The sequence below is a fragment of the Dipodomys merriami genome, unplaced genomic scaffold (genome assembly GCF_024711535.1).
Source record: "Dipodomys merriami isolate MVZ:Mamm:240054 unplaced genomic scaffold, mDipMer1.0.p SCAF_411, whole genome shotgun sequence".
NCBI lineage: Eukaryota > Metazoa > Chordata > Mammalia > Rodentia > Heteromyidae > Dipodomys > Dipodomys merriami.
Genome location: NW_027205727.1, coordinates 570,976 through 715,154, shown reverse-complemented (window position 1 = coordinate 715,154; position 144,179 = coordinate 570,976). Strand labels below are relative to the sequence as shown.

Genomic DNA, 144,179 nt, shown 5'->3' with positions numbered 1-144,179 from the left:
GAAAATCTAAGCAAGGGCATGAGACCTGGAGTTCAAGCCCCCTGGCATGCATACACACACACACACACACACACACACACACACACACACACACACACACACACACACACACACACACACACACGTAAAAATAAACCTTTGTGTAGTTTTCTCCATTTTCTCAGGAACAGGAGCAGAAATTCTACATCAGCAACCCCTTCCCTTGCCTGCTGACCTAAAATATTCATTCTTCACTAGTTCTTTGATTTCTCCACAGGGCAGGTCTCAGTTTGGGCTTCCCTCTCGAGGATGTCAGCTCCTAGGTCACAATCTATTCTATACCATCCTTATCTCTAGCAGCACCTGCTACTGTTTATTGAGAATAAACTAGAGCTCTTTCTGGACAGAAGAATTTGCAGAAAAGTTCCGCCTCTTCCCTGAGCCAAGCAGCCTAAGTAAAGCTGAGACCTGAAATTTTAGCTCATATACTTCTCCACTTTGGGAAAGTAAACTGACGACCTTCCCCAGCTAGGTACATTGTAGCTATTGTATTCAGTTATTACTACTTGAGCATAGCAGTCAAAGTCATAAAAGGAAGGAAATTATTTAGTCTCTCTCCCCTTCACCTCTCTTCAACCAGCTTCCTAGAGGACTCTGAAGGAAATTGGAGTTGAGGTGTGTTTTGTTTTTATCTTCCCGGAGTCATTTTTTAATAAAAGTTGCAAACGAGGCCAGGCTTCCCACAATACTTTAAGAAACCAGCTTTAATCTCATGCCCTTTTATCACTTTTTTTTTGGGGGGGGGTCTGGTTGTGGGGCCTGGGCGCTGTCCCTCAGCTCTTCAGCTCAAGGCTAGCGCTCTACCACTTGAGCTACAGCGCCACTTCCAGCTTTTTTCTTTTTGCTTATGTGGTGCTGAGGAATCGAACCCAGGGCCTTATGCATGCAAGGCAAGCACTCTACCACTGAGTCACCTTCCCAGCCCCTTTCATCACTTTTGTAATATAGGATGCACCAAACAAAGGAAAGGGCTTTGGGGATTTTTATCCTCCTCCCAGAGACAAGACTACTTTCAGTGGAAAAACAGACCTGATCATTGACTGAAAGTAAATGAGAACTGATACTTTTAGACTGAGCCCTCCTATTGGGGCAGTCATGGACATTAAATGAGATAAAATATAATAAAAGGTTGCCTTGCTGTGGTGGCTCACATATGTAATCCTATCTACTCAGGAAGCGGAAGTCTGAGGAATGGGGCTTGACTCAGGCCTGGGCCCTGTCCTGGAGTGTAAGGCTAATGCTCTACTACTTGAGCCACAGCTTTTTTGAGTAGTTTATTGAAGATAAAAGTCTCTGGAGGGCTGGGAAGGTGACTCAGTGGTAGGGCGCTTGCCTTGCCTGCCTGAGGCCCTGGGTTCGATTCCTTAGCACCACATAAGCAAAAAGAAAAAAGCCAGAAGTGGCGCTGTGGCTCAAGTGGTAGAGCGCTAGCCTTGAGCTGAAGAGCTGAGGGACAGCACCCAGGCCCAGAGTTCAAGCCCCACGACCGGACCCCCCCCCCAAAAAAAAGTCTCATGGACTTTAGTGCCTGGGCTGGCTTTGAAACAGGATCCTCAAATCTCAGCCTCCTGAGTAGTTGGGATAACAGGTGTGAGCCACCAGCACTTGACTCATAATGACCCCTTTAAAGCCCTCTCACCTGCACTGTTGATCTTGCTATGGTTGCTTCACATATTTGTTTGTTTACTTGGTTGTCACTGTGCTTCCTCAAATAGATGATTGGTTGTGACTTGGGTCAGCAGCTTGTCAGCTTCTAGACTATTGTATTTGATGAATGGTAAGTCTCTCCTCCCACTACCCCTTGCTACTTCCCTCTTTATTATTTTTTGTGTGGTCCTGTGCCTTGAACTCAAGGTCTGGGTCCTGTCCTTGAAGTTTTATTGCTTAATGCTAGCACTCAACCCCTTGAACCACAGCCCCCCCATTCAGTTTTCTTGGTGGTTAACTGGAGATAAGAGTTTCACAGTCAGCCTATGCTGGTGGCTCCCACCTGTAATCCTAGCTACTCAGGAGGCAGAGATCTGAGAATCTGAGTTTAAAGCCAGTAAAGGCAGGAAAGTTCGGGAGATTCTTATCTCCACTTAATCACAGAAAGAGCCAGATGTGGCACTGTGGCTCAAGTGATTGAGTGCAATCCTTGAGCAAAAGTTTAGGGACAGTGCCCAGGCCTAGAATTTAAGGCCCAAGACTGGCAAAAAATAAAAAGGAAAGCAAGCAAGCAAACTCATAGATATTCCTGTTCAGACTTGCTTTGAATAGTGATCCTCAGATCTCTGCCCCACAAGTAGCTAGGATTACGAGCATGAGCCACCAATATCTAGGTCCCTTTTTATTTATGTATGTATTTTAACAAACTGCTTATTCATCGTCTGTGTCTTCAACCTTCCTGGTGGGATACAAAAACTTTTCCTACTAGGTGTCCTTATTTGGCTTTTTTAGGGAGCTTCAACGTTGGTGCTATTCATTCTGGGACCTCATACTGATGAAGCCAAAGCCAAAGCCAAGGGTTTTGAAAGAAGAATAGATTCACCAGTCTAGAAGTGCTGGTTTATTTAAAAACACATTTTATTGATTGTGTGTGTGTGCATGACGTGTGCATGCGTGCACAAATGCTATGATAGTAGGGCTTGCTCTCTTGCTTAGTGTTTCTGCTCAAGTCTGGTGTTTACCACTTAAGCCACACTTCCACTTCTGATTTTATAACTGGTTAATTGTCGGTAAGACTCTCACAGGCTTTTTTGCCGAGGCTGACTTCAAACCATGGTCTTTAGATCTTAGCCTCTTAAGTTGCTTGAATGGCAGGCAGGAACCACCGTTGCCTGGGTTGTTTTTAATATTCTTTAACAAACTCCTCATTCAAAGTCTGGGTCTCCAATGAAATGTATAAGTCGTTATGTTGAAAATGAACATTACAACTTTGGTGCAGGCGGGTGGGGGGCGAGGATTGGGTGGTTGGGGGAGGATGGGAAGGGAAAACAAAGGAGGAGGCTACAATGCTTGATAAGAAATGTACTCATTATCTTACCCATGTAATTGTAACCCATCTGTACAGTATTTTCACAATAAAAATAAAAAAGGGGGGTGGAAAGACTGGATCTCCATTTTCCCATCTCATCATCACAAACCTTTAGTCCCCATTCTCTTCTCTACCAAGTAAGGATGATTATAATGGTGTGATTTCCAGGATGGGAACAGACAGATCAGCTTAGCCAAAAGCAAAGCCCAAAAATCATAAGTATGAAACTTCTGGCAAAGATCCAGGAGAAAGGAGAAGGGATTGGAATGCAAGGGTTTAAGGACAATGTCTGTGAACTATGGAGGAAATGAAGGTCCAGAAGAGGGATATGACCTCTCACAGTCCCACTGGTGGCAGTGGAGAACAGGAAGAGCCTTAGTGCCCTGTACCCCAGGACTTGGCATGCCTGCAGTGAGTGGGCATTCATCTAACTCCTTGGAGGCCTCCAAGAGGGCAGTGGCATTATCAGAAGCCCCAAGATCACTCACACGCTGGCAGATGTAAGAGGCAGCAGGCTCAGATTCCATACTGTCTGGCCCTGGCTTATTCCCTTATGTTTGCCCTAGTCATCATAATAGCATTGCAGCAGATTCCTGGGACCAGAGACTGAGTGACTCAGTCAAAATAGGAGGGAGTGACAATCACCACCAATGATAGCAAGGGAGTGAAAAGCCTGGGCAGGAAGCTAGGGAGGTTGGTGGGACTGAAAAAGGGCCAAGAAGAGAGCTGTAGCCAGGTGCTCATTGCTCACACCTGTAATTCTCACTACTCAGGAGGCTGAGATCAGAGAATGATGGTTTTAAGTCAGCCTGGGAAGAAAAATCCAACAGACTCTTATGTCCAGTTACTCAAAAAAAAAAAAAAAACACCAAATACTGGAAGTGGAGCTGTGTCTCAAGAGGTAGAGGGCTGTCTTGAGTGAAAAGTCAAGTGAGGTAGATGCTGGTGGTTCACACCTATAATCTTAGCTACTCAGGAGGCTGAAATCTGAAGATCATGGTTCAAAGCCAACCTGAGCATGAAAGTTTGTGAGACTTCTTTTTTTTGAGGTATTACAGGGGGTAAGAGTTAATCAGTACCGAGGCTTGAACTCAGGACCTAGGTGTTCCTGAACTCTTTTGCTCAAGGCTAGCAGTCTACCACTTGGAGCCACAGCAACACTTCTGGTTTTCAGGTGGTTAATTATAGATAAGAGTCTCATGGAATTTCCTGTTTGGGCTAGATTTGAACCAGGATCCTCATATCTTAGCTCCCTGAGTAGCTAGGATTACAGGAATGAGCTATGAGACACTCATTTCCCTTTAATTACTAAAAAGCTGGAAGTACAGACGTTCCTCAAAAGGTAACATGCTAGCCTTGAGCATAAACAGCTCAAGGTCAATGTCCAGGCTCTGAATTCAAGCCCCAGGACCTGCATACATACACACCCAGGGGGTCCACTAACAGCCAGAGTGATGAAGGCCATGAAGAGAACATTCATTCACCTGCCTAACACACTAGGACCTTGCAGAACAATCTAGAACTGTGTAGAGAGTTCTGTCTCCTCCCCGTTTGCTGTTCTCCCTTGGATTTGGATGTTGGCTCTTCCTGTTACTGAAGTCCCCATTTCTAGGCCTGTAGGAGACCCTTCCTCCAGTTCTGTCCCCAGCACCACACCCAAAACACTGCTCCCAGTCAGCCACCTTCCTATCCCCCACACCCCATGGTCATACTACCATATCTTCCTCTCTTTGTGTGTGTGTGTATGTGTGTGTGTGTGTGCGCACACACGCATGTGTGCACACTCATCCTGGGAATTGAACTCAGGACCTGCACACTGTCCCTCATCTTTTCTACTCAAGGTTATCTCTGTATCTTTTGAGCCACAGCTCTGCTTTCAGCTTTTTGATAGTTAATTGGAGATAAGTGTCTTATAGACTTTCCTGCTTTGGCTGGCTGCACACCATGATCCTTGCCTCACTCACAGTCTCCAGAGTAGCTAAGATTACAGGTGTGAAATACCAGTACGCAGAAAATCAATCAATCTATCTATCTATCTATCTATCTATCTATCTATCTATCTATCTATCTATCTATCTATCTATCTATCTATTGCTGGTAATGAGGCTTCAACTCAGAACCTAGTCACTATCCCTTAGCTTTCTTGATCAAGGCTGGAACTCTGCCACTTGAACCACAGCCCCACTTGGGAATATTTGCTGATTCTTTGAAGGTAAGTCTAGGGACTTTTCCTACCCAATTTGTCTTTGAACCAAGATCCTTAGTTAGCCTCCAGAGTCCTTCTTCCTGTGTTATTTTTGCATATCTGCTGGCTACTATTTATCTGCTTTTGTCCAGAGAAGCTGATCTGAGACCCTTCCCAGATCTCGCTTACTGCCATGTGCAGTGTGGCAAAGGAATGGCTTGCAGAATGAAGTAATGAAGTCTGTTTGTCCAGCCTCCCTCTAGGGATGTGGCAGGTTTCAAGTTAAGGCACTAAAGGTGGCTAATTTATCATCCCTGCCTAGTGAGCCCATGTTCTTCCCATATGAGAAAGCCCTATAGCTGGACAGAGAGAGATGAGATCTTGGGGGTAGCAGCCCTGAACTCCCATTCTGGTAGAAAGGATGTTCTCCCTAGGAGAGTTTTGGGAGTCTGTGATGAGAAACAAAGTAATCACCAGGATGAAATAGGAATAGCCCAAAAGTCAGGGAATAACAGAACACTCTCCTCCCCTCACCCAAAATCTAAGACCACTGGACAATAAATGGTTGATGTGAACATTGTTCTGCCCTTTGACTGGGCTTGGACAATGTCCCTGCTTCTGTGTGTGTGTGCGTGTGTGTGTGTGTGTGTGTGTGTGTGTGTTTGCATGCATGAGGGTGTACACACACACACACACACACACACACACACACACACACACACACACACACACACACACACACATTGGATGAACTTAGAATTATTATTTTATAAGAAATGCACTCATTATCTTGCCCATGTAATTGTAACCCCTCTGTCCAGTATTTTCACAATAAAAGAAAAAATATTATTTTAAAAAATCATCTCTAAAACAACTCACTGATGGCTTACGACTGTAATTCTAGCTATTTGGGAGGCAGAGATCTGAAGATCTCAGTTCAAAGCCAGCCCCAGCAGATATATTTGAGAGATTCTTTTCTCCCATGAACCAGCAAAATCCCAGAAGTGAACATATGGCTCCAGTGGGAAGAGTGCCAGCCTTGAGAAGAAAAGCCAAGTAAGAGTGACAGACTCTGAGTTAAAGCCCCAATGCTAGCAAAAATCAGGCAAATAACTAATTTAAAAAATCAGCTCAGAGCTTTCCTCATCTGTAAAATGGAATGATGAACAAGATAATGGAAGAATGAAGGAAGAGAATCCTGAAGGGCCTCAATTCACCCCATTCCACCCCCAACACCCAGCAAATATACAAAATCACCTGCTCATTACTTAGAGCCAACCAACTAGGCCTGCTTAGCCTTGTTGTTTTAGTGCCACCTGCTGGTACAAATGCAAAATGCTGCATGTTGCCATCCTAGGAGACACTTTGGCAAGTGTCTTACCTGCTCCACAGACCTCTGGCCTCATTGGGTCTCACTTTGTCTGTCGGCTACATAAACACAGTAGACTCCTTCTGCTCCATATCCTGCATCTTCCTGGCTTGTGATTTTCAGATTATTTCTTTTCTATTCCTTCTGTTGATCCTGGGGCTTGATCTCAAGCCAGGGTGCTATCCCTTAATATTTATGCTCAAGGCTAGCACTCTATCAATTGAACCACACCTCCACTTCTGGCTTTTTGCTGATTACTTGGAGATAAGAGTTTCGTATGAGCTAGGTGTCAATTGCTCAGGCCTTTAATCCTAGCTACTCAGGAGGCTGATATCTGAGGATGTCAATTCAAAGCCAGCCTGGGCAGGAGAATCTGTTAGTTTCCTATCTCCAATTATTTACAGAAAAATCTAGAAGTGGTGCTGTGGCAAAAGAGTGCTACCTTTGAGCAAAAGAGCTCATGGATAGCTCCCAGATGCTCAGTTCAAGCCATAAGACTAGTAAAAAAAAAAGTTATAGATTTTTCTTTTTGCCTGGGCTGGCTTTGAACCCTGATCCTCAGATCTCAGCCTCCAAAGTAACTAGGATTACACACAAAGGGCCCCTCTTATAAAGGTTCTGTCTCCTATTACTGTGACGTTCAGCCATCCTGTATGCAAGCCCCTAGACATCATCTCATCCTGCCTTGAGCAGTTAAGCACGTGGGCTACTGGGCATCACACTGTGGCCCATCACCCCTGGAAGACTTGTACATGAACACTGGACTGAATGGACCTCAGAGATATTTCCTTTTCTATTTAGTCCCCTTCTTTGTAGAGATCTTCATTTCTTTGGCTTTCAATCCCAAATAATTTAATAATCTTACTGATATCTCTTCTTTCAAAACTGATCACACCTCTTTTGTGTGCCTATTTTTAAGGCCCTGATATGGATCTTATGTCCTGTTGTGACTTCTCCTGACCTGAGCTTACTCAGGAGGACTAATGCTTGTGCAAAAGATATGAAAAGTTTACAGGTTTATGAAGGAGTCTGGACGGGTTCAATGACTGGATGGGTTTGTATTGATTTATATATAACACTAATTTAATATTTCATATTAATGAAATACAATCTTACTGATTACCCCCAAAGCATTATATGTGTACTTATATACATATATGTGTCTATATGTTTGTCTTTGAAAGAATGGCAGTGTTTATTTTAGAACTATTATCAAAAACAAGAATAGTAATTGGTATAGTTGATATTTCCAATGAAGAAAGCAGATATTTTTTGCCTCCAATCATCAATATTTATTGAGCATTTACAGTGTACTGAACACAGTAGAACATACAGAAAATATTGTCCCTGCTCTGGAGGATCTTACATTCTGAAAGAAAAAATATATCTTTTTTTTTCTCGGTCGTGGGGCCTGAACTCTGGGCCTGGGAGCTGTCCCTCAGCTCTTCAGCTTGAGGCGAGCACTCTACCACTTGAACACAGCACCATTTCTGACTTTTTCTGTGTATGTGGTGCTGAGGAATAGAAACTAGGGTCTCGTGCATGCAAGGCAAGCACTCTATCACTGAGCCACCTTCTCAGCCCCACTTGTCTTTTAAAATGGCACTTTTATTTGGTGTCTTCTGTAACTTTCTGAAGAAATATTCTGTAGGGTGAGATTTGATATAACGCAGACCCATCATTACTTAGAGAAGATTTAAAGACAAACAATGGCAGAGCATTCAGGATAGAGTTTGTAGGAGATACACAATCTCATTAAGTAAGGTGAGATGTGCTGCAGTAGAGGATGGTTAATAGTTTGTGGGATGCAAGCAAGGAAAGCAAGGGATCTTAGACAGTGAGTAGACCAGAAAAGTCATGTGACCTTTTCCGAAGTACATGGCCACCAAGGAGGAATGGTTAGTGACAAGACAGAAGGCTAAAAAAATAAAAATAAAAAAATAAAAAAAACCAACGATAATCCTGCGTGCCTGGCAAATACAATTACCAAAATCGAAGGCAAGCTGAATCAAAAAATTCTCAAAAACCAAAACTGATTTAGATGCACAGAATTTTCAGTTAATACTAACCATGGTGAGTCAAAAACGTTGTGGCTTCCTAAGTTAGAAAATGCTATATATCAAAATTTTAACTGGAACATTATTTTTCAAATCAATTTTCCCCTCCCCAAGGAAATACTTGGGTTTGTAGGAGGTAGTTGGTAGATAGATTAGTATTTTTGTTATTGTGATAAATTTTGCACTTTAAACTTGGTAAAAGCCCATTAGCTGCCAAAAGGGAGTAAGGAACAAAGTTATAATAATGTACAATTTCTTTTGAGGCATATCAAAACCAAAAGAATAATTTACATGAAAAGTTGTAGAGAAAACGGTAATAATGATTACCAAACAGTTCGTTTTCACTGCATCTTTACTTTTACATTTTTGTTTGTAGGTTGTCTAAAACAGTTAAATACAAATAAAATGTGTAGCAAAAATAATGAGAGCAAGCAGCAGGTAACATTACAAATAATGGAATGTGAACCATTTCTGCCCTTATCCAGAGTTAATTGGGACACAACTTTGTCTCAAATAATACTTCTGGTACTGTAGTCTAAGGTGTGCACACTGAAATAGACTCTTCCACAGAAATAGATGATTCCAGAATGTAACAGCCATGGAATATCTGTACCACAGCCCTGCTAGTGCTCCAAAATTTTCGAATATCCAGAATAACTACACCTGTGCCTGGAACCAATTTTCCCTTTTATTCCCCACCAGGACAAACCAATATGTAGGAAGATTTCTTCACTTCAACATGGAAGCAGTTTTAACACACAGTGGCCCTTGTGAAGTCCCCATGTACCAAAGTACATGCCAAACATTTACAACTTGTAAAAATTCTACATCTTCGGGCTGGGAAGGTGGCTCAGTGGTAGAGCGCTTGCCTTGCATGCCTGAGGCCCTGGGTTCGATTCCTCAGCACCACATAAGCAAAAAAGAAAAAAGCCAAAAGTGGCACTGTGGCTCAAGTGGTAGGGCAATAGCCTTGAGCTGAAGAGCTGAGGGACAGTGCCCAGGCCAAGAGTTCAGGCCCCATGACTGGCCCCCCCCAAAAAAAATTCTACATCTTCATATTGGCCAATTGAAGATGAAAACAGATAAATCACTAAATGTTAACAGGCAATATCTATTCCCCTAATATTAAAAAACAACAACAAAAAACCCTGAGAAATATAGAAATTCAAATAGAAGCAACATAAACCCATCATAAATCATAAACAAACTATCTGTGGGAAAGCATGGATGGCAATTAGTCTGCTGTATAAATTTTAGAATGAGGCAGACAAAAGTTGGAAGGCCATTTAATTTTCCCCTCCTTCTCCTGCTTTCACTTCATCTCCTTGGTTATCATATCTACAATGTCAAATTTTCTCTCAGTAACTACTTTATTAGCGTGCAGTCTTTGAACCCCTCTTCACTTAATGTATCAAGTTCAGCAATGACTTCATCAAAACCTGTCTTTGCAAGAAAGCAAGCTTTCTCTGGGGAGTTCAGAATCTCATAATAGAACACCAAGAAGTTAAGGGCCAGACCCAAACTGATAGGTTTATCGGTTGTGAAGCTTGCACTCTGGGCCTGGGCACTGTCTCTCAGCTCTTCAGCTCAAAGCTAGTGCTCTACCACTTGAGCCATAGTACCACTTCCTGTTTTCTGATCGGTTTATCAGATATGAGTCTCAAATATGTCTTTATTGCTATTGTTTCTAACATATTTGTAGGATGATTTCTTTTTTGCTGTGTATGTCCCTCCCCAATGGTATCTGGTAAAGAACTGCTACACTTGTGTTTCGTTGAAAATCAATCTTTCTATGTTACCTAGAATGGCCTTCATCTCCTGAGCTTGAATGATCCTACTCAGGCTTAGAAGTTGCTTGACTATAGTTGTATCACTGGGCCTGGAAAGATTAGGCCTACACAGTTATTTTGAGAAGAGCTCCTAGGGAGCTAAGAAGTTAGGAATTCTCTGGTGATGCTGCATTATCAGTAAAGGAACTGTGTTTTCCCAAATGATGCCTGACTATTCCTGACTGTGGCAAATGCCAGAGGTCAGGACACAAGCCTGGTTTCTAGAAGTGGCCCTGACTCTTCCCACACTTAGGACCTGGGATAACAAAGATTTATTCCAAAGTCTAATGGGTAACACCTGGGAAGACAATATGAGGTAGCTTAGAGTGACTGAGAGGAACTTTTAGGATCATAGAAGAGGGAGGAATTCACACTGGAATAGGGCATGCAAATGGAAAGACAAAAACACATTGGTTTGGGCCAAGCCATCAAGCTTCACAGAGACCTATCCTTCACTTCACACTTGCACCTCACCCACATTCCCCCCCCCCCCGATCTCCCCAAACCACCATTAGTTTGAACAGTAATGGTGGTGAGGTGCCTGTTCTAAGACCACTCCTCCCACCCACAGGATGCTTTTCACTATTTAGCTGAACAAATTGTTAAAGAAAAGATAATGGGAACACCATGAGTTCAAACCACAAGAGCAACAATGAACATCAAAGAAAAGAAATGAAAAGTAAAGAACCTTAAAGGAAAGGAAAAATTTGGAAACAGCCAAAAGCTACTTAAGATTCCAAAAATGGAATTTGGACATTTCTGCGAAATTGTTAGATTTTTAAAAAAAAAAATTTAATTTGTGCAAGGATTATGCTGTATATCTAGCAATTCTGCTACTTTATTGCAGTGTATACATTAAAGCATGAAAAATGATCCAAGAATCAGTTTAGTGCCTGCGAATACCTTTTTATATTGAACAGGGAGCTATTCCAAAATGTAAAGAAATCAGATATCATTTACATTCAACAGAACTTATCGGTTACACACGAACAGAAACAAAAGTCTCATAAGCTCAATTACATTAGTAGATCTAAGAATTAAAAAGCCAACTTATTTCATGCTTCCAATACTTGTCCATTTCTCAGATAGTCTAACAATGTTTCAGAAGACACACAGTGATTTTCATTTAAAAAAAAACTCACCTATGTTCATGCGAAGCAGGTGAAAACCTCCCTATGCATCCCTGCAGTCCTAAGATAAAGGGCCTAACACTGGTGGAAACCTACTTCGTCTCAGAGTGGCACGATGCATTGTGGGAATTGTAGTCTATGTTGCAGCACAGATACTTTGAAAGTGCAGGTTTTTTATTCTTTTTCTAAAAGCAGGGCAAAGATCCTTCTGCGCATGTGCCTCCCCACCCACTGTGGGTGGTTCCAGCCTGCAAATTCCAATTCCTTTCCCGTTGCCTTGCTGCTGGAAGTTTTCTCTTCAGTGGAGCTTGGGAGGTGTAAATTGAAGGGATCTCAGGCTGCAGAAGTAATAACAGGTAGGAACTGTGAGCTGGATGCAAAACACAAGGCAAAATTGATCCTCCACATGTTCCTCCAGCATGAGGCTGATGATTTGTTCAGGGCTCCAGAGTTTGTGCTGCCACAGCCCTTGTGTCTCCAGGTGCCAGAAACTGGCTTGCAACATTCTGACAGCAAGTTGGGTGGTTCTCCAGAATAGGAGAAAGTGTGCATTTATATTTCCATGATGGTGAAATTCTGCTGTTAACACATGTGACCTTACAATCTTTGCCCAGGTGTAAGATGAGCATGGTAACAATTGTAGCAAAATTGTGAGGTGTGTGCCTGATTTGACTCCATTTATATTGCAGTTGTTTTTTGGGTTCCTGTGTTGTTTCTCCTACAGGTGTCTCTGCTCTTTTCCTTACTTGTTAGTTTTCTTAGTACTCCTGGCTTTAGTTCACACGTGTTTGTACAAGACCTTTTTACTAGGAACAGGTCTACATGAGATATTACAGTAGTGTGTGATGGTCCTGTTTTTTTTTTACTTTCTGTTAAGCAATGAAGCCTAGCAATGTTTGAAGGAGGATACCTTGTCAACTCTGACAAGCCCTACAGAACAGAGGCAAAAAGGCAAAGGAAAGGCAAAATATTTTCAGCTTCCTTGCCTTAAGCAAAGATTGGTTCTACTCACTAGAGCACAAGACTCAGGTGGTACTCTTTCCTCTAACACTCCCAATCACTAGGTGCTGTTGGAAGGTTAACAGTAACTAGTAGGAGGCGAAATGAACTTGCCTGAGGAATCAGTCAGAGCCTAGTTCTCAGAAAGGACATGGGGCTGTGGTTTGTGGATTAGGAATTATTGTCACAACTGAAAGTATCTATCTCTGTTCTTACTAATTTATTCAGCTTCTTCACAGTATCAATTCTTGTACATGATCTCTCAAATGTCTCACCTGTGGGTATACTGATAGTAGCCTTATAGCGTTGGTTTTTACCTGCAGTTAAGAAAGTGTTTGTCATGGAGTGTTACAAAAGGAAATTAAAGTACTGTGTCTTACTCAAAGTGGTATGGTTTTTAGATGTAACGTATAATGAAGTTTTAGGTAGTGTTCTCCATTTTGTCTCAACCTGCTCAAAGAAGTATTATTTCACTTAACAAAATCTTCATGGGAATTGAAGTCAATGAAGCTTGAACATTCATTTAAAATATGTTAGTGAAACACGTTGATCCCTTTTTATCCTTTGCAGTTCCTATGCATTTTCCTAGCTTAAAATTTTACTAACATGGAGGTTTTCCACTTCATCTGTTCTTGACAATTTACAATTTCTCCATTAGATTATTGAGCCTATTTTACATCATTTAAAATGAGAGACTGCCTAAATATGTATTCCAAAACAATTGTTCAATAGAATTTAAGTACAATACAATAAAATGCTCTTTTTTGTGTGCTAGACCTGGTTCTTGGGCTCAAGCACTGGACATTGACCCTGAGCTTGTTTTGTTCCAGCCTAATGTTCTACCACTTAAGCCATATCTCCACTTCTAGGTATTTTAGTAGTTAATTGGAGATCAGTGTCTCTTAGACTTTCCTGCCCCAGCTGGCTTCAATCTGTGGTGCTCAGATCTCAGACTTCTGAGTAGCTAAGATCACAACCATGAGCCACCAGAGCCCAGTTACAAAATAAACTCTTAAATATAGATTATGTTTGTAATAAAATAATATGAACTAGAAGACTTGAAATTTAAAGGATGATAATCTAAATCCCAAAACAAGAAGAAAATATCCCACACTGAAATCTACAATTGTGGTTTTGAGCATTTGAATATGGATAATTAGCCTACAGAAGTTTCTTTGTTACTTTTTAAAAGTAAGAAACCATTCTTGTCATGTGGAACAATCCAAAATGAATGTGCAAATGTTGCTTTTAAGTGATTCATATTGTTCCTTAGCACAAACGACCTAACTGAAGTTTACAGAGTAGGTTTTCATATTTCATACATATCACTGTAAAATTTATTATATTTTATATTAAGAGTTTCTAATCCACGTAGTTGTGTAAAAAAAAAAAATAAAATCTCTGGACAATAGCATTTCCTGTGTAAAAGCCAAGCAATAAATATAAGAAAAAGTATATCGATATTTATTTTTTATTTTTATAAGTCTGCATTTTGGGGTGTCCTCAGCTTAGAATTTTGTGTTAGTATTATTTGTGCAACATAAGATTTTAATCTTCTGGTTCTTTAGCTGTGATGTTCTGTCACTCCTATGCTTAATATTTCATGTTACATCTTTAGTAAGCCCTTTATCTCTCATATGATTGTTTAGGAAAGTGAGCATTAGGGACTTCTCAAAACTGTATTTACATAATCTTTACTGATTAAGTAAAGTAGGCTAAAGGACAAATTTCAAGTTATTGCTCAAGGGTTCTCCAAGTATTTGGATGCAGGGAAATGTGCCATTTGAAAACCATTACTGAAATATTATAATACAAGTAATATGTATTGTATATATTTTCTTGTATAATTTTGGGGAAAAGTATTGAGTTATAACCTATATTCTCTCCATGGAGTTTAAATGTATAAATGAATAAGATAGAGTGCAAAAGCTCGATGGAGTCCTAGGATCCATTTTAATGAATAGAAAAATAATTCATACAACCCTAAATGTATTTCATTAATAATTAGTAGTATTGAAGGTGTGGATTTTTGTTTTAATTATTCAATCATTTTTAGGAACCTTAGTTTTTATGAATTCTGTATGTATATTAACCTAGAATACTGTTTGTCTACCAACTAATGGACTGTGGAGTCATCTTCAGTGGAGCATTTAATACTCTACTTGAGACATCAAAGATTCTTCTCCCATAAAAAGGCTTTGTGCTTTTTCACTCCATGTATAATATTTTGAGCAGGAAAATCTGAGGCATAATCACACAGGTTCTTTCCTGACTATGTCAATTGCCTTTTCTCTAAGCCATGCTTCCAGAATCTTCTCTTCATTGGCAACAGGAAGAAAGAATGAGAGGATCTCTGGTGAGGTGTTTTTTATTTCTCATTTTTCACATTCCATTTTAGGAAGCTAAGTTTATCCAAGATTTAAAACAGAAAAAAAATATTCAGTTTCAAGAACATGTTCCTAAACAAGAGTAAGATGGTTTTTAGAATGAGTAGATTATAAAATGTCTTAGTTGAGGGCAGACTTGCTTGGAGTTTTCTGATGTGAGATAAAGTAGTCACACTTGTTTGGTGATTCAATGCCATTGAGGGAGTCACTTGTCATGTAAAGTGGACATTTGCTGACAACTTGTCAGAGATCACCTCCTTATGATTAATGTTGAATTATGTTAAACAGGTTTTACTGGAGTTTCTGAAATAGTGTGGTCACACACACACACCTTCAAATGTGAGAGATTACTTAGTAAGATACATGTAATTAAATTACTCTCCATACATACTTCTTGGACTGCTTCCTGGTTTTGACTACATAAAACTTGATAATATTTGATGATATAGTGTGTGGTCTTCCTAGAAAGCCCTTTGTATTTTTCCTAACGTGTCGTCAAAAGATTTTTTTTCTCTATTTACTCTCTTCATTCTGTTTCCTACTCATAAGCTTTCATCATTTCTCTCTTTCTCTCACTTTTTATATATTTTCCTCCCTGTGTCTTCATCTCTTTCAGTCCCCCTTCTCTCCGTCTGTCTCTCACCATTTTTCAAATGCTGTATCTGGGAACTTGTTTGTTTTCCTGATCAATTTTCCTTTGCTGACATAGTTCTTTGAATTGAAATTTCTCTTACCCCTTTTCTCTTTATGTCTGAGATGAACGTTTGTTGTGTTGCATGCTTGGTGTCTAAATTCAACACTAATGGGACACACCTACCTCATTCTCCACTGTCTTTCTTGTGCTAGTGTTGGAACAGGAACTCACAGGCTTCACATCCTGTCCGCTTCCTCCTTCACTGTTGACACTACTTGGTCTTTTAAAAAAAATCTTTTTGCATTGTAAAATAGTTTACAGAGGGGTTACAGTTACATGATTATATTTCCTATGGAGCATTGTTACCTGCTCCTTTGTTTTTCCTCTACCATTTCTTTCCTCCTAACCTCTGCAACCCCTCCCACCCTCCCTCACTCAAATGGTAAAGTTCGTTTTCAAACTAGTGTCTTTTTTTTGTTTTGGGGTCCAGCTGTGGGGCCTGAATTCTGGACCTGGGCATTGTCCCTCAGCTCTTTCCACTTGAGCCACAGCGCCACTTCCAGCTTTTTTTCTTTTTGCTTATGTGGTGCTGAGGAATCGAACCCTGGGCCTCACGCATGCAAGGCAAGCGCTCTACCACTGATCCACCTTCCCAGCCCCCAACCTAGTGTCTTGTACATCTCATTGTTACAATGAGTCAGCCTGTATCCCTATTTAAGCATTTTCTTTTTTTCCGTCCTATCCCCAAATTAGAAAAGTGTATATACAAGATGCAAGGCACCGCAAAAACATACAGTGAAAACAGGGGTTATACCTTGGGGGAAGAACATACCAAAGGAACAAAAAGTCACATAGTACATTAAAAACAATAGCAAGAAATAGAAAAACCACTTGAGTTCCTGTCTTAGGGCTCATTTCACTTCATATCATCTGATATGATCATATGTACATAGCTTTTGACCATTTCTGCTTGTCCTAGACATGTACTAGTTATTTCAAATAAGGGAGATCATGGGACCTATGTTTCTTTGGGCCTGGCTTACTTCACTTATTACACATTTCTCCAAGTCTTAACATTTCCTAATAAATGGGGTGATGCCATTATTTCTGATGGAGGCATAGAAAAGCATTGTGTGTGTGTGTGTGTGTGTGTGTGTGTGTGTGTGTGTGTGTGTGTGTGTGTATGTCTATACACATATATGTATAAATATATATTATGTATATATGGATATATATATTATATTTTCTTGATTCACTCATCTACTTAGGGGCATCAAGGTTAGTTCCATATCTTAGCTATGGTAAATAAAGCTGCAATAAACATAGGTGTGCTGGTAGCTTTAGTATACCCTTGTTTGTGATCTTTGGGTAAATACCCTAAAGTGTGATTGCTGGGTCAAAGGGGAGCTCTATGTGGAGTCTTTTGAGGAACCTCCATACTACTTTCCAAAGTGATTGAACAAGTTTACACTCCCACCAACAATGCAGTAGGGTTCCCTTTTCTGTTCGCATCCCCTCCAGCATCTGTTGTTATTCGTGTTCTTGATTATAGCCATTCTATCTGGGGTGAGTTGGAATTTCAAGGTTGTCTTAATCTGCATTTCTTTTTGGCTAGAGAAGTTGAGACTTTTTTTTGATTTTTGTGTTTTTTTTAGAATGAAATTGCTCCATTTGTTAGGAAATGGAAAGTCTTGGAAAAAATTATACTAAGAGAAGTAAGAAAGGCCCAAAGAAACATAGGTCCCATGGTTTCCCTTATTTGCAATAACTTGTATATGTCTGAAACAAGCAGAAACGGTCAGATAAGTTGATTTTAGGCAAAAATGAACCCCATTAAGGATTCAAATGTATTTTCTTTCTTGTAATTGTTTCTAACATATTTATAAGTTGAGCCTTTTTTTAAATATGTCTTTTGGCCATTCTTATTTCCTCTTCAGATTAGATTCTTGTTAAGTCTTTAGCCCACTTATTTATTGGGCAGTTGTTTCTCTGAGGATTTGTTGTTGGGGATTTAATTTCTTGAGTTCTAAGTATATTTTAGATATGAGAACCATGTTCATTTTATGCCTAGTGAAGATCTTCTGCCAATCTGTGGGTTTTGTATTGATCTTGTTAGCAATGTCCTTTGCTATGCAGAAGCTCTGCGATTTCATGCAATCCCATTTGTCCAACCTTTCTTTGATTTGTTGTGTTTCTGGGTCTCTATTAAGAAAATTTTGGCTGGTGCCAAGTACCACTAGAGTTTCTCCTATTCTTTTCTGTAATGTTGTTTAGGGTGTTTGCTTTGAATGTGAGGTTTTTGATCATTTTGGAATTGATTCTGGTGCAGGGTTATATATACAGATCTAGCTTTAGTTTTCTACAGGTAATGAACCAACTTTGCCACCACCATTTACTGACGAAGTTGTCTTTCCTCGATTCTAATTTTGAGCTCCCTTCTCAAAGTTTAGGTGGATATAGGTCTGTGTGTACATTTCTGGGACTTCAGTCCTATTCCATTGGTCCTCAAGTTTGTTCTTGTGCAATTACCAATCTGTTTTGATTACTATGGCTTTGTAGTACAGTTTGAAATTTGGTAGTGATATTCTACCAGCATTGTTCTTTCTGGTATGGATCGTTTTTGCTATCTGGGGTCTTTTATTGTTCCATATACATTTCTGGCTTGTTTTTAATATTTCATTGAAGAACTCGGACTATTGATAAGTATTGCATTGAATTTGTAGATAGCCTTTGGAAGTATTGTCATTTTCACAATGTTGATCCTCCCATTCTGAGAGCATGGTAGGTTTTTCCAGTTCCTAAGTTGTGCTTTAATTTCTTTTTTGGCACTATCTCTTGAGCCACACCTCCTCCAATATGTTGATTAGCTGCTTAATTTGAGTTGTCTACCTAGTTTTCTGGCTTCCAGCCTCCTTAATAGCTAGGGTAGGATAAGCATCTTGAACCAGAAGCACTTGTTTTGTTTTTACTTACTTGAATATTTATCATTAATAATTAATTGGATACTACAATAAAGTTAGATTATTGTTAACAGCATATTTAAAATTAATATTCAACCTAAGCTCCAGTATTTCATGTTTCAATTAAGTGATGTACTTTATTTCTAATAATTGTAGCTGTTTTTCTAACTGTGCTACATTTTCTTCACTAACTTTATGCTCACACAACTCCATGAAGAAATTGTTTCAAATTTAATTGATCTATTGTTATCGTGGTGATGTATAGAGTGACTACCATTTCTTGGGCCAGGTATTGAATATATTTCCTTTCATGCTGTGTCTTCCATACCCTCACTCTCTCCCAATGTTTCCCTGCCATCTTGACTCATGATTTGTATAGCTTACTTTCATCAGAGCCTAATGACCTCCACAGATGCGCTTTTTACCCCATTTCCTTCTAGTTCTCTGGCTTCCCCCACTCTCCAGAAGAGATCCATGTGAATACACCATATCTATTTAAACTTTTTTTTGCCAAACCTGGGGCTTGAATTTGGAGCCTGTCCTGGGCACCATTCCTGATCTTGATTTGCTCAAGTCTACAACTCTACCACCTGAGCCACAGTGCCATTTCCTAATTTTTCTATTTATGTAGTGCTGAGGAATGGAACCTAGAGCTTCATGCATGGCAGGCAAGTACTCTAACACTTAGCTATATTCCCAGCCCCAAACTATGTGTTTTTATTTCAAAGGTGAAGTAAGAAAGAGGCTATATTTAATATTCTATAAATCACAATGACAGAATACATATCTTTGAGATCCATTGTAATTTCCCTGTGTTTATTTCACTCATAGAATACTATAAATATATCTTTTAATTTTCATGTATTTATAACATAACTTTAATTTTTCATATTGTTTTCTACACCATTTGTCTTCCGATTTGCTATTAATCTTGGAATATGTGTCTTGATAAATGCAACACCATAGTATTTTTTTTTAAGTTTAAGATAATGGCATCCATGTGTGTGTTCGTGCTGATTTTTTGTCTGGTTGTTATATCAGTTAGTAAGAGGAGTATTAGTTCTACAATAGTAATGGTAGATTAAAGTATTAAAACTGCATGGTCTTTTAAACATGTCTTTGTACCTTTGCTTTTCAGCATACATTTTTACTATCATAATGTATAATCTGTCTGTCATTATCAATGATCTATATCTGTGGTCATATATTTTGGGCTGATGCTTATTTCCTACATATTATCACAATTTGTATTTTTCATCATTAACTTTTGCTCATGGTATCGTTGTATATTTTTTTTAATTTTTATTTCTCTCTAGTCCATGACTTTGGATTGCTCATTAAGTTTTCTTTCTTCTGTTCATGTCAGACAGTGCCTTATATATTTACTATATTTTACAATATAAATATGGTCTTATTTTGATGGATATCTTGCTATTTAATATCTGTTTGTCTCATCTGATATTTATTTCTTATTTTGCTTCTATGTAACCTGCACACACCTCAACTTCACTGTAAATCACCTCTCATATAAGCTGCAGGCATTCTCCTGTACACTGTGAATTACCTCTGATACCAATTACAAATTAAATCTGATGTAAATAGTTGTTATACTCCATTGTTCATAGGATAAAAATAAGACTACATGCTTAATACAGGTGCCCTACTTTTTCAAAGGTTTGTTTCTATGTTCCATTGAATTTGTGCAACTCAAAATATGCAAGGACTGCAAGATTTTTTAAAAACAGTCTTATTAATATTCTTCATACAGAAATAAGCAGACATTTCATGTAAAGAACAAAGGCCATTCTCAGGCTGAAGCATAGAGCTTCAGCAGAAGTAAAATGTGCAGGAAAATTGTTATACTGTAGAACTGCAAGAAAAAGAACTTTCTACCCTGTGGGATTCTTTGTTAGGAACACAAAGGAAATTAACTTGCTGGATGCATTTTTACTACGAACATTAATCTTTACAATATTATCATAGTAGTAGCATATAGCATAATATAGTTACTTTTCAATGGAATTGAATGAAATTTATAACCTATGTATAACCTTTCTATTTTCCTTTTAAATTTTTGTAGAAATAATTCTTTGAACTCAGACCCCCATATTTGCGAGGCAAGTACAAAATTAATTGATCCATATGCAGGATTCACAAACTTTGTTTTTAAAACACCTATGTGTTTGTATATTGAATTTGCATTCCTTATGAATTATGAATATGGTACTATAAGTTTTCTTTTCACAAGAGAAATTACATACAATGTTTTCTATACATTCTTTTTTTTTTTTTTTTTTTTTGGGTCCGGTCAAGGGGCCTGAACTCTGGGCTTGGGCGCTGTCCCTCAGCTCTTCAGCTCAAGGCTAGTGCTCTACCACTTGAGCCACAGCGCCACTTCCGGCTTTTTTCTTTTTGCTTATGTGGTGCTTGGGAATCGAACCCAGGGCCTCAGGCATGCAAGGCAAGCGCTCTACCACTGAGCCACCTTCCCAGCCCTCTATACATTCTTTTACCTACACATGTACCATTCCTTTAACTACACATTTACCTTTTTAATAATCTTCTCCTCTGTGTACATCTATGTTAGCAATTTTTATTTTTCTCTTCATGCACAATAATTTTTTTTTCGGTCCCGTTTTCGGGCCTGATCTCTGGCCCTGGGCCCTATCCATCAGCTCTTCAACTCAAGGCTAGGGCTCTACCACTTGAGCCACAGCGCCACTTCTGGCTTTTTTCTTTTTTGCTCATGTGGTGCTGAGGAATCGAACCCTGGGCCTCAGGCATGCAAGGCAAGCACTCTACCACTGAGCCAGTCACTTTCCCAGCCCCGCAGAATAATTTTTATAGCACTTAAAATGAAGATGTGTTAATAATGCATTATCTTTCCCTAGGAATACCTTCAATCTTAATTGTAAGAAGAGGCCCTTTGCCCCATGGATTGTGTATTGAAGTCTATTTTCTTTAAACACTTTATAGATATATTTCTTTTTGCGTGTTAGTCATCATTCACCTTTGATATTGTCAAGAATAACTGTATTCCTTTTAGACACTGTACAACAAATTAGTGCTGTATTTTATTCTAATTCTTAAAACTACTATATTTTTTACATCATGTCCCAATTCATAGTTTTATTCTCTATCCTTCTTGTGGTGGTCATAGTTCACATTTTTGGGGATCATATTGAGCATTCCTTAAGCCTCTATCCATTTACATCCATCCTTCAATTAAGGCCTATTAAAATGCAAAGCTGATTAAGAAACATTTTATGGTAATAAGTAAGTATTTGGTGTGGTAGGAAGTAGTCAGTGTTCACAAACGTTCATGCTGGAAGTTCATTTTTACATATGAAGAAACAAATGGCTATCTATGACCATACTTTTATATCTAGAAATTTAATAACAAAAATAGTTAACATCGGATGTTTTATTGTGAGAACTAAGTCAAATCTTATGAGAGCCAAATCATTCGTTTACTATTTTTTGAGTAATTTACTCCTTTTAACATTTACCTGGATGCTGTGCTTTTCATAGATCTACTAATGTGTTATGTATTGCATATGATGTATTGTCAGTGAGGCAGAATATGAAAATGCCGAAAACATATTTATTTACTTCATTGTTACCCAGATATATAGTAAATATTACCAAAATAAGCTATCACACACTTTCAGACTCCTACTTATACTTATTGTTGTCTTGCTAGGTTATTAGCTTCTTAGAACTGTTTTCTTGTCTTTATTGCTGGACCAGAAATGGGTTCTAATGTATTAGAAAAACTTTGTATGTGTAATTACCAAGTTACTATGGAGGCAAATATTTCTACTTTGATTATATATTCTCTCATTTTATAAATAACACAGAAAGTTCCAACCACATTCTGTAATACAAAAGCATACATGTAGTAGAATGAAATTCTAGTTTTGGTGTTCTCAGGACTCAGGGATTGATGGAATGTGCCCTTACAGAAGCTGGTGTCATTTGATGATGTGGCTGTGGAATTCAGCTGGGAGGAGTGGCAGGAATTGGATATTTCTCAGAGGACCCTGTATAGAGATGTGATGCTGGAAACCTATAGCATGCTGGTGTCCTTAGGTGAGCCAAAAATATCACATTAACTTGAAAAGTTAAGTGGGGCTTGACCTCTGGGCATTGGTACAGTGCCTCAGCTCTTCAGTTCTAGGTGAGCACTCTATCACTTGAGCAACAGCGCCTCTTCAAGCTTTCTGGTGGTTAAATTGGAGATAAGTATCTCACAGCTTTCCTATTAGGGCTGGCTTTGTATGGCAATCGTCAGATCTCAGCCTACTGAGTAACTAGGATTACAGGTGTGAACCACTGGTGGGCGGAAAATGATTTGTTTTTAGTAGATATGTGAATATTTATAGAACTTTCAATGCTATTTGGATGTAAGTTTCCAGTCTGTGGGAAGTGTCATTTGTTTCAAATGAAGGTAGATTATATACAGGTAGATTATATAAATTCTGAGGCAATTTTATTTTCATTGTTCAAGAATCCAAATCAGCAGTTTGACAAAAGTTCCAAACTGTCTTCCCTAAAGAGAAGACTGTATTCCCAAACTTGAAATGATTATTGTGGGTAGATATACAATCTAGAAAACACATACATACATACATACCTATTTATCATTATTGGAAGAACTGGAAATCACTAGATTAGAGGGAGTATTTATAATCCAAACCTAGTACTAGATGCAGTGGTTCATGCCTGTAATTCTTAGGAGTCTGAAATCTAGGCTTTCAGTTTGAAGCAAAAAATGCCAGTGAAGTCTCCATGAGACTCTTATCTCAAGATAACCACTCTTACACTGGAAGTGGAGCTAGGACTCAAACTAATAGAATGCTAACCTTGAGAAAAAGAATTGCATTCAAGTCACACAACCTGCAAAATTAATTCAAACCTCAGGGAGATTCAACCATGGAGACAGTGAGAAATGAAAGAAGATTTGGGAGCAACCTTGTTAACAGGATATCTGAAATCTTAGAACAATTGTGACACAGCATGAGCAATAAGTCTTCACTCTTATTAACAGGGCACACTGGTCCTAAACCTCAATTGATTGTCAAGCTGGAGCAAGATGAAGAGCCATATATGAGAGAAGCCTCAGACAAGAATTTCTCAGGTGAGTTAAAGCATCTTGCATAGTGATCATGGATCCAGAACCAAATTGGTAAATTCGTCTTGCTATGTACTGACCAATAATATTCCTAATTCCCTTGAGTCCCATGTGTAGCAGAGAACTAGGTGATCTTTGTGTTAGACTTGTGAATCAAAAATGCATGTAGATGCACACTGAACTGTGTAGGGCAGTAAAGGTAAAGTTAGCAATTCTTTCTCTTGGTGGAAATTATTTTGAAAAAACAAAATTAGAAATGTGAAAAGTGAGATTTACTTTTCTTTGAAACTAGGACTAGGCAGGTATAGCAAATGACTATGCCAAGGCTGCTATCCTCTGATAAGGATAAGGAGGGTAGAGGCCAGGATACAGAACCAAAGCTTTCAGTCTAGAGAGAATGATTAACTAGGTCGTGATCTGATGTGGCTTTAGTTCATGAGTCTGAGGGTTTAAAAGTCAGATGAGATTCTGTCTAAGGTGCAGGGAAACAAATTTTAAAATTTCTAAAGATACTTAATTCACAGTGAGAACTTATAACTGAAGAAATGTGGTTATAAAACTTTATTCTCAGGTGTAAGCAAAGGTTTGTATAAAAAAGGTACAATCTCCAAAGTTAGAAAATACTGTTCTCCTAATGTTTGAGAAGTAAAGTAGCACAATATATAAATTATTTTAAGAAAGTAAAACAATACAAAGCATCTATTCCCCTAAGATCAAATAAAACATTTTTGGGAAAAAATGAAGAATGCTACATATTTGTGCTGGTAGCTTTAGTGTGGTCTTGTTTGTAAACATTTGGGTAAATGCCCAAAAGTGGGATTGCTGGATCATAGGGGAGATCTATGTGAAGTCTTCTGAGGAACCTCCATACTGCTTTCCAAAGTGGTTGAACAAGTTTACATTCCCACCAACAATGAAGTAAGGTTCCTTTCTGTCCACATCCCCTCCAGCATCTGTTGTTGTTAGAGTTCTTGATTTTTGCTGTTCTAACTGGAGTGAGGTGATATCTCAATGTTGTTTTGATTTGCATTTCTTTTATGGCTAGGGATGTTGAACATTTCTTCATGTGTCTATTGGCCATCCTTGTTTCTTCTTCAGAGAAGCTTCTCTTTAAGTCTTTCGCCCACTTATTTATTGGGCAGTTGATTCTTTGAGGATTTGTTGTTGGGTGGTTTAATTTTTTGAATTCCAAGTATATTTTAGATATGAGACCCTTGTCCGTTGTATGGCTTAGTAAAGATCTTCTCCCAATCGGTGGGCTTTCTATTGATCTTGCCAGCTATGTCATTTGCCCTGCAGGAGCTCTGCAATCTTATGCAATCCCATTTGTCCAACCTTTCTTTGATTTGTTGTGCTTCCGGGTCTCTATTCAGAAAATTTCGACCTGAGCCAAGGAGACCTAGGGTTTCTCCTATTCCATCCTGTAATGTTTTCAGAGTGTCTGCTTTGAGTTCAAGGTCTTTGAACCATTTGGAGTTGATTCTGGTACAGGGTGATATATAAGGATCTAGCTTTAGTTTTCTACATGTAGTTAACCAATTTTGCCAGCACCATTTACTGAAGAGGCTGTCTTTCTTCCATTCTCATTACCTCATACTCATTACCTCATACTCATTACCTCATACCTCATACCTCATACCTCATACCTCATACCTCATACTCATTACCTCACTCATGTAACTGTAACCCTCTGTATGGAATGTCAGATTTTATAATATGCTAAACCTAATAGCCATCTTTATGTGATTTATGAACATGTTCCTGAAGCTGGATCTGTTTTTCTGTTTTTAAATCTTGGACACCTTTAAGTTCATAAGATGGAATGTAATACAAAATGAGAAATAAAATGCAACTGACCAGAGAGTCTTTCATTCTTTCTTGCTGTTGACAATGAACAGAAGATTCAAGAAGCATGGCTGGGAGAGAAGGCAAATGAGGTAGTCAGGAAAGAACCTGTGTAATTTTACTGAAATTTTCCTGCTCAAAATATTATACATGGGAGGAAAGGCCTTCTTATGGGAGAAGAATTATTTATGTATCAAGTAAAGCATCAAACTCTCCACTAAAGACAAATCCACAGTCCATTAGTTGCTAGATATTGTTAGCCCAGTAAGATTATTTCCCATAGCTAAGCATGCTCCTTCCCCTTTCCACATTGGCATGCTCCCTTCCTGGTCAACACTAGGCCCATTAAGGAAAGGCAGTTAATAATCAGCCTCCCTCCAAGCCCCCTTTACCTTGAGATGGTACTCTTCTGAGGTAGTTACCACCATATAAGGCAGCAAGAACTCCCTAGAGTGACCTTAAGGTCTGGGCAGATGCAGAGCCCCTTATCTACTATTTGGACAGCAGCCATAAATCCTAGTCCACCATGATGGATCCCTTGATCCACATGTCCACACTGGGATCTCCACCTCCTAGCCCCTCGTTATATAGGTCACCTCAAACAATAGCCGGTACTTCTTCTCACTCATCACTTGTGAGGTCTTGCCAGTTCCACTGCTGTCAATAAAACTTTCTTTGTTCTTTGTACCTGGATGTTTGCATAGTACAAAAGCAATTTATTTCTCTGTTAATGTACATACAGAATTCATAAAAACTGATGTTCCTACAAAAATAATTGAATAATCAAAAAGTCACATCTTCACTAAAACTAGCTATTACTCAAACACACTTAGAGATGTATGATCTATTATTCTACTAATGCAAAGATATCCTAGGACTCCACTGAGCATTTGTATTCTAACATTCATTTACATATTTAAACACCATGGAGAACACGAATATTGTAACTCAGTATTTTTCACCTAAATTTATAGAGGGAAAATGTATACAACACATATTTTTTGTGTTATAATGTTTCAATGATGATTGTCAAATGGCACATTTCCTTGTATCCAAATACTCAGAGCACCCTCATCAGGGCAGAGAATCAAGGACAGTTATGACTCCTGGAGAGTTGTCAGATTGTCTGAAGAACTTTTGGGCTTTCAGTGACCTGGAAGGTAAATTAAAAAGGCTTAGGGACAGGCACTGGTGGCTCATGCATGTAAACCTAGCTGAATCAGGAGGCTGAGATCTAAGGATCATGGTTCAAAGACAGCCTGGGAAGGAAACCAAGTGGAATCTTATCTACAATCGACTACCAAAAACCTGGATATGGAGCTGTGGCTCAAGTGGCAGAGGATGAGTTTTGAGCCAAAAAGCTCAAGGGCATCATCCAGATTTGAGTTCAAACCCTAGGAATCACACACACACACACATACACACACACACACACACACACACACATATAACACACACACACACTCGATAGATCTGTCAGACAGTGACTCTCATTTACATGCCTATGTCCCTTCAATGCACTTCCATGGAGACTAAAGGAATGCTGGGGAAGAGGTATATACTCAGTGAAGACAGTATGTGGACAGAGAAGAATAGACAGCAATGAAGGAGTGATGCTTCCTCAAGGTTTCCAGGGAGTCCATGAAATGATTATATTTAAGGTGTATGATGTTCTAGGGGATCAGGAGCAGAAGAAAAGGATAACGGGGTGATATGGGGTTCTGTGCAAGCCTGAACTTGGAGAGCCTTGAGTTGCAGTGAACAATCTCCTCCTGCTGCCCTTATCCATTTGGTCATCCCTCTATTTTGCTTTCTCCTCTAAAGAAAGCCACAGGTGTTCAGTGCTGAGGAGCAGAGCCATGGAAATGGTAAAAGGGTCAGAGGGCATTGCTCAATGGGCATCATTGGCACCCACCAAGGCAGCAGTGGTTCTGAATCTACACCAGCCATCCTTCATGGCCTGCATGCAGAGGCCAAAGAGAACAGAGAGACCATAGGAAAAAATTGTGCATGTGTGCCAATTCTGGGGCTTGAACTCAAGGTCTGGGCCCCCTCCTTGATCTTTTGTTTACGGCTAGTGATCTACCACTTGAGTGACACCTCCATTTCTGGCTTTTCAAAAGGTGGTTAATTGGAGATAAGGGCCTCACAGACTTCCCTGCCCAGGCTGGCTTTAAACCTTGATTATCAGATCTCAGCTCCCTGAGTAGCTAGGATTATAGACGTGAACCACTGGTCCCTGGCTTAGGAAGGAATCTTAATCACACTCAATCCTCTAAGTATTGATTAGTGGTATGTACTGTCATTTCTGCACAATGCAAGAATGTTTTTTCTGGTCCTGGGGCTTAAACTCTTGATCTGGGTGCTATCCATGAGTTTTTGTTCTCAAGGCTAGCACTCTACCACTTGAGCCAAAAAGCTCCACTTCCAGTTTTACAGTGGGTCATTGGAACTAAGAGTCTCACAGGGACTTTCCTGCCCAAGCGGGCTTTGAACTGTGATCCTCAGATCTCAACCTCCTGAGTAGTGAGGATTACAGGCATGAGCAACTGGTGCCCAGCTAATGAAAGAATTCTGGAGACAGTAAGTAAGTGAGGAAAAATGACTGCTGTTAAAAGGTAGAGCCTGTCACAGGGCTCACACAGTAGCTACGATTACAGACATGAGCCATGGGCACCTGACATGACATGTGTATTCTTGTTTTGGATGTGGGCATATTTGTTTTGGTAAAATGTACCTTTCTCATTGGTGGCTTAGGTCTGTTTCTTAGCTACTCAACTAATTACCAAAAGGCCAGCAATGGAGCTTAGACTCAAGTGGTAGAGCATTAACCTTGAGCAAATAAACAAAACAAAACAAAAACAAACAAAAAAAACAGCTTAGGGAGAGTACTCAGGCCCTGAGTTCAAGCCCCAGGACCATTAGACACAGACACAGACACACAGAAACATATTGCAAATGTACTCAGAACACCACTATTCTACAAACAGAAAAACTTGGGCTCAAAAAAAAAATGGCTGGGAGCTGGTACCTCATACCTTTCATCCTAGCTAACCAGCAAGCTGAGATCTGAAGATTACAATTCAAAGACAACCTGGGCCGGAAAGTCCATAAGACTCTTATCTTCAATTAACCACCAGAAAACCAGAAATGGAGCTATGGCTCTAGTGGTAGAGTAGCAGTCTGGAGCCAAAGAGCCCAGGAACAGTGTTCAGATACTGAGTTCAAGCTTGGCCAGTGGTGAGCAGCAGAGCCACAAGCAAGCACATCTCCTTCAGTGAAAGGCCCTCTGGCAATCCATAAATCCAGCTAGGTCCTGCTGATCCTGTTTACTGGATTAGTTGACTGAATAACTCTATAAACAACATCGCCCCCACCCCCCGTGACTTACAGAGCTGCTCTGGAAGGCCCCAAAGTCTGACCCATGTGGACCCCAAGGGAGGGTTAACAACTGTTGTCTAAGCCACTCAGCTTGCAGAGATGATCAGTTCTGCCCTTTCCATTGGGCAGAGCCACTCTACACCCAGTTTTGACCCTCTTCTGCATCTTGCAGGCTCCATTCAAGGCAAAAAGTTCTGGCAATTTTAGGAACATCGATTATCTCAGAATCTAAAAGCTGGGTGCCAGTGGCTCACACACACCTCTAATCCTAGCTATTCAGGAGCCTGAGATCTAAGGATCATGTTCCGTTCCAAAGTCAGCTCAGGTCAGGCAAGAAAGTTCATGAGAGTTTTCAGTTTTTTTTGTTGTTGTTTGTGGAGTTTGAACTCAGGGCCTGGTTGCTGTACCCACCAGAACTCCTATTCCTCAGGGCAGGTGGTCTACCACTTTAAATCACAGTTGCTAATTGGAGGTAAAAGCCCTGCCCTGGCTGGCTTTGAACCTCAACATCAGATATCAAGCCTTTTGAGTAGCTAGGATTAGAGTGTGAGCCACTTGAACCTGGCCTAAAAAAAACAAAATGGAGACATGGCTCAAGTGGTAGCATCAGCCTTATCTTGAATACAAAATGTAAGGAAGAACTCACTCACAGAGGCTGAGTTCCAGCCACAGTATCAGCATGTGTACACATGCGTGCAGGTGCATACATATACACACACACAGTAGTTTAAGAGTGCTTAAAAAAACCCAACAATGAAGCTGGGTGCTTGTGGCTCATGCCTGTAATCCTAGCTACTCAGGAGGCTGAGATCTGAGGATCATAGTTCAAAGCCAGCCCAGGCAGGAAAGTCTGTGAGACTCCTATCTCCAATAAACCACTCAGAAAACTCGAAGTGGCACTGTGGCTCAGGTGGTAGAGTGCTAGCCTTAAGCTGAAGAGCTCAGGGACAGAGCTCAGGCCCAGAGTTCAAGCCCCATAACCAACAAAACAAAACAAAACCCAACAATGACAAATTATAGGTGAGTTGTGAGAGAACAAGTAAGGTAAATCTGGAGGCAAATGAAGCTGACATCTGTGATGGTTAAATCTTGAGGATGAACTTAATTGAGATCGATTGGTTTAGATGCATCAGGCTGATGAGTAAAACACACCTTTGTGGGGGGGGTGTGGGGGGGCGTTGGGCTGGATATCAGATTAACTGAATCTCTCCTGCATATAGGTCGCACCATTCCATAGGCAGGCTTTCCATATGAAATTAAAGTGGGCTGGGGGAGAGAATACTGCAATGCAGGCATTCTCTTTCCCACTCTTACCCCCTCCCCTAACTCCCTGGCTACCATGAGTTGTTCTGCTTTGCCAAGATTGCCTGAAATCTGTGACATGAAGCAAAATAAATTCTTTTTCCCTTAGGTTATTTCTGTCAAGTATTTTGTCGCAGCAACAACAAACTATATTGCTAACACAAAACCCTATCTTTTCTACTTCTGTCTCTTGTTTTATTTTTTCGCTAGTCTTGAGGCTTGAACTCAGAGCCTGAGCACTGTCCGTGAGCCTCTTTGTGTTCAATCAAGGCTAGTGCTTTGGGGCTGGGAAGGTTGTTCAGTGGTACAGCACTTGCCTTGCATGCTTGAGGCCCTGGGTTCGATTCCTCAGCACCACATAAGCAAAGAAGAAAAAAGCCAGAAGTGGCGCTGGGACCCAAGTGGTGGAGTGCTAGCCTTGAGCTGAAGAGCTGAGGGACAGCGCCCAAGCCCCAGGACCAGACCCCTCCCCCCCACAAAAAAGGCGAGTGCTTTACCACTTGAGCCACAGTTCCACTTCCAGTCTTTGAGTAGTTTGACATAAAAATCTTGGTGGGTGCCGGTGGATCCCACCTGTGATTCTAGCTACTCAGGAGGCTGAGATCTGAAGATTGTGGTTCAAAGCCAGCCCAGGTAGAAAAGTCCTTGAGACTCTTATCTACAATAAACCACTAGAAAACCGGAAGTGCCTCTGTGTCTCAAGCAGTAGAGCACTCAGCCTTGAGCTGAAGAGTGCAGGGACAGCGCCCAAGCCCAGAGTTCAAGCCCCGCGACTGACAAAAAAAAAAAAAAAAAAATCTTACAGACTTTCCTGTACTGGCTGGTTTGAACTATCATCTTCAGATGTTAGCCACCTGAATAACTAGGATTACTGGCTCCAGACATTGATACCTGGCCAACGTCCACCTCTACCTCTACCTCTTCCTCTTGGTTCTTCTTCCTCTCCCCTCACCTCCCTCCTCCTTCTCACCATGCTAAAAATGTACAGAATACCACTGAATGAGACACTCAGCCTAAGGTTGCCATCTTCACTCAAATGAACTATAAAGCTGACTTTAATAGGTGAACTTGGTAATAAATTATCCTAGTCGTACAGACCTGGCCACTGGAACACAGAACAAATGATTGGCCAGAGACAAGATCACAAAACTTGAATCTTGGCCATACAAACGTCTCAATCCAAATTCAGTAGTGAACATGAGACTCAAATCCAGGCATTCTCCTCACCAGAGAGCCATGTTCTTAATCACACCTGTGGGTGTTGTTGATTCCTTGGTACAGGAATATGATGGGATGACAAAGGCCACACACAAATGGAGTATTATTTGAGGGTGAGCTTTGCTAAAAGATAAAAGCCCCAGCTCTGGCATTTACTAACTTGTGACATCATAGACAAGCCATTTTATTTTTTTTGCCACTGTTTCTACATCTGTAAAATGGAGATAATCAGAGCCCCTTCCCTCATAGAAGAGCAGGTCTCCAGCAAGGTGCAGGGGCTCCTGCCTGTAATCCTAACTACTCAGGAGGCTGAGATCAGAGGATTGAAGTTCAAGGCTAAAGAGCAGCAAAGTCTGTGAGACTCTCATCTCTAATTAATCACCAGAAAACCAAAAGTAGTACAGTGGTTCGAAGTGGTAGAGAACTAGCCTTAAGCAGAAGAGCTCTGGGTCAGTGCCCAGGCATTGAGTTTAAGCCTGATAACCAAAAACAACAACAACAAAAAAAAAAGAGCAGGCCGGTAGCTGGTGGCTCACGCCTGTAATCCTAGCTACTCAGGAGGCTGAGATCTGAGGATCACGGTTCAAAGCCAGCCCGGGGAAGGAAAGTTCATGAGACTCTTATCTCCAATAAACCACTAGAAAACCAGATGTGGTGCTGTGGCTCAAGCTGGTAGAGCGCTCGCCTTAAGCTGGTAGAGCGCTCGCCTTAAGCTGAAGATCACAAGGACAGCGCCCAAGCCCAGAGTTCAAGCCCCACAACTGATACACACACACAAAAAAGAGCAGGTTCCACTCATGAGTTTAAGATATTATATTAAGTTCAAAGCCAGCCATGGCAGCTAAATCTGAGAGATTAATCTCCAATTAACCTGCAAAAAGCCAGAAGTGTAAGTGTGGCTCAAGTAATAGAGGACCAGTTCCAAGCAACCACCCACTGCCTTTGTTCCAACTTGGCACAGGCCCAGCACAAATGGTCCAACAACAGATATTTGGTGGTGAGAAACTGAATGAGTGAACTTTACACCTCCTGCCAACCTTTCTTGTCGAGACCCTCTCTGGCTGCAATGTTAATTATTCTCTCATTGTGTGAAAATAAGTATAGCATAAAACATGCTATACGAACCAAGAATACGTATACACTTCAGTGGCTTTAAGTACAATCACATTTCAAGCAACCTCACTGATATCAACTTCTAGAACTTTCTCAGTATCCCAAACTGAAATTGGGTACCTATTAATTAGCAGCACCCAACCATGCCTTTTCCCAGCCTCTGGAAACCCACCATTCTACTTCCTGAGGTTGAGAGGAGAGGATTGCAGTTCAAAGCCAGCCTGGGCAGGCAAGTCTGACACTCTTACCTCCAATTAACAAGAAAAAAAATCAAAAACATAAAACAGAAATAGAGATGGGGCTCATCTGGTAGAGCACCAATTGTGAGGGGAAAAAAAAATAAAAAATATGAGGTGGGGCTGGGGATTTAGCTCTTGGAGAAGCCTGTCCTGACAAGTACAAGTTCCTGAGTTCCATCCCCACCTCTGACTTGACAACAACAATAACAACAACAAGTAGTACACAAACTATTTATGCCCAGAGGCAAGCTTTAAGATAATCACTACCTCATCCTTCTTTACAAATATGAGCTGGGTGCTGTTGGCTCATACCTGTAATCCTTGCTGCTGCTACTCAGGATGCTGGGGATCACAGTTCAAAGCCAGACTGGGCACAAAACTCCATGAAATTCTATCTTCAGTAAATTACTCAGAAAAAGCTGGAAATAGAGCTGTGGCTCAGTGGTAGCCTTGAGAAAAAGACTCTCATGGATATGTCCCTAGCCCTGAGTTCAAGCCCCAGCATCAACAACAACAAAATAGAATATGAGGTCCTGTGTTTAGGCAACTGCACAAGTACATACAGACACACAGACACAGAGCACAGTGCCAGCCCCAACCTGACTAACTAAATCCAAGTCTCTGGGGCTGCCTCCAGGTGGTTTGCATCTTAGCCAGCTAAGCCAGGTGCTGGTGGCCCACATCTGTTATCCTAGCTATTCAGGAGAGGCCAAGATCTGAAAATCATGGTTCAAACCAGTCTGGGCAGGAAAGTTCATGAGACTCTTATCTCCAATGAACCACCTAAAAACCTAGAATTAGAGCTGTAGCTCAAGTGGTAAAACTGAGCAAAAAAGCTCAGTTTATAGTACCCAGGCCATGATTTCAAGCCACAGCTGGCACTATAAAGTACAGAAAGACCCAGCAGTTAGTAAGCAAAAGAGCACAACTGCATTCACTCCAACACCAGTCTCTCCATGGCTCATATAGGTGGAAAAGAGAGAGCATTTATTCGTGCCAGTGCTGGTGCTTTAAGTCTGGGTCTGTGTGCTATCTCATAACCTTTTCTCTCTAGGCTGATGCTCTACCACTTTAGCCGCAGCTCACTTCCAAGAGAATGAAAGTTAAATTAAAAGGCTGTACATGCCCAATAATTAGATAGCCTTGGGCACAATTCCAGGAAGACCAATGGTAATCTAGCTCTTAGACAAGTTCAAGCCCCACAGAACCCTAGTTTCCTTACAGGTTTCTGGAATGAGAGTCCTACTAGCACCTAGAATTGCCAGCCATACCGCAGTACTCTTAAAGACAACAAGAGTAACTTTGTGTTTCAGTTTGGTTTTATTCTGGGGACTGGTCCTAGGGCTTAAACTCAGGGCCTGGATCCTGTCCCTGAGCTTCTGTGCTCCTGACACTTGAGCCATAGATCCACTTTGTGGCTTTTTGGTAGTTAATTGGAGAGCAAAGTTTCAGACTTTTCTGCCAAGGCTGTTTTTGAATCATGAGCTCAGCTCTCAGCCTCCTGAGTAGCTAGGATTACAGGCATGAGCTACTGGTGCCCAGCTAACTAATTATATTCCTTTATTAACTAGCACTCTGGTAATCCATAAGGCCAGGGCCCACTGAGAGACCCTGGAGCTAGGCTCATACCTAGGACCCATCACCCTGAAGTGGGGGTGAGTTTCTCTAGAGGCTCCTGAACCTCCCCTCTGCCAGCTCCATTACTCCAGGATAAGGCCAGACCTGTTAATCATCCCTGCTGAGGAGAGTTTAACCCTGCCTGCAGGCCCTGGGCTAGTGTTAGCAGCCCTGGTTACCAGCTTTCCTTCCGTTCCCATATGGGAAAGAGGAGAGGTCTCAAAGAGAGATCCGGGCTGGGTTATCTGTGGCTCACCTCCTTTCCCCACTCTACTGCACATGCTACAGAGGCTCCCTCCATTCCCAGTTCCATTGTGGTTGTTAGGAAGCAACAGTTTCATTTAAGTCTTTGTCTTTCTGACTCTGACAATATGTATGAATTGCAGAGGGTCTGGCATATGCAAAATACAGAAGACACATAACTCACACAATTCAAACACTGACAAGGGCAATTAACTGCTACAGGACGTACTTCTAGCTGCCAAGTTAACCTCAAGGTATTAACTAGAGCATTTGCTAATCTCCATTTGATTAGCCCTATGACAAAGAGCCCTCTGTACTCAACACACCAGAACGGCCAGAGACCAGCCAGAGACTGAGGAGAAAGGAAAAGCATCAACCACAAAAATTCAGCCTCTTGGGCTGGAAAGGTAGCTCAGTGGTAGAGCGCTTGCCTTGCATGCATGAGGCCCTGGGTTCCATTCCTCAGCACCACATAAGCAAAAAGAACAAAGCTGGAAGTGGTGCTGTGGCTCATGTGGTAGAGTGCTACCCTTGAGCTGAAGAGCTGAGGGACAGCACCCAGGCCCAGAGTTCAGGCCCCATGACAAGACTCCCCCCAACAAAAAATATTGAACCTCTTCCTTTGAGGCCAGCCAACAGTCAGTCAAGTCAGATCCTGATATACAAATTACCCACTTCTTATGGGACCAGGAAAAATCCCATAAGCAAATCTGAAATGCCCTACTATAGGAAGCAATTTAAGTATCCATAGACTTGCTAGGAGATAAGGGAGTTGGAATGATGTGAGGGAGCAGTCAAAGCCAGGTGCCAATGGTTCACACATGCCATCCTAGCTACTCAGGAGGCTGAAATATGAGAATCCTTGTTCTAAGCCAGTGAAATCTGTACCACTTATCTCCAATGAACCACCAAAAAGCCAGAAGTGGAGCTGTGGATCAGGCGGCAGAGCACGGGCCATGAGTGAAAAACACTAAAGGACAGCACCCAGGCCCTGAGTTCAAGTCCCAGGATCTGAACACATGAACACACACGAACACACACGAACACACACACACACACACACACACACACACAGAGAAATGTAAATTTAGCCTAATGCATGTACACAGGTACAGGTACATGATTAAGTTTCAAAAAGGCAATAACAAAAATGATCACAATTTGGAATGGAAAAAATACCAAGTCCCGTCAATTCAGAGGAGAGGAGGAAGGCATGTGGCATTCTACCCTCAAGGAATTGTGCTTTGGGACATTTCGGGGGATCCTTCCACCAGGACACCTCCATACTCCTGGAGAGGTAAAGGTGGCAAGTTCCTCAAGAACCAGAAACTCACCTGTCACCCTATCCAAGGCACCTGAAGCTCCAAGAGGATCTCTGCACTCACTCCCCAAGGAATCCACAGGATCTGAGAAAAAAAATAGGAATGGGGAAAGCCAAATAGGGAGAGGGGAGCAGGGGGGCCTAGGGGCCCCTGTGCAAATGGTAAAATGCAAAAGGGACTGACCTGAGCAGAAACAACAGGATCAGGTGAGGTGGGGGGGGAGGGGGATGAGGGAGGAGAGCAGAGATGAGGAGAGAACCAGTCCTACAGAAGGCATCACACCCTGGGACACAGGGTTCTCCCCAGAAAGAGAACATTGGGAGGTCAGGGGAGGAGAGAGGGCAACAGAAAGGAGGACTGACTGTAAAGCATGGAAATTTGAAATAAGAGTCCCAGACTGGGGCACCAAAGGCCCTGGGTTCTATTTCTGACTCAATTGAGTGGACACATTTTCATCCTCAATTTGCCCCATCTGGGGAAAAAAAGCGGGGAAAAGTGCAAATGTTCCCCCCTGCCGCCTCTGAGGACTCCGACAGGAGGAGAAGGAGCAAGAAGGGGCAGCAGAAAAGTATTTGGAGAAGAGGGAAAGCATTATTCCATGCTGCACTGGACCGAGGCACTCACCTGCCCAGCCGCTAGAACCAGCACTTTTTCTGAATCCCCCACAGGTGCCACCAAGCTGCCTCTCCTGGTACAAAGCCCACAGTCCCACATTGGGCAGGAAGACCAGGGCCACCAGTACCACCGCCTGAAAAGGCCCCTTCAGAGCCCTGCAGCCCTGCTACGCACTAGCTGGGTTGTGAGCTATCCCTGAAGCCACACTTGGGAATATAAAATATTGGAGTCTTTATTACACAGTTAACAGGCTGCAGGCCGCCCGTTGCTACAAAGGCCCACAGCCCCCCAAATACACATAACACAGCTAGCAAACATGCTAAAGAGGAAAGAAATAAAAACAATACCAACAAGGCAATTCAGCTTCCATGGAGATCTGAATTACAATGGCATGATGACCAAAGATGAGACAGGACCCAGCACTCAACTAGGGAGACACACGTGGCAAAACTTAAGCTGATCCGGGCCTAAAAAGATCAGAGCACGGGCAGATCCACCGGAAATTCCCAGTCCCAGGCACTGGACTGACAGGTTCAATAACCTATCAGCCAAGTGCTCACCCCAGGGATCCGGACACGCCCATCATCTGGCCTAAATAGATAGGCTCAGGGGGCAGAGCCACAGGAAATTCAAAGTCCCAGGCATTGGACTGACAGGTTCAATAACCTATCAGCCAAGTGCCCACCCCTGCCTCCAGGGATCCGGGCAGGCCTCTCATCTGGGAGGCTGGTTTTCCTCCCCCAGCGTGAAGACTAGATGCCAGACTCTACAATCACCATGTGGCCAATATGGACAGTCAGACCTGACCTCCTTAGTACATACGCATGTCCACGTGGTGGCAGCGGCAACAACTAACCAAACCCAAGACAGCAATGGCGCTGTCCCACTCCGACTCTATAGCACTTTCCACTGCTGCCTGCTCATTGGGCATTGGTGCTCAAGGTGCATTTTGGTGCAGTTGGAGTGCACTCCAGGATCTGATCCCTGCCTCCTATGCTTCTGTGGTCACTGGAGTCGAGGTCTTTGGGCTTTGCAGATAGTGGCGGACTTTGCTCAGCCCCCGGGGTCTGGGGCTCCCCTGAAGACGTGGGTCACCTTGGCTCCAGTGCACATTCCTGGGGATGACACACAAGAGTTAATGAAATGGGGGGAAGTAGTAGCTCATGCCTGTATGCCTAGCTACTCGGGAGGCCGTGATCTGAGGATCAATCTCTGAAGCCAGCCTGGTAGGAAGTCCATGAAAGTGTTATTTCCAATAAAGACTCAGAAAAAGCCAACAGCAGGGCAGGGCTGTGGCTCAAGTGGTAGAGCACTAGCCTTCAGCACACTGAGGGTCAGGAACAGGAACCAGGCCCTGGGATCAACCCACAGGGCTGGCCAATAAAAGTAATCAAACCTTTCGTGTCTTTTCTGCCCTTCCTTGTCAGCCTAGGGCTGGATTTGTGTGCTCACTCTGCCACAGTGCTGTTGCACCCAGAAAGCTTGCTCTTTCTCACCCGCACTGACCGACTCATTCTCCACTCGAAGTTGAATTTTTTTTACGCAAGGCTGATATTCTACTGTTGAGTCCTAGCTCTACTTCTGACTTTTTGGTATAATTGGGTTAAGAGCCCCAGAGATTTTTCTGCCTAGCCTGGCTTCAAGCCTCCATCCTCAGTTCTCAGCCCACTGAGAAGCTAGTATTATAAATGTGAGCCATGGGTACCCAGCAAATTTGACTTTTATTTATTTATTTTTACTATTGTTTAACTATGGATGTGGAAACATAAATTGTCATTTTTTATATCTGGTTTATTTCACTTACAATATTTTAAAGATTCATTCATGTAGCATGGGTCCGAATGCCATTCCTTTTTAAGACTGAATAGTATTTCATTGGATGCATAGATCACATTTTGTTTATTCATCCATGGACATTTGGGTTGCTCCTACCTTTCCACTACTGTGAGTGATGCAATGACTAATATTATACTTCTTTTGTATTGGGCACACTGCTGTAACAGAGTAGCCAGAGGAGCGGCTAGAACCCCAGGTGAACTGTAGGGACTCACCAGTACTTTTCCTTCACAGTAACAATCCACAAGAATCCTTACAGCCTGCGAGGCCCATATGATATGTCCGATTTACACCTTTTGCTTTTCTCCTAGTTAGGCTGATCTTGCTCTTTTCCTAATTAAATAAATACCCAAGAAGTTAACAAATCAGGTAGGACCTTTGCAAATTTGCTCTGGTCTCCTCTAGAAACTTCTCTAAACCTTTGTGTGGACCTGGCTACTTGAAGGCTTCTGCTTATAACCCTAGCTACTCAGGAGGCTGAGATCTGAGGATACTTGTTAAAAGCCAGACTGGGCAGACAAAGCTGACAGACTCCTATCTCCAATAAACTAGCAAAAAACCTCAAAGTGGAGGTTTGGCTCAAGTGGTAGAGGATCTGCCTTGCAGGAAAAGCTAAGCAAGGGCATGAGACCTGGAGTTCAAGACCCCTGGCATGCATACACACACACACACACACACACACACACACACACACACACACACACACATGTAAAAATAAACCTTTGTGTAGTTCTCTCCATTTTCTCAGAAACAGGAGCAGAAGTTCTACCTCAGCAACCCCTTCCCTTGCCTGCTGACCTAAAATATTCATTTTCTCACTAGTTCTTTGATTTCTCCACAGAGCAGGTCTCAGTTTGGGCTTCCCTCTGGAGGATGTCAGCTCCTAGGTCTCAATCTATTCTATACCATCCTAATCTCTAGCAGCACCTGCTACTGTTTATTGAGAATAAACTAGAGCTCTTTCTGGACAGAAGAATTTGCAGAAAAGGTCCCCCTCTTCCCTGAGCCAAGCAGCCTAAGTAAAGCTGAGACTTGAAGATTTTAGCTCATATACTTCTCCACCTTGGGAAAGTAAACTGACGACCTTCCCCAGCTAGGTACATTGTAGCTATTGTATTCAGTAATTACTGCTTGAGCGAAGTACAGCAGTCAAAGTCATAAAAGGAAGGAAATTATTTAGTCTCTCTCCCCTTCACCTCTCTTCAACTAGCTCCTAGAGGACTATGAAGGAAATTGGAGTTGAGGTGTATTTTGTTTTGTTTTTATCTTCCCAGATTCACTTTTTAATCAAAGTTACAAACCAGGCCAGACTTCCCCACAATACTTTAAGAACCCAGCTTTAACCTCATGCCCTTTCATCACTTTTTTTTTGGGGGGGGGTCTGGTCGTGGGGCCTGAACTCTGGGCCTAGGCACTGTCCCTCAGCTCTTCAGCTCAAGGCTAGCACTCTACTACTTGAAGCACAGTGCCACTTCTGGCTTTTTTCTTTTTGCTTATGTGGTGCTGAGGAATCGAACCCAGGGCCTTATGCATGCAAGGCAAGCACTCTACCACTGAGGTACCTTCCCAGCCCCTTTCATCACTTTTCTAATATAGGATGCACCAAACAAGGGAAAGGGCTTTTGGGATTTTATCCTCCTCCCAGAGACAAGACTACTTTCAGTGGAAAAACAGACCTGATCATTGACTGAAAGTAAATGAGAACTGATACTTTTAGACTGAGCCCTCTTATTGGGGTAGTCATGGACATTAAATGAGATAATATATAATAAAAGGTTGCCTTGCTGTGGTGGCTCACATATGTAATCCTATCTACTCAGGAAGCTGAAGTCTGAGGACTGGGGCTTGACTCAGGGCCTGGGCCCTGTCCTGGAGTTTAAGGCTAATGCTCTACTACTTGAGCCACAGCTTTTTTGAGTAGTTTATTGAAGATAAAAGTCTCATGGAGGGCTGGGAAGGTGACTCAGTGGTAGGGTGCTTGCCTTGCCTGCCTGAGGCCCTGGGTTCGATTCCTCAGCACCACATAAGCAAAAAGAAAAAAGCCAGAAGTGGCGCTGTGGCTCAAGTGGTAGAGCGCTAGCCTTGAGCTGAAGAGCTGAGGGACAGCACCCAGGCCCAGAGTTCAGGCCCCACGACCGGACCCCCCCCCCAATAAAAAGTCTCATGGAATTTAGTGCCTGGGCTGGCTTTGAAACAGGATCCTCAAATCTCAGCCTCCTGTGTAGTTGGGATAACAGGTGTGAGCCACCAGCACTTGACTCATAATGACCCCTTTAAAGCCCTCTCACCTGCACTGTTGATGTTGCTATGGTTGCTTCACATATTTGTTTGTTTACTTGGTTGTCACTGTGCTTCCTCAAATAGATGATTGGTTGTGACTTGGGTCAGCACCTTGTCAGCTTCTAGACTATTGTATTTGATGAATGGTAAGTCTCTCCTCCCACTACCCCTTGCTACTTCCCTCTTTATTATTTTTTGTGTGGTCCTGTGCCTTGAACTCAAGGTCTGGGTCCTGTCCTTGAAGTTTTATTGCTTAATGCTAGCACTCAACCCCTTGAACCACAGCCCCCCCATTCAGTTTTCTTGGTGGTTAACTGGAGATAAGAGTTTCACAGTCAGCCTATGCTGGTGGCTCCCACCTGTAATCCTAGCTACTCAGGAGGCAGAGATCTGAGAATCTGAGTTTAAAGCCAGTAAAGGCAGGAAAGTTCGGGAGATTCTTATCTCCACTTAATCACAGAAAGAGCCAGATGTGGCACTGTGGCTCAAGTAATTGAGTGCAATCCTTGAGCAAAAGTTTAGGGACAGTGCCCAGGCCTAGAATTTAAGGCCCAAGACTGGCAAAAAATAAAAAGGAAAGCAAGCAAGCAAACTCATAGACATTCCTGTCCAGACTTGCTTTGAATAGTGATCCTCAGATCTCTGCCCCACAAGTAGCTAGGATTACGAGCATGAGCCACCAATATCTAGGTCCCCTTTTATATATGTATATATTTTAACAAACTGCTTATTCATCGTCTGTGTCTTCAACCTTCCTGGTGGGATACAAAAACTTTTCCTACTAGGTGTCCTTATTTGGCTTTTTTAGGGGGCTTCAATGTTGGTGCTATTCATTCTGGGACCTCATACTGATGAAGCCAAAGCCAAAGCCAAGGGTTTTGAAAGAAGAATAGATTCACCAGTCTAGAAGTGCTGGTTTATTTAAAAACACATTTTATTGATTGTGTGTGTGTGCATGATGTGTGCGTGCGTGCACAAGTGCTATGATAGTAGGGCTTGCTCTCTTGCTTAGCTTTTCTGCTCAAGTCTGGTGTTTACCACTTAAGCCACACTTCCACTTCTGACTTTTTAAAACTGGTTAATTGTCAGTAAGACTCTCACAGGCTTTTTTGCCCAGGCTGACTTCAAACCATGGTCTTTAGATCTTAGCCTCTTAAGTTGCTTGAATGGCAGGCAGGAACCACCGTTGCCTGGGTTGTTTTTAATATTCTTTAACAAACTCCTCATTCAAAGACTGGGTCTCCAATGAAATGTACAAGTCGTTATGTTGAAAATGAACATTACAACTTTGGTGCAGGCGGGGGGGGGCGAGGATTGGGTGGTGGGGGGAGGATGGGAAGGGAAAACAAAGGAGGAGGCTACAATGCTTGATAAGAAATGTACTCATTATCTTACCCATGTAATTGTAACCCATCTGTACAGTATTTTCACAATAAAAATAAAAAAGGGGGGTGGAAAGACTGGGTCTCCATTTTCCCATCTCATCATCACAAACCTTTAGTCCCCATTCTCTTCTCTACCAAGTAAGAATGATTATAATGGTGTGATTTCCAGGCTGGGAACAGACAGATCAGGTTAGCCAAAAGCAAAGCCCAAAAATCATAAGTATGAGACTTCTGGCAAAGATCCAGGAGAAAGGAGAAGGGATTGGAATGCAAGAGTTTAAGGACAATGTCTGTGAACTATGGAGGAAATGAAGGCTCAGAAGAGGGACATGACCTCTCACAGTCCCACTGGTGGCAGTGGAGAACAGGAAGAGCCTTAGTGCCCTGTACCCCAGGACTTGGCATGCCTTCAGTGAGTGGGCATTCAACTAAGTCCTTGGAGGTCTCCAAGAGGGCAGTGGCATTTATCAGAAGCCCCAAGGTCACTCATACTGTGGCAGATGTAAGAGGCAGCAGGCTCAGATTCCATACTGTCTGGCCCTGGCTTATTCCCTTATGTTTGCCCTAGTCATCATAATAGCATTGCAGTAGATTCCTGGGACCAGAGACTGAGTGACTCAGTCAAAATAGGAGGGAGTGACAATCACCACCAATAATAGCAAGGGAGTGAAAAGCCAGGGTAGGAAGCTAGGGAGGTTGGTGGAACTGAAAAAGGGCCAAGAAGAGAGCTGTAGCCAGGTGCTCATTGCTCACACCTGTTATTCTCACTACTCAGGAGGCTGAGATCAGAGAATGATGGTTTAAAGTCAACCTGGGAAGAAAAATCCAACAGACTCTTATGTCCAGTTACTCAAAAAAAAAAAAAAACTGGAAGTGGACCTGTGTCTCAAGAGGTAGAGAGCTGTCTTGAGTGAAAAGTAAAGTGAGGTAGATGCTGGTGGTTCACACCTCTAATCTTAGCTACTCAGGAGGCTGAAATCTGAAGATCATGGTTCAAAGCCAACCTGAGCATGAAAGTTTGTGAGACTTCTTTTTTTGAGTTATTACAGGGGGTAGGAGGGAGTCAGTACCGAGGCTTGAACTCAGGACCTAGGTGTTCCTGAACTCTTCTGCTCAAGGCTAGCACTCTACCACTTGGAACCACAGCAACACTTCTGGTTTTCAGGTGGTTAATTATAGATAAGAGTCTCATGGAATTTCCTGTTTGGGCTAGCTTTGAACCAGGATCCTCATATCTTAGCTCCCTGAGTAGCTAGGATTACAGGAATGAGCTATGAGACACTCATTTCCCTTTAATTACTAAAAAGCTGGAAGTACAGACGTTCCTCAAAAGGTAACATGCTAGCCTTGAGCATAAACAGCTCAAGATCAGGGCCCAGGCTCTGAATTCAAGCCCCAGGACCTGCATACATACACACCCAGGGGGTCCACTAACAGCCAGAGTGATGAAGGCCATGAAGAGAACATTCATTCACCTGCCTACCACACTAGGACCTTGCAGAACAATCTAGAACTGTGTAGAGAGTTCTGTCTCCTCCCCGTTTGCTGTTCTCCCTTGGATTTGGATGCTGGCTCTTCCTGTTACTGAAGTCCCCATTTCTAGGCCTGTAGGAGACCCTTCCTCCAGTTCTGTCCCCAGCACCACACCCAAAACACTGCTCCCAGTCAGCCACCTTCCTATCCCCCACACCCCATGGTCATACTACCATATCTTCCTCTCTTTGTGTGTGTGTGTATGTGTGTGTGCACACATGCATGTGTGCACACTCATCCTGGGAATTGAACTCAGGACCTGCACACTGTCCCTCATCTTTTCTACTCAAGGTTATCTCTGTATCTTTTGAGCCACAGCTCAGCTTTCAGCTTTTTGATAGTTAATTGGAGATAAGTGTCTTATAGACTTTCCTGCTTTGGCTGGCTGCACACCATGATCCTTGCCTCACTCACAGTCTCCAGAGTAGCTAAGATTACAGGTGTGAAATACCAGTACGCAGAAAATCAATCATTCAATCTATCTATCTATCTATCTATCAATCTATCTATCTATCTATCTATCTATCTATCTATCTATCTATCTATCTATCTATCTATCTATCTATTGCTGGTAATGAGGCTTCATCTCAGAACCTAGTCACTATCCCTTAGCTTTCTTGATCAAGGCTGGAACTCTGCCACTTGAACCACAGCCCCACTTGGGAATATTTGCTGATTCTTTGAAGGTAAGTCTAGGGACTTTTCCTACCCAATTTGTCTTTGAACCAAGATCCTTAGTTAGCCTCCAGAGTCCTTCTTCCTGTGTTATTTTTGCATATCTGTTGGCTACTATTTATCTGCTTTTGTCCAGAGAAGCTGATCTGAGACCCTTCCCAGATCTCGCTTACTGCCATGTGCAGTGTGGCAAAGGAATGGCTTGCAGAATGAAGTAATGAAGTCTGTGTGTCCAGCCTCCCTCTAGGGATGTGGCAGGTTTCAAGTTAAGGCACTAAAGGTGGCTAATTTATGATCCCTGCCTAGTGAGCCCATGTTCTTCCCATAATGAGAAAGCCCTATAGCTGGACAGAGAGAGATGAGATCTTGGGGGTAGCAGCCCTGAACTCCCATTCTGGTAGAAAGGATGTTCTCCCTAGGAGAGTTTTGGGAGTCTGTGATGAGAAACAAAGTAATCACCAGGATGGAATAGGAATAGCCCAAGAGTCAGGGAATAACAGAACACTCTCCTCCCCTCACCCAAAATCTAAGACCACTGGACAATAAATGGTTGATGTGAACATTGTTCTGCCCTTTGACTGGGCTTGGACAATGTCCCTGCTTCTGTGTGTGTGCGCATGTGTGTGTGTGTGTGTGTTTGCGTGCATGAGGGTGTACACACACACACACACACACACACATTGGATGAACATAGAAATATTATTTTATAAGAAATGTACTCATTATCTTGCCCATGTAATTGTAACCCCTCTGTACAGTATTTTCACAATAAAAGAAAAAATATTATTTTAAAAAATCATCTCTAAAACAACTCACTGATGGCTTACAACTGTAATTCTAGCTATTTGGGAGGCAGAGATCTGAAGATCTCAGTTCAAAGCCAGCCCCAGCAGATATATTTGAGAGATTCTTTTCTCCCATGAACCAGCAAAATCCCAGAAGTGAACATATGGCTACAGTGGGAAGAGTGCCAGCCTTGAGAAGAAAAGCCAAGTAAGAGTGACAGACTCTGAGTTAAAGCCCCAATGCTAGCAAAAATCAGGCAAATAACTAATTTAAAAAATCAGCTCAGAGCTTTCCTCATCTGTAAAATGGAATGATGAACAAGATAATGGAAGAATGAAGGAAGAGAATCCTGAAGGGCCTCAATTCACCCCATTCCACCCCCAACACCCAGCAAATATACAAAATCACCTGCTCATTACTTAGAGCCAACCAACTAGGCCTGCTTAGCCTTGTTGTTTTAGTGCCACCTGCTGGTACAAATGCAAAATGCTGCATGTTGCCATCCTAGGAGACACTTTGGCAAGTGTCTTACCTGCTTCACAGACCTCTGGCCTCATTGGGTGTCACTTTGTCTGTCTGCTACATAAACACAGTAGACTCCTTCTGCTCCATATCCTGCATCTTCCTGGCTTGTGATTTTCAGATTATTTCTTTTCTATTCCTTCTGTTGATCCTGGGGCTTGATCTCAAGCCAGGGTGCTATCCCTTAATATTTATTCTCAAGGCTAGCACTCTACCAATTGAACCACACCTCCACTTCTGGCTTTTTGCTGATTACTTGGAGATAAGAGTTTCGTATGAGCTAGGTGTCAATTGCTCAGGCCTTTAATCCTAGCTACTCAGGAGGCTGATATCTGAGGATGTCAATTCAAAGCCAGCCTGGGCAGGAGAATCTGTTAGTTTCCTATCTCCAATTATTTACAGAAAAATCTAGAAGTGGTGCTGTGGCAAAAGAGTGCTACCTTTGAGCAAAAGAGCTCATGGATAGCTCCCAGATGCTCAGTTCAAGCCATAAGACTAGTAAAAAAAAAAAAGTTATAGATTTTTCTTTTTGCCTGGGCTGGCTTTGAACCCTGATCCTCAGATCTCAGCCTCCAAAGTAACTAGGATTACACACAAAGGGCCCCTCTTATAAAGGTTCTGTCTCCTATTACTGTGACCTTCAGTCATCCTGTATGCAAGCCCCTAGACATCATCTCATCCTGCCTTGAGCAGTTAAGCACGTAGGCTACTGGGCATCACACTGTGGCCCATCACCCCTGGAAGACTTGTACATGAACACTGGACTGAATGGACCTCAGAGATATTTCCTTTTCTTTTTAGTCCCCTTCTTTGTAGAGATCTTCATTTCTTTGGCTTTCAATCCCAAATAATTTAATAATCTTACTGATATCTCTTCTTTCAAAACTGATCACACCTCTTTTGTGTGCCTATTTTTAAGGCCCTGATATGGATCTTGTGTCCTGTTGTGGCTTCTCCTGACCTGAGCTTACTCAGGAAGACTAATGCTTGTGCAAAGATATGATAAGTTTACAGGTTTATGAAGGAGTCTGGACGGATTCAATGACTGGATGGGTTTGTATTGATTTATATATAACACTAATTTAATATTTCATATTAATGAAATACAATCTTACTGATTACCCCAAAAGCATTATATGTGTACTTATATACATATATGTGTCTATATGTTTGTCTTTGAAAAAATGGCAGTTTTCATTTTAGAACTATTATCAAACACAAGAATAGTAATTGGTATAGTTGATATTTCCAATGAAGAAAGCAGATATTTTTTGCCTCCAATCATCAATATTTATTGAGCATTTACAGTGTACTGAACACAGTAGAACATACAGAAAATATTGTCCCTGCTCTGGAGGATCTTACATTCTGAAAGAAAAAATATATCTTTTCTTTTTTCTCGGTTGTGTGGCCTGAACTCTGGGCCTGGGAGCTGTCCCTCAGCTCTTCAGCTTGAGGCGAGCACTCTACCACTTGAACACAGCACCATTTCTGACTTTTTCTGTGTACGTGGTGCTGAGGAATAGAAACTAGGGCCTCGTGCATGCAAGGCAAGCACTCTATCACTGAGCCACCTTCTCAGCCCCACTTGTCTTTTAAAATGGCACTTTTATTTGGTGTCTTCTGTAACTTTCTGAGGAAATATTCTGTAGGGTGAGATTTGATATAACTCAGACCCATCATTACTTAGAGAAGATTTAAAGACAAACAATGGCAGAGCATTCAGGATAGAGTTTGTAGGAGATACACAATCTCATTAAGTAAGGTGAGATGTGCTGCAGTAGAGGATGGTTAATAGTTTGTGGGATGCAAGCAAGGAAAGCAAGGGATCTTAGACAGTGAGTAGACCAGAAAAGTCATGTGACCTTTTCCGAAGTACATGGCCACCAAGGAGGAATGGTTAGTGACAAGAGAGAAGGCTAAAAAAAAAAAAAAACAAAAAACAAAAAACAAAAAAACAACGGTAATCCTGCGTGCCTGGCAAATAAAATTACCAAAATCGAAGGCAAGCTGAATCAAAACATTCTCAAAAACCAAAACTGACTTAGATGCACAGAATTTTCAGTTAATACTAACCATTGTCATGGTGGGTCAAAAACATTGTGGCTTCCTAATTTAGAAAATGCTATATATCAAAATTTTAACTGGAAAATTATTTTTCTTTTTTTTTTCTTTTTTTTTTTTTGGTCGGTCATGGGGCTTGAACTCTGGGCCTGGGCGCTGTCCCTCACCTCTTCAGCTTAAGGCAAGTGCTCTACCACTTGAGCTACAGCGCCACTTACTGGAACATTATTTTTCAAATCAATTTTCCCCTACCCAAGGAAAAACTTGGGTTTGTAGGAGGTAGTTGGTAGATAGATTAGTATTTTTTTATTGTGATAAATTTTGCACTTTAAACTTGGTAAAAGCCCATTAGCTGCCAAAAGGGAGTAAGGAACTAAGTTATAATAATGTACAATTTCTTTTGAGGCATATCAGAACCAAAAGAATAATTTACATGAAAAGTTGTAGAGAAAACGGTAATAATGATTACCAAACAGTTCGATTTCACTGCATCTTTACTTTTACATTTTTGTTTGTAGGTTGTCTAAAACAGTTAAATACAAATAAAATCTGTAGCAAAAATAATGAGAGCAAGCAGCAGGTAACATTACAAATAATGGAATGTGAACCATTTCTGCCCTTATCCAGAGTTAATTGGGACACAACTTTGTCTCAAATAATACTTCTGGTACTGTAGTCTAAGGTGTGCACACTGAAATAGACTCTTCCACAGAAATAGATGATTCCAGAATGTAACAGCCATGGAATATCTGTACCACAGCCCTGCAAGTGCTCCAAAATTTTCGTATGTCCAGAATAACTACACCTGTGCCTGGAACCAATTTTCCCTTTTATTCCCCACCAGTACAAACCAATATGTAGGAAGATTTCTTCACTTCAACATGGAAGCAGTTTTAACACACACTGGCCCTTGTGAAGTCCCCATGTACCAAAGTACATGCCAAACATTTACAACTTGTAAAAATTCTACATCTTCGGGCTGGGAAGGTGGCTCAGTGGTAGAGCGCTTGCCTTGCATGCCTGAGGCCCTGGGTTTGATTCCTCAGCACCACATAAGCAAAAAAGAAAAAAGCCAGAAGTGGCACTGTGGCTCAAGTGGTAGGGCACTAGCCTTGAGCTGAAGAGCTGAGGGACAGTGCCCAGGCCAAGAGTTCAGGCCCCATGACTGGACCCAAAAAAAAATTCTACATCTTCATATTGGCCAATTGAAGATGAAAACAGATAAATCACTAAATGTTAACAGGCAATATCTATTCCCCTAATATTAAAAAACAACAACAAAAAACCCTGAGAAATATAGAAATTCAAATAGAAGCAACATAAACCCATCATAAATCATAAACAAACTATTTGTGGGACAGCATGGATGGCAATTAGTCTGCTGTATAAATTTTAGAATGAGGCAGACAAAAGTTGGAAGGCCATTTAATTTTCCCCTCCTTCTCCTGCTTTCACTTCATCTCCTTGGTTATCATATCTACAATGTCAACTTTTCTCTCAGTAACTACTTTATTAGCGTGCAGTCTTTGAACCCCTCTTCACTTAATGTATCAAGTTCAGCAATGACTTCATCAAAACCTGTCTTTGCAAGAAAGCAAGCTTTCTCTGGGGAGTTCAGAATCTCATAATAGAACACCAAGAAGTTAAGGGCCAGACCCAAACTGATAGGTTTATCGGTTGTGAAGCTTGAACTCTGGGCCTGGGCACTGTCTCTCAGCTCTTCAGCTCAAAGCTAGTGCTCTACCACTTGAGCCATAGTACCACTTCCTGTTTTCTAATCGGTTTATCAGATATGAGTCTCAAATATTTCTTTATTGCTATTGTTTCTAACATATTTGTACGATGATTTCTTTTTTGCTGTGTATGTCCCTCCCTGATGGTATCTGGTAAAGAACTGCTACACTTGTGTTTCGTTGAAAATCAATCTTTCTATGTTACCTAGAATGGCCTTCATCTCCTGAGCTTGAATGATCCTCCCTACTCAGGCTTAGAAGTTGCTGCACTATAGTTGTATCACTGGGCCTGGAAAGATTTGGCCTACACAGTTATTTTGAGAAGAGCTCCTAGGGAGCTAAGAAGTTAGGAATTCTCTGGTGATGCTGCATTATCAGTAAAGGAACTGTGTTTTCCCAAATGATGCCTGACTATTCCTGACTGTGGCAAATGCCAGAGGTCAGGACACAAGCCTGGTTTCTAGAAGTGGCCCTGACTCTTCCCACACTTAGGACCTGGGATAACAAAGATTTATTCCAAAGTCTAATGGGTAACACCTGGGAAGACAATATGAGGTAGCTTAGAGTGACTGAGAGGAACTTTTAGGATCATAGAAGAGGGAGGAATTCACACTGAAATAGGGCGTGCAAATGGAAAGACAAAAACACACTGGTTTGGGCCAAGCCATCAAGCTTCACAGAGACCTATCCTTCACTTCACACTTGCACCTCACCCACATTCCCCCCCCCCCCGATCTCCCAAAACCACCATTAGTTTGAACAGTAATTGTGGTGAGGTGCCTGTTCTAAGACCACTCCTCCCACCCACAGGATGCTTTTCACTATTTAGCTGAACAAATTGTTAAAGAAAAGATAATGGGAACACCATGAGTTCAAGCCACAAGAGCAACAATGAACATCAAAGAAAAGAAATGAAAAGTAAAGAACCTTAAAGGAAAGGAAAAATTTGGAAACAGCCAAAAGCTACTAAAGATTCCAAAAATGGAATTTGGACACTTCTGGGAAATTGTTACATTTTTTAAAAAAATTTAATTGGTGCAAGGATTATGCTGTATATCTAGCAATTCTGCTACTTTATTGCAGTGTATACATTAAAGCATGAAAAATGATCCAAGAATCAGTTTAGTGCCTGCGAATACCTTTTTATATTGAACAGGGAGCTATTCCAAAATGTAAAGAAATCAGATATCATTTACATTCAACAGAACTTATCTGTTACACACGAACAGAAACAAGTCTCATAAGCTCAATTACATTAGTAGATCTAAGAATTAAAAAGCCAACTTATTTCATGCTTCCAATACTTGTCCATTTCTCAGATAGTCTAACAATGTTTCAGAAGACACACAGTGATTTTCATTAAAAAAAAAAAAAAAACTCACCTATGTTCATGCGAAGCAGGTGAAAAACCTCCCTATGCATCCCTGCAGTCCTAAGATAAAGGGCCTAACACTGGTAGAAACCTACTTCCTCGCAGAGTGGCACGATGCATTGTGGGAATTGTAGTCTATGTTGCAGCACAGATACTTTGAAAGTGCAGGTTTTTTATTCTTTTTTTAAAAGCAGGACAAAGATCCTTCTGCGCATGTGCCTCCCCACCCACTGTGGGTGGTTCCAGCCTGCAAATTCCAGTTTCTTTCCCGTGGCCTTGCTGCTGCAAGTTTTCTCTTCAGTGGAGCTTGGGAAGTGTAACTTGAAGGGATCTCAGGCTGCAGAACTAATAACAGGTAGGAACTGTGAGCTGGATGCAAAACACAAGGCAAAATTGATCCTCCACATGTTCCTCCAGCATGAGGCTGATGATTTGTTCAGGGCTCCAGAGTTTGTGCTGCCACAGCCCTTGTGTCTCCAGGTGCCAGAAACTGGCTTGCAACATTCTGACAGCAAGTTGGGTGGTTCTCCAGAATAGGAGAAAGTGTGCATTTATATTTCCATGATGGTGAAATTCTGCTGTTAACACCTGTGACCTTACTATCTTTGCCCAGGTGTAAGATGAGCATGGTAACAATTGTAGCAAAATTGTGAGGTGTGTGCCTGATTTGACTCCATTTATATTGCAGTTGTTTTTTGGGTTCCTGTGTTGTTTCTCCTACAGGTGTCTCTGCTCTTCTCCTTCCTTGTTAGCTTTCTTAGTACTCCTGGCTTTAGTTCACACGTGTTTGTACAAGACCTTTTTACTAGGAACAGGTCTACATGAGATATTACAGTAGTGTGTGATGGTCCTGGTTTTTTTTTTTTTTTACTTTCTGTTAAGCAATGAAGCCTAGCAATGTTTGAAGGAGGATACCTTGTCAACTCTGACAAGCCCTACAGAGCAGAGGCAGAAAGGTAAAGGAAGGGCAAAATGTTTTCAGCTTCCTTGCCTTAAGCAAAGATAGGTTCTACTCACTAGAGCACAAGATACAGGTGGTACTCTTTCCTCTAACACTCCCAATCACTAGGTGCTGTTGGAAGGTTAACAGTAACTAGTAGGAGGGGAAATGAACTTGCCTGAAGAATCAGTCAGAGCCTAGTTCTCAGAAAGGACATGGGGCTGTGGTTTGTGGATTAGGAATTATTGTCACAACTGAAAGTATCTATCTCTGTTCTTACTAATTTATTCAGCCTCTTCACAGTATCAATTCTTGTACAGGATCTCTCAAATGTCTCACCTGTGGATATACTGATAGTAGCCTTATAGCGTTGGTTTTTACCTGCAGTTAAGAAAGTGTTTGTCATGGAGTATTACAAAAGGAAATTAAAGTACTGTGTCTTACTCAAAGTGGTATGGTTTTTAGATGTAACGTATAATGAAGTTTTAGGTAGTGTTCTCCATTTTGTCTCAACCTGCTCAAAGAAGTATTATTTCACTTAAAATCTTCATGGGAATTGAAGTCAATGAAACTTGAACATTCATTTAAAATATGTTAGTGAAACACGTTGATCCCTTTTTATCCTTTGCAGTTCCTATGCATTTTCCTAGCTTAAAATTTTACTAACATGGAGGTTTTCCACTTTATCTGTTCTTGACAATTTACAATTTCTCCACTAGATTATTGAGCCTATTTTACATCATTTAAAATGAGAGACTGCCTAAATATGTATTCCAAAACAATTGTTCAATAGAATTTAAATACAATACAATAAAATGCTCTTTTTTTGTGTGCTAGATCTGGTTCTTGGGCTCAAGCACTGGACATTGACCCTGAGCTTGTTTTGTTCCAGCCTAATGTTCTACCACTTAAGCCATATCTCCACTTCTAGGTATTTTAGTAGTTTATTGGAGATCAGTGTCTCTTAGACTTTCCTGCCCCAGCTGGCTTCAATCTGTGGGGCTCAGATCTCAGACTTCTGAGTAGCTAAGATTACAACTATGAGCCACTAGAGCCCAGTTACAAAATAAACTCTTAAATATAGATTATGTTTGTAATAAAATAATATGAAATAGAAACTTGAAATTTAAAGGATGATAGTCTAAATCCCAAAACAAGAAGAAAATATCCCACCCTGAAATCTATAACAATTGTGGTTTTGAGTATTTGAATATGGATAATTAGCCTACAGAAGTTTCTTTGTTACTTTTTAAAAGTAAGAAACCATTCTTGTCATGTGGAACAATCCAAAATGAATGTGCAAATGTTGCTTTTAAGTGATTCATATTGTTCCTTAGCACAAACGACCCAAATGAAGTTTACAGAGTAGGTTTTCATATTTCATACATATCACTGTAAAATTATGTTATTTTATATTAAGAGTTTCTAATCCACGTAGTTGTGTAAAAAAAATAAAAACTCTGGACAGTAGCATTTCCTGTGTAAAAGCCAAGCAATATATATAAGAAAAAGCATATAGATATTTATTTTTTACTTTTATAACTCTGCATTTTTGGGTGTCCTCAGCTTAGAACTTTGTGTTAGTATTATTTGTGCAACATAAGATTTTAATCTTCTGGTTCTTTAGCTGTGATGTTCTGTCACTCCTATGCTTAATATTTCATGTTACATCTTTAGTAAGCCCTTTATCTCTCATATGATTGTTTAGGAAAGGGAGCATTAGGGACTTCTCAAAACTGTATTTACATAATCTTTACTGATTAAGTAAAGTAGGCTAAATGACAAATTTCAAGTTATTGCTCAAGGGTGCTCCAAGTATTTGGATGCAGGGAAATGTGCCATTTGAAAACCATTACTGAAATATTATAATACAAGTAATATGTATTGTATATATTTTCTTGTATAATTTTGGGGAAAAGTATTGAGTTATAACCTATATTCTCTCCATGGAATTTAAATGTATAAATGAATAAGATAGAGTGCAAAAGCTCGATGGAGTCCTAGGATCCATTTTAATGAATAGAAAAATAATTCATACAACCCTAAATGTATTTCATTAATAATTGGTGGTATTGAAGGTGTGGATTTTTGTTTTAATTATTCAATCATTATTAGGAACCTTAGTTTTTATGAATTCTGTATGTATATTAACTTAGAATACTGTTTGTCTACAAACTAATGGACTGTGGAGTCATCTTCAGTGGAGCATTTAATACTCTACTTGAGACATCAAAGATTCTTCTCCCATAAGAAGGCTTTGTGCTTTTTCACTCCATGTATAATGTTTTGAGCAGGAAAATCTGAGGCATAATCACACAGGTTCTTTTCTGACTATGTCAATTGCCTTTTCTCTAAGCCATGCGTCCAGAATCTTCTCTTCATTGGCAACAGGAAGAAAGGATGAGAGGATATCTGGTGAGTTGTTTTTTATTTCTCATTTTTCACATTCCATTTTAGGAAGCTAAGTCTATCCAAGATTTAAAACAGAAAAAAAATATTCAGTTTCAAGAACATGTTCCTAAACAAGAGTAAGATGGTTTTTAGAATGAGTAGATTATAGAATGTCTTAGTTTAGGGCAGACTTGCTTGGAGTTTTCTGATGTGAGATAAAGTAGTCACACTTGTTTGGTGATTCAATGCCATTGAGGGAGTCACTTGTCATGTAAAGTGGACATTTGCTGACAACTTGTCAGAGATCACCTCCTTATGATTAATGTTGAATTATGTTAAACAGGTTTTACTGGAGTTTCTGAAATAGTGTGGTCACACACATACCTTCAAATGTGAGAGATTACTTAGTAAGATACATGTAATTAAATTACTCTCCATACATACTTCTTGGACTGCTTACTGGTCTTTGACTACATAAAACTTGATAATATTTGATGATATAGTGTGTGGTCTTCCTAGAAAGCCCTTTGTTTTTTTCCTAATGTGTCGTCACAAGATTTTTTTTCTCTATTTACTCTCTTCATTCTGTTTCCTACTCATAAGCTTTCATCATGTCTCTCTTTCTCTCACTTTTTATATATTTTCCTCCCTGTGTCTTCATCTCTTTCAGTCCCCCTTCTCTCCGTCTGTCTCTCACCATTTTTCAAATGCTGTATGTGGGAACTTGTTTGTTTTCCTGATCAATTTTCCTTTGCTGACATAGTTCTTTGAATTGAAATTTCTCTTACCCCTTTTCTCTTTATGTCTGAGATGAACGTTTGTTGTATTGCATGCTTGGTGTCTAAATTCAACACTAATGGGACACACCTACCTCATTCTCCACTGTCTTTCTTGTGCTAGTGTTGGAACAGGAACTCATAGGCTTCACATCCTGTCCGCTTCCTCCTTCACTGTTGACACTACTTGGTCTTTTAAAAAAAATCTTTTTGCATTGTAAAATAGTTTACAGAGGGGTTACAGTTACATGATTATATTTCCTATGGAGCATTGTTACCTGCTCCTTTGTTTTTCCTCTACCATTTCTTTCCTCCTAACCTCTGCAACCCCTCCCACCCTCCCTCACTCAAATGGTAAAGTTCATTTTCAACCTAGTGTCTTTTTTTTGTTTTGGGGTCCAGTTGTGGGGCCTGAATTCTGGACCTGGGCATTGTCCCTCAGCTCTTTCCACTTGAGCCACAGCGCCACTTCCAGCTTTTTTTCTTTTTGCTTATGTGGTGCTGAGGAATCGAACCCTGGGCCTCACGCATGCAAGGCAAGCGCTCTACCACTGATCCACCTTCCCAGCCCCCAACCTAGTGTCTTGTACATCTCATTGTTACAATGAGTCAGCCTGTATCCCTATTTAAGCATTTTGTTTTTTTCCGTCCTATCCCCAAATTAGAAAAGTGTATATACAAGATGCAAGGCACCGCAAAAACATACAGTGACAACAGGGGTTATACCGTGGGGGAAGAACATACCAAAGGAACAAAAAGTCACATAGTACATTAAAAACAATAGCAAGAAAGAGAAAAACCACTTGAGTTCCTGTCTTAGGGCTCATTTCACTTCATATCATCTGATATGGTCATATGTACATAGCTTTTGACCATTTCTGCTTGTCCTAGACATGTACTAGTTATTTCAAATAAGGGAGATCATGGGACCTATGTTTCTTTGGGCCTGGCTTACTTCACTTATTACACATTTCTCCAAGTCTTAACATTTCCTTATAAATGGGGTGATGCCATTATTTCTGATGGAGGCATAGAAAAGCATTGTGTGTGTGTGTGTGTGTGTGTGTGTGTGTGTATGTCTATACACATATATGTATAAATACATATTATGTATATATGGATATATATATCATATTTTCTTGATTCACTCATCTACTGAGGGGCATCAAGGTTGGTTCCATATCTTAGCTATGGTAAATAAAGCTGCAATAAACATAGGTGTGCTGGTAGCTTTAGTATACCCTTGTTTGTGATCTTTGGGTAAATACCCTAAAGTGTGATTGCTGGGTCAAAGGGGAGCATTATGTGGAGTCTTTTGAGGAACCTCCATACTACTTTCCAAAGTGATTGAACAAGTTTACACTCCCACCAACAATGCAGTAGGGTTCCCTTTTCTGTTCGCATCCCCTTCAGCATCTGTTGTTATTCGTGTTCGTGATTATAGCCATTCTATCTAGGGTGAGGTGGAATTTCAAGGTTGTCTTAATCTGCATTTCTTTTTGGCTAGAGAAGTTGAGACTTTTTTTGATTTTTGTGTTTTTTTTAGAATGAAATTGCTCCATTTGTTAGGAAATGGAAAGTCGTGGAAAAAATTATACTAAGAGAAGTAAGAAAGGACCAAAGAAACATAGGTCCCATGGTTTCCCTTATTTGCAATAACTTGTATATATCTGAAACAAGCAGAAATGGTCAGATAAGTTGATTTTAGGCAAAAATGAACCCCATTAAGGATTCAAATGTATTTTCTTTCTTGTAATTGTTTCTAACATATTTATAAGTTGAGCCTTTTTTTAAATATGTCTTTTGGCCATTCTTATTTCCTCTTCAGATTAGATTCTTGTTAAGTCTTTAGCCCACTTATTTATTGGGCAGTTGTTTCTCTGAGGATTTGTTGTTGGGGATTTAATTTCTTGAGTTCTAAGTATATTTTAGATATGAGACCCATGTTCATTTTATGCCTAGTGAAGATCTTCTGCCAATCTGTGGGTTTTGTATTGATCTTGTTAGCAATGTCCTTTGCCATGCAGAAGCTCTGCGGTTTCATGCAATCCCATTTGTCCAACCTTTCTTTGATTTGTTGTGTTTCTGGGTCTCTATTAAGAAAATTTTGGCTGGTGCCAAGTACCACTAGAGTTTCTCCTATTCTTTTCTGTAATGTTTTTTAGGGTGTTTGCTTTGAATGTGAGGTTTTTGATCATTTTGGAATTGATTCTGGTGCAGGGTTATATATACAGATCTAGCTTTAGTTTTCTACAGGTAATGAACCAACTTTGCCACCACCATTTACTGACGAAGTTGTCTTTCCTCCATTCTATTTTTGAGCTCCCTTCTCAAAGTTTAGGTGGATATAGGTCTGTGTGTACATTTCTGGGACTTCAGTCCTATTCCATTGGTCCTCAAGTTTGTTCTTGTGCAATTACCAATCTGTTTTGATTACTATGGCTTTGTAGTACAGTTTGAAATTTGGTAGTGATATTCTACCAGCATTGTTCTTTCTGGTATGGATCGTTTTTGCTATCTGGGGTCTTTTATTGTTCCATATACATTTCTGGCTTGTTTTTAATATTTCATTGAAGAACTCGGACTATTGATAAGTATCGCATTGAATTTGTAGATAGCCTTTGGAAGTATTGTCATTTTCACAATGTTGATCCTCCCATTCCGGGAGCATGGTAGGTTTTTCCAGTTCCTAAGTTGTGCTTTAATTTCTTTTTTGGCACTATCTCTTGAGCCACACCTCTCCAATATGTTGATTAGCTGCTTAATTTGAGTTGTCTACCCAGTTTTCTGGCTTCCAGCCTCCTTAATAGCTAGGGTAGGATAAGCATCTTGAACCAGAAGCACTTGTTTTGTTTTTACTTACTTGAATATTTATCATTAATAATTAATTGGATACTACAATAAAGTTAGATTATTGTTAACAGCATATTTAAAATTAATATTCAACCTATGCTCCAGTATTTCATGTTTCAATTAAGTGATGTACTTTATTTCTAATAATTATAGCTCTTTTTCTAACTGTGCTACATTTTCTTCACTAACTTTACGCTCACACAACTTCATGAAGAAATTGTTTCAAATTTAATTGATCTATTGTTATAGTGGTGATGTATAGAGAGACTACCATTTCTTGGGCCAGGTATTGAATACATTTCCTTTCATGCTGTGTCTTCCATACCCTCACTCTCTCCCAATGAATGTTTCCCTGCCATCTTGACTCATGATTTGTATAGCTTACTTTCATCAGTGCCTAATGACCTCCACAGATGCGCTTTTTACCCCATTTCCTTCTAGTTCTCTGGCTTTCCCCCACTCTCCAGAAGAGATCCATGTGAATACACCATATCTATTTAAACTTTTTTTTGCCAAACCTGGGGCTTGAATTTGGAGCCTGTCCTGGGCACCATTCCTGATCTTGATTTACTCAAGTCTGCAACTCTACCACCTGAGCCACAGTGCCATTTCCTAATTTTTCTATTTATGTAGTGCTGAGGAATGGAACCTAGAGCTTCATGCATGGCAGGCAAGTACTCTAACACTTAGCTATATTCCCAGCCCCAAACTATGTGTTTTTATTTCAAAGGTGAAGTAAGAAAGAGGCTATATTTAATATTCTATAAATCACAATGACAGAATACATATCTTTGAGATCCATTGTAATTTCCCTGTGTTTATTTCACTCATAGAATACTATAAATATATCTTTTAATTTTCATGTATTTATAACATAACTTTAATTTTTCATATTGTTTTCTACACCATTTGTCTTCCGATTTACTATTAATCTTGGAATATGTGTCTTGATAAATGCAACACCATAGTATTTTTTTTTTAAGTTTAAGATAATGTCATCCATGTGTGTGTTCGTGCTGATTTTTTGTCTGGTTGTTATATCAGTTAGTAAGAGGAGTATTAGTTCTACAATAGTAATGGTAGATTAAAGTATTAAAACTGCATGGTCTTTAACATGTCTTTGTACCTTTGCTTTTCAGCATACATTTTTACTATCATAATGTATAATCTGTCTGTCATTATCAATGATCTATATCTGTGGTCATATATTTTGGGCTGATGCGTATTTCCTACATATTATCACTATTTGTATTTTTCATCATTAACTTTTGCTCATGGTATCTTTGTATATTTTTTTTAATTTTTATTTCTCTCTAGTCCATGACTTTGGATTGCTCATTAAGTTTTCTTTCTTCTGTTCATGTCAGACAGTGCCTTATATATTTACTATATTTTACAATATAAATATGGTCTTATTTTGATGGATATCTTGCTAATTAATATCTGTTTGTCCCATCTGATATTTATTTCTTATTTTGCTTCTATGTAACCTGCACACACCTCAACTTCACTGTAAATCACCTCTCATATAAGCTGCAGGCATTCTCCTGTACACTGTGAATTACCTCTGATACCAATTACAAATTAAATCTGATGTAAATAGTTGTTATACTCCATTGTTCATAGGATAAAAATAAGACTGCATGCTTAATACAGGTGCCCTACTTTTTCAAAGGTTTGTTTCTATGTTCCATTGAATTTGTGCAACTCAAAATATGCAAGGACTGCAAGATTTTTTAAAAACAGTCTTATTAATATTCTTCATACAGAAATAAGCAGACATTTCATGTAAAGAACAAAGGCCATTCTCAGGCTGAAGCATAGAGCTTCAGCAGAAGTAAAATATGCAGGAAAATTGTTATACTGTAGAACTGCAAGAAAGTGAACTTTCTACCCTGTGGGATTCTTTGTTAGGAACACAAAGGAAATTAACTTGCTGGATGCATTTTTACTACGAACATTAATCTTTACAATATTATCATAGTAGTAGCATATAGCATAATATAGTTACTTTTCAATGGAATTGAATGGAATTTATAACCTATGTATAAACTTTCTATTTTCCTTTTAAATTTTTGTAGAAATAATTCTTTGAACTCAGACCCCCATATTTGCGAGGCAAGTACAAAATTAATTGATCCATATGCAGGATTCACAAACTTTGTTTTTAAAACACCTATGTGTTTGTATATTGAATTTGCATTCCTTATGAATTATGAATATGGTACTATAAGTTTTCTTTTCACAAGAGAAATTACATACAATGTTTTCTATACATTCTTTTACCTACACATGTACCATTCCTTTAACTACACATTTACCTTTTTAATAATCTTCTCCTCTGTGTAGATCTATGTTAGCAATTTTTATTTTTCTCTTCATGCACAATAATTTTTTTTTCGGTCCCGTTTTCGGGCCTGATCTCTGGCCCTGGGCCCTATCCATCAGCTCTTCAGCTCAAGGCTAGGGCTCTACCACTTGAGCCACAGCGCCACTTCTGGCTTTTTTCTTGTTTGCTCATGTGGTGCTGAGGAATCGAACCCTGGGCCTCAGGCATGCAAGGCAAGCGCTCTACCGCTGAGCCAGGCACCTTCCCAGCCCCGCAGAATAATTTTTATAGCACTTAAAATGAAGATGTGTTAATAATGCATTATCTTTCCCTAGGAATACCTTCAATCTTAATTTTAAGAAGAGGCCCTTTGCCCCATGGATTGTGTATTGAAGTCTATTTTCTTTAAACACTTTATAGATATATTTCTTTTTGTGTGTTAGTCATCATTCACCTCTGATATTGTCAAGAATGACTGTATTCCTTTTAGACACTGTACAACAAATTAGTGCTGTATTTTATTCTAATTCTTAAAACTACTATATTTTTTACATCATGTCCCAATTCATAGTTTTATTCTCTATCCTTCTTGTGGTGGTCATAGTTCACATTTTTGGGGATCATCTTGAGCATTCCTTAAGCCTCTATCCATTTACATCCATCCTTCAAGTAAGGCCTATTAAAATGCAAAGCTGATTAAGAAACATTTTATGGTAATAAGTAAGTATTTGGTGTGGTAGGAAGTAGTCAGTGTTCACAAACGTTCATGCTGGCAGTTCATTTTTACATATGAAGAAACAAATGGCTATCTATGACCATACTTTTATATCTAGAAATTTAATAACAAAAATAGTTAACATCGGATGTTTTATTGTGAGAACTATGTCAAATCTTATGAGAGCCAAATCATTCGTTTACTATTTTTTGCATAATTTACTCCTTTGAACATTTACCTGGATGCTGTGCTTTTCATAGATCTACTAATGTGTTATGTATTGCATATGATGTAATGGCCATGTTGTGACTGTTTATGAGAGCACTATTTAATAGAAACTCTAAATAGTATTGTCAGTGAGGCAGAATATGAAAATGCCGAAAACACATTTATTTACTTCATTGTTACCCAGATATATAGTAAATATTACCAAAATAAGCTAAACACACACTTTCAGACTCCTACTTATACTTATTGTTGTCTTGCTAGGTTATTAGCTTCTTAGAACTGTTTTCTTGTCTTTATTGCTGGAACCAGAAATGGGTTCTAATGTATTAGAAAAACTTTGTATGTGTAATTACCAAGGTACTATGGAGGCAAATATTTCTACTTTGATTATATATTCTCTCATTTTATAAATAACACAGAAAGTTCCAACCACATTCTGTAATACAAAAGCATACATGTAGAAGAATGAAATTCTAGTTTTGGTGTTCTCAGGACTCAGGGATTGATGGAATGTGCCCTTACAGAAGCTGGTGTCATTTGATGATGTGGCTGTGGAATTCAGCTGGGAGGAGTGGCAGGAATTGGATATTTCTCAGAGGACCCTGTATAGAGATGTGATGCTGGAAACCTATAGCATGCTGGTGTCCTTAGGTGAGCCAAAAATATCACATTAACTTGAAAAGTTAAGTGGGGGCTTGACCTCTGGGCATTGGTACAGCCTCAGCTCTTCAGTTCAAGGTGAGCACTCTATCACTTGAGCAACAGCGCCTCTTCAAGCTTTCTGGTGGTTAAATTGGAGATAAGTATCTCACAGCTTTCCTATTAGGGCTGGCTTTGTATGGCAATCCTCAGATCTCAGCCTACTGAGTAACTAGGATTACAGGTGTGAACCACTGGTGGGCGGAAAATGATTTGTTTTTAGTAGATATGTGAATATTTATAGAACTTTCAATGCTATTTGGATGTAAGTTTCCAGTCTGTGTGAAGTGTCATTTGTTTCAAATGAAGGTAGATTATATACAGGTAGATTATATAAATTCTGAGGCAATTTTATTTTCATTGTTCAAGAATTCAAATCAGCAGTTTGACAAAAGTTCCAAACTGTCTTCCCTAAAGAGAAGACTGTATTCCCAAACTTGAAATGATTATTGTGGGTAGATATACAATCTAGAAAACACATACATACATACATACATACATACATACATACATACATACATACATACATACATACATACCTATTTATCATTATTGGAATTAAGAACTGGAAATCACTAGATTAGAGGGAGTATTTATAATCCAAACCTAGTACTAGATGCAGTGGTTCATGCCTGTAATTCTTAGGAGTCTGAAATCTGAGGCTTTCAGTTTGAAGCAAAAAATGCCAGTGAAGTCTCCATGAGACTCTTATCTCAAGATAACCACTCTTACACTGGAAGTGGAGCTAGGACTCAAACTAATAGAATGCTAACCTTGAGAAAAAGAATTGCATTCAAGTCACACAACCTGCAAAATTAATTCAAACCTCGGGGAGATTCAACCATGGAGACAGTGAGAAATGAAAGAAGATTGGGGAGCAACCTTGTTAACAGGATATCTGAAATCTTAGAACAATTTTGACACAGCATGAGCAATAAGTCTTCACTCTTATTAACAGGGCACACTGGTCCTAAACCTCAATTGATTGTCAAGCTGGAGCAAGATGAAGAGCCATATATGAGAGAAGCCTCAGACAAGAATTTCTCAGGTGAGTTAAAGCATCTTGCATAGTGATCATGGATCCAGAACCAAATTGGTAAATTCGTCTTGCTATGTACTGACCAATAATATTCCTAATTCCCTTGAGTCCCATGTGTAGCAGAGAACTAGGTGATCTTTGTGTTAGACTTGTGAATCAAAAATGCATGTAGATGCACACTGAACTGTGTAGAGCAGTAAAGGTAAAGTTAGCAATTCTTTCTCTTGGTGGAAGTTATTTTGAAAAAAGAAAATTAGAAATGTGAAAAGTGAGATTTACTTTTCTTTGAAACTAGGACTAGGCAGGTATAGCAAATGACTATGCCAAGGCTGCTATCCTCTGATAAGGATAAGGAGGGTAGAGGCCAGGATACAGAACCAAAGCTTTCAGTCTAGAGAGAATGATTAACTAGGTCGTGATCTGATGTGGCTTTAGTTCATGAGTCTGAGGGTTTAAAAGTCAGATGACATTCTGTCTAAGGTGGAGGGAAACAAATTTTAAAATTTCTAAAGATACTTAATTCACAGTGAGAACTTATAACTGAAGAAATGTGGTTATAAAACTTTATTCTCAGGTGTAAGCAAAGGTTTGTATAAAAAAGGTACAATTTCCAAAGTTAGAAAATACTGTTCTCCTAATGTTTGAGAAGTAAAGTAGCACAATATATAAATTATTTTAAGAAAGTAAAACAATACAAAGCATCTATTCCCCTAAGATCAAACAAAACAATTTTTCGGAAAAAATGAAGAATGCTACATATTAAATTATACAGATTAAAAAGCTAGCTGTAAATAGTTTAGTAATTTGTATAAATAATTCCTCTGACATAAAAAAGAAGAAAAACCTGAAATACAGAAAAACATTTTCCATCATAAACTGTCAGTGTTACTCTTTTTTTGTTGTTGTGAAAACAATTTACAGAGGGGTTACAATTACATGGGCAAGGTAATGAGTACATTTCTTACCAAGCATTGTTGCCTCCTCCTTTGTTTTCCGTTACCATCCCTTCCCATCATTCCCCTCCAGCCCTCCTCCCCAGCCAAAGTTGGGAAGTTCAATTTTCGACATAACATCTTGTACATCGCATTGTTGCAATGGGTCCACCTTCCCTCCACAAATTATACCTACATCAAACACAGTAAAAACAGGGGTTATACCATAGGGGAGGGACATATAAAGCAATAAAGAAATATCAAATATATATATATATATATATATATATATATATATATGTTAGAAACAATAGCAATAAATGAAAACATATGAGTCCTTATCTTGGGGTTCATTTTGCCTAACATCAATTTATTGACCGTTTCTGCTTGTCTCAGATATATACTAGTTATTGCAAATAAGCAGAACCATGGGACCTGTTTCTTTGGGCTTGGCATACTTCACTCAATATAATTTTTCCAAGTCTTTCCATTTCCTAACAAATGGAGCCATATCATTCTTTCCGATGAATGCATGGAATTCCATTATGTATATATACCACATTTTCTTGATCCATTCATCTACTGAGGGGCATTTGTGTTTGTTCCTTATCTTACCTATGGTAAACAATGCTGCAATAAACATAGTTGTGCTGGTACCCTTAGTATGGTCTTGTTTGTGATCATTTGGGTAAATGCCCAGAAGTGGGATTGCTGAGTCATAAGGGAGCTCTATGTGGAGTCTTTTGAGGAGCCTCCATTCTGTTTTCCAAAGTGGTTGTACAAGTTTACACTCCCAACAACAATGCAGTAGTGTTCCCTTCTGTCCATATCCCCTCCAGCATCTGTTGTTATTAGAGTTCCTGGTTATAGTAGCTCAGTGGTAGTGTGCTTGCCTTGCATGCATAAGGCTCTGGGTTCGATTCTTCAGCACCATATAAGCAGATAAAACTGGGAGTCGTGTTGTGGCTCAAATGATAGAGAGCTAGCATTGAGCTGAACAGCTGAAGGACACCACCAGGCCTGGAGTTCATGCCCCATGACAAAAAACGGTGTAAGGAAGAGTATTACTTTCTTAATCAATACATTGTGGTGAAGAAAATTATTTCTCATAAATCAATTCCTACATTAATATTTCAAAATTTGTAACAGTTAAGATGGGGAAAATGTCTTTACCTTTATTTTAAGGAGTATTTGGATCTTATTTATGTTTTTTTTCTTCTTTATATGACTCATTTTAGATATTCAAAAAATGGAGCATGTGATTAAGACTTACCAGGAAGGTCCAGATGAATGTCTGCATGACGTAGCTGTCACATATATTAACACAATAGAGCAAAGAGTGAGATTAGTGACAACTTCTAACTTGACCTCAAAACAGAAGCCAGATCTGAATAGGAATGATGAGAACTCCTTAAGGATGACGACGGACGAGTTCATTCAGTGTCAGAACATGCTCCACTACAGTGAGCCTGGTAAGATGCCGGCTGCATATATGCCTGGTGTTTCTCCTGTAGTTAAACAATCGCTTACATATTCAGAGGCTTTTAGTCAAAATTATGATGGTCCATATTTTGAATATGGAGGAGAGAAGGTATTAAATTCAGAGATGATATTCTTTCCACATAATTGGGTTTGCATCAGAGATCCCGCCTCTAACCATAACGAATATAGAGAAGAATATGATAAGTCTGCTCTTCTTGCCCAAGAACTTTGTCAGGGAGGGAGGTTTCCAGTCACTATGCATCAGAAAAGAGACACAGGAGAGAATTCTTATACAAGTAGTGAATGTGAGAAATCATTCAGTAAGGATTTACACCTTACAAAACCTGAGAGGAAGTATCCAGAGAATCCTGATGAGTATAAGGAATGTGCAAAATCTATCTCTAAGAATTCAGAACTAAGTTCTGATCAACCTAAAACAACACCAGAAGAGAAACCCAATGAATACGAAGAATGTAGGAAAATTTCCACCCAAAAGTCAGGTCTCAGAAGGCATCACAGAACTGACAAAGAACAGAAGTTTGATGAATGCAACAAATGTGGAAAATCATTTAGAATGAAGTCATACATCACTTTGCATCAGAGAATACACACAGGAGAGAAATTTTATGAATGTGACAAATGTGGAAAGTATTTCAGACAGAAGTCAGACCTTACTGTTCCTCAGAGAACTCATACAGGAGAGAAACCTTATGAATGTAATGTGTGTGAAAAGTCTTTCACCCGTAAGTCAGACCTTACTGTTCATCAGAGAACACACACAGGAGAGAAACCTTATGAATGTAACAAATGTGGAAAGTATTTCAGACAGAAGTTTCACCTTATTGTCCATCAGAGAACACACACAGGAGAGAAACCTTATGAATGTAATGTGTGTGAAAAGTCTTTCACCCGTAAGTCGGGCCTTACTGTTCATCAGAGAACTCATACAGGAGAGAAACCTTATGAATGTAATGTGTGTGAAAAGTCTTTCACCCATAAGTCACACCTTACTGTTCATCATAGAACACACACAGGAGAGAAACCTTATGAATGTAACAAATGTGGAAAGTATTTCAGACAGAAGTTTCACCTTATTGTCCATCAGAGAACACACACAGGAGAGAAACCTTATGAATGTAATGTGTGTGAAAAGTCTTTCACCGGTAAGTCAGACCTTACTGTTCATCAGAGAACACACACAGGAGAGAAACCTTATGAATGTAACAAATGTGGAAAGTATTTCAGATTAAAATCACACCTTACTGTCCATCAGAGAACACACACAGGAGAGAAACCTTATGAATGTAATGTGTGTGAAAAGTCTTTCACCCATAAGTCACCCCTTAGTGTTCATCAGAGAACACACACGGGAGAGAAACCTTATGAATGTAACAGATGTGGAAAGTATTTCATATTAAAATCACACCTTACTGTCCATCAGAGAAAACATACAGGGGAGAAACCTTATGAATGTAATGTGTGTGAAAAGTCTTTCACCCAAAAGTCAGACCTTACTGTTCATCAGAGAACACACACGGGAGTGAAACCTTACGAATGTAACAAATGTGGAAAGTATTTCATATTAAAATCACACCTTACTGTCCATCAGAGAAAACATACAGGGGAGAAACCTTATGAATGTAATGTGTGTGAAAAGTCTTTCACCCATAAGTCACACCTTAGTGTTCATCAGAGAACACACACAGGAGAGAAACCTTATGAATGTAACAAATGTGGAAAGTATTTCAGACAGAAGTTTCACCTTATTGTCCATCAGAGAACACACACAGGAGAGAAACCTTATGAATGTAATGTGTGTGAAAAGTCTTTCACCCAGAAGTCAGACCTTACTGTCCATCAGAGAACACACACAGGAGAGAAACCTTATGAATGTAACAAATGTGGAAAGTATTTCAGATTTAAATCAGACCTTACTGTCCATCAGAGAAAACATACAGGGGAGAAACCTTATGAATGTAATGTGTGTGAAAAGTCTTTCACCTGTAAGTCACACCTTACTGTTCATCAGAGAACACATACAGGAGAAAAACCTTATGAATGTAACAAATGTGGAAAGTCCTTCATCTGCAGTTCATCCCTCAGGAAGCATAAGAGAATCCACACACATGAGAAATCTTAGGAATGTGATAACTATGGAAAGCCTCACCTGGATGAAAAATAAGTTTGCATGATAGAACCAAAACCTGATAGAAGCCTTGTGAATGTAGCAAATGCGGAGCCTTTTAGCCAGAAGGCATGCCTCATGGTTCCAAATTGAATGCACACAGGAGAAAAATCTCATGAATGAAAAAAAATGTGGAAAGTTTTTGAGAAGTCATAGTTAAATTTTCATCAGAAAACACACAGGAGAAAAACATTATGAATGAAACAAGTATCAAAAACGTCCTTCACTTAGTAATCATGCATGGATGAGTGTTTATAGAGCACAGACAAGAAAGACAAGGTATGAATAATACCAATGTAGAAAATACCACTTCAACAGCATAGCACAGTGTTCAGCAGAGAACTGAATCACATAGGAGAAAAGAAAATTAACAGGTCTAACAAATATGCAATTTTTAATAGAAGTCAGTCCTCAGTACATCCAAGAACATAATAAGGAGAGAAAATGTGAGTATAATAAATGTAGACAGATATTTAGCCAGAAGTTTCACAGGTTTCTCTACATATTTCAGAGACCTAGAGACAAGACAGAATGTCGAGTGAACATTAGAGGACATCTTTCAAGCAGAAATGAACCTTCAGCCAGCATTAGAGCACTCACACAAAAAATGAAACCCAACATAGGGAAACCTTTGGCAGAAACCTCTGTAAATTATAGAGAAATCCTTCGTGGCAGAATTAAGCTAGGTGTAAGGGAAAACCACTCACTGAACCATTTCTCATCCTCTCATTGTGTAGAGTAGGGATGATTCCCCTTCATGTTATTCAGGGGTTGGATTTCCAGGCTTGACAAAGAATTAAGATAGTGAAATTGTTGACTTGTGTCTTTTATATTGAGAAATGGATGGTCAAGAAATTTAATAAACACTTTTCAGAAATAGGAGCTCTGGACCTTTGAGATTGAACTCAAATCATCCATAGTGGTTTGGTAGTGATAGATGGGGAAGGACTATCATGCTTTATTCCAAGGACATGAGAGCATCAATTTCTCCACTGCTCCCCAAAAGTCTTCCACTATATGTGTGGTCTATGTATGCATTATAACACTATTATTATTCCAATTCATTTTTTAATGGAAGGTCTGGTGGAAGATAATACTCCTTGTTTATTACAAAATGTGCACAAGAATAAAATCTGTCTCATCATCTTTCATCCCCAAGTTCATGAAACATTCAGAAAACCTGAAAGAATACATTTTCTTTGTGTGTGGGTACTAGTCTTGTAGATTGAACTCAAAGCCTAGCCACTTTCCTTAACTACATTTTCTCAAGGCTAAATTCTAGCACTAGAATCACAGTTCCATTTCTAGTTTCTTTGGTGGAAAAATGAAGACATGATTCTTAAGCATTTGGGTTTGGATGAGTAATGCCAAAATGATTTTACTACATGCTGTTTTCTATTTACTACTGATGAGTCTGTTGTAAATTTTTCTCTTGTACACCATGCTATTGTTCTTCTGAGTAATAAAACACTAGTGTGGATATTGTGGAGAGTCTGTGTTTTCTCACTGTTATGGAGGGTGAAAGTGAATTTCTCAAGAGGAGAATATTGCTTTTTCAAGTTACAAATTTCTAGTTCTACAACAAATTATAAGTTATGGTTTTGCTAAATTTAATTCTGTAGCAATTTTAAAAAACTAGACCCATGGAAAAAATGATGGACAAAAGCTAGCTAGAATACTTACAGATATCCATGCGATTATAGAGATAAGCAGAAAGAGGTAGGACTGTGCTAGATATTTGGCAGGGTAAAATACAGGTGAAGATGATTCTTGTGGGCTGCCTTGTGTCACATGACAGGGGTGCCTGGGTGGAAGGAATTGGTCCAGGTGCTCTGAGGGAAGCCCAGTGAAGAGGGGGAGGGCATGAAGGTGGCTTTCACAATAAATTTCCTTGGATGTTTTTTGGGGTCCTATAAACTTCCCCCCCTCTTACCTGACCAGGATAGGGGTCATTACATCATGCTATATATCTGTTCATGTCTTGACTCCTGTTTACTAAAAAGTTTCTTCTTGTTGGCAGGTTTTTGTTTTGCACTGACTATGTGGTTCTACCATGATTAGGCAAAGTATTACTGCTAAAATTCCAAAAACTTTAAATGGTCAATTTTAGCATTTAAGTGTGCTCTATAATCTGTGCACAAACATCTCGGTCTATATGTAAAATGTGTAAATAGTAATGGTTCCAAAATTACCAAGTATTCTGCTTGCTAAAAATCTTTGTCAGTGGAAGCTGTCTTTTAATCTGAATTGCTTTGTGACCTGACTATAAGGCAAATAAAAAAAAAAACAAACAGGCAGTTTTAAAAGGCCATGGGAAAGGAGTTAGAACAGATGGTTTCCTTTCCAAAGTCAATGAAATTGGTAATTAAGTTGGCTGTGATTTATGTTATTTCTTATGTCTATCTATGTTAAGATTAAATATTGTACCTCTGACCATGACTGGTAAACTAAGGCTGAGGTTTTAATTCTCTGTTTCCTCCCCTGTGCACTGATCAACTCCCTTTATAATCAAGGGACCACAGTGCGTCAAGATGCAGTTTGCTCCTATGCATGGGAAATACCCACGTAATAGAACAAAGCAGCTGCCTAAACCAGTGACACCAGCCTGCAAAAGCCAGTGTGGTCTTTCACCAGTGGTCTTTAACCAGTGCATATAGAATTTTGCAGGTAACCAGAAAGAGATGCGACAGTCCATATACACTGGGAGATGCCACATCCTTGCCTAGACTCCAGCCTTGCTGAATCACACATGATGAAAAGCCTGTGAATTTGCAGTAAAAAGAGAATAAAAAACAAGCCAGTTAAGATATTTGTTTCTGGATCGAAAAAAAAAAGATATTTGTTTTTGTTTCTGTAATATTAATCACCACCATGTTAGACCATGAGGGGTGTATGAGCAAAAAATCTAAGTTGACTTTTCTCTAAAGGGCAAGAGATACTAAGTCTAGATTCTTGGTACAGAGCTACTGCATTAAAATAAACTGCTAATTTGCTAAATTTAACTCATACTGGAGGAAAAAATAGCCAGTTGAAACCTTCAGCCAAGAGGTAAACGGTGTTGCCCAGTGTTTCAATGAAGAATTTAAATGCAAAGTAAAATGACTTTTCAAAAAGATTTTAAAATGGCCTCCCATTGTCAGAAATTTGTCACGTTGTGGGGAGTGGCAGGCCTCCCAGAAAAAAGAAAGTTTAAAAGGACAAATTGTCCTAAAGATTGATTTCAATGTGGAAAATAAAAATTAGGATTACCAAAATGATTGTTTAACCTACTTTGCCATTATAGGTTTTTTATAACAGTTTCCTAAACGCCCACAATAAAGGAGAGAGGACAAGTTTGTCAGATGTAATGTTGGCCCTGAATAAGTTCGAGGTAAGACCATGCTTTTAAATCTCCTTCCAGTGCCCATCGTTGTTGCTTTTACTTGGAGTAAATGTGGCCATAAGTAAAGACTCATTAAGCTGAAAAGTGGTGTGAAGACAGGCTGGGCAGACAAAGGTGCCTGTGAGATTGTCATCTCTAATGTGCCAGCAGAGTGCTGAAAAGCAGAGTTGGTTTGGAGTTCCAAGTGGCAGAGGGCTAGTCTTGATCTGGAGAGTTGAGGGACAATACTCAAACCCTGAGTTCAAGTCCAGCAAGCAATGAAGGAAACTACTAAACAAGTACTTATCCCACCATGGAGAAAGGCATTCCTGGAACCCCGGGAATGTTGGAACATGCAGAGGCAGTAAGCCACTGGTCTTTGGATGGCAGAAATGGTATCAGATCCTGGAGTCACTTCTGCTTGGCCGTTCAAAGCTTGATCAGAGTCTGGAAGTCATGGGAAGATAATTTGTAGGCATGCCTAATACCCATGTCTGTCTGACTTGGCAGGGACTTGCCAGTCATCTATGGTACTGGGTTATAAAAGCTAAAGTTGTAAAATGTGAGAGATAATTGAAATCCCAAACGCTCTGTATCTGCTCAAATTCTTAAATGGCAATGACTTTTGAGCTGGCCCAGCCACATTAATTTATCCGTTACGGAAAAGTGGTTGTGACCTGAGATTAGGTCCCTAGTAAGATTTGTCTAAAGGCCTACAGGGGCAGGCATTTTCGGAACCACTACAGATCAGGCTCCTCAGTCAACCAGAAAAATGCATTTACAAACAAAATGTTAAACAATATATACTGCTATAGCCCAAGAAAGGGTCTGACATTTGTTAAAAGTTAAATGTTGTATGAATTTAAACAGGCTGCCCAGAGGCAAGGGTCAATGACAATCAGTTGTAGTTTAAAATATGTACTGGGTTTTACTACAAAATTCTGACAAGCAATTGTTAGTCAATTATTAAGAAGTTATAGGGGGGGGACAACCAAGATGGCGACGGGGCAGTAGGGAAACGCCACAGCTCTCTCCAACCAAAAAGAGAGTTCGAGTTCCAACGCTTAATCTCCCCAAGAGACTGACAACAACAAAAAGACGAACACTCAGAGAAAAACCCGAGGTGGAAAATAACAAAAAAAAGAAAGAGAGGAAAAGAAGAACTTCAGAACAGAGAAAAGCGAAGACCCCTCCCCCAACCTTTACTGGCCGCGCGGCAGTGCGACAAGCCGCCAGCCAGTCGGCCCGGCGGGGGCTGCCAGAGCCCCAGAGACACAGGGGGCCGCTTGCAGATCACCAGGTACCGGTTTGCAGAACAGCGGGTCGCCAGGAAGAGAGAAACCTACCAGCCGGGAGTCTCCACAAGGATCCCACCCCCACCCCTCACTCTCCACCGGAGCAGAGAGGCTCCATCCCGCCAAAGCCACTCGGCACCAGCAGCGCAACAAACGGACCTGTCAGCAGACCACCCGCCCGATCACGATCGCAACGACCCGGCGGGGCTGCCCGGGCCCCAGAGGCACCGCGAAGAAGCTGCCTGAGCGTGGACACTTTTCACCCGAGAGCTTCGACAGAGGCAGAGACAGAAAAGAATCACACAGCCACCACTGCCCAACCCAACCCGCAACCACCCCAACTGAACTCGGATTGCAACAACAACTGACGACATACACCACACAGAAACAACCAGCTCCAGGGTGAGTACCCCACAGGGGAAGTGTATCCCTCAAGGGAGACCAGAGCTGGAGGGAATCCTCAGACCCTGACCTAGACTCCCTACCCCAAAACCCGGACCACAGGACCCGCTAAAACTGGGAACTGTTTGAGAGCTTCACCAGTCCGTGGAGCACACTCAGCTGGCCAGGCTAGAGCAAGAGCGCCCCTGGAAGGGAGCTTAAATGGCCAAGCCAGGAACAGCGCCCCTGGGTCAAGACTACCAATAGTAGAAGAAATTTGAACTGTGTCCCCCAGGCTGTATAACCTAGGTGGGATACACATCAGCACAGGCCTAAGGAGCGTGCTCCAGGCTGCATAACCTAGGTGGTATACACATCAGCACAGGCCTAACGAGCGCGCTCCAGGCTGGGGCCGGAACCAGGCCCGGGGATCTGGCGCCTGAAGAACACGACCAACTCTTTCCAACTGAAGTAAAAAGCTGAGCATATGCCTCAACAGAGGGGAGAAAATCAGGAAACAACACTCCCCGGGAAGCACGCCTGTGACAACAAAAGACCTGGAGGCCCAGGACAAGAGAAGCCCAAACCCCACCAAAACTCCACCCATATACCCTAGACTGGGAATTGGGCAACACAGGCTGCCAGCACCTGATAGTAAGCAGGAGCTCAGACTGTTAAGGTGGCTCAGCAATAGAGTGATAGTCTTGGATGTATGAGGCTCTGGGTCTGATTCCTCAGCATCACAAAAGCAAAAAGGGTCAGAAGTGGTGCTGTGGCTCAAATGGTAGGGTTCCAGCCTTGAGCTGAAGAGCTGAGGGACAGCACCCAAACCTAGAGTTCAAGTCCACAACCAGCCCAAAACAAACAAACAAAAACACATCAGGAGCCCATAGCAGACTCCAGTATTTGGGAGAGTGCATCCAGAGCATCTGTTCTTCACAAGAGCACCCGTAGGAGCAAACACAAGCAGTCTAGGCTGCTCAACCCTTCCAAAGGTGGGAACTGCCAGCAATCTACAGCAGAGAGCTGTGAATCCTAAGTATGTCAGAATAGCAGCTGGAAATAGGCTCCAGAAATTGAAAGAGCACAAGCATGAACTATCCAAAGAGATACAGGGTATCAAACAAGAGATGCATGCAAAAATAGAAGCTGCACAAACCTCAGTAAGAAGTGAGATAAACGCCAAATTAGAGGTAATGCATACCTCATTGAGAGGTGAGATCAGTACTCTGAGAACCAACATTGAATCCATAAAGGGATCCATTTCCTCCATGCAAACCACAATAGAAGCCACTGTCAACACAGTGAATGAAATGGAAGGTAGAGTGTCAGATACAGAAGACAGAATACACCAACTGGACCAAAAAGTGACAGATATGGAAAAATCACTCAAATTAAACCAAAGGGAAATTCAAGAGCAAGCAGATAATGCTAAAAAATTTAACCTTCGCATAATCGGAGTGAACAAAGGTGAGGAATTCCAGAGCAAGGGAATGCAACACCTATTTAACAAGATAATCAATGAAAATTTTCCCCACCTCAAAAATGACCATCTTAACTACATCACAAAAGCTTATCGAACACCCAACAAGCAAGACCCCAGGAGAAACACTTCTAGACACATTATAGTAAAAATGATAGATCTGAATAATAAGGAAACAATCCTGCATGCAGCAAAAATGAAGAAGGAGCTATACTACAACGGGAAAAAAATAAGAATCACTGCAGATCTCTCCACACAAACAATGAATGCAAGAAAAGCCTGGGAAAGCACCATACGAGCCCTGAGAGCCAATAACTCCCAACCCAGACTGATCTACCCGGCAAAGCTAGCATTCACATTTGATGGAGAACTGAAAACTTTTAATAGCAGAGAAAAACTAAATGAATACATAAACATTAAGACAGCATTACAAAGAATTCTAAGAGGGGGGACACAACCTGAAGAAAGCAACCAGGAACTGGGGCCTGCCCCAAACAGGCATTACTCAAAGTCTAACTGAGCAAGCACAGGAGGAAAGCAAAGAAGAAAAACCTAGGAAAACGGAATGGCAGGGACAACAATGCATCTCTCTATACTTTCTCTTAATATAAATGGGCTGAATTTGCCAATTAAAAGAAAATGAACTGAGGACTGGATCAGTAAACAAGACCCATCCATCTGTTGCCTTCAGGAGACCCACCTCTCAGCCAAACATACAAACAAACTCAGAGTGAAGGGGTGGAAAAGGATCTACCAATCAAATGCCCCCAGTAAGCAGGTGTAGCTATCCTGATATCTGACAAAATAAACTTTTCATTAAAATCAGTACAGAAAGACAAGGACAGACACTACATATTAATAAAGGGAACAATCCAAGAGGAGGATATAACCATCATCAACTTATATGCCCCAAATATTGATGCACCCAGATATGTCAAACAAATGCTCTCAAACTTACAGAATAAAATAGATCCCAATACGATAATACTAGGAAACTTTAACACACCACTCTCACCAAAGGACAGGTCTACCAACCAGAGGATTGGCAAAGAAGCTACCGAATTAAGAGAGGCCATACTTCAAGCGGAATTAACTGACATCTACCGAGTATTTCACCCTAAAACAACACAGTACACATCCTTCTCAGCAGCTCACGGAACTTTCTCCAAAATTAGACCATATCATAGTTCATGCAAGGAACTTAAGCAAATACAAAGGGATCGACATAATCCCCTGTATCCTATCTGACCACAGTGGAATCAAGCTAGCTCTCAATAACAAAGCATACTGCAGAAATTTCTCTAATACATGGAAATTGAACAGCACACTCCTTAACAATGCCTGGATAACAGAAGAGATCAGAGAAGAAATAAAGCATTTCCTACAACTCAATGAAAATGAAAACACCTCACAAAGAAACTTGTGGGACACAGCAAAAGCAGTCCTGAGGGGCAAATTTATTGCCCTCAGTGCCCACATCAAGAGAATGGAGACAGACCAAGTAAATAATCTCATGTTGCAATTAAAACAGCTAGAAAAACAAGAAAAAATGGGACCTAAAGCTACTAGACGAAGCCAGATAACCAAATTAAAAGCAGAGATTAACCAATTAGAAAATCAGAAAACCATAACCAAAATAAACCAAACAAAAAGCTGGTTCTTTGAAAAAATAAACAAAATTGATGGCACATTGGCTAGATTAATTTAAAAAAGAAGAGAGGAAACCCATATTAATAGGATTAGGGATGCCATGGGAAACATCACAACATGTACCCAAGATATCCAAACAATTCTAACAGACTACTTTCAAAAGCTATACTCTCTAAAGGAAGAAAATCGGGCAGAAATGGATGCATTTTTAGAGAAATACAAGTTGCCCAAACTGAGCAAGGAAGAAGTTAACCAATTAAATAAGCCAATATCCTATAATGAGATACAGGAAGCTATCAAAAGTCTTCCAACAACAAAAAGCCCAGGACCACATGGATTCACAGCAGAATTCTATAAGACCTTTAAACAAGAACTAATACCCATACTCCTCAAGCTCTTCAGAGAAACAGAGAAGGAGGGAGCTATCCCAAACTCATTCTACGAAGCCAATATCACACTCATCCCCAAACCAGGCAAAGACCCAACCAAAAAGGAGAATTACAGGCCAATCTCCTTGATGAACACAGATGCAAAGATCCTTAACAAGATTCTAGCTAACAGAATCCAGAAAAACATAAAAAAAAAAATTCACTATGACCAGGTAGGCTTCATCCCAGAGACACAGGGATGGTTTAACATACGTAAGTCAATAAATGTAATCCAACATATCAACAGAGCCAAGGTCAAGAATCACATGACTATCGCCACAGATGCAGAAAAGGCCTTTGACAAAATTCAACATTCATTCATGCTAAGAGCTCTGGAGAAAATAGGAATAGAAGGAACATTTCTAAAAACAATAAAAGCCACTTATGACAGACCAATAGCCAATATTATACTTAATGGGAAAAGCTACAACCAATTCTCCTAAAATCAGGAACAAGGCAAGGATGCCCACTGTCTCCACTCCTCTTCAATATAGTCCTAGAACCCTTAGCCAGGGCAATAAGGCAAGAAAAAGACATTAAAGGGATCCGCATAGGGAAAGAAGAAGTTAAACTATCCCTTTTTGCAGACGACATGATACTATACCTCCACGATCCCAAAAACTCCATCCCCAAACTCTTAGAAATCATAAATCACTTCGGCAAAATAGCAGGATACAAAATAAACCCACAAAAATCAGTTGCCTTCCTATACACTGATAATGTACAGGAAGAGAGGGAAATAAAGGGAGCAACCCCATTCACAATAACCTCCCGAAAAATAAAATATTTAGGAATTAACCTAACCAAAGATGTAAAAGAACTATTTAATGAGAACTATAAAAAGTTAAAGAAAGAAATTGCAGAAGACACTAGGAAATGGAAAGACCTCCCATGCTCCTGGATAGGACGACTTAATATAGTAAAGATGGTAATACTTCCAAACTAATATACAAATTCAACGCAATTCCTATTAAAATCCCAATGACGTACATCTCTGAAATACAGAAAACAGTCCAAAAATTCATATGGAACAACAAAAGACCTAGAATAGCCAAAACAATTCTAGGGGATAAAGACAATATGGGAGGGCTATCCATGCCGAACTTCAAACTCTACTACAGAGCTATAATAACAAAGACAGCATGGTACTGGCACAAAAACGGACCCGAAGACCAATGGAACAGAATAGAAGATCCAGAAATAAATCCACAGGCCTACAGCCAGCTGATATTCGACAAAGGAGCCAAAGACATACAATGGAAGAAACACAGCCTCTTCAACCGCTGGTGCTGGGAAAACTGGGCAGCCACATGCAGAAAACTAAAAGTGGACCCCAGCCTATCACCACGCACCAACATCAACTCAAAATGGATTAAAGACCTTAACATTAAACCTGAATCTCTGAAACTACTGCAGGACAGTGTAGGAGAGACACTTGAACTAATAGGCACAGGAAGGAACTTCCTGAACAGAGTCCCAGGGTCACAACAAATTGGAGAGAGACTCGACAAATGGGACTACCTTAAAATAAAAAGCTTCTGCACAGATAAAGCTATCGCAACCAAGCTAGAAAGACAACCAACTAATTGGGAAAAAATATTTACCAGCAATATATCAGACAAGGGGTTAACATCCTGTATATACAGGGAACTCAAGAAACTAATCCCTCCCAAACCTAACAAACCAATTACTAAATGGGCAAGGGAACTAAAGAGGGACTTCTCAAATGAAGAAATAAAAATGGCAAAGAAACACATGAGGAAATGTTCATCATCCCTGGTGGTGAAGGAAATGCAAATAAAGACAACCCTGAGATACCACCTTACCCCAGTCAGAATGTCCCACATCCACAAATCAGCCAACGACAAATGCTGGAGGGGATGTGGAGAACGAGGAACCCTATTACACTGCTGGTGGGAATGTACACTTATACAACCACTTTGGAAAGCAGTCTGGAGGGTCCTTAGAAAGCTAAAGATTGACCTCCCTTACGACCCAGTCAAGCCACTTCTAGGCATCTACCCTGAACAGCAGGAACCAATATACAAGGACACGTGCACCTCCATGTTTATTGCAGCACTGTTCGCAATAGCTAGGATATGGAAACAACCTAGATGCCCCACAACAGATGAATGGATCCAAAAATTGTGGTATCTAAACACAATGGAATATTACGCAGCCATTAGAAATGACAAAATAATGGCATTTGCAGGGAAATGGTTAGAGCTAGAAGGAATCATGTTGAGCGAGGTAAGCCAAGAACGAAGAGACAAACAGTACATGGTCTCACTGATAAGTGGATGCTAAATCCAAAATGTTAGGTGATATGACAAAACTAACAGGACTTAAGAAACAAAGAACTCCCACTCATCTGGTTGAACCACTACCAAATATCCCCATGCTGCTGATCACATATATGGTATATAACATGTGAGCACCGTTATATATTACAGACTGTGATAGACAATTTGCTCCAGGAAAGTTAGAATGAACTTGTGACTTTAAATTAGCATCATTATTCCACAATACTGTGAATTTCCAGAAATTATGTAATCACTTAATCACAATCAAAAAAAAAAAAAAAGAACCTCGGGGAAGGGAGGGAGGGAGGGGATGGTAGGGGGAAAACAATGGAGGGGGTAAAAATGTTCAAGAGGAAGTGTACTCATTACCTCACTCATGTAACTGTAACCCTCTGTATAGTATCTTTACAATAAAAAAATTAAAAAAAAAAGAAGTTATAGGTACCTCTATCTCATTGATCTCCTTGTTTCTTGAATTGGAAATATAAAGGGCTTTTATGACAAAGATTCCTTTTGCCACAGTTCAAAGCCATCCTGGGCACAAAGAATCTCTCTAAAACTCCATTTCCCAGCTAATCAGCCAAGAGCCAGGCTGGAGACATGGCTCAAGAGACTCTCACCTCCAAGGAACTCTTAGGTGGTAGAGCATTAGCCTTGAGCAGAAGTGCTCAGGAAAAGTGCCCAGACCTTGAGTTCAAACCCAGTCAGTGCCAAGTAGGACAACCTACCCCAGCAACAGACATTGAGACCCCCCAGGACAAATTTAGTCCAGACAATGGAAAACTATGGAGAGGAGTAAGAGGAGATTACTTCCTAAATGGAGTTATTTTATGCTTGCCCTTTCAAAATTAATCAGAGCAGGGAGATCAAGAGAAATAGTTGCTTGCCCACCTAATGTCCATACCTGTCTAACTTGTTAGTGGACAGAAAGTTCCAGTCTTGCTTTGTTCCCTGCCATTTGTATTTATAGTAGCCTCTGACTGGTACTCCCAAGCAGTCCATTATGTTCTCTGCTACCTGATTTCCCAAAAGACCTTAGACACCCTCTTTCTGCCTTTCTGCCCTGAGTATTTCTCCTCCTCTGTAATGGGCCACAACTGGGCTTATGCTCCAAATGGAACTTTTCCAGCCCGTGGCCAATATATGTTCTCCTATGCCATTTGTGTTAACGTTTAACTTGTTACCTTGTTAACTTGTTACCTTGTCAATTTTTGCCTGATCTTTCCAAAAGTCTCTTTTAACAGGATAACAGCCCCCACCGAGCACACCACCTGGGAACAAGTCAAGGCCATCCTGTTACTACAGGCAACTGGAGACATTATTTGGCCAAGCAATAAAGCAGGAACCCCTTACTACTTTGCCCATTTACAGCAGGAAGACACTCTAGAAGATAAACGACCTCCACCCATAACCCCCAGCCTGGTAGCCCTATTTTTATTAAACAACAAATTGGGGAATGTAAGCATTATGCCTTCCCATGGTCCTCAGCTCCACCCAGACCTGAGTTCCTCCCAACCCTGAAGTTCCCACCATACAGCTGCCCCCTCTGTCTCTCTGCCCACACCCATCTAAGCACCCACCTACCTCACTTCCTGCCACAGACCCACCTTCTACCTGGATAGGGACAGATGCCATGTGCTCCATCTCCCAGGACAGAATGGCTTCTTCAATAAACCTTATAATAATCTTTCTCCAGTGCCTGCCTTCCTATGTGTGGTCCCCTGGGATGAATGTGAAGGATCTTTTCACCTTATAGAGACCCAGTCCCTGCCACAGTCCCTAACTCACTGAGAACCACACAAGCTATTTTTCCTTCATCACACTCTGTCCACTTCACTGTCCTGATGACATCACTCCTTATCACCACTTCCCCAGGATCCTCCAAATCAAAGGGACAAAATTATCAATACTCTCTTTCTCTCTCACTGTACTCTGAAAACCCATCTATAATTTCTGGATTTCCATGGCTAACATTCTCTATTTGGACATCAACATAAATAAAAAGATGATGCATAATTTCGGTTTCATGAAATTCTATCACTATATTTACCTTTCCTTTTGTTTATGTTGGTAGTTAGCTTTAAACTCATGGTGCTTTAATTCTTGGCTTTTATGTTCAAGCTTGACACTGTACTCATGCCACATATTGTATCATGAGTCCCCTTATCTAATAAAGGCAGTGAAGGGGTGCCCCCTGTTATATTTATTCTTCCAAGATGTTTACCAAAACTACATTGGAATAACTATGACATTTTAAATAGAAAAAATATATGTATACATTTTTGTCAATTGTGGGGCATGGACTCTGGGCCTGGGCTTTGTCCCTCAGCTGTTCATCTCAAAGTTAGCGCTCTAATACCTGAGCCACAGCACCACTTCTGGATTTTTGTATTTATGTAGCATTGAGGAATCAAACCCCGGGCTTCATGTATGTGAGGCAAGCACTCTACCATTGAGCCACCTTCCCAGCCCTATAAAAATGTTTTAAAAAATGGTTTCATCGCAGAACCTTAAATAAAAACTTAGTAATTTAATGGAATTTTGTTGCACATTTAAAAATAAGTAAAACGCAGAATTTTTTAAAAGATGAGGAATATAGATTAAGTAACATTGAGCATCTCATGTGTAAAAGCAGCATTCAAAAAATCTGTATGAACATACTTTCATACCAATAGCTCAGATTTCCCATTCTCAGGAATTTGGACATGCAGCTGAGCATGTACCGACTGTTCACAAATATGAACCTCTTGGCGCTGAGTGACAGTTTGAGTAGAAGGCAAAACTTCATTCATCATCTCATCATCATGGTCCGAGGTCATCATAGAATGATTGAGCTCCTGATACCATACACACTTCCATAGACAGTATTTTTTTCAAAAAGTGAATCCCACAATCTCATGTTAGTAGAATGTCTAGTTATACAATCATTTTAAAATGACAAAAAATGAGCAGCAATCAAAATATACTTTCACTGATTATGAAATTTTCAATGTAAATTAAGGATATAGGTGACATGTAAAAAAATAAAATTGTATTGGAGGAAACCCCATGTCTGCAGAGCCGCGGGAGCCTGTGAGCTGGGAGATCCAGGGACAGAGTCTTAGTCCCGCCTCACAGATATTCCATGAATATTATATGTTGGAATCATGTATTTCTGTGGAAGAGTCTTATCTCAGTGTTCACACCTTTGACTTCAGCACCAGATCTGCTCTTTGAGACAAAGTTGTGACTCAATTAATTCCAGGTAAGGACAAAAATGGCTCACATTCCATTATTTGTAAAGTGAACTGATGTTTGCTCTCATTATTTTTGCTACACATTTTATTTGTATATAAATGTTTTAGCCAACCTAAGAACAAATGTAGGAACAAAGGTGCAGTAAAAATGAACTCCTTGGTATTCATTATTCATGTATATCAAGCAGAGCATTAAACAAAAAATCCTATATATTTAATTGGTTTTTCGATTTTTTTTTTGCTTTTGTAATTTTTTTCTTTTCTGATACGTGCCTCAAATACCCGTACTGTTAAAAAAAAAAAAAAAAAAAGTAGTGAACAGGCAAATAACTTGAGCTGATGGCTATCTTTGTTTAATGTTTTTTGAAATTTTCATGAACAATCCAAGCATAATTGTTAAGAACACATGCATTAAGTTCATGTAAGTGGAATAAAAAAAATTTTGAATGGACTTTTTTCAACTACTTTCTCTACAACTTTTTATATAAACAATCTTTTGGTTTTGAATCTCCTCTAAAGAAATTGTACATTATTAAAAAGTTGTTCCTTAGTCACTTTTGGCAGACATTGGACTTTTACGAAGTTAAAGTGCAAAGTTTATCATAACTACAAAACATAACATAAACATAACAGAAAAACAGAAAAACAAAAATCTAACTACTGGCAACCTCCTATGTTCCAACTCTTCACCCAACTCAAAAACATTTTTTTTCCCTTTGGGGCAGGGAAAACTGATTGGAAAAGTAGTATATTCAAGTTAAAATTTTAGTATCTGGGGCTGGGAAGGTGGCTCAGTGGTAGAGCGCTTGCCTTGCAGGCACTAGGCCCTGGGTTCAATTCCTCAGCACCACATAAGAAAAAAGAAAAAAGCCGGAAGTGGTGCTATGGCTCAAGTGGTAGAGTGCTAGCCTTGAGCTGAAGAGCTGAGGGACAAGCGCGCAGGCCCAGAGTTCAGGCCCCACAACCGGACCCAAAAAAAAATTGTAGTATCTGGCATTTTCTAAATTAAGAACGCACAATGTTCTTGACCCATCATGACAGTGCGTATTAACTGTAAATTCTGTGCTTCCAAGTCTGTTTTGGTTTTTGAGAATTTCTTGATACAGTTTGCCTTCAATTTTGGTCATTCTGTTTGTCAGGTGCATAGGATTACCTTCCTTTTTGTAGCCTTCTGTCTTGTCACCAAACATTCCTCTTTGGTGGCCATGTACTTGGGAAAAGGCCACATGAACTTTCTGGCTCTACTCACTGTCTAAGAACACTTGCTTCCTTTGCTTGCCTCCCACAAACTATTTCCAACATCCTCTCCTGCGGCACATGTCTCCTTAGTTGATGTGATTTTGTATCTCCTATAAATTCTATCCTGAATGGGTTGTCTGTCATTTTTGCCTTTAAATCTTTCTTCTTTCATTAATGATGAGGCTGTTAGACCTAAATCTCACCTTACAGAATATTTCCTCGGTTCTTTACAGGAAACACCAAAGAAAAATGCCATTTTTAAAAGCTGTTTTTATTCTTACAAAATGTAAGTTCTTCCAGAGCAGGGACAATATTTTCTGTATGTTATATTGTATCTAGTACACTATAAATGCTCAATAAAGAGTGATGATCTGAGGCAAAAAAAAAAAAACCTGCTTTTTTTATTTGAATTATCAGCCATACCAATTACTATTCTTGAGTTTGATATAGTTTTTTTTTTAATTGTATTTTATTTTATTTGAGAACATACTGTACAGGGGGGCTACAATTACATGGGCAGGATAATGCATACATTTCTTACCAAGCATTGCAGCCTCCTCCTTTGTTTACCCTTCACTTCCCTTCCCCGCCTCCCCCCTCCCCCCACCCAATTTTACCCCCCTCCCCCCACCCAATTATACCCCCCTCCCCCCCCCCACACCGACATTGTAAAGCTGGTTTTGACATGACATTTTGTACTTCTCATTGTTGCAACAGGTCCACCTGAATCCTTAAACGACTTGTTTGTCCCCATCTCCTCCACATGTTATACTGACATCAAATATAGTGAAAGCGGGGGTTACACTGTGAGGGAGGGACATACAAAGCAACAAAGAAATAATCTTATAAATGCGTTAGAAGCACATGCATGAAAGAAACGAAAACATTAAAATACATCTTTAAGGGTTCATTTTCCTAACATCACATTATCTGACCTTTTCCGCTTGACTCATACCTATACTAGATATTGCAAATAAGGGAAACCATGGGACCTATGCTTCTTTGGGCCTGGCTTACTTCACTTAATATAATTTTTTCCAAACCTTTCCATTTCCTAACAAATGGGGCAATGTCATTCTTTCTGATGGAGGCATAGAATTCCATTGTGTATATATACCACATTTTCTTGATCCATTCATCTACTGAGGGGCATCTGGGTTGGTTCCATATCTTAGCTATGGTAAATAATGCTGCAATAAACATAGTTGTGCTGGTAGCTTTAGTGTGGTCTTGTTTGTAAACATTTGGGTAAATGCCCAAAAGTGGGATTGCTGGATCATAGGGGAGATCTATGTGAAGTCTTCTGAGGAACCTCCATACTGCTTTCCAAAGTGGTTGAACGAGTTTACATTCCCACCAACAATGAAGTAAGGTTCCTTTCTGTCCACATCCCCTCCAGCATCTGTTGTTGTTAGAGTTCTTGATTTTTGCTGTTCTAACTGGAGTGAGGTGATATCTCAATGTTGTTTTGATTTGCATTTCTTTTATGGCTAGGGATGTTGAACATTTCTTCATGTGTCTATTGGCCATCCTTGTTTCTTCTTCAGAGAAGCTTCTCTTTAAGTCTTTCGCCCAGAAGGCCCAATCTAAGGATAATGGGTGTAGAGGAGCACCTAGAAACAGAAGTTAATGGTCTAGGAAATTTGTTTAACAGGATCCTAGCAGAGAACTTCCCAAACATACAAAAAGATAGGCCTATTCAGATACAAGAAGCTTTTAGAACCCCAAATAGACCAGACCAGAATAGGACATCCCACCGTCACATTATAATCCACACAGGATCAACCCAGACCAAGGAAAAGATCCTTAAAGCTGTCAAGGAGAAAAGGGTAATCACCTATAAAGGGAAACCAATTAGAATTACCTCAGACTTCTCAGCAGAGACAATCAAAGCAAGAAGAGCCTGGAATGACGTATGCCATGCCCTAAAAACAAACAACTATCAACCAAGAATACTGTACCCAGCTAAACTCTCCTTCATAACTGAAGGCCAAATAAAAACCTTCCATAGCAAAGAAAAATTGAAACAATACATCTCCACCAAACCAGCCCTGCAAAAGATTCTTAAAGATGTCCTACACATAGAAAACCAACAAGAACGCAACAAAGGCCAAGAAACTGCACACAAACTGAGAATCCAAGAACCATAGGAAGAACCCAGTTTTCACAGCCCCCAAGAAGGTGGATAACATGGCAGGAACCCCCAAATACCTCTCAGTCCTATCTCTTAACGTTAACGGACTGAACTCTCCAATTAAGTGACATAGACTGTCTAGTTGGATTAAAAAACAAGACCCCTCTATCTGCTGCCTGCAGGAGTCACATCTTGCCCATAAAAACAAACATATTTTCAAAGTTAAAGGCTGGAACAAAATCTACCAAGCAAACAGCCCTCATAAACAGGCGGGAGTTGCAATCCTAATATCAGATAAAATAGACTTCAAACTAAAATTCGTGAGAAGAGATAAAGAAGGTCGCTACATACTAATTAAAGGATCTCTCCTTCAGGAGGATATTACAATTCTAAATATCTATTCGCCAAACAATGGAGCACCCAAATTTATCAAAGAAACACTACTTTCCCTCAAATCCCATATAGATCCAAAGACATTAATTGTTGGGGATTTTAACACACCACTCTCCCCACTAGATAGATCAACTCGGCAAAAACTCAACAGAGAAACCGCAGATCTAAACAGCTGCATAGATCAACTAGACTTAACAGACATTTACCGAACATTTCACCCAGCAGCAACAGAGTTTGATATAGTTTTAAAGTAAAAAGTTTGCAGTTATTTCAAAGACAGACAGATATATAGACAAATACACACACATATATATAAACACACACATATATTGCTTTGGGGTTAGCTATAAGATTACATTTACATAATTTGAAATATAAAAATCAATGCTATGTACAAAACAATACAAACTCATCCAGTTAATTGAATTCACTCAGACTCCTTCATAACACCTGTAAACTTATCAGAGCTTTTGCACAAGTTTTGGCCCTTCTGACTAAGCTCATCTCAGAAGAAGCCATGAGGGAACAGTCACAAGGCCTATATCAGGGCCTTAAACATAAACACAAAAGTGGTGAGATCCATTTCCAAAGACAGAATATCAGTAAGATTATTAAATTATTTGGGACTGAAAAACGAAGAAATGAAGATCTCTACAAAGAAGGGGACAAAATAGAAAGGAATTTAGTTCATTCAAAAACTAAAAACAGTTACACAGTTCACCTTGATGTGAATAGTTTCTCTGACATATCAGCACCCTTAGCAAGGACCCCTGGTTCTCTTACTCAGCTTCTTCCTCCCTTATAAACTCCAAATATGTAACCCACAAAATGGAAAAAAATGCTGTCATTGTGAAGTATTCAAGGAGGCCTCAGGACATAGTATTTGGCCAGACACCTATGGTTCAAATCTGTCCTCCTATCTATTATGGAAGCTGAGTTCTGAGTCTGAGGGTGCAAAGTGAGCCTGAGATAGGGAGGTCATTGAGATAAATTTTTTAACTCATCATGAAAATGCCTGAGGAGGAAATGAGGTTCAAGTGCTAGAGTGCTCATCTTGGGCAAAAAAGCTCAGACTAGCACATAGGCCTTTAGTTCAAGCCTCAGGACCAGTACCAGAAAAAACAATACATGTAAATAAAAATATCTAAAGCTGTTATCACAGGTGGTTTATGCCTGTAAACCTCTTATGTGAGCATTGAGCTTTAAAGGCAGCCAGGACAAAATATCCCAGGCGAACTTATCAACAAGTAATCATCAAAATGTGGGAAATGGAACTTGTGATGTGGCTCAAGTCATAGAGCAGTAAACATGGGAAAAGAAGCTCAGGAATAGCACCCAGGGAATGAGTTCAATCCCTCATATTGGATATTTAACTGTGATGTATGCACATGTATACCAGTTGTAGTAAGTGTGCATAGTTGTGCAAAAGGTACACTTTTAATAAATGCTCTTAGATGCAAAAAATGAGATTTTTCTGATGGGGCTGTGTAGGTATTTCTCACTTTAAATCTTTTACTAAATATTCCACTTCATTTGATTTGAGGACAACAGAGAACTCACTTTAAATAACTTTAGTAAGCCAAGTTTGTTTGAGAAGGCTTATAAATTATAACTTACGAGGTGAAGACAAGAATTTCCTTAGTTTGACAGCAACTCAGGCTAAATACTAAGGTCTTGCCTCCAAATTCTTCATCTATCTATCTATCTATCATCTATCTATTATCTATCTATCTATCTATCTATCTATCTATCTATCTATCTATCTATATCTACTGTCTATGAATCTTTTGTCTGTCTCTTTATATGTGTGTGTCTCTGAGTTTGTGTATGGATGTGTGTATATATTTGTTTATATAGATATATATCCACATATATAAGCATACATACTTACATATATACACAAATAATATACTGCTAGGTTCGTGAAAAGAATGTTCACAGCCATGGTGAACCAGGATTGTGCTTACTATCTTCTTCTTTCTCTTTCAATACATATTGGTCCAAATAGAAGTAGACGTATTTTTAAAAAACTGAGCATTTGAAAATTAAACTTATTTTGTATGGTAACACACATGAAAGAAAGAAACAGATAGCTAACAGTGGCTTTTGCCTCTAAGTCTAGATACTCATGAAACTGACATGTGAGGATCAAGGAATAGAGGAAGCTGAGATAGAAAAGACTACAAGATTTTAGTTCCAATTATCCAGCAAAAATATGAGTAGGAGGCATTGTTTAAGACTTAGAGAGCTAGTTATGAGCAAGGAAATTCACCAAGCACAAAACTGGTAGAGAGAGAGAGAGAGAGAGAGAGAGAGAGAGAGAGAGAGAGAGAGAGAGAGAGAGAGAGAGAGAGAGAGAGAGAGAGAGAGAGAGAGAGAGAGAGGAGAGAATCTACCATTAAAGCCAAGTAAATAAAAAAAAAGATATCTGCAACAGAAAGTTTGCACAGATTTTTGTATCATGAAAATTCTCCAGCATTTATGTGTTCAGTAACAGTATAAGGACTTTAATTATTTGAATGTTATGACAGATTCCACTAAATGTAGGATTAAAACATGGCCTAACAGACTGCAGGATGGGACACCATCTTTGCCAGTTGTATATCTGAAAACAGACTAATAACCAAGATAACCAAGATACAAAGAGAGCTCAAATAGCTAAACTCCCAAAGAACCAATCATCCAATTAATGAACCAGCAAAAGAATGGAAGAGACAAGAGTGAATTGAGCTCCAAAAGAAGTACAAATGAGAGCATCTGTAAATGAAACAATGCTCAGCATTCCTGGCCATAAGAATATGGAAATTGAAAGGACATTGACATTTCATCTCATTCCAGTCAGAGTGACAATCAGCAGGTAAACAAGAACAACTGCTAGTGAGGACGGCAGGAAAAGGAACCACAAGGTTCCTATTTGTGTGACTATAATTTAGTGTAACCACTAGGGAAAAAAACTGGTATTGAAGTCCCTCAAAAAGCAAAAAAAATAGAAGTCTCAGAGGATCCTGCCATACTAACCATGCATGTGAAAGAATTTATGTAAGGATAGAATAGAGGCATTCATACACCTATCTCTATTGCTGCCCTACTCCCAAGAGCCAAACTGGAAGTACTAGATGAGAAGATAATGAAAATGGGGCTTAGACCTGACACATTCAAGTGATTTATATCTTGTATCTTATTCCTTCTGCTCACAATAATATGCTTTCAGAACTATCAATATCCAGGTTACAGAGGTATGCGGTGTGTCTCCCATCAAATAGAAGAGAAATCAGGGACCAAGACTTTTGAAATATGTCTGAGCCTAGTGTTAGTGAGTTACAAAAACAGTCCATTTGTCTCAGGAAACTGCGCTCTACACAGTGAGCAGGGATGAATGTGAAGATTTTTAAAAAGTGGAAATGGTTGAGAACTCTAGAATATTTTACAAAATTCCAGGCAATCCATGTATGTTTGTTCCATGAATGAGCAGATTTTTATTACTGAATGTAAAGTATATGTGCTGGAGATCTTACCTCTGACACAACTTGAGGAGTTGCACATTTCCTGATTAGGCTATCTCTGCTTGTCTTGGTCACTTGAATGCAAAGAATCACAACTCAACTTTCGTGTTGGTATTATGGTTTAGTGGTAATTCTCATCCTGGTAGGCAGGAGGACGAAATGAAAGACACCGAAGACTACATTTACAGAAGATTGGAAATAAGAAGTGAGTACTTAAGAGGGGTGAAGTGGGGTTATACGGAAATTGGTGGAGAAATAAAGAGGAGAAAAGTGGTGCTAATACAATGAGGAATCCAATGTATAACTCACAAAGTGAAGAAGTATAAGAGAAGGGTCATAAAGGAAAGATTGTGAGAATATTGACTATATTGTATTCATTAACTGATTTGTTAAATAACAACTCTTTTGTTCAACTATATATGGAAAATTAAACAAAAAAGAAAATGTGGCATACATACATAGTATAGACTAATTCAGCTACAAACAAGAAAGACACTTTTCATTTATTGTCAAAAGTCTACAAATGGCTATCAACTTCTTAATTCAAATAAATTAGGTTTATATGCACAACAGTTACATGTTTTTGCTCTTCTAAAGAATTGAACCTTGGGCTGGGAAGGTGGCTCAGTGGTAGAGTGCTTGCCTTGCATGCCTGAGGCCCTGGGTTCGATTCCTCAGCACCACATAAGAAAAAAGAAAAAAGCCGGAAGTGGCGCTGTGGCTCAAGTGGTAGAGCACTAGCCTTGAGCTGAAGAGCTGAGGGACAGCGCCCAGGCCCAGAGTTCAGGCCCGAGGACCAGACCCCCCCCCAAAAAAAAAGAATCTTAAAAATATTCTTATGCCTATTAGTCATGGCCAGTAGACACATGAAGAAATGTTCAACCTCCCTAACCATAAAAGAAATGCAAACCAAAACAACTTTGAGATATTACCTCACCCCACTTAGAATGTCTATAATGAAGAACTCTAATAACAGATGCTGGAGGGGATGTGGACAGAAGGGAACCTTACTGCATTATTGGTGGGACTGTAAACATGTTCAACCACTTTGGAATGTAGTATGGAGGTTCCTCAAAGACTCCACATAGAGCTCCTATATGATCCAGCAATCCCACTTTTGGGCATTTACCCAAAAGATCACAAAAAAGACCATACTAAAGCTAACAGCACAACTATGTTTATTGCAGCATTATTTACCATAGCTAAGATATGGAACCAACCCAGATGCCCCTCAGTAGATGAATGGATCAAGAAAGTATGTATATATACACAATGGAGTTCTATGCCTCCATCAGAAAGAATAACATTGCCCCATTTGTTAGGAAATGGAAAGACTTGGAAAAACCTATATGAAGTGAAGTAAGTCAGGCCCAAAGAAACTTAGGTCCCATGGTTTCCCGTATTTGCAATAACTATTATAGTCTGAGACAAACAGAAAATTTCAAATAAGTTTCTGTTAGGCAAAATGAACCCCAAGATAAAGATTCATATGTTTTTTTCTTTCTTGTGATTGTTTTCAACATATTTGTAAGATGATTTCATTGTTGCTTTGTATGTCTCTCCCCCATGGTATAATCCCTGCCTTCACAATATTTGATGTTGATATAATTGGTGGAGGGAAAGGGAAAAAACAAACTCTTTAAATACGGATACAGGTGGATCCATTGCAACAATGAGATGTACAGGTCATTACATCGAAAAATGAACTTTATTAGCACTCAAATGGTTTTTCTTTCTTGCTATTGTTTCTAATATATTTATAAGATGATTTCTTTGTTGCTTTGTATGTCCCTCCTCCATGGTATAACCCCTGTTTTCACTGTATTTGATGTTGGTATAATTTGTGGAGGGGAAGGGAAAAAAGAAATTTTTAAATAGGGATAGAGGTGGACCCATTGCAACAATGAGATGTACAAGACGTTATGTTGAAAAATGAACTTTACAACTTTGCAGGGGGGGACAAGACTGGGGGAGGGGAGAAGTGGGAGGGATGGGGGATGGGGAATGGGGACAAGATGGGAAGAGATGGGAAGGGGAAACAAAGGAGGAGGCAACAATGCTTGATAAGAAATGCACTCATTACCTTGCCCATGTACTTATAACCCCTCTGTATGGTATTTTCACAATAAAAACTAAAAAAAAAAAAAAAAAAGAATACTCCTCAAGCCCTAGCTAGGCCATTAGAGGAGGCCTCAGGCCTTCGTTACACTATGAGAGTAGGCCTTCTAACTAGGAATACAGATGATGTGAGAAAGAATAGTTCTGCAAACTAAGAACAGCATATTGTATTCGGGGACACCAAAGAAACAAGTAACTACAAAAACATAATCTGTGTTCACAAAAGACAAAATGGAACATCATGCCTGGGAGGAACATGACAAAGCTACTCAATTTCCAAGAGACAGAAAGAGGACTGAGAAATGTGTGCTCATTCAAAGATCACTTAATACAGCACTTCCGTGCTACACCTCCTTCAAAGACACATGTTCAGTAATCTGCTTCTTGGAGTTCATCCCCACACTCAACTCCTTTCTCCAAGTCTCCATCTTTTCTTGTATCAACAGGAATGATGGACCTGCTCTCACCATCGCTTCCCTGTGGGAAGAGGGGAGAGAGGAGGGGCACTTCCTGGTAATGAGGGAGTCCCCGTGATGGCACTCACAACAAGACCCATCAGAACAGGTAAATGGAGGTCAGCTCGGCCGTGCCACTGTAGCAGGTGCAGTGCTGGTTTGGGAAAGGCAGCAGTGAATGTGGCTCCAGGTCCATGACCACCAGAGGACACAATGGAACGGACCAACCCCGGGGCCATACTGGGGAAAGGTAGCAAGAAGGCCTCTGTGGCACGCCCCCCCCCATTCATTCTCCATAGGGCTCTAAGGCGCCATGCATCCAGGTTTCTATAGCTCTGCAAGTGTGTACGCGAGTCCCCTCACCCAGCTTCCTGTGCTTTCATATATTTTTCTGGTCCCTTGACTCCCACTTCTGGTTCCGTGTGTGTGTGTGTGTGTGTGTGTGTGTGTTTGTGTGTGTGTGTGTGTGTGTGTGTGAAGTGGCCCACTTACCTTGAACCAGCCGGAGCCTGGGAGGACATCAAATACATGTGTGGTCACACATCCGCATGGTCTCTGATGATGGAGATCCATGCAGCCAGGCCAAAGACACCCCTGGACTTCCCATCGCAGGGGCAGGTGTAGCACCAATTGGGGGGAGGACAGCAGCGAACACAAGATGGGTCCTGAGACAGTCGGTGGATTCAGTGGAACCAAGCAACCTCAGGCAGGAGCCAAGGGAGGATGCAGGGCAGACTCCGAGCCTCCTGCTTCCTTCTTGGGTGGCCACTGTGGTTGTGTGTGTGTTCAGCCACATCCAGGTCTCCATGAGTGTGTGTGTGTGTGTGTGCATGCGTGTCCCTCAGCAGCGTGCATGCTTATGTGCATTGCACATACATACTCTCACCTTTGTGTGCACATGCGCCCCTCCCTCAGATTTCTGGGCCATGTTTCTTAATCTCCCGAGAGGCTGAGATTAACAAAAGGGTTGCGAGTGTTGCTTAGTGGTACAGTGCTTGCCTAGCATATGCATGAAACCCTGGGTTTGATTCCTCAGTACCACACAAACAGCAAAAAGCAAGAAGTGGCACTATGGCTCAGGTGGTAGAGCGCTGGCCTTGAGCACAGAGAGGCTCAAGGCCCTGTGTTCAAGTCCCAGGATTGCAAAAACAACAACAAAGCTCACTGGAAAACGGCGTACAAAAACTATTTTATAGATAGTGCTCCAAGCCAGCAGGGTGCCATGGTAGACCCCCCCCCCCCACTGGATGCTTCCAGCAGAAACTGGTAAAGTCTCACCTCAGGTCTGGGTTACAGTGATCGTGGGTCCTCCAGCCTCTCAGGAGATATAGAAGTCCAACCTGGAAGTGTGAAGGAGGGGTGCGCACACATGGTGAGAGTATGCACGTGCGATGCAAATGAGCATACACCCTGGTGTGGGACACTCATGCACGCATGCACATGCACGCAGACTTGGATGAGCCTGGATCCACGACCAAAGAGCCCACCCAAGAAGGAAGTGGGAAGCTCAGAGTCTGCCCTGCATCCTCTCCCATCTCCGGCCTGAGGTTGCTTGGTTCCACTGCATCTACTGAGAGTCTCAGGACTGTTTTCACTGTCATCCTCCCCCAACTGGTGCTGAACCTGCCACTGCTCCAGGAAACCCAGGGATCTCTTTGTCTGGGCTTCATGGATCTGCTTCTTCATAGTCCATGTGAATGTGTGGCCCCGCATGCCTTTGATGCCCTCCTGGACTAGGGCTGGTTCAAGGTAAGTGGGCCACTTCACCACACCCCACCCCCGTCCCCCCTACCCCACTACGGTGGAATTGATCACCCTGGGGCCATATCAGGGAGGGAAGGCAGCCAGGCCTTTGAGACCCTCACCTTCATTCTCTGTGGGTGTCTAGGGCACCGCTGGTCCAGGTCTGAAAGTGCGCACGCGTGACCCCTCACCCAGCTTCCCGTCATTTCCCGCATGCTTCCTGTCAGCGGCTGGGGTGGGGGTTGGGGGTTGGGGTGGGGAGGGTGAAGTGGCCCACTTACCTCGAACCATCCCGAGCCAGGGAGGGCCTCACACCATGTGCGGTCACATGACCACGAGGATGGAGATCAGCGCAGCCAGGCCGGAGACACCCATGGGTTTCCCATCCCAAAGGCAGGTACAGCACCAGTTGGGGGAGGATAGCAGTGAACACGGCCTGGGGCCTGAGACTGTTGGGGGAAACATTGGAACCCAGCAGCCTCAGGCCGGAGCTGAGAGAGGATGCAGCGCAGCCTCCGAGCATCCTGCTTCCTTCTTGGGTGGCCGTGTGGTTGTTGAAGTCCAGGCTCATCCGGGTCTGCGTGTGTTTATGTGTGCACGTGCACGCACATGGGTGTCCCTCAGAATGTATGTGCATGCGCATCGCACATGCTTACCTTTCACCATTATGTGTATGTGGCACGCCCCTCTCTCACACTTCTGGGCTGGGCTTCTTAATCTCCTGAGAGGCTGGAGGTTAAGGGCTGCAAATGTGGTTTAGTGGTACAGTGCTTGCCTAGCACATGCATGAAATCCTGGGTTCTATTCTTCAGTACCACATAAACAGCAAAAAGCTGGAAGTGGCACCATGGCTCAGGTGGTAGAGTGCTGGTCTTGAACACAGAGAGGCTCAGGGACAGTGGCCAGTCCATGAGTTCAAGCCTCAGGACTGGCAAAAAGGAAAATTAAGTGATGTAAGCCAAGCCCAAAGAAACATAGGTCCCATGATTTCCCTTATTTGCAATATCTAGTATATGTATGAGTCACGCAGAAAAGTTCACATAAGGTGATGTTAGGAAAATGAACCCTAAAATATGTATTTTAAATGTTTTTTTTCTTTCATGCATTTGTTTCTAACGCAATTATAAGACTATTTCTTTGTTGCTTTGTATGTCCATCCCCCACAGTACAACCCCTGCTTTCACTGTATTTGATGTCGGTATAATTTGTGGAGGGGAAGAGGAAAAACAAGTTGTTTAAATAAGGATACCAGTGGACCTGTTGCAACAATGAGAAGTACAAGATGTCATGTCGAAAACGAACTTTACAACTTGGGGGGGGGAGGTTTTGGTGGGGAGAGGGAGGATGGGAAGGGATGGAAAGGGTAAACAAAGGAGGAGGCTACAATGCTTGATAAGAAATGTACTCACTATCTTGCCGATGTAATTGTAACCCCTCTGTACAGTATTTTCACAATAAAAAAAAATTTTTTTTTTAATTTTAAGAGTTCCAGGAAGATGGCGGAGGAGAAGCTGGAGGCAAAACAAGCTCTCACATAGAAAGTAGTTTTAGAGTTCCAGTGAACAGTCCTAAGCCAGAGAATCACACCAAGTGTGCCATCACAGGACAGAGAGGGAAAATCCAGGCAAGGAGACACTTCTGAGCTCTTGCCAGCTGCTGCCGCTGTGGCGGCAGTGGCGGTGGTGGCCGTGGTACCACCATACCTGAAACAGAGAAAGTCTGGGACAAAAGAGCCAGAGGTGGTGGGCGAGCGGATTCTACTCAACACCAGCAAGAACAGACAAGGAGCGGACATCTTCATCCTGCAGTTCGCAGACCAGAGACGACCCAGGAACTAAGACCAGGTGTGAGCAGAAGCCTGACATCCTCACTCCTCCTCAGGGAGCAGAGGAGGGAAGGCCACCCCTCCCCCCCCAGTACCGGAGATCTCCATCTTGGATACCGACAAAGCTCAGTGGAGCTGCCAGCTCCAACTCAGGCCTTGGAATAAAACTAGGGTCATTTAGCAGGTCACAAGAACTTGATGGGGTGACCTGCCAGACTCAGCTCCACCCAGGGAAAAGTCACCCAGTTTGGGCACCAGCCCTAGGAGTGGCTTTCTTCACCGGGTAATCAGAGCCAGAGGCTGCCCCTCCCTTTAGCAGCCTCGACATCAGTAAACAGAAACCCTGAGAATGGCTCCAGGCTGGGCTCTGTGAGTTTCTCACAAACTAGCCCCTGGAAAAGCTACTGTTTGCTGAAAGGTCTCAACTCTACCAAGAACCTAGCCTCATCACAGCATCTCCAAACTTAAGGAAAAAGCCATCTTCCTCTTTTGTGATACTCAAAGCACACCGCCCTCCCATTGAACTAACTTGGGAGGAGGTTCGCAAAATCCTGGGTAAAGCAGAGCATTTTTCTGCCTGTTCAAACAAACTGACTTAAGAAACCAACCAAGCCACAGGACCACAAGCAGACCAGAGACTCCAACCAGAGGCTGATTACAAACACAAGGGAGATACAGGATTTTTCCTAAGCCTCCCAAAAAAATCAAAGAACTTTTTTTTCTCTTCTTTTTTTTTTATACCTAATACAAAAAATTTTTTTTTTCTTTTCTAAAACTTGTTTAAATTTTTAATTTTTACCTTTTTTGGAAAAAATTGTTTTCTAGTAACTTTTTTTCCCCTTATAATCCTTATTTTAGAGATATATGCGTGTATGCATTTTTCTTTCTTCTTTTAAAAAAATTTTTCTTTTTGTTATTTGCTTAGCTCAACTGAACTTCTGATCTTTTTTTTCTTTCTTCCTTATCCTTCTCACCTTTTCTCTCTTTTGTTCTTTTTTATGGGACTAAATTGTTGTTCTGCACAGCCTCAGATAAACCCGTAGTTGACTGTTAGACCCTATCCCCCATTGTGTACACACTTAATCCACAAAGTTATTACTCAATTCAAAACTTCTGAGACTTAAATTCCTTAATTGCAATACTACCTCTTTATACCTATATAATATTTTAAGTATTTTTATTTTTATGTTTTTCACATCTCCTTTATATACCTCCCCTTCTCTAAATTATATTCACGTTCTTTGAATAGTTTGTTCTCGAATCTGAATATTATTAATTTTTATTTTTCTATTTTTTCTGGTCTCTTTTTTCCCTTTCTCTTTCTTCTTGATTTCTCTCTCTCTACTTTCATCCTATCCAACCTATTTCCTGCTTTGAGACTAGGACTTAGTTAAGTTAACTCTCCCTGTACCTTCCCACATCACTCTATTCCTATTTTTTACCCACATCTCTCCCTAACCCTAATAATTTCTGGTTTACCAAATTCTTCTTTGTGGTTCATAACCCATTAATATATAGTTGTTTGATGTTGAATAGAGGTATCTGTTGAACTAGATTGTATCTGCAGACTATTGACTATGCAAATTCAGACTTTGGTTGATGCTTGCCTTAAGTTAGTGTTCTAGCACAAAACTGGTGTTACTTTCATCCCAAATGGGCAGAGTAAGCCAGAAAACCACAAGAAAAATGGCAAGTCTGGGTATCTCCACTCCCACTCATGATAATCAGGGGACAGAACAGATAATGAATAATCCAGAGGAGAGCTCCCAAATAGCTCTATAAACACTGCTGGCAAACATGATAAATGAAAAGATTGAAAACATACAAAGAACTCTGTATGAGCGTGATAGGGAGAGAGAGGAGGCAAACAAAAGGTCAATGCAGGAAAAGATTGAAAACCTACAAAGGACTCTGTATGAGCGTGAGAGGGAGAGAGAGGAGGCAATCCAAAGGTTTATACAGGAATATCATGAGCATGAGGAAGCTACTCAAAAACTGGTACAGGATTTGCATGAGCAGCTTGAGAATACTCAAAGAGAAAGGCAGGAATGGCATGAACAGGCTGAGAACACTCAAAGAGAACTACAAGAATGGCATGAACGGGAGGAAGCTAAGCAAAGAGTAATACAGGAATTGAGAGTGCAGGATGAGAATACACAAAGATCACTAAAGGCATTCATGGGATCCATTAACAAAGAGCTGAAGGAAGTCAGGGAGACCACAAAGGGAATGCTGAATGGAACCCAACAGAAGGAATGGGAGTCCAAGGAAACCATAACCAATCAACTAAGTAATTTGAGAATAAACACTGAACACCAAATTAAGAAAGTAAAGAAGTCCATACAAGATCTAAAACAAGGCTTCAACAAAGAATTTGAAGCTGACCAATTAGAAGGAAAAGAAATAAAAAACAAAGTAGAAAGTCTTGAGAGCAGGTTAGACCATGCAGAAGATCGAATCTTGGGAATTGAAGATAGCCTAGCTATTATAGAGAAAGAACATACAACCATCCAAGACAAGTCCAAGAAATATGATAGATCTACCCAACACTTGGAAGACAACATCAGAAGGCCTAATCTACGGATAATGGGTGTAGAAGAGCACCTAGAAACAGAAGTTAATGGTCTAGGAAATTTGTTTAACAGGATCCTAGCAGAGAACTTCTCCAACATGCAAAAAGATAGGCCTATTCAGATACAAGAAGCTTTTAGAACCCCAAATAGACCAGATCCGAATAGGACATCCCACAGTCACATTATAATCCACAAAGAATCAACTCAGACCAAGGAAAAGATCCTTAAAGCTGTCAAGGAGAAAAGGGTAATCACCTATAAAGGGAAACCAATTCGAATCACCTCAGATTTCTCAGGAGACACAATCAAAGCAAGAAGAGCCTGGAATGATGTATGCCATGCCCTAAAAACAAACAACTATCAACCAAGAATACTGTACCCAGCTAAACTCTCCTTCATAACTGAAGGCCAAATAAAAACCTTCCATAGCAAAGAAAAATTGAAACAATACATCTCCACCAAACCAGCCCTACAAAAGATTCTTAAAGATGTCCTACACATAGAAAACCAACAAGACCGCAACAAAGGCCAAGAAACTGCACCCAAACTGAGAATCCAAGAACCATAGGAAGAACCCAGTTTTCGCAGCCCCCAAGAAGGTGGATAACATGGCAGGAACTCCCAAATACCTCTCAGTCCTATCTCTTAACGTTAACGGACTGAACTCTCCAATTAAGCGACATAGACTGTCTAGTTGGATTAAAAAACAAGACCCTTCTATCTGCTGCCTGCAGGAGTCACATCTTGCCCATAAAAACAAACACATTTTCAATGTTAAAGGCTGGAACAAAATCTACCAAGCAAACGGCCCCCATAAACAAGCGGGAGTTGCAATCCTAATATCAGATAAAATAGACTTCAAATTAAAATTCGTGAGAAGAGATAAAGAAGGTCACTACATACTAATTAAAGGATCTCTCCTTCAGGAGGATATTACAATTCTAAATATCTATTTGCCAAACAATGGAGCACCCAAATTTATCAAAGAAACACTACTTTCCCTCAAATCCCATATAGATCCAAAGACATTAATTGTTGGGGATTTTAACACACAACTCTCCCCACTAGGTAGATTAACTCGGCAAAAACTCAACAGAGAAACCGCAGATCTAAAGAGCTGCATAGATCAACTAGACTTAACAGACATCTACCGAACATTTCACCCAGCAGCATCAGAATACACGTTTTTCTCAGCACCACATGGAACGTTTTCCAAAACAGACCACATTTTAGGCCACAAAGCAAACTAGGCTAAATTCAGAAACATTGAAGTTATACCTTGCATCCTCTCTGACCACAAGGGAATAAAATTAGAACTCAACACCAAAAGCCACCAAAGAAAGTCCGGCATCACATGGAGGCTGAATGACACACTGCTGAATCATGAGTGGGTCATGGAAGAGATTAGAAAGGAAATTCAAATGTTCATGCTATTCAACAAAAATGAACACACAAATTATCAGCTCCTCTGGGACACAGCAAAGGCAGTACTCAGAGGCAAGTTTATAGCTCTGAGCTCCTACATCAACAAATTGGAGAGATCTGAAATTAACAATTTAATGACACATCTAAACCACCTTGAAAAAAAGCAGCAAGATAAACCCCAATCCAGTAGATGGAAAGAAATAATCAAAATTAAATCAGAATTAAATGAATTAGAAGCCAAAAAAACTATAGAAAGAATCAACAAAACAAAGAGTTGGTTCTTCGAAAAAACTTAACAAAATTGACAGACCCTTAGCAAATCTTATCAGAAAAAGAAGAGAACACACCCAAATTAATAAACTCAGAGATGAGAATGGAAACATGACCACGGAAACAACCAAGATTCAGAACATTATAAGGGAATACTTCTCAAAACTTTATGCTAATAAGTTTGAGAACTTGACAAAAATGGACCTTTTCCTAGCAAATATTGACATGCCAAAACTAAACCAAGATGAGTTAAACTATCTTAACGGGCCCATATCAAGCACTGAAATAGAAACAGCAATAAGAGACTTCCCAGCTAAGAAAAGTCCAGGACCAGATGGTTTTACCGCGGAATTTTACAAGGCCTTCAAAGCAGAGCTCACACCAATACTCCTCCAACTCTTCAATGAAATTGAAAGAGAAAGCTCACTACCAAACACATTCTATGAAGCCATCATAAACCTCATCCCAAAACCAGGCAGGGACTCATCAAAGAAAGAGAACTATAGACCTATTTCTTTGATGAATATTGATGCAAAACTTCTCAACAAAATTTTGGCCAATCGACTTCAACAATTCATCCAAAAAATCATACACTACGATCAAACAGGATTCATTTCAGGGATGCAAAGCTGGTTCAATATACGCAAATCAATTAATATTATTCATCACATCAACAGGAGCAAGAATAAGAACCACATGGTTATCTCAATAGATGCAGAAAAAGCATTCGACAAGATCCAACACCCCTTTATGATGAAGGTTTTGGAAAAATTAGGAATCCATGGAACATTCCTCAATACAATAAAGGCTGTATATGACAAACCTACAGCCAGCATTATACTCAACGGTGAAAAACTAAAGCCATTTCCTCTTAACTCAGGAACAAGACAAGGATGCCCACTCTCTCCACTCCTCTTCAATCTAGTATTAGAATGCCTAGCTACAGCAATAAGACAAGATGCAAACATAAAGGGGATCCAAATAGGGAAAGAAGAAATAAAACTCTCCCTCTTTGCAGATGACATGATCTTGTATTTAAAGAATCCCATAGACTCCACTCCCAAATTACTCAAGCTGATTCAAAACTTTGGCAAAGTAGCAGGGTATAAAATTAACCCCCCAAAATCAATGGCTTTTCTGTATGCCAACAATGAGAAAAGTGTGGCTGAAATTAGGAAAGCAACTCCATTTGTAATAGCCCCACAAAAAATAAAATACCTAGGAATCACCTTAACTAAAGAAGTGAAGGACCTCTATGATGAAAACTTTAAAATCTTGAAAAAGGAAATCAACACAGAACTTAAAAAATGGCAAAACCTTCCATGCTCCTGGATTGGAAAGATTAACATCGTGAAAATGGCAATACTTCCCAAGGCTATCTACAAATTCAACGCAATACCTATCAAAATTCCACCCTCATTCTTCAAGGAAATAGAAGAGGCAATCCAAAAATTCATATGGAACAATAAAAGACACCGAATAGCAAAAACACTCCTCAACGGAAAGAACACTGCTGGAGGAATATCAATACCAAATTTCAAACTGTACTATAAAGCCATAGTAATCAAAACAGCTTGGTATTGGCATAAGAACAGACCTCAGGACCAATGGAATAGAATTGAAAACCCAGAAATGAACCTACAGACCTATAGCCATCTAATCTTTGATAAGGGAGCTAAAACAATAGAATGGAAGAAAGACAGCCTCTTCAGTAAATGGTGCTGGCAAAATTGGTTAACTACATGTAGAAAACTAAAACTAGATCCTTATATATCACCCTGCACCAGAATCAACTCCAAATGGATCAAAGACCTTGAAGTCAAAGCAGACACTCTGAAAACATTACAGGATGGAATAGGAGAAACCCTAGGTCTCTTTGGCTCAGGCCGAAATTTTCTGAATAGAGACCCGGAAACACAACAAATCAAAGAAAGGTTGGACAAATGGGATTGCATAAAGTTGCAGAGCTTCTGCAGGGCAAATGACATAGCTAGCAAAATCAATAGAAAGCCCATGGATTGGGAGAAGATCTTTACTAGCCATACAACAGACAAGGGTATCATATCTAAAATATACTTGGAACTCAAAAAATTAAACCCCCCAACAACAAATCCTCAAAGAAACAACTGCCCAATAAATAAGTGGGCGAAAGACTTAAAGAGAAACTTCTCTGAAGAAGAAAGAAGGATGGCCAATAGACACATGAAGAAATGTTCAACATCCCTAGCCATAAAAGAAATGCAAATCAAAACAACATTGAGATATCACCTCACTCCAGTTAGAACGGCAAAAATCGAGAACTCTAACAACAACAGATGCTGGAGGGGATGTGGACAGATAGGAACCTTACTTCATTGTTGGTGGGAATGTAAACTTGTTCAACCACTTTGGAAAGCAGTATGGAGGTTCCTCAAAAGACTTAACATAGAACTCCCCTATGACCCAGCAATCCCACTTTTCGGCATTTACCCAAATGTCTACAAACAAGACCACACTAAAGCTACCAGCACAACAATGTTTATTGCAGCATTATTTACCATAGCTAAGATATGGAACCAATCCAGATGCCCCTCAGTAGATGAATGGAACAAGAAAATGTGGTATATATACACAATGGAATTCTATGCCTCCATCAGAAAGAATGACATTGCCCCATTTGTTAGGAAATGGAAAAACTTGGAAAAAATTATATTAAGTGAAGTAAGCCAGGCCCAAAGAAACATAGGTCCCATGGTTTCCCTTATTTGTAATATCTAGTATATGTATGAGTCAAGCGGAAAAGGTCAGATAATGTGATGTCAGGAAAACGAACCCTTAGATATGTATTTTAATGTTTTTTCTTTCATGCATGTGTTTCTAACGCATTTATAAGATTATCTCTTTGTTGCTCTGCATGTCCCTCCCCCACAGTATAACCTCTGCTTTCACTATATTTGATGTCTGTATAACTTGAAGAGGAGATGGGGAAAAAACAGTTGTTTAAGGATACAGGTGGACCTGTTGCAACAATGAGAGGTACAAGTTGTCATGTCCAAAACGAGCTTTACAACGTCGGTGCGGGGGGGGGGTGGGGAAGGGGGGGAAAGAGAAGGATTGGGATTGGGGGGAGGGGGGAGGCTGGGAAGGGATGTGAAGGGTAAACAAAAGGAGGAGACTGCAATGCTTGGTAAGAAATGTACGCATTATCCTGCCCATGTAATTGTAACCCCTCTGTACAGTATGTTCACAAATAAAATAAAAATAAAATAAAATTAAAAAAAAAAAAAGAAATCAGACATAGGTCATGAGAATTCCAATCTGGAATTTCATTATACAGCAGGTATGCTTTTGTCTTACAAAAAATGTTTGCAGCTTACTGTGTTATATATTCACTGGAAGAATTAAATAGCAAATTAAAAATATTTGACAATATATAAACCTGTTCATTAAAATACACAGATTGGAAGGCACTGGTGGCTTATACCTGTAATCCTAGCTATTCAGGAGGCTGAGGTCTGAGGATCAAGGTTCAAGGCCAGCCCAGGTAGAAAAGTCCATGAGACCCTTATCTCCAATAAACCACCAGAAAACTGAAAGTAGTACTGAGACTCAAGTGGTAGAGCACTCACCTTGACCTGAATTGCTGAGGGACCACAACCAGGCCCAGAATTCAAGCCCCAACACCAATAAAAAATTACAGTTTCCCTAATGCATGCAAACACATTTCTGCTGCTAGCAATGGAGACAAGATAAAAACTCCAAGGAAACAATAATGTGGCATGAATACAGTAAGTCTAAGGAGGTGTCTGAAAAATTATATTATCATTTTTGATAAAATTTTAGTATATATTAGGGTAACAATGAATTACAGAAATATTTTTTTCTGCATTTATATATACTACTTCACCATAAATCCTATTTAGACTTTCTATTAACATGTACTCTCATAAGGAAGAAGAACACATTCAGGATATCACATGGAATACAGAACATAGAACATTACTAGATCTATGATAAGCAGTGTCCACATGAATGTTAAAAAAGAGTAACAGTACTCCAGAAAGTAGCTAATGATTTATTTGGCCCATATAACATTTGATTTAGTTCCCATATAAAAATATCCTAGGTTAACCATGTTTGGTTTAAATACTAAATATTGAAATGTGGTCACAGATAACCTGATAATTCCATCCTATGCAAAAATGAACTGTTACCACGAAGTTTTGTAAACTTTGCCTGCATTCTACAATACAAAATATAGGTGGGAGGGGAATAAAATATTACTTTATAAGATTTTCATTTTAATAGGCTTCATGGAAGGTGGAGGAAAATGTATAGAAGTTCAAGGAAAACTCAAGATGAAAAGAATGATAAATATGACCAAATGCTCAAATGTGTCACATATTCCTGAGTTATTTCTCCAGTACACTGCTAAGGATATATTCCCACTTGTGTTAGTTAATAGCAAAAATCCTCAGAGATCAAAATCAATTCCTGAGCAAACATCTGTGAGATTTTGCAACAAGTGATATTTCTAATAGAGAACACCTTGTCACTCTATTTTTTTTTATTAAAACCAGTTCCTATCATATATTGGCAGTGAAATAAAATATCCAAAAGTAGCGGGAAGGAAAAACAAAACAGAATATCACATCAAATGAAGTTAGACCAAAGATAACATAATCAGGAGAAAAGTGATTTTCTTGTAGTGTATCAATTGGGGGAAGAAAGTACTTTTCTGTAGTGAACTCTGAAGTTGAGCTGAAGAGGGAAAACGTATGAGAGGCTGGAATTGCAGCCTGACTGCAATGAGAACACTGAGAGCTGGCCCCGAAGGCCTAAAAGGGAATTCTTGAGAGGGTTAAGAGACTGGAGGGCAGGCCTTTTCCTTACTGTTGGAAAGATAGAAAGACAGCATCTGAACCTGATCTTTAGGACATCTTTAGGTTCATATAATGGAATGGAAAACAAATGAGAAATAAAAAACCAACTCACCAGAGATCCATTCATTTGGTCTTGCTGCTGACAATGAGCAGAGGATTCTGGAAGCATGGCTGGGATATAAGACAAATGATGTATTCAGAATTGAATCTGTGAGATTTTGGGCCCAGAATTTCCTCTTGCAAACATAATACATAGGCTGGAAAATGGTAAAGCCATCTTAGAAGAATCTTTAATGTCTCAGGCAAAGCATTAAAGTCTCCGATAAACACAAATCCAGTCCATTTCCTGGTAGATAGATATTATTAAACCAACTAATTTCTATGTTTATGTACAAACGACATTTGTAAAACTGAATGTTCCCACAAAAAATATTGAATGACTGAAAGCAAAAACATATTACATTTCCACAAAAAGTAGTTATTACTGAATATACTTCAGGATGTATGAACTGCTTTTTTTAATGTAAAGGTATACTAGGAATTCATTGGAATTCGTGTTCTAACATCATTTACATATTTAAACACCATGGAAAGCATGTATGATGTAACTCAGTAGTTTTCAACCAACGATTGGAATTTGTGTTTGAACATCATTTACATATTTAAACACCATGGAAAGCATGTATGATGTAACTCAGTAGTTTTCACCCAAAGTTATAGAGGAAAACATATACAGAATATATTTCTTGTGTTATAATATTTCAATAATGTGTCAAATGGCACATTTCATTGTACCCATTGCACATCTGTGCAATGACTTGCATTTTGCCATTTAACATGTTTTGGCCAAAGGGACATGAGTAAAGATGAGGTAAACCCAGGTTTGAGAAGTCCCTAATGTACATTTCCCTAAACAGTCAAGGGAGGATCTTTGGCCATTCTAAAAATACAACATAAAATACTCCATATAGGAGTGACACACCTGAAGATAAGCAACACCTACAAATCATACAACCTTCAGTAAGACATATTACCTCAACTTTTCTTCTATGATTTTCCTTTGAAGGCCATAAGTCCCCGACCAACACTTTCTGCACTACCAGGCTCAACCAACTGATTAGAGCTAGCATTAGCAAATCTATAGACGGAATATTTAAGATAAGTTTCACTGATTTCATACTAAAATACCTAGTGGTAACCCAGGCTGAATAAATTAGCAGGAAGAGCATTAGGGATTAGTACATGAATAGATACTTTCAGTCATAACAATTACCCCACCATCACAAACCACAGCCTCAGGTACCCTCTGATAACTATGCTCTGGCTTATTCATCAAGCAGGCTCATCACGATTCCTAGAAATTAGTTTAAAACTTGGAACAACACAAAGTGATTGAGAGTGGTGTAGGAAAGACTACCACATGAATCTGGTGCTCAGGGAAATAGCAACAATTTTTGCATAAGGCAAGGGAAGTTAGCAACATCTTCCCCTTTCTGTGCTTTTCTGCTTCTTCCCTTTAGGGCTTCTCAGAATTGACAAGGTGTGTCCATTTAGGATGGAGATTCCTATTCATAGGGTGCTCTGCTTCTAACATTGCTAGGCTTCATTCCTAAAAATACAGGACCAGCACTCACTACTCCAATATCCCATGTACAACTGTCTCTAGAAACAGGGTCATGAACAAACATCTGTGAACTCAAGCCAGGAGATTAAAACCTCAACCCAAAAAGATTAAAATATCTGTAGGAGAAACAAAACAGAAGCTCCAAATACAACTGCAATGTAACAGGACTCAAGGCAGGCACACACATCACAATTTCACTAGAATTCTTCCTGTACTCCTCTTCCATCTGGGGAAAGCTAATAAAGTCACATGCATTAATAGAAGAATCCCTTGGTCTTGGAGTACAAATGCACAGCTCTTGGGCTCTCCTTGTCTGCAGAATCACCAAGCTTGCTCTCAGACATTTGGGAACCAGGTTCTTGCACCTCAGGGCCCTGAAGCTAATGGCAGCACAAACTCCTGAACCTCAAGCATATTATCAACCCCAGATTGGAGAAAAGTGTGGAGGGGAAAGCCGGTGCTTTGGCTCAAGTGTAAAGCTCCTTATGAGCTGACCAGCTCAAGAACGTTGCTTGCAGGCCCAGAGTTCAAGCCCTACAAACGACCAAAAAAAAAAACAGACCCAGAAAAAGAAAAAGAAACCCATGGAGGGGAGACTCGAGCAGCAATCCCACAGTTCCTACCTGACATCAGCTCCAAAGCTTGAAATTCCTTCAAGTTACAGCTCCCAAGGTCCACTGCACAGAGCAGGGCGCCTGCCTCCTGGCTCCCACCTATGGAAGGCCAAACTACTTCAGGACACTTTCAGCATCAAGGCAAAGGGAAAGAATCCAGAAGGGGCAGACTGAAAATGCCCAAGGTGGGCAGGGAGATGCATGCGCAAATGGATCTCTGAGCCACTTCCGCCCTCCAAAAACAAAAACAACTCATGACTTTCAAACCAAAAGCCCTCCATGGAGACTACAATTCCCACAATGCTCGGTGCCACCCTGCTACACATCTGGGAACAAGTGTGCTTGTGTGCATTGGGACTTTTCTCTCCCTGCTGTGGGAGTTAAGCTCAGTTTCTTCTTCAAAACCACTGTTTCCTTTGTGAAATATTGTAAGACCAACCAGAAAATGGATATATATGGGGAGAATTGGATGCATTGGCTTTTTGATTCTTAGTTCTAATAATGAAATTGAGGTTATGAGACTGCGTTGCTTATACCTTTCTGTTTATTCAATGCCTGCCTTCTGCTGAATGTAAATTACATCTCTGTTTTGTCTTAAATTTTTTTAATACATCCCCTCTTACTTTACAAACGTACTTGCAGCCGCTAAACTTATACCTGGGTCATTTCCCATTGCTGTAATGTATAAACTGGCATAAAATAGTGAGATTGTTAGGTAAATATGCAGCATAATACTTCTGGTGATTTGGATTTCACAAAATCTAACAATTAATTTTCCAGAAACTCCCCAATTCTATCTATTTAATCAAATGAGTTTTTGTTTTTTCTGAATTTTGCATTTCATTTAAGGATTTTATGTTTTGTTTTGTTGTTGGTCCTATAGCTTGAACTCAGAGCTTGGGCACTGTCTGTGAGCATTTGCTGTGCTCTATTTGCATTTCCTTTAATAATTTCTTCAGGTAACTAGTGAAAAGTTTCCTCACAGGGATTCTTATGAACATGGCACATCACCTCCATTTCCCTTCAAAGAGATAGTGGTTAGGGGGTTCAGGGATAAATGCAGGAGAGATAGAAGAGTGAAGTTTAGGCTAGGCTATGTTGATGTGAAGCTTAATCATTTGCAAATCAGTCTGCTTTTGTCTTTCCATTTTGCATGTGAAAATCTCTTTAGAATTCTTAGCTCTTCTCTAATCCTAACAGTTCCTCTCAGTAGCTTTAGGCTACATATCTAGGGGACCTCATACTTGTCTTCTCAGACCTTCTCCATTAAACTGTGGAATAAATCTTTTGTCTCCTGCCACAATCCCATCAGAGCACAAGCAAGGCTCTGAGAGCCAATGGGATGATAATTAAGGAGACACAGAGATGGCTGATGGCACAATTCTGCTCTATTTCTCAAATTCTTGCCTAATATTGGTCAAGACCCACTGTGCCCAAAAGTGCAAACAGCACACATCTTTTCTCATTCTATTTCAATACATCTTTTCCACCCAAGCCTCCAGACAGTTAAAGACCCAGGCCAAACAGCTAGAACACACACTTCCTCAAACCAATAATGGGCAAGGACTTGCAGTCCTGAGGGTGAGAGTCAATGTCCCTGAAGCCTTTGCTCCCATTTTGTCTGCTCCTGGCAGGCACCCCAGGGTCTGCTACAGTCTCCCTCTATCTTATCAAAGAACATACACTTGTCTCTTAGATGTTTATTGTGATTTTTTGTAATCCCTTCCATAAAAAATAATTGGGAATGATTGGATTGGAAACTTTCATGTATGATTTTATTCTCCAGTGTATGGGTTCTCCATGTCTCTATTGTGGACCAGAACTATTCCTCATGAAAATGGAAATCAAAGAGCATATTTGAATGTATAGACTTCAACTTAAAAGCACCTCTAACAATATAAAGAAAAAATGATTTCATTCTTTATAACTAAATTTCTGGGAAGTGGCACTGTAGCTCAAGAGGTAGAGTGCTTGCCTTGAGCTGAAGAACTGAGGGACAAGTGCTCAGGCCCAGAGTTCAAGACCCACAACCAAAAAAAAAAAAAAAAATCCTCCCTAAAACTAAATTCCTGAGACACAAAGAGATAAGGATCAGGTAAAAACTGGGTGCTCCCAAGAGTACCTGTGAAATGTAGTTTTCTTTTGTTTTTCTTTTTTTTTTTGGAGGTAGGGGTTCCAGTCATGGGGCTGAACTCTGGTCCTGGGCGCTGTCCCTCAGCTCTTCATCTCAAGGCTGGTGCTCCACCACTTGAGCCACAGCACCACTGCTGACTTTTCTTTTGTGCTTACGTGGTGCTGAGGAATCAAACCCAGGGCCTCATGCATGCAAGGCAAGCGCTCTACCATTGAGCCACCTTCCCAGCCCTCTTTTTTTTTTCTGTTAGTCATGGGGCCTGAAGTCTGGGCCTAGGTACTGGTCCTTGGCTCTTCAGCTCAAGGCTAGTGCTCTACCACTTGAGCCACAGTGCCACTTCTGGCTCATTCTCCTTATGTGGTGCTGAGGAATCGAACCCAGGGCCTTACGCATGTAAGGCAAGCACTCTACCACTGAACCAACTTCCCATCCCTGAAATCTAGTTTTCATTTTTCAAGCCTACATTTGTGATGAATTTCTTGATTCTTTTATCCTTGTGTTTTGTTTTGTTTTGTTTTGTTTTTGGTCATGCCACTTGAACTGTGAGCCTAGGAACCATCCCTTAGCCCTTCAGCTCAAGTCAAGTGCTCTACATTGTGAGCTAAAGCACCAATTCTGGTTTTCTGTTTTTTATTGGAGATAGGTGTCTCACAAACATTGCTGCCCAGGCTGACTTTGGACTGCAATCCTCAGGTTTCAGCCTTTTGAATAGCTAGGATTAAAGACATGAGGTACCAGCACCCAGCTTGCATTCTTTTTCTTTTATGTCCCAGCCCTGGGGCTTGAACTCAATGCATGGACACTGTCCCTAAGTTTTTGCTCCAAACTAGCACCCTACTCCTGGAGCCACAATTCCACATTTGGCTTTTTCTACGTATGTGGTACTGAGGACTTGAACCTGAGCTTCATGCATTTTAGATAAGCACTCTACCACTGTTTCAGGACAGCCACAACACCAACAGTGCTCTGGAAGGGCAATACGATGATAATGGAACAGACTGAGAGAAGGCCAATGATGAATCTCTCTTTATTCCAGCAATAACCTTAGCTATAGACACTTTCTAGATCTGTCCAATGCTTGCATCACATTATTCTAGGAGTCACTTTGCCAACAAGTGCAGACCATATGCATCTTTCCACATTCTATTTCAACCTTTGTCCACCAAACCTCTAGAGGTATGCCCCCAGGCCCAGAAGCTAAAAGGAACACACCCTCCTACAAAAATGGCAACTACTTATACCCCTGAAGGTTGGAGTCCATGGTTGTGGAGCTTTTGCTCACACCTTGCCAGCTCCTGGTACCTCAGGGTCTGCACCACTTTCACCTTTTTCATTTTGTAAATTGAGCAAATGTCTATCAGCCTAAACCTGGAAAATCAGCGGATCATACACCTCAGGAAGAATGGAAGAAAAAAGGCAATACCAAACCAATAAACAGGAACATGCCTAAGAAATAGCAAAAAGAGTGCTATTTCCCCTGGTGAATCCCTGCAGGTAATGGAGAACTGATACAGCTAAGCCTGCGTGGTGGAGTGACCAATACCAGATATCTGACCCTGAAGCTGCATAATGCCTAAGCTTAAATTATCAGAGGGCCAGATTCCTCAAATATGTCACTGGATATTGGTACAAGTCATATTTCAATCATATTTAAGAGGGATAACACAGATGTACTGACAATTAGCATGACACATCATTTTTAACTGGGTCTTTAAAAGGTCTATGTGATCATCAACATACATAATTGCTGTTTCCAAATCATAAAACATATCACAATCATTTTATCTACTCCCACCTGAATATCAAGGGTACCAGAAACATTTCAAACTAAAGTATTAACCTGTTGTGCTGTATATATGGTTCTACAAGGATCACAGGAGAAGCAGTAGTGCTAGCAATAAGAGTCTGGGTAGCAATAATGTGGGCAACCAATATTCCCCCAAAATCTGCAGCAATGGCTAAGAGTCCACTGAACCTCAATAGCAAACAGAGACCCAAACTTATTATACCATGGTTCTATCAAGTGAACATGCAATGTAAGTCAAGAGGATTGCATAGTAAGCTAGGATTACTCATGCAGTTAGTAAGAACACAATTGTTCCTGCAAGAGGCATGAAACACCACTCCACCCTTGAAAACCATACCCAGCCCAACTACTAGCATCTATGTATATATAACACAAGTTTGCACAGTAAATGATACAAAACTATGAAACAGGACATGTCTCTGAAAGAGAGGTATGGGATGGTGAGAGGCATTAGTTCAAATAGGCCTCATGGCAGCAACCAGGCTCAAGATGTCAGGGTGAGCTTGTCCACACAAACTGACAAACATGGGAGCCAGCAAGGTACCACTGATCATGTCACTCCTCTGAGACCAGTCCTGCCTTACATACTGAGAGACTCCTACCACCAGAACAGTGAACAAGATGTGAAATCCACAGGTCCTGCAGATCGATGGATCATCGCAACAATGGGAATGGCTGGGCATAGTGGAATCCAAGATGGATGCACTACATCTCCTATCAAAGGAATTCTACAAGTGTTATGCATAAGCTCCATCTTTTTCTATTGGTTCACCTTTTCCTCCAGAGGAAGTCAGAACCATAATATATCCCAGAATACCTTACCATACTTGTACCTTCTACCTCAGGATCTGCAATAGTCAATAACTGTGATCAATGAAATAAGAGGATATAATATTTGTATAATGACACTTACACATCTGTGAGCAATGAACAATTCAAAGATAATGTAGGAAGTAAATTCTATTTATACTACTACAATAAACATACTACTTAGAAATGAATGTTTGAAAAATGTAACCAAGAACAAGGACAACTATGGGACACAGCTAGCCTAGGAAGCACCCATCTTTACCTGATCCTTATCTCCTTGCTTCTCAGGAACTTACTTTTAACTTTTACAGAAAGAAAGAATTCTTTTTCCTTCGTATTTTATAGGTGCTCCAATGTTGCCATGTATACATCCAAATGTACCTCACGATCTCCATTTTCATGAGGAATAGCTAAGGTTCACTAAAAGAGGGATGGAAAACCCTTACACTGGAGGACTGAATATCAGGCATGAAAATTTTCTACACAATCCTTCCCAATCATGATGTGGGGAAAGGATCATCAACAACCACAACAAACCCTTAAGAGACAAGCTTGATGTCTGATATGAGGGACGGAGGCAAAAGATTTATTCCACAGTGTAATGGATACAGTCTGGGAAGACAAGTCTTAGGTCCCCTAGATATGTGGCCTAGACTTGCTGACAGGAACTTCTAGGTTCAGAGAAGAGGTAGACAATCAAAACAAAACAGGATATGAAAAACAGAAAAGTAAAAAACAGACTGGTTTGGAGCAAGTAATCAAGCTTCACATGAACATGGACTTGCCCTGAACTCTACCTCCTCCCACATTGATCCTGATCTACCTAGACAACCATTTTTTTTGAAGAGTCTTGGAGGAGGAGTACCATTTTCTAAGAAACCCCAGGGAGGACACTTTTCACTAGTCCCCTGAAGCAATTAATAAAAGAAAGGCAAGTACAGCACAGCAAATGCTCACAGACAGTGCCCAAGCTCTGAGTTCAAGCCACAGGACCAACAACAAAACGAGGGAAAAACTTTATAAGGAAAGGCAAATTTCAGACACAAATAACCAAAAACTCCTTAAAACTTCATAGATGGAATTTGGGAGTTTCTGGGAAAGTAATGAGTAGAATTTGACAAATCAATTTAATTCATAGATTATAAAGTATATCTGTCTTTAAATTCTGTTTATTTTATGCCAGTATATATATTAGAGCAGGGGAAGATGATGCCAGAATCAATCAGTTTACTGTCTTAAAGTACTTTTTTTTTTTTTTTGGTCGATCTTGTGGCTTGAACCCAGACTGAGCAGTGTCCCTGCGTTTTTCAGCACAAAGTAAGCTCTCTACCACTTGAGCCACAAGGCCACTTCCATTTTTTTGGTAGTTAGTTGGAGATAAGACTTATGAACTTTCCTGCCCAGGCTGGATTTGAACTGGGATCCTCATATCTCAGCTTCCTTAGTACCTAGGATTACAGGCATGAGCCATTGGCACCCAGCTGCAAATACCTTTGTAAAGTGAGAGGGAAGATATTCAAAAATTTAAGGAAAAACAGAGACATAATTTACATTCAGCAGAACGTACTTCATGAACAAAAACAAAAATAAAAACTACATAGTTTCATAACCTCAATTATATTAAATGAACTAATAATTAAAAAGCCAAATTATGCCATGCTCCTAATACATTTGTGTTTTTAATTGGTCTCACAATATTTATGTTGGTAAACTGAATTTTCAAGAAGAAACTCACCTATGTTCCCGCAGCTGGGACAGAAAGTTTCCCATGCATCCTTGCACACTTAGGAGCAAGTGTCTTGTGCCAGTCAAAACCCTGTAACAAGCCCACTTCCTCTAGGTGAATTGTGAATCACATTCTGGGAATTGTAGTTTCTATGGAGGCATAGATCCTTTGAAAGTGTGTGTGGGTGAGGGAGGGATGGGGAGAGGGAATCTGGGGAGGAGGTAGAAGAGGGGCCAATGCCTCCTTGCCCACTGTTGGTGTTTTTAGTTTGCAAATTCGGGTTACTTTGCTTTTCCCTTGCTGCTGGAAGTGCTCTGAAATGCAGCTTTGCACTCCATAGTCAGAGCCAAGAGGTAGAAGCCCACCTTCTCTTTTTCAGGGGAACTTGGGAGCTGTAACATGGAGCAATCTGAGGCTCCTAGCCAGAGTCTGCCCTTCCCATCTTTCCCCAGTCTGTGCTGCCATTACGGCTTGTTCCTCCAGGTGCCAGAAAGTGGCTCACAAACCTCTGATTTTTGAGACAAGGAGAGTCAGGATTTGTGCATTTATCCTCCTGAACCTAGCGATTCTGGTACTCAGCCATGTGACTTTATAAACTTGCGTTTTGTGAATTGAAGCCAATCAATGGTAAACATTCCTTGAAAATGTCTTATATAAACATATTGATCCTCTTTTCATCCTCTGCACTTCCTATGGCTTTTGAAATTTTCAAAATGCTGCTGGCACTGATATACTCCAATTGATGTGTCTGTTCTGACACATTATAATTTCTCCACTAATATAGTTAGCCTATTTTACATCACTTAAAATGAGAGAGAATGGCTGGGCAGGTGGTTCAGTGGTAGAGTTCTTGCCTTGTGTAAATGAAGCCCTGGGTTTGATTCCTCAGAACCTCATAAGCAGAAAAAGCCAGCAGTGTACTGTGGCTCAAGTAGTAGAGTGCTAGCTTTGAACTGAAGGTCACAGGGACAGTGCCCAGGCTCAGAGTTCAGGCCACACACCGACAAAAAAAAATGAGAGAGATTGCCTATAACTGTACACCAAAAAAAATTGTTAAAATACAATTTGAATACAATACAATGCCCTAGATATGTGTCTGCCTGTCCTGATTCTTGAATCAAGGTCTGGAATATGACCTTGAATTTATTTGGTTCAATGTAAATTTTCTGCCACTTAAGCCGCATTTGCACTTCCCATTACTTTGGTAGTTTATTGGAGATAAGTCTCTCAGACTTTTATATCCCCCTGGCTTCAATCTGTGATCCTTGTAGTGTTCCTTCATATCTATCCCAGGGGAACACAAGCAGGCACAGGAGATAGATTATTATAAGGTTTATTAGCATTTGTCCCTCTTCTGCTTGCAACAGGATCTGGGGGGCAGGAAGTGAGTAAGTACATGCTCAGGTGTGTCTGAGATGACAGAGGGAGTGGCCAGGTATATGGAGGGAACTCTAGGTCTGGGAGAAGCTCAGGTCTGGGTGGAGCTGAGGACTTAAGGTGAGGATAATACTAACTTTCCTCAGATCTCAGCCTTCTCAATACCTAAGATTACAGCTATTAGACATGATAGCCCAGTTACAATGCTTTTTTTAAAATTCAGTTTATATTCTAATGAAATAATATGAAATAGAAGACTTGAAAATTTTAAGGCAGGATGTTCAGTCAGTAATGTGTATGAGGACAGTCCAAATCCCAAAACACACAGAAAATGCCCCACCTTGAAATCTGTAACACTCCTGATCTTAAGTATTGTGAATGTGAACACTTAGTCTATAATAAATTCTTTTAAGTTTTTCAAAGTAAGAAACATTCTTGTGACAGAAAAACCCAGTAGTAATGTGCAAGTATTGCTTTTAAAGGATTCTTATTGTCTTTCTGAGCAAAAACAACCTCAATGATGTATACAGTATATATTTTCAATTTTTGTATATGTCACTGTAAAGGTCATATATTTTATATTAACATTTACCATTCTACATAATTGTAAAACTACACCAATACTCTGGATAATAGAATATCCTGTGTAATCAACCAAGAAGTACAAGCAAAAGCACATTGTGATATAATTTGTTGGTTTTAATTTTGATGGTTCTACATTTGGGGGTATATTTTCTGTTAATATTGTTTAGTAACACATAAGACTTCAATCTTCTGGTGCCTTGGCTGGGGATGGTTGACTGGGATTTTGTCACTCTTCTGACCAGCATTTTAGGTTGCATCTTTCTGAGGCCCTGTATCTCCAGCAGAATGGACATGGTTCTTAATATGACTACTTAGGAAAGTGAGGGACTTCTTAATCTGTGTTTATTTCATCATTACTGATGTACCTTTGGCCAAAGCAGTTTCAAACTCAAATTGCAAGTCACTGTACAAGGTATGCTAATGATTTGGATAAAGGGAAACGTGCCATTTGACAACCATTATTGAAATATTATAAAACAAATACATGTTGTATATATTTTATCTCTATAACTTTGTGTGAAAATGCTGTTCATAACATACATGTGTTTGCATATGTAAATAAATGAGGTAGACTACAAATACTCAATGGAGTCCTAAGATATCTTTAAGTTACATTAATAGAAAAATAGTTTATATATCCCTAAGTGTATTTCAGTGATAACTTTTAGTGAACAGGTGGCATGTTTTCCTTTTTTGGTTTCAATTTTTCAACAATATTTTGTACGAGCTTTAGTTTTTATTCGATCTTTAAGCATATTAACCTAGATATGAATTGCTTTTATACTGTAGATCTATCTTCTAATGGACCATGTGTATGTCTTTTCTTTAGGGGTGGGGATCCGGTCATGGGGCCTGAACTCTGGGCCTGGGCACTGTCCCTTAGCTCTTCAGCTCAAGGCTAGCGCTCTACCACTTGAGCACAGCACCACTTCCAGCTTTTTTCTTTTTGCTTATGTGGTGCTGAGGAATTGAACCCAGGACCTCAGGCATGCAAGGCAAGTGCTCTACCATTGAGCCACCTTCCAAGCCCCTGTGCATATGTCTTTAGTGGACAGTTTTATGCTCTTATTAAGACAGGAATGATTCTTCTCCCATAAGAAGGCTTTATGCTTTTCCAGCCCACATGTCATGTTTTGAGCAAGAACATCTAGGGTAAAATCACACAGGTTCTTTTCTGACTCGCTTATTTGCCTTCGCTCCTACCCATGGTTCCAGAATCTTCATTCATTGTCAACAGCAAGAAAGAATGAAAGGCTCTCCAGTGAGATTCTTTTATTTCTCACTTTGTTTGACATTCCATTATGAACCTAAGGGTGTCCAAGATTGAAGAAGAGAAAAAAAAAAGATTCAGCTTCAGAAACATGTTTCTAAAAAAGCTAATGATGTAGCTGGGCGCCAGTGGCTCATACCTGTAATCCTAGCTCCTCAGGAGGCCGAGAGCTGAGGATCAGGGTTCAGAGCCAGCCCGGGCAGGAAAATCTGTGAGAGTCTTATCTCAAACCACTAGAAAACCAGAAGTGGCACTGTGGCTCAAGTGGTAGAGCACTCGCCTTGAGCTGAAGAGAACAGAGTCAGCGCCCAAACACAGAGTTCAAGCCCCATGACCGACAAAAAAAAAAAAAAAAAAAAAAAAAAAGCTAAAGATGGCTTGGAGATTTAGCAGATTATAAAATCTGACATTCTAAGTTAAGTGCAGATATGCTTCAGTTTGTTTCTACTTTTTTTTTTATTTAAAACTATGTCCATACTAGCATGTATAAAATAGTTATTTTATCAGAATTTTTATTTGAATTTTTCTCATGACTACTGATATTAAACTACTTTTATATTTTAATATACTACATGTGTGCCACGGGAGTCTGCTTAGCATGGAACACCTGCTATCAGATCTGAGAATGGGGCTTGAAAGAAGCCTACCTCCTGGAAAGGCTGGCAAGCCCCTGGGAAAGATGTGTTACTGTTCCTGTTTCTCTTTTCTTCACTGTATAAGAGTGCCCATTAATCTTTTACTGTTCCTGCTGCTTGTTCTATTTACTCATGCTCAATGTTCCCTTATTCAAGGCTCTTTCTTGGAAGTGATGACGACTCCAACGTCTGATGAGTGTTCTGAGAATATGACTAACTCACCAGAGTTAAGTGCTACCCTAAAAGCCCCTCTTATGGAGGCTATTAGACAAGTCATAAATGAAAATAAAAGTATTGGGGGTTTCATGACGTCACTTCAGCAGAAGGAATTGTTTGTAAGAAATATACAAGAAGCCGTAGGCATGGCTAGAGCAGAAAGACTGTATGGCTATTGGAGACTTTCCTTTAATCCTGAAGCATATACAATAGACTCATATAGATATCCTGTAGATAAGAAAGATGTAGAGGGATATTTAGACCAAAAGCTAAATAAGATTCCTAAAAGGTTGGTAAATGGAAGGTGGCAATGGCTTATCAGAGGAAAATGGTGGGATCCTCCATTATCTAGAGGACCCCAAGACTTCCCCCAGATCCATAGCCTTTTACAGGTGTGTATGATAAGGAAGGCAACCGTTGGGGCTGAGAAGGTGGCTCAGTGGTAGAGCGCATGCCTTGCATGCCAGAGGCCCTGGGTTCAATTCCTCAGCACCACATAAGCAAAAAGAAAAAAGCCAGAAGTGGCTCAAGTGGTAGAGTGCTAGCCTTGAGCTGAAGAGCTGAGGGACAGTGCCCAGGCCCAGAGTTCAGGCCCCATGACTGGACCCAAAAAAACAAACAAACAAAGGATGGCAACCATTGGGTAAATTACTTAGGAGAAAGAACTTCCTATTACTCTCTTTCATTTACTGAGAGACTTGCTAGAATTAGGCCTCCTTGGTGCTTACTATCAAAAAAGAAGGAACAAGGAAGATCTTATGAGACAGTTAAGGCCTTTATGGAGAAGAGTAATCGATTATGTGAAAGGGTTACCGAGAAGACACTATGAGACTAAATTTGATATATGGCCAGATTTAACTAAGTATACTAAATATCATGATTTGGGCCACAAATTAGGGACCCTCTAAAGAATGGCAAAGAAGCACAGTTGCTTAGAAAAGATTTGAAACACATAAAGTACAAAACTAAACAAAAGTAACTATGAAGTACTAGAGTTCATGCCTTTCTGTTCAGCACCTTGCCCATATGCTCTGGTTAATGGTTAATAGGTGATAAACATCGAAACCAATTGTATTTCTTAAAAATAGAGGTAAAGCTGAAAACAAGTGCCTATTGTCATAGCTCGTCATCCAAAAAAACAAGATCAGGTGACCAGCTGGTGACCATCCAAGAACGAAGCCTTGCAGCAAGATTGTGTAACCTTTTGCCCTTTCTCATGGAGACTTTTGCTATAAAAGCTTGTTATCCTCTGCAATAAATCGCACTCAGCATTCACTCTTCTTGTGTGTGAGTTGTCTGTTTGCCATCTCCCCACCTATTCCAGTTCCTCCACTAGGTGTCTTCCATCGTCCCAACAGAGCCCGTCCGCGGCACTAGTATAAATAGAATTTACTTCCTACATTATTTTTGAATTGTTCATTGCTCACAGAATAAGTCTAATTATTTGTTATACCAAGATTATATCCTCTTCCTTCATTCATCTCAATGATTGTCTGTTGCAGATCCTGAGGTAGCATGTACAAGTATGGTAAGGTACTCAGGGATAGATTATGGCTCTGACTTCTTATGGAGGAAAAGGTGAATGAATGGAAAACATGGAGCTCATGCATAACACTTGTAGAATTCCTTTGGCAGGAGATGTGGTGCACCCCTCATGGGTTCCACTATGCCCAGAGATTCCTGTGGTTAATCTGATCCACCACCATGGAGGGCCTGTGGATTATGGAGAGCCTGTGGATTTCACATCTTGCCTACTGTTGTGGTGGTGGAAGTCTCCCAATATGCACTGCACGACTGGGCTCAGAGGAGTAACATTATCAGTGGTACCTTGCTGGCCCTCATGTTTGTCAGCCTGTTTGGACAAGCTCACCCTGACATTTGCAACTGGCTGCTGCTGATGCTTCTTGGAATGATGCCTCTCTTCATCCCATACCTCGGTATCAGAGACCTGTCCTGTTTCATGGTTTTGTATCATTTACTGTGCAAGGTTGTATTATGTATCCATACATGCTGGTAGTTGAGCTAGGTATGGTTTTCAAGGGTGGGGTGGTTTTTGATGCCTCTAGCAGGAACAATTGTGTTCTCACTAACTGCATAAATACTCCGAGATTACTATGCAATCACCTTAACTTATGTTGCCTGTTTAGTTGATAGAACCATTATGGTATAAAAAGTTTGGGTCTCTGTTTGCTATTGAGGTTTAGAGGGTGCTTAGCCATTGGTGCAGATTTTTGGGAATATTGGTTGCCTGCATTTTTGCTACCCTAAATGTTCTTGCTAGTGCTACTGCTTCTGCTGTGAACCTTATCCAAACCATATATACAGCACAACATGTTAATACTTTGGCTTGATATGTTTCTGGTTCCCTGGGATGCAGGTGGGCTTAGATAAAAAGATTGTGATATGTTTTATGATTTGGAAACAGCAATGATGTATGTTGATAATCAGGTAGATGTGCTAAAGACCCAGTTAAAAATGATGTGCCATGCTAATGGTTAGTACATCTGTGTTATTCCTCTTAAATAGGATGGAAATATGATTTGGGCCAATATCCAGTGACATATTTGAGCAATCTAGTCCTTTGATAAGTTTTTTTTTTGCGTCCGGTCATGGAGCCTGAACTCTGTGCCTGGGTGCTGTCCTTCAGCTCTTCTCCTCAAGGCTAGCGGGCTACCACTTGAGCCACAGTGCCACTTCTGGCTTTTTTCTTTTTGCTTATGTGGTGCTGAGGATTCAAACTCAGGACCTCATGCATGCAAGGCAAGTGCTCTTCTACTGAGCCACCTTCCCAACCCTCCTTTGATAAATTAAGCTTAGACGTTATGCAGGTTCAGGGTCAGAAATCTGATATTGGTCACTCCACCCTATAGGTAGCACACCCTGAAGACTTAGCTGCATCAGTTCTCCATTTCCTGCAGGGATTCAACCTGGGAAATAGCACTCCTTTTACCATTTCTTAGGCATTTTCCTGTTTCTTGTTTTGGTATTCCTTTTTGTTCCGTTCTTCCTGAGCTGTATGATCTGCTGCTTTTTCCAGGTTCAGGCTGATAGACACTTGCTCAATTTACAAAATAAAAAGGAGGACTTGTTACAGACCCGGAGGTGCCAGGAGCTGGCAAGGTGTAAGCAAAAGCTCCACAACCATGGACTGCAACCTTCAGGGTTATAAGTACTTGCCCTTTTCATAGGAGGGTGTGTTCCTTCTAGCTTCTGGGCCTGGGGCCTTACCTGTAGGAGTTTGGTGGACAAAGGTTGAACTAGACTGAGGAAGGATGCATATGATCTGCAGTTGTTGCCACATTGAGTCCTAGAACAATGTGATGCAAGAACTGGACAGATATAGAAAATGTCTATAGCTAATGATATTGCTGAAATAAGAGAGATTCATCATTGGCCTTGTCTCTGTCTCTTCCATTATTATTCCCTTGTTCTTCTGGAGCACTGCTGGAGTTGTGGCTGGCCCCAGCAGTGGTAGTATGCTTTACCTAGCATGCATGAAGCCCTGGGTTCAAGTCCTCACTACCACATACACAGAAAAGCAAAATGTGGTATTGTCACTTAAGTAGTAGGGTGCTAGTCTTGAGCAAAAGAAGTTCAGTGACAGAGTTCAAGCCCCAGCGTTGGGACATAAAACACAAGAAATGCAAGCTGGGTGCTGGTACCTCATGTCTGTAATCCTCACTGTTCAATAGGCTGAAACCTGAGGATCCCAGTTCAAAGTCAGCCTGGCCACCAACATGTGTGAAACACTTATCTCCAGTGACCACTAGAAATCCAGAAGTGTGTTGTGGCTCACATGGTAGAGCACTTGAGCTCAGACATGGTTCCCAGGCTCAGAGTACAAGTGCCATGACCGACCAAAAAACAAAAAAAAGGATAAAAGAATAAATAAATGCATCAGAAATATAGGCTTGAACAATGAAAACTACCCTTCACATGTTGTCTTGGAAGCACTAAAGTTCTTTCTGATCCTTTTCTCCTCACATCTCAAAAATTTACTTTTACAGGATGAAATTAGGTTTTCTTTATATTAATAGAGGTGCTTTTAAGTTGAAGTCTACACATCCAAATATGCCCTTTGATTCCCATTTTCATGAGGAATAGTTCAGGTCCACAAAAGAGACATGGAAAACACATACACTGGAGCACTAAAATCAGTTGTGACAGTTTCCAATCCAAACCATCACAATTATAGTGTATGTAAAGGTTCACCAAAAATCACAATAAACCCTTAAGAGACAAGTATAGGATCTCTGATTATGAGAGAGGGAGACTGATGCAGACCCTGGGGTGCCTGCCAGGAGCAGGCAAACTGTGAGCAAAGGATTCACAGCCATTGACTCCCACCCTCAGGACTGCAAGTCCTTGCCCTTTCTTGGTTTGAGGAAGTGTGTGTTCTAGCTGTTTGGCCTGGGGCTTTAAGTGAAGGGAGGCTTTGGTGGAAAAGATAGATTGAAATAGAATGAAGAAAGATGTGTGCTGTTTGCACTTTTTGGCAGAGTGGGCCTAGACCAATATTACACAAGCATTTGAGAAATATAGCAGAATTGTGCCATCAGCCATCTCTCTGTATCCTTAATTATTAACCCATTGGTCCACAGAAATCTTGCTTGGGCTTTGATGGGACTGTGGCAGAAGACAAAGATTTATTCCACAGCTTAATGGATAAGGTCTGAGAGGACAAGTCAGAGGTCCCCTAGATATGTAGCCTAAAGCTACTGAGAGGAACTTTTAGGATCAGAGAAGAGGTAAGAATTCTAAAGATTTTCACATGCAAAATGAGAAGACAAGAGCAGAGTGGTTTGTAAATGATTAAGATTCACATCAATATAGACCTACACTAAACTTCACTCTTCTACTCACCTGCATTCATTCTGACCCCCAAACCACTCTCTTTGTAGGAAAATCGGGGAAATGTGCCATGCTCTTAAGAATCCCTGTGAGGAAATTTTTCACTAGTTATCTGAAGAAATTACTAAAGGAAATCCAAGTAGAGCACAGCAAATGCTCACAGACATTGCCCAAACTCTGGGTTGAAGCCTCAGGACCAACAGCAAAAAGAAAAAAACATAAACCCCTTAAATGAAAAGCAAAATTCAGAAACAGCCAAAAACTCATTTTCATTTAATAGATAGAATTGGGGATTTTCTGGAAAATTAATTGTTAGATTTTTGCGAAATCCAAATCAACACAAGGATTATGGTGCATATCCACATAACCATCTTCCTATTCTATGCCTGTGTGTACATTACAGCAATGGAAAATGACCCGGTATAAGTTCAGTGTCTATGAGTAGCTTTGTAAGATGAGAGGGGAGGTATTAAACAATGTAAAGCTAAACAGAGATATAATTTACATTCAGCAGAACACAGGCATAGAACAAAAAAATGGATGAGAAACACAGTCTCATAACCTCAATTTCATTATTAGAACTAAGTACCAAAAAGTCAATGCATCCAATTCTCCCCATATATATCCATTTTCTGGTTGGCCTTACAATATTTCATGAAGGAAACATTGGTTTTGAAAAAGAAACTCAGCTTCCACAGCAGGGAGAGAAAAATCGCAATGCATCCACGCACTCTTGTGACCAGAAGTGTGGCAAGATGGCGCAGAGCATTGTGGGAATTGTAGTCTCCTTGGAAAACTTTTGGTTTGAAAGTCCTGAGTTGTTTTTGTTTTTTGGAGGGCGGAAGTGGAGGAGAGATCCTTTTGCGCATGCATCTCCCCGCCCCCCATGGGCGTTTCAAATCTGCCCCTTCTGGATTCTTTCCTTTGCCTTGCTGCTGGCAGTGCCCTGAGGTACAGTTTGGCCTTCCTTAGGTGGGAGCCAGGAGGCAGGCACCCAGCTCTGTGCAGTGGAGCTTGGGAGGTGTAACTTGAAGGAATCTCAAGCTTTGGAACTAATGTCAGGTAGGAACTGTGCGATTGCTGCCGGAGTCTGTCCTCCACGGGTTTCTTTTTCTTTTTCTGTTTCTGTTTTTTTTGGTCATTGGTGGGGCTTGAATTCTGGGCCTGCAAGCACCGTTCCTGAGCTCCTCAGCTCACAAGGAGAGCTTTACACTTGAGCCAAAGCACCCGCTTTCCCCTCCACACTTTTCTCCAGTCTGGGGTTGATAATTTGCTTGAGGTTCAGGTGTTTGTGCTGCCATTAGCTTCTGGGCTGCAAGAACCTGATTCCCAAATGTCTGAGACCAAGCTTGGTGATTCTGCAGACAAGGAGAGCCCAAGAGCTGTGCATTTGGACTCCAAGACCAAGGGATTCTTCTATTAACATATGTGATTTTATTTGCTTTGCCCAGGTGTAAGAGGAGTACAGGAAGAATTCTGGTGAAATTGTGAGGTGTGTGCCTGCCTTGAGTCTTCTTACATTGCAGTTGTATTTGGGGCTTCTGTGTTCTTTCTCCTAGAGATATTTTAATCTGTTTGGCTTGAGGTTTTAATCTCCTGGCTTGAGTTCATAGGTGTTTGTACATGACCCTGTTTCTAGAAACAGTTTTACACAGGATATTGGAGCAGTGAGTGCTAGTCCTGTATTTTTAGGAATGAAGTTTAGCAATGTTTGAAGCAGAGTACCCTATGAATAGGAATCTCCATCCTAAATGGACAGACCTTGTCAATTCTGAGAAGCCCTAAAGGGAAGAACAAAAAAGCACAGGAAGGGGAAGATGTTGCTAGCTTCCCTTGCCTTATGCAAAAATTGTTGCTACTTCACTGAGCACCAGATTCACGTGGTATTCTTTCCTACACCACTCTCAGTCATTTTGTGTTGTTTCAGGATTGTAACTAATTCATAGAAGTCATGATCAGCTGGCTTGAGGAATAAACCAGAGCCTAGATATCAGAGGATACCTGAGGCTGTGGTTTGCGATGGTGGCATAATTGTTATGACTGAAAGTATCTATTCATGTACTAGTCCCTAATCCTTTTCTTGCTAATTTATTCAGACTGTTACCACTATGATTTTTAGTATGTAATCATGCAAGATTATCTTAAATGTCTCATCTATGGATTTGCTAATGCTAGCTCTAATCGGTTGGTTGTGCCTGGTAGTGCAGAAAGTGTTGGTCGGGGACATATGGCCTTAAGGAAAAATCACAGAAGAAAACTTGAGGTAATATGTCTTACTCAAGGTTGTATGCTTTGTAGGTGATGCTTATCTTCAGGTGTGTCACTCCTATATGGACTATTTTATGTTGTATCTTTAGGATGGCCAAGGATCTTCCCATGACTGTTTAGGGAACTGAACATTAGGGACTTCTCAAACCTGGGTTTACCTCATCTTTACTCATGTCCCTTTGGCCAAACCATGTTAAATGGCAAATTGCAAGTCATTGCATAGGTTTGCAATGGGTATAGTGAAATGTGCCATTTGACAACCCTGATTGAAATATTATAACACAAGAAATATATTCTGTATATATTTTTCTCTATAACTTTGGGTGAAAACTACTGAGTTACATCATACATGTCTTCCATGGTGTTTAAATATGTAAATGAATGAGTTAGAACACAAATTCCAATGGATTCTTAGGATACCTTTACATTAAAAAAAGTAGTTCATACATCCTGAAGTATATTCAGTAATAACTACTTTTAGTGGCAATGTGATATGTTTTTGCTTTCAGTTAATCAATAATTTTTGTAGGAACATTCACTTTTACAAATGTAGTATGTATATAAATATAGAAATTACTTGGTTTAATAATATCTATCTACCAGGAAATGGACTGGATTTGTGTTTATTGGAGACTTGAATGCTTTGCCTGAGACATTAAAGATTCTTTTCTTATAACATGACTTTACCGTTTTCCAGCCCATGTATTATGTTTGCAAGAGGAAATTCTGGGCCCCAAAATCTCACAGATTCATTTCTGAATAGATCATTTGTCTTATATCCCAGCCATGCTTCCAGAATCTTCTGCTCATTGTCAGCAGCAAGACAGAATGAATGGATCTCTGGTGAGTTGTTTTTTTATTTCTCATTAGTTTTCCATCCCATTATAGGGACCAAAAGATATCCAAGAATTTAAAACATTACCAACCACACAGATTCAGCCTCAGGGGCACATTCATAAATCAGATAAAGATGGCTTATAGATTACCAGATAAAGATTGCTTGTAGGTTTAGCAGATTAAATGGTTATATTCTTTCTAAGTTGAATGCAGATTGCCTTCAGAATGTCTAGATTTCGTCTTGTCATAAAATGTAATCAAATCTGTTATGTGATGTAATGACACCGAGCAGGTTACATCTCATGGAAGGTGAAGGATAGATCACAACCAGATCACATCCTCATGAGTACCATTAAACTATCTCAATGAAATTTTCCTGGAGTTGCTGAAATAGTGTTGTGGTCACACACACACACATTCATGTGTTTAAGGAATGATTAACCTATATGTAGTTAAATTACTCTCTATATATACTTGTTGGACGACTTCATGGTCTTGGTCTTACTTGAAACTTAGGCTATGTTTGTTGCTAAACTTTAGGGTCTTTCTACAAATTCCTGTTTGTTTTCTAAAGTATCCTCACAAGATTTCTTTCCTTTATTTTCTCTCTCTATTTTTGATTTTCTACTCACTAGTGTTGGTTATTTTTCTCTTTATCTTTGTATCTATCTTTCTATCATTTTTCTTACTTTTCTCATTCCCTCTTTCCTCCATATGTGTCTCAGTTGTTTCTTTTCTTCAAATGATCTATCCGAGAAATAGCTTTTCTTTTTTTTTTTTTTTTTTTTTTTTTTTTTTTTTTGTCGGTCGTGGGGCTTGAACTCTGGGCCTGGGCGCTGTCCTTCAGCTCTTCAGCTCAAGGCTAGCGCTCTACCACTTGAGCTACAGCGCCACTTCCCGTTTTCTGGAGGTTTATTGGAGATAGGAGTCTCACGGTCTCTCCTGCCCGGGCTGGCTTTGAACCACGATCCTCAGATCTCAGCCTCCTGAGTAGCTAGGATTACAGGCATGAGCCACCAGCGCCCGGCTGAAATAGCTTTTCTTAATGATCTTATTTTGCTGACATTGCTCTTAGCATTGACATTTTTCTTACCCATTGTATAGGAAAAATGTTGCGTAGAGAGTTCTACAGGATTCCAGAAACAAAGAAAATTAGAGAAATAACATAAATGAATAGACGTAGGAGAAACCAGGGGTCCCGAGACTCTCTGGTACTTGGTCCCTGGGTACCAGCAAGCAAGCATAGTTCCTTGAGTGCACACAAGGAAGATTACTATTGATAACATGCAAAAATGAAGTATCTATATTTATAGTACAATCAGAGCCACAACAGTCTGTGAGGGAAACATGTTTCCTCATTCTCCTGAGACAGAAGACTGGCTCCCAGAGAAAATGCAGACATGAAGTTCACCTTACCTAGCCTTCAAGGTCAACAGCACCTCAGTTTCAGATGCTATCTTTTCAACAGTAAGGCAAAGGCCTGTACTCCAGTCTCATAACCCTCTCCAGAATTCTCTTTTAAGCCTTCTGTGACCAGCTCTCAGTGCTCTCAATGCTGTCAGGCTGGAATTCCAACCTCTCAAACCTTTTCCCCTTCAGCTCAATTTCAGAGTTCCCTACAGAAAAGTACTTACTTCCCCCAATTTATACAGTACAAGAAAATCAGTTTTCTCCTGATTCTGTTATCTTTGGTCTAACTTCATTTGATGTTGTATTCTGTTTTGTTTTTCCTTCCCGCTACTTTTGAATATTTTCATTCACTGACAGTTTATGATAGGAACTGGTTTTGATTTTTAAAAAATACAGTGACAAGGTGTTCTCTATTAGAAATATCACTTGTTGCGAACTCTCACAGATGATTGCTGAGGAATTGATTTTGATCTCTGAGGAATTTTGCTGTTAACTAGCACAAGTGGAAATATATCCTTAGGGATCTACTGGAGAAATGACTCAGGAATATGTGACACATTTGAGCATTTGGTCATATTTATCATTTTTGTCATCTTGAGTGTTCCTTGAGCCTCTATACATTTTCCTCCACCTTCCATGAAGCCTATTAAAATGAAAATCTTTTAAAGGAGTATTTTATTCCCCTCTCATCTATATTTTGTATTGTAGAATGTAGGCAAAGTTTACAAAACTTCATGGTAGCAGTTCTTTTTTACATAGGATTTTAATATCAGAGTATCTATGACCACATTTCAATATTTAATATTTAAACCAAACATGGTTAACCTAGGATATTTTTATGTGGGAACTCAATCAAAACTTATCAGGGCCAAATAAATCATTAGCTATTTTCTGGAGTACTATTAGTGCTTTTTAACATTCATGTGGACACTGCTTCTCATAGATCTAGTAATGTTCTATGTTCTGTATTCCACGTGATACCCTGAATGTGCGCTGCTTGCTTATGAGAGTACTTGTTAATAGAAGGTCTAATTAGGATTTATGGTGGAGCAGTATATGTAAATGCAGAAAAAAATATTAGATTAATTCACTGTCAAACTGATATGTACTAAAATTTTATGAAAAAATGATAATATAATTTTTAAGACACCTCCTTAGATTTAATGTTGTCATGCCATGTGTCCTTAGAATTTTTATCTTGTCTCTATTGCCAGCAGCAGAAATATGATTGCATGCATTAGAGAAACTGTAATTTTTTATTGGACTCAGGGCTTGAATTATGGGCCTGGTTATTGTCCCTCAGGTCTTCAGGTCAAGGTAAGTGCTCTACCACTTGAGTCACAGTGCTACTTTGAGTTTTCTGGTGGTTTATTGGACATAAGAGTCTCAGGGACTTTCCTGCCTGGGCTGGCCTTGAACCTTGATTACAGGCATTAGCCACCAGTGCCCTGCCAATCTGTGCATTTTAATGACCAGGTTTATATGTTGTCAAATATTTCTAATTTGCTATTTAATTTCGCCAGTGAATAGAGAACACAGCAAGCTGCAAACATTTTACATAAGACAAAAGCATACCTGCAGCATAATGAAATTCCAGATTGGAATTCTCATGACCCAGGTCTGATTTCTTCATGTAAATATGCCATTACAGAAGCTGATGTCATTTGATGATGTGGCTGTGGACTTCACCTGGAAGGAGTGGCGGGATCTGGATACTAGTCAGCGAACCCTTCACAGAGATGTAATGCTGGAGACCTATAGCAACCTAATGTCCTTGGGTAAGCAAAGGTCGCTTTTAATTGGAATATCAAGTGCTTTTATTTTGTAGATATTTGACTATTTATGATATTTAAGTATAAGATTCCAGTCCATTCCCAGGTAAAAAACTGCTAGTGGGAGCTTTGTGTTGTTTGCCTTTCATAGTACTGCATGAGCCACATCTCCATTTTGGCTTTTGTTTTGGGGTATATTCTGGGTTTCCATGCCCAGGTTGGTTTCAAGCCTGCCTCTTCTGATCTCACCTCCTAATTGAAGGGTTACAGGTATAAGCCTTTGCATCATTACATTTCTTAAAAAAAAAAAACATTCCACTTCACGGGAAGTGTCATTTCTTTGTAAGGGAAACTTCACCTTCATTATATGTAACTCAAGAGCTAATTTTATTCTCATTCTTTAAGAAGGCAAATCAGTAGTTGGCAAAAGTTCTAAACTATGATCCACTAATAGGAGACTGAGTTCCCAGCCTTGGGGTGATTATTATAGGTGGATCTACAGTCTAGAGAGAATATACATTATTACTGACAGTATGATCTGGAAATCAGTAGTTGAAAGTGTGCATTTGTAAGCCAAACTTGACACAGGGTTTAGTGCTTCAAGCTTGGAATCCTAGATACTTTGGAGGCTGAAATCTGAAGATTTTAGTTTGAAGCCAGCAACTGTAGAAAAATGACCATGAGACTCTTATCTCCAATTAACAATTCAAAAACTATAAATGTAGCCAAGACACAAAGTGGTAGAATGCTAGCTTTTAGCAAAAGAGCTGAGTTCAAGCCACACAATTGGCACAATAAACTAAAAGCTGGGGGAAACTCCACCATGGAGCTGTTAAGAATTGAGAAACCATGGGCTGGCAAGATGGATCAGTGGTAGAGTGATTGCCTTGCATGCTTGAGGCCCTGTGTTCGATTCCTCAGCACCACATAATCAGAAAAAAAAAGCTGGAATTGCCATTGTGGCTGAAGTGATAGAGTGCTAGCCTTGTGCTTAAGAGCTGAGAGACAGCTCCCAGGCCCAGAGTTCAGGCCCCACAACTGGACCCACCCCCTACAAAAACAATTAAGACACCAGATTTAGGAGCAACCTTGTGAACAGGATGTCTGCGACCTTACATTAATGATGACCCAGCAAGAACAGCAGTTCTCCACTATTTCTTAATCACAGGGCACTGTGTTCCTAAACCTAAATTAATTGTGAAGCTGGAGCAAGGGGCAGAACCATGGGTAAGAGAAGCCTCAGACAAGAATTTCACAGGTGAGTTAAAGCATCTTGAATGGTGATGATAAATCCAGAGTCCAGTTGATCTCTTTATCTTGAGCTTTACAGAGTGATAGTATTCCTAGAGCCCCTGAGTCATATGTGGGAGAGAACTAGGTGATCCTTTGTATCAAGGTATTGTCAATCCAGAATTCACGTGGAGACAAACTGAATTTGGTGTGCCAGTGTACTTAATGTTAGCAATTCTCTTTGTCTGTAGAGAAGTCATTCTTAAAGGACAATAAGAAATGTAGAAAGGAGATCTCATTTTCTTTTAAACTAGTATTATGCAGGTAGGAAGAAAATAGGTGTATGCTAGGGCTGCTATCCTCTGATCCGGACAATTTCTTATCAGTCGTGCTAGGCATGGAGGGAGATTCAGAATCAAAGCATTAAGAGTACATAGATGAATACTTTCAGTAAATATTTCCTTGAGAAAAATAGCAAAATCTTAAACACAGAAAAACATTATTTTCCATTGTAAAATGTCAGTACTACTTTCTTAATTACTACATTGCAGAGAAAAGTATATTTCTGCATAAAGCAATGCTTTGATATTTGAAAATCTTGTAACAGATGGGAGAAAATATCTTTACATTAAGGAATTTATAGATCTCATTTATGTTTTTGTCTATCTTTCTATTACTCATTTTAGATGCCCCTGAAATGGAGGATGTGATTAGCACCTGTCAGGAAAGTCACAATAAATATCTCTCTGAAGTAGCAATCATGAATAGTAACTCAGGGGAGGAAAAAGTGAGACTTGTAAGAAGTTTTCATTTGAGCTCCATACAGAAGTCAGAACTGATTAAGAATAATGCGAACTCCTTAGGGATGAGGACAGAAAAGTTCACTGGCTGTCAGAACATGGGTGTTTTCAGTGAACCTGTTAAGATGTGTGCTGCATACAGTCCTCATGTGTCTTCTGTAGTTGAAGAATATAAACAATGTGAAAAGTCTTTCACTGAGAAGACACACCCTGTTGTCCCTCAGAGAACACACACAGGAGAGAAACCTTATGAATGTAACGTGTGTCGAAAGTCTTTCACCCAGAAATCAAAGCTTACTAGGCACCAGAGAACACACAAAACAGAGAAACCTTTTGAATGTAACATTTGCGGAAAGTCTTTAACCTGCAAGGCATATCTTACTAGACACCAGAGAACACACAGAGAGAAAATTTATGAATGTAACTTGTGTGGAAAGTCCTTCACCAGGAAGTCAACTCTCACTGTCCATCAGAGAACACACACAGGAGAGAAACCTTATGAGTGTAACTTGTGTGGAAAGTCTTTCACCCAGAAGTCACAACTTACTGTCCACCAGAGAACACACACAGGAGAGAAACCTCATGAATGTAACGTGTGTGGAAAGTCTTTCGCCAAGAAGTCAACCCTTACTGTCCACCAGAGAACACACACAGGAGAGAAACCTTATGAATGTAACATATGTAGAAAATCTTTCACCAAGAAGATACACCTTACTGTCCACCAGAGAACACACACAGGAGAGAAATTTTATGAATGTAAGCTATGTGGAAAGTCTTTCACCCAGAAGTCAAACCTCACTGTCCATCAGAAAACACACAGGAAAGAAACCTTATCAATGTTATATGTGTGGAAGGATTGTCAGCCAGAAACTACAACTTACTGTCCACCAGAGAGCACACACAGGAGAGAAATTTTATGAATGTAAGCTATGTGGAAAGTCTTTCACCCAGAAAATACACCTTTCTGTACATCAGGAAAAATCCACCAGAGAGAAATGCTATGTATGTAGCAGGCATGGAAATTCCTTCACCTGGAAGGCACAACTTAACATCCACCACAGACACAAGGAGAGAAACCTTATGAATGCAACCAGTGTGGAAAGACCTGGAGGTCACAGCTTAACACACATAAGTTGATTCACACAAATGAAATAACTTAGGACTGTACCAAATGGGGAAAACCTTTGATCTGTAAGAAAACTGAAATTGCAATACAGAACTAATACAGGATAGAGACCTTGTGATATAGCAGATGTGGAGTCCTTCAAATAGAAGACACAGCTCTGGGTTAACAGAACACACAGACACAGACACACACACTCTCTTTCTCACAAGACGCACATACACAAAGAGGAGAGAAATCATCTGTAGGAAAAATGTAAAGGTTTTCTAGAAAAGTCATAACTCAGTTTGCATCAGAGAACAGACACAGATGAGAAAATACAAATATAAGAAATGTGGAAAGTCCTTTACCAAGTATTCATGTATCCAAGTTCATAGAACATGCAGTGGAGAAATGTTAAAAATATTACAAATGTGGAAATCCTACGATCTGAAAAGAATACCTCAGTGTTCATCAGAGGACTGACTCACATAGGAGAAAATAAAGTAGTAAATAGAACCTATTTGAAATGAATTTCAATCAGAATTGAGTCCTCAGCATATGTGTGATCATACACAGGAGAGAAACTATGAGTATAGAAAACATTTTGCCAGAAGTCACATCTGTACAGGTATCAGAGACCTGGCCACATGACAGAATTTCTCTCAATATAAACATGAGAGGAAGTCTTTCAACCAGAAGCCAACCTTCAGCAATTATTAAAACATTCACTCCGGAAAGAAACCCAATGTAGGAAAATCATTGTCAGAAAACCTCTGTCAATTATACAGAGACATTCTTCATGGCAGAGGTAAGTTAGGTGTGATGGGAAACCATTCTTCACTCTTCAGCTCTCTTTGAGCCAACATTTCTCATCGTGTTGAGTGGGGATGGTGTCCTTCAATATTATCCAAAGCATGTAGAAACAAGCAGTCTCAACAGGTAATTCAGAGATTGAAGTTATTAACTTGTGTCTTTTATACTAAGGAATGGTGTATAAGAGTTATTTGATAAACTTTTCTTGGAAATATGAGTTCTGGCCCTTTGGGACTGGATTGAGATCATCTCCAACATAGTTAGGGGAACAGTAGTCGAGTAAAGAGTGTTATGATAGGAGGCAAGAACATGAGAACAACCATTTTTCTACTGTTCTCTTAAGTCACCTTCTGTATGTGTGATCCATGCCTTATAGTACAGATGACTTACTTACTCCAGTTCAGTTTTTGAATGGAAGATCTAATGGAAGATATTAGTCCTTATTGCAGTACATATATAGTACTGAAGTCTTTCTCGGAGGGGTAACAATGCTCAATAGGAAATGTATTCATGACCTAACTCATATAATGGTATAAACAATCTATACAGTATCTTTACAAATAAAATACATATTTTAAAAAAATATGATGGATTAATAAAGACTAGAATCTCTGCATTTTGCCTTGGGGGAGAACCCCAAAGTGTCTTCAGTGCTTGCTCTTTTCTTTAATTAATCACTGGTGATGAGCAACTTGTGATTGATTCACTCTTAGCCCATTTAGTTGTTCTGCTGAGTGAGCTATTACAAAACACCAGTGTGGATGATGTGTCTCACGTGTGTTATCTCATAGAGGGCCAAAGTGGATAGGACATTAGGGGAAATAATCAAGCACACAAAGATATTGATCAATCTCTCACAAAAATTGAAGGTAACAAAAAAGTAAAATCATATGCCACTTGAGCTACAGCATCAGTTCTAGGCCCTGAGAGAGGAAGGAAGGAAGGAAGGAAGGAAGGGAAGTGAGAGAGGGAAAGAGGAAGGGAAGGAATGAGGAAAAAGGAAGAAATAAACTATTCAAAAGAACAATGTTTAATTTTTGGTGAATGTTAGAATTATTCTTTCAGAGGTTGGGGCTCAGGACAAATGGCTTTTACAAACAGGAAATTCTTGAACTGTTTACAAAATGATAAGGAGGCTGTAACATTTTATAAATTGACTTAATAATTCAGTAATATTAAGTAAGGAGGTCAGGTGTGACTGGTGCCCTATTGGCCACCTGGTGGATGGTGGGGTCTGGCATCTTGTCTTCATGAAGGGGAAAGGAGATGCCCCCATCCATCACTTGCCACCCAACTGATGGGTGTGGCTGGTTCCCTGGAAGCAGTGGTGAGCATTTGGCTGATATTTTACTCCATCTGTTAGTTCAGTGCCTGGGACTGGAATTTCCTGTAGACCTGCCTCCTGCTTAGGCCTTATTTAGGCTGGACCAGCAGTGGCACTAGATGCCATGGTACATGTCTCTGTGATCATGTCCTGTGTCCAGTCTCTTGGCTTGTCTCTGGTCATCCTAATGTGCCAATTCATTACTCTCTTAGCACTACATTGGTTTCTTTTCTTTTTTTTTTTTTTGGTCTGGTCATGCGCCTGAACTCTGGGCCTGGGTGCTGTTCCTCAGCTCTTCAGGCTAGCACTCTACCACTTGAGCCACAGCACCACTTCTGGCTTTTTTTCTCTTTTTGCTTATGTGGTTCTGAGGAATCGAACCCAGGGCCTCATGAATGCGAAGCACGTGCTCTACCACTGAGCCACCTTACCAGCCTGGCATTGGTTTCTTACTGTTGTTTTTATTCTTTTTTTTTTTTCCTTTCTGTCCTGTTTCTAAGCTGTCTAAATGTATTTGTGGACAAGTCTTTATTACATAAGGCTGCTTGCAGATGGCTAGCTGTGTAATAAGGACTCCAGTATTCCATCTCCCAAAATTTGGTTTCCAACAAATATACTGTCTTCTTTTACAGAAACACAAAGGTTGAACTTTTTAAATTTAGAATTTCTAGAACCAAGATAGATGCCACTGTATAGTTATGTAATTAAAGATATCCTGGAGAGGGATGGGAAGGTGACTCAGTGGTAGAGTGCTTGCCTTGCATGCCTGAGGCCCTGGGTTCGATTCCTCAGCACCACATAAGCAAAAAGAAAAAAGCCGGAAGTGGTGCTGTGGCTCAAGTGGTAGAGCACTAGCCCTGAGCTGAAATGCTGAAGGACAGTGCCCAAGCCCAGAGTTCAGGCCCCACAACTGGACCCAAAAAAAAAAAAAAAAGATATCCTGGAGGCATTAAAAATAATTAGTGTGGGTAAGCCAGGCCCAAAGAAACATAGGTCCCATGGTTTCCCTTATTTGCAATATCTAGTATATGTATGAGTCAAGCAGAAAAGGTCAGATAATGTGAGGTCAGGAAAATGAACCCTTAGATATGTATTTTAATGTTTTTTCTTTCATGCATGTGTTTCTAACACATTTATAAGATTATCTCTTTGTTGCTTTGTATGTCCCTCCCCCACAGTATAACCCCTGCTTTCACTATATTTGATGTCAGTATAACTTGTGGAGGAGATGGGGAAAAACCAGTTGTTTAAGGATACAGGTGGACCTGTTGCAACAATGAGAAGTACAAGTTGTCATGTCCAAAACGAGCTTTACAACGTCGGTGTGGGGGGGGGGAAGGAGAAGGATTGGGATTGGGGGGAGGGGGGAGGCTGGGAAGGGATGTGAAGGGTAAACACAGGAGGAGGCTGCAATGCTTGGTAAGAAATGTACGCATTATCCTTCCCATGTAATTGTAACTCCTCTGTACAGTATGTTCACAAATAAAATAAAATTAAATTAAAAAAAAAATAGTGTGGCTGGGTGCTGGTGGCTCACACTTGTAATCCTAGCTACTCAGGAGGCTGAGATCTGAGGATCGCGGTTCAAAGCCAGCCTGGGCAGGAGAGACCGTGAGACTCCTATCTCCAATAAAACCACCAGAAAACCGGAAGTGGCACTGTAGCTCAAGTGGTAGAGCGCTCGCCTTGAGCTGAAGAGCTGAGGGACAGCGCTCAAGCCCAGAGTTCAAGCCCCACAACTGACAAAAAAAAAAAAAATTAGTGTGTTGTAAGGCCCAGACAAAGAAGCAAGACGCTAAGGTGAAAAATCAGTGATACAAAAGGGAATCTGGTATAGAAGGTAAAGTAAGCCTCACAGATTTTTGCCCCTGAATTCAAACTGAGGATCACTAATATGATCTGTGCAAACAATGCATTCTTCCAAATGATTAGTGGAAGAATTTGGATGTGGTTTACAGAATGATAGGTAAACAGTCCTTTATTGAGATTGTAAAAGGACCTTTGCATATGTCTATATGATGTTATGAATTTTATATCCTATTCTGTGGAAACCATGAGTCCTGCTTAGATCAAGTAGTTAAGATCTCCTGATCTAACAGGGCCCTGGTGCTTCATATCGGAATTCTTAGTTGCTCAAGAGTATGAGGTTTAAAATCACAATTGAAAGGCCAACTAGGTAGGAAATGCTGTGAGACTGTTATAGCCAATTATCACCAAATTTCCCACAAGTAGTGCTGTGAATCAAGTTGATAGTCTGTCATCACTTTTGTTCCTTCATTACAAAAGTTCAGGGACAGTACCCAGGCCCTGAGTAGAAAGAACTCCAAGGCCAAGGAAGATATTTTGTAAAAATGGGTTCTTTGGCCTTCGTGAAGGAAAGTTTCCATTCTTGTAGAAACCTAAAATACTCCATAGGGATAGTCATTGTCCCTCAATTGAAGTATATATTGAAATGTCTTATAATGGTAATGATAAATTGTCACAAATAGTGGGGTATCTTTTCAAGTGAATGCACATGGATATACCTTAATGTTTCTGACTAGTTCATAGGTCCTTGCAGAGGTTCAAGTTACTATGTAGACAATGCGATCCACACCTGTAAGGTGTGGAATTAGACATTCCAAGAGAGATCTCAACATATAAAATGCGGCCAAATATTTCAGTATACTTGAAACAGTATCATAAGAAAAGAAGGAGTCAATAGTGATCATTTAAGATCCCAGAATACCAATATATTTGAACAAGAAGACAATGCTCTTCCACTGTGTGCACACAGATGTTAGAGATATACTCTTTTCAGTCTGTTCTGTCCAGATGTGTAGAAGCACTTTTGTTGTTCTTCCCTTATGGATGGCACTTTATTTCAAGGCCATTCCCAGGGGTGAATGACAGGTTGTTTATTTTCAGCTCATTCTAAAAGCTCCTATGTCCTGAGAAGAGAAGTGGTGAACCATGACTTGGGTACATATCCACCCTAGACCTAATCACTAAGAGTGGGTTAAGTTGTATAATTTTTCAGAATGTTAACGGTCCTACCACAAGGTTCATCCTGTAGCAATATCCAAAGTTAGGCTTTAGAAGAGTTCTGCCTTTGTTCAAAGATTTCAACCCTAAATTAGATTATTTTCAATAGCCATTCATTGAATATTACTGGATAAAGTATACAAACACAGTCACATCTAAGTTACAGAACTTTGTGATATCATCAGCAGGGGCAATTCATTTGACTCAAAGTCATGACCCTGAAGAGTCCTCTCCAGATCTAAGTATTTAACCAAAAACCTCCAGTTCCAAGCAATCTTGACCCCAGTGAGAGAACAGGATTTTAGATGAATCCTTGTTTCTTCCTGAGGTTAACCTGGAATGATGCATCTCAGAGTGACTGGAAGGGAAAGAAGCTGGGATACTGAGCACAGTGGGTACTGAACAAGGCTATCATAGGATTTTCACTAGAACCTCAGGGATAACACAAGGTCTCCTTCCATTACCTTGAGCACTTATATCTTTATTGTTGTCCACCTCTAGGTCATTTTTGTCCCATAATTAGCATAGTATTAAGTTTACATTTTTCCTGCTCCTTTGAGAAATATCTTACCCTAACCTCTCTTTCCTATTTCCCCAATAAATGGTGAAGTTCTTTTAAATTTTTTTTGGTCGGTTTCTGGATTAGAAACATCCTTGTATGAAGTCCCTGTTATAGAGTTTTCAGTACTTTGAGAAGATCACTACCTGGGGCATCCACAACCAACCATCTTTTCTTCACTTGTCCATGGGGTCTGAGCAAAACCACGCCAAATCTTTATACATGCATTCTAAATTAAATGTTTGTTACCAATAGTTTGATGTGGAGACTTCATCAGGTGTGTTGGAAGTTGGCTGGGCTCATAGTTTAGGCCAGAACTCAAATGGAAGGTACAGGAAAGAAAAGATTGGTGAGGAGCCAGCCAAGGAGAGGAGCGCAGTGCCAAAGTCTTCATGCAATATGCAAGCCTGGCAAGCACCTTGGGACAAGAGTGAGGAGCCCAGAACAGGGCCTGTGCTACCCATCAGTACACCACCAGGACCACATGGCAAATCTAGCATGGGACATGGTGTGCACAGGTTTCAGGAGGGCTGACTGTTGACACAGGGACCTGTTAGTCAAGTTAAGCCAGTGGCCTAATGTAGATGATACAATTGCTGTGGATAAGAAGAATTGGTACTAAAACTATTGTCTGATGAACTAGTTAAAATTCTTCAGGATATTTGTGTGTGTGTGTGTGTGTGTGTGTGTGTGTGTCCTAAGAAGAAAACAAATTGAAAGGTAGTTCAGAGAGAACTCAAATGACAAGAGTGTCAGACTTAAGTCCTCAGCAAGATAGATCGATCCATTACAATCACAACCAATAAGTGAAAAGGAAAGGTTTCCTTCAGTTATTTTTACCAACCCTTACAAATCCCATTGTGTTCAAAATAATAAGAACAGAAATATATGTGTTGATGCTTACTGTTGTACAACAGCTAGTTTACAAGTGACAGCAGAGGCATAGAGTCTCTTCTGTGTGCGGCCCCTGCACTCACTGGAAAGGAGGACAGTAGTATTGAAAGTGAACTAAAGTCACTTGTAAGTTTGTCATTTAAATTGCAGGGGAAGTATTGCCTAAATGAGCAGACATTTTGTTTTGCTGGTCCTTAGGCTTGACCTCAGAGGCCAGGTGCTGTCCCTGAGCTGCTTTTGCTAAAGTGTAGCATTCTACCACTTGAGCCACAGCACCACTTGCAGATTTTTCTGTGCATGTGGACCTGAGGAATAGAACCCAGCTCCTCATTCATGCAATGCAAGCACTGTACCACTTAGCTACCTTGCCTGTCCTATAAGCAGAATTTTTATGTTAAAAGAAGAAAGAATAGGTTGGTATGTAGTATCCACCTTCGATGTGAAAATCCCAAGGTTCAATCCCCCAAGGTGAAAGGAAGAAAGTAGAAAATAGAATGACAGGAAGTATACAGTTTCAAGAACAAAGAAAAATAGAAGAACAAAGGCAATGAGCAAGTATTTAGGTTTTTGTTTGTTCATGATTGTATCTTTTTTCTTTTAATTGTTGGTTGTGAGTTTTAAACTCAGGGAGGGCCTGGCATATTCCCTAATCTTTTACTAAAGGCTACCATGCCACCACTTCCAGCCAGAATGTCACTTCTAGTTTTCTGGCATTTAATTGGTGATAAGTCACAATGAACTTTCTGCTGATGTGGTGCTGAGGAATGGAACCCAGTGCCTCATGTATGCAAGGCAAGCACTCTACCACTGAGCCACACTCCCAGCTCTGCCTCCTTTTTTAAAACAGTGTGGTTGTGAGGCAGGGAGGGGCCTTCCTGGTGGATCCAGGCCTCCCCAGTCCCACTCAGCACAGCCTCAGGGTGCTTAGTGTTTGATATGAGGCCTGTCAAGTGCCTGACACCCAGCCTAGTTCCCAGTGCTTGGCCTCTCTCTCTTACTCTCTCTGATTGGGAAACTCTGATCATGTTGACAAGGACAATGCTGCTGGGTTTTATAGACAGTTATTAATAAGCACATTTTTGACATTTAAAGAAAAAAACAGTGTGGTTGGGGATGGCAATGTGGGTTAGTGATAAAGTGCTTACCTAGTATACATGGAGCACTGGGTTTGATTTCTCAGTACCTAATAAACAACAACAACCACCAAACACCCCTAAGAAGCACTGGTGCTGTAGCTCAAGTGGTAGAGTGGTAGCCTTCAGCATAATGAAATTCAGAAACAGTTCTCATGACCTGAGTTCAAGCTCCAGGAATGTCAAACAACAACAACAACAAAAAATGAGCAAATGAAAACAAAAAACCCAATGTCAGCAAGTTTCATTGATAAACATCACACACACAGACACACACACTTCTTTTTTAACCATATTCACCTCCTTTACCATGTCTGCTTACCCTCCCTGCTCCAAATGCTACCTACATCCATAGGAGAACTTATTCTATGTTTCTGTTGTTCTTGCATTCTTACAAGAATTATTGTGAAGGTGATATATATATATATATATATATATATACATACATATATATGTATATCTATATATACACATATATGTGTATATATATGTATATATAAATATGTGTATATATACATATATATATGTACGTCAAAGTTACATAAGCCAGGTATTGATTTCATTACTTGATTACATGGTTGATTTAATTGATTTCATTACTAATTGAACAGTATGCATTTTTGCACAATTCCACTCCATTTTTAAAAGTAGCATTTATTTCCATATATCACAGAAAATATACCAATATTAGGTATTGATCTCATTGTCTGGGTGCTGTACCTGATCATTTTATCTTAAGGATCTATAACTTGAGCCATCCATTAGTTTTTGCTCCTGGATTTTTAGGTGATTAACTGTAGATAAGAGTTTCATTGACTTTTCTGAAAGGGCTGGATGAAAGCGCAATCCTCAGGTCTCAGGTTTACCACCATGAGACACTTGTGTCCAGCACCTTTAAATATTATTATATGCACTATGTTATTTTGTGATATGTTTTTTCTTTTCATCATTCACACGGCTTGATCTCTGGGCCTGGGCTCTGTCCCTCAGCTCTTCAGCTCAAGGCTACTGCTCTACTACTGGACCCACAGCACCACTTCCAGCTTCTTCAGTTTATGTGGTGCTGAGCAACCTAAACCAGGGCCTCATGTATGCAAGGCAAACACTCTCCACTGAGCCACCTTTCCAGCACCTACAGTAGCATTTTCAAAGGAATATATTAGGCCTTACATATTTGTTAGTTGCACAGGTTCAACAAACCATAGAACCAAAATACTTGAAAAAGTATGTACCTATAGTAAACATGCAGTCTTTGAAAAAACTGGCATTATCCTATGAACAATATATTGTAACAACTATTTAGTAGTAATATGTATCAGAGGTGATTTACAGTGTATAGAAGATACCCTGGAGATTATATTAGAGGTGATTTGCACTGTATAGAAGGATGTGTGCAGGTTACATGAAAGCAAATAAAGAAATACACATCAGGTGAGATAAACATAATAAATAGCAAGTATTTCTTGGGCAAGGACAGCAGAATTATCACACTCTTCTCTATATTCATTATGGATACTGGAGTGTCCTCCAATACTGTCTAAAAAATATGGTCTCTTATTGTACTACCTTCCCTTCTCTACCATATTCAAATGCTGCAGCTCATTTGGACTTTCATAATTTTGCATAAAAATGCTCAGAATAACTGTGGGGTTCTTCAACTTCAGCAGACACCCGGGGCATGCATTTCATCAGGTTCATTGAAATCCTCAGTCCTCATCCTTCAGGGTTCCCATTAGTTCTCATCAGCTCTGCCTTATATTTTGAGCTCAAAATTAAATGTGTTCCTAATCACACTCTTCCCTCAACTGTATCATTAGTTGTGACTGCTATTTGACACAGAGATTCATCCTGGAAAGACTTAATCACAACATCTATGTTTTTGGACCTCTAAAATGAGTCATAGGAAAAAATACAAAAACTTAATTGATATCCAAAAACTCTTTATTGTGAAGGTAACACATTATCTTTTAAAATTTAAGATTTTAAAATATCAAAGTAGGAATGGATTTATGAGAACTGTATGTCTTTCTCCCTAAGGTATTATGAAAGTAATACTGATATTTTACAATTGAAAATAATATTTTTCTGTGTTTAAGTTTTTCTTTCTTAGTCAATTCACACTTTTAAAAAATGCAGATTATGGGTATTTTCAGGAAAGGTAATTAATTAATAACACATCTCCAGCTGCAGAGTCTTACAAGAAATTATCCTGCTTCAAGACAATAAGAAAGATGTCAACATGAAAATACACCTGAAAATTGCAAATGTTTAGGTAATATAAAGGAATGTATAGAACATATATTTTATGTAAGTTGTCTAAAATGATTTGTGAAGGGAGAACACAGCACCATATTCATGATTCATAAAGCATGAAGATTCAATATATAAATATATAAGTGTAATTAAACCAAAGTATGCGGATTAGTAATATGGATCAATTAATATTGAACTTGCTGACAAATGTTAGGACCTGTGTTCAAAGAATACCAACAAAAAATTAAAAAGTGTAATTGATTCAGATTTTAAATGGAATTATCTCATTGAAAAGTAACTATATTATATGATGTCATAGGCGAGTATTGTGAGAATACTGTAAACTACTAGAGTACCTATTAATAATGAACTGCAGTACCTCCAGCAACTTAATTACCTATGTCTGCCATAAGAAAAATCAGACTGTTTGGGAAATTTACTTTCTTGCAGTTCTATAGAATAGCAACAATTATGATACATGTTTTACGTCTTTAGAAGTTCTGTGCTTCAGCCTAAGGATGGTCTTTATTCTGTACATAAAATTTGTGGTTACTTCTTTATTAAAGAAACAGTCAGACTACCAGATTAGGGTATAGCTACTGCATAACAGCATTTTTTTTTCTTTTCATCAGTCACGGGGCTTGATCTCTGGGCCTGGGCTCTGTCTCTCAGCTCTTCAGCTCAAGGCTAGGGCTCTACCACTTGAGCCACAGCACCACTTCCAGCTTGTTCTGTTTATGTGGTGCTGAGGAACTGAACCCAGGGCCTCATGCATGCAAAGCAAGCACTCTACCACTGAGCCACCTTCACAGCCCCTGTAGTAGCATTTTCATAGGAGTATATTATGCCTTGCATATTTGTTTGTTTCACAGATTCAACAAACCATAGATCCAAAATATTTGAAAAAGTATGGCACCTATAGTCATCATGTAGTCTTTGCAAAACCTGGCATTATCCTATGACCAATGCAGGATAACAACTATTTAGTAGGATTTAAAATGTAATAGGCATCAGAGGTGATTTACAGTGTATAGAAGATTGCCAGGAATTGTATTACAGGTGATTTTCACTGTATAGAAGGCTGTGTGCAGATTACATGAAAGCAAACTAAGAAATAAGTATCAGAGGAGACAAACATAATAAATAGCAAAGTAATTACTAAAATGAAACCATATTTATATTGTAATATAAAAATAGTAAATATATCAGGTACTGTCTGATTTGAACTGAAGAAAATATACTCACAAAACTCAATAAGCCATCCAAAGAAATATACATTAATTATCAAGAAATCAAAATAACTCTATATAATGATACCTGAAAAAAAAATGAATAATGAAAATACAGATACTGATAATATGAGAAGAAATAAACATCAGCACAAATTGTGTTACCACAGATACAGAGCACTGATAATAACATGTATATCATCAATCTATATAATAAAAATTTTACTCTGAAAAGTCTACAAAGACATGGTTAAAAGGCCAAAGAATGATAATTTCTTTAATCTCTCATTATGATTGGAGAACGAATACTCCTCTTTTTATTTTTTTGTCGGCCATGGGGCTTGAACTCAGGGCTTGGGTGCTATACCTCCGCTCTTGAGCTCAAGGCAAATGATCTACTTCTTGAGCCACAGCACCACATCTGGTTCTCTAGTGCTTTATTGGGGATAAGGATCTCATGGCTTTCCTAACAGGGCTGGCTTTGAACCATGATGCTCATATCTCAGCCTCTTGAGTAGCTAGGATTACAGGCGTGAGCCACCAACGTCTGGTGTCTAATACTCCTCTTAATGACTGAACAACCAGAAAAATGGTCACCACAAACACACATGTGGAAGGCATTATCTTTACTTAAATGCTGTTTAATAAGCACTATGCTGTTATATTTACCAAGACAGACACACTGAGAATAGATCTGAAGACAAATTGTCTAGAAATCAGTATGAGAAAGAAAGCTATGTTATAAACACAATAAAATCCAACAATATGTTTCTAATAATCTCTCAGTAAAACAAACACATGGGAACTAGAATGGATCTGTAACAAATGTATGCTATTAGTATGATTTATAGAATATTAAAGGGAGCCACTGTCTTACTTCAGTTGTGAAATAAAAACAAGTGCTTTCAATTATGTATGGAGTATTCATGTGAAAATCTTCTGGAGGGTGTGGCAGAGCCATAGAATTTGAGGGAAATAGGGTGATGAAAATACAGTATACAATTCAGGAGTAGAGATAGGAGGGAGGGATTGGCAGAGAGTGAAGGAATGGAACACACTGTATGAAAAAACAGTATTTATTAATCTCTATAAGCATTACCTCCATAATAATATTAAATTACATTAATAATAAAACAATATTTCCAGCATAAACTATTTGCTTGGTGATCAAAATCTACCACAGTAAGAAGAACACTTACAATTATTAGAGATATAATACAACACTTAATTTGAAAGATAAACTATTTCAGTTTAGGTTGAATATTAATTCCACATAAACCAGTAAAAATAATCCTTTCATTGTAGTATCCAATTAAGTGTGAATGTTAAATGTTGAGGTAAGTCAAAACAAGACAAGCACTTCTGGCTCAAGACTGTCATTTTAGCCTAGCTACTAAGGAGGAAACTGAGGTCTGTAAGCCAGCCTAGAAAAACAATTCAAATTAAGCAGCTAATAAACACGTTAGAGGTAAGGCTCAAGTGATCGTGCCAAAGTGAGACCTGGAGTTCAAGCTCCAATAGTAGCTCAAGAAAGCCATGGTGGAGTGTGAGGTATGTGTATTACATGTGTTTCTAAGTTAGAAGCCTAATTGTAGTGATACTAGCAAGTCTCATCTCAGACATATAGAGAAAACAAACTGAGTGGAGGAGGGAGAGAAGGGAAGCCAAAGGTCAGGGAAAAGAAGGAAGAAGAGGAGACAAGAGACTAGTGGAAAGAAGGGAACAAAAGGGAAAGGGAAAGGAGAAGAAGACAGGAGATGAAGAAAGCCCTATGGCATTAGATTTAACAGCAAATCCTTAAATAAGACACCAA

General features: G+C 40.1%; 1 protein-coding gene across 1 annotated transcript; it reads left to right on the top strand.

The window, feature by feature from the left end:
• Window positions 1-54,118: 54,118 nt before the first annotated feature.
• On the top strand, window positions 54,119-140,780 carry LOC138807125 (zinc finger protein 585A-like). Its single transcript, XM_069992689.1, is given in 8 exon segments — window positions 54,119-54,175; window positions 61,577-61,703; window positions 64,961-65,194; window positions 65,237-65,313; window positions 65,554-67,349; window positions 130,205-130,788; window positions 131,986-132,076; window positions 140,702-140,780. Coding segments are annotated over 8 exon segments (3,045 nt in total).
• The last annotated feature ends 3,399 nt before the right edge of the window (window positions 140,781-144,179 follow it).